The sequence below is a fragment of the Asterias rubens genome, chromosome 22, assembly GCF_902459465.1.
Source record: "Asterias rubens chromosome 22, eAstRub1.3, whole genome shotgun sequence".
In the NCBI taxonomy this organism is placed as follows: Eukaryota; Metazoa; Echinodermata; class Asteroidea; order Forcipulatida; family Asteriidae; genus Asterias; species Asterias rubens.
This window is the reverse complement of record NC_047083.1, coordinates 4,078,012-4,222,190: the sequence shown is the minus strand read 5'-3', so window position 1 is coordinate 4,222,190 and position 144,179 is coordinate 4,078,012. Positions and strand designations below refer to the sequence as shown.

At 39.2% G+C, this 144,179-nt stretch overlaps 5 protein-coding genes across 9 annotated transcripts; 3 read left to right on the top strand and 2 right to left on the bottom strand.

Annotated features, from left to right (window-relative positions):
- Positions 1-7,336: 7,336 nt before the first annotated feature.
- On the top strand, positions 7,337-44,023 carry LOC117305329 (signal peptide, CUB and EGF-like domain-containing protein 2). Of its 4 annotated transcripts, none has more exons than XM_033790191.1 (22): positions 7,337-7,775; positions 15,789-15,911; positions 17,256-17,378; positions 17,806-17,928; positions 19,064-19,189; positions 19,680-19,796; positions 21,211-21,246; positions 22,452-22,568; positions 23,846-23,968; positions 25,749-25,859; positions 26,997-27,119; positions 28,096-28,332; positions 29,139-29,264; positions 32,335-32,496; positions 32,752-32,961; positions 33,719-33,880; positions 35,964-36,131; positions 37,488-37,649; positions 40,425-40,622; positions 41,347-41,499; positions 42,087-42,166; positions 42,716-44,023. In XM_033790191.1, exons 1-22 carry the CDS (start codon positions 7,703-7,705, stop codon positions 42,860-42,862), a joined length of 3,000 nt encoding a protein of 999 aa, XP_033646082.1. In that variant the 5' UTR covers positions 7,337-7,702; the 3' UTR covers positions 42,863-44,023. The 4 variants fall into 4 exon arrangements, with proteins under 4 accessions (XP_033646082.1, XP_033646081.1, XP_033646083.1 ...); XM_033790190.1 differs by having other exon boundaries at positions 25,743-25,859; positions 28,099-28,332; XM_033790192.1 differs by having other exon boundaries at positions 25,743-25,859; positions 29,139-29,249.
- Positions 44,024-53,487: 9,464 nt separating this feature from the next.
- On the bottom strand, positions 53,488-68,215 carry LOC117305114. Its single transcript, XM_033789866.1, has 14 exons — positions 68,040-68,215; positions 66,860-66,881; positions 66,390-66,461; positions 65,385-65,515; positions 62,894-62,996; positions 61,757-61,872; positions 61,313-61,391; positions 60,585-60,746; positions 59,855-60,043; positions 59,293-59,394; positions 58,359-58,434; positions 57,506-57,699; positions 56,170-56,295; positions 53,488-55,508 (listed from the first exon to the last, which is right to left on the bottom strand). Exons 1-14 carry the CDS (start codon positions 68,093-68,095, stop codon positions 54,714-54,716), a joined length of 2,223 nt encoding a protein of 740 aa, XP_033645757.1. The 5' UTR covers positions 68,096-68,215; the 3' UTR covers positions 53,488-54,713.
- Positions 68,216-81,909: 13,694 nt separating this feature from the next.
- LOC117305345 (prelamin-A/C-like) lies at positions 81,910-97,923 on the bottom strand. Its single transcript, XM_033790207.1, has 16 exons — positions 97,701-97,923; positions 96,065-96,203; positions 94,214-94,398; positions 93,078-93,266; positions 92,106-92,199; positions 91,498-91,683; positions 90,716-90,841; positions 89,611-89,831; positions 88,821-89,002; positions 87,981-88,158; positions 87,213-87,399; positions 86,738-86,857; positions 85,870-86,051; positions 85,049-85,227; positions 84,504-84,595; positions 81,910-83,859 (listed from the first exon to the last, which is right to left on the bottom strand). Exons 2-16 carry the CDS (start codon positions 96,191-96,193, stop codon positions 83,713-83,715), a joined length of 2,397 nt encoding a protein of 798 aa, XP_033646098.1. The 5' UTR covers positions 96,194-96,203; positions 97,701-97,923; the 3' UTR covers positions 81,910-83,712.
- Positions 97,924-98,522: 599 nt separating this feature from the next.
- LOC117305082 (serine/arginine-rich splicing factor 7-like) lies at positions 98,523-107,304 on the top strand. Of its 2 annotated transcripts, none has more exons than XM_033789810.1 (6): positions 98,523-98,607; positions 99,650-99,889; positions 100,449-100,574; positions 104,499-104,555; positions 104,838-105,281; positions 106,385-107,304. In XM_033789810.1, exons 2-6 carry the CDS (start codon positions 99,678-99,680, stop codon positions 106,614-106,616), a joined length of 1,071 nt encoding a protein of 356 aa, XP_033645701.1. In that variant the 5' UTR covers positions 98,523-98,607; positions 99,650-99,677; the 3' UTR covers positions 106,617-107,304. The 2 variants fall into 2 exon arrangements, with proteins under 2 accessions (XP_033645701.1, XP_033645703.1); XM_033789812.1 differs by having other exon boundaries at positions 98,530-98,603.
- Positions 107,305-130,864: 23,560 nt separating this feature from the next.
- LOC117305230 lies at positions 130,865-138,369 on the top strand. Its single transcript, XM_033790050.1, has 5 exons — positions 130,865-131,023; positions 131,832-131,946; positions 133,914-134,033; positions 136,358-136,450; positions 138,088-138,369. The coding sequence occupies exons 1-5, from the start codon at positions 130,949-130,951 to the stop codon at positions 138,255-138,257; spliced, it is 573 nt and encodes a 190-aa protein (XP_033645941.1). The 5' UTR covers positions 130,865-130,948; the 3' UTR covers positions 138,258-138,369.
- Positions 138,370-144,179: the final 5,810 nt, after the last annotated feature.

Below are 144,179 nucleotides of genomic sequence, written 5' to 3'. Positions count from 1 at the left end.
TGTCAAAGACCAGTGTTCACAGTTGGTGTATCTCAACATAACGCACAAAATAAGAAACCTGTGAAAATTTTAACTCAGTTGATCGTCAAATTTGCGAGATAATAATTAAAGAAAAAACACCCTTGTTCCACGAAGTTGTGTCTTTCAGATGCTTGATATCAAGACCTCAAAATCTAATTTTAAGGTCCCAAATCAAATTCGTCGAAAATGACTTCTTTCTCGAAAACTAGTCGTATGTTACTTCAGAGGGAGCCGTTTATCGCAATGTTTTATACTATCAACAGCTCTCCATTACTCGTTACCAGGTAGGGTTTTATGCTAATAAATTAATGATTAATAAATAATTAATGATAGTGTCCACTTCCTTTTTGAAAAACATAGATATAGTTTTCCTTTAACTTGGTTAGACGATACATTTGCCAGAGGCACTCCAATCCGAGATTAAAACAAGATTTAAATCTCACATTTCTTGTCAAAGAAATCATCTTCTTATCTCTTTCCACTTTAAGGAAACCAAACCGATGTCTCGAGATCTTCGGTAAATAAGAAAAACGAGTACCCGTAAACGGTTATTAATCTACTACTATAAAGCATTGACTTTTAATACCTGGCTGGTTTTATTTGCCTAGTCTCAATGGTTTACTTTATAAATAAACGGTCTCGATGACTTTGAAGACGAAGACTAAAAAAAAAATTGAGATTTTTCTTTTCGGACAGAGGACAGGAAACCATAAGAACCGTTATCACTTTCTAACGGCGGAGTCTATGTGTCTTTCAGAACACACTTCGGCGCGACGCTGCACAAACGAACTGATTTAATGAAGTGTTCTGCTTATACACTTGCGGATTTTCTTCTGCTCTTGTTAAGTTGTGGGGAGAAATAAAAATAAGAAACAGGCCCTTTTTTTGTGTTATAAACCCTCAATAGGCCTTTAAGGTCTGAGTTAGTTCAGACGATTTTGACATCTGATGGGTTGGGAACTATAGCCCTTCATTTAGAAAGCAGTGACGTTGTTGAGTTTGCTTTGAAGCAAGAGTATTTATTTATTTTATTTTTTTTCATTGGAAAGTTTCTCAAGTGATGGTTTTATTTTGTATTACTGTTTAGTCGCAAGGTGAGGACATCTGCGACACTTTTCATCATCAATTGCGACCGGTCGATGATTCCGGGGGGGGGGGAGATGGTTTCCGGATGTGTTTTTTAAGGAGAAAATGAGAAGTTTACGGAGGGAGACAGTTGTTTGGGGCTCCTGCGCTACACGCCGTGTAGTCTGCGAGGAGGCGCCGGGGTGGCTTGCTCCAGCCATTCTACCTACCTGGTTTAGCCGCACTTTACACCTGTCGATGTTGACTCGAGTTGTCTGGACACAGATTCATCAACCTCGTACGTATGCTCGCCGCTCGGGAGTGATCACTGGGTTAAAGAAACTTGTTGATGAAGATATTAATTACCTAGGGCCACCTTGTCATCCCTCAGCGCCGGTCTGGTGAGAGATTTTGTTAAAGGCAAAAATATCCGCGAGGAGAGCTGACGGTTAAAACACAAATCTACGAATCGGTTGTCATCGAGGAAACCAGACATAAGCTTTAAATTTGGGTTTTGTTTGAATGTTTGGGTAGAGACATTATCTCTGACTCTTTACATTTTTTTTTTCATTGCTTTTTCTATGGTGTTATAATTTTGTTGATTGTCTCGTTTTGGTGTTTGTCATTGTTTGTTTTTGTCGTTCTTATTGTACAATGTAATTTTGCTGTATTTTGCTTACTCTTTTTAGCTTTATGTTTATAATATGTAAAACACTGTACAGCGTTTTGAGATTTTTTAATGTACCCCCCGCTATATTAAAAATAAATTATTATTATTATTATGATCTTTTCGTGTAGGGAACTCGGCAAACTCCGATAACGGGATATAAACGCCAAGCCGGCAGCAGTCAATCATACGAACATATAGTTTATCGTCTTAATGATATATGAACTGCACAAAACAATAAACTGTGATTCAATATCTAGACGACATTGTATTCGTTGTGAAATCAGTGATTAGCTTCTCTTTGGTGGGATTCGAACCACAACCTTGTTATTGCAAGTCCATGCAGTCTAACTAGTATTGACAACGCGCTTTCACACTCTATAAATAAATTACCGGGTCAAGATTGACCCGGATTCCGGGTTCCAGTAGATCTGAACTACTTCCGGGTCAGTGGGACTATTTTCGGGTCATGGAAACGTGAAATTTAAAGGCAATGCACACGTTTGTTAATTACGAAAAATAATTATTAGCAAAAAACCTTTCTTGGTACCGAGTAATGGGGAGAGGTTGATAGAATAAAACATTGTGAGAAATGGCTCCCTCTTAAGTAATGTAGTTTTCGAGAAAGAAGTAATTTTCCACGAATTTGATTCCGAGACCTCAGATATAAAATGTTAGGTCTCGAAATCAAGTTTCGTGATTGGAGATGGGCACAAATTCTAAATTTGTTTCAAGTCCTGACCTGAGGTCAAGTTTAAATATCTGTTTTTCTCCGCTATTTTGTTGAATTTATTTTTTACTTTTATATAATATGTTGTCAATTAGTATTGCATTTTCAACAACATAATGTGTAATTGTTATGGTTGTAAGATACGTTAAACTAAAATAATGGCCGAAACAAAATCTCCCCAACGTAAAACTCCATAAGGTTGGGACCAAGTCCCGGAAGTTCAATTTCTCGCAAGACTTGCACAGTCTATAGTGTCCAGTGTCTTTAAAGTGTGGTCTACCCCAGAAGTCGACCAATTTCTGATGGGTCATTTTGACTATATATAGTATTCCGGGTCATATTTACCCAAATTTGAGTCAAACCCAACCGGACCCGGCTTCCGGTCGATTCCGACCCGAATCCTAATCAATTCCGACCTGGAAGTTCCGACGTGGAGTTTAATTTGTTTAAAGGCAGTGGACACTATTGGTAATTACTCAAAATAATTATTCGCATAAAACCTTTCTTGGTGACGAGTAATGGGGAGAGGTTGATGGTATAAAACATTGTGAGAAACAGCTCCCTCTGAAGTGCCGTAGTTTTCGAGAAAGAAGTAATTTTCCACGATTGTGATTTCGAGACCTCAGATTTGGAACTTGAGGTCTCGAAAACAACCATCTAAACGCACAGAACTTCCTGTGACAAGGGTGTTTTTTTCTTTCATTATTATCTCGCAACTTCGACGACCGATTGAGCTCAAATTTTCATAGGTTTGTTATTTTATGCATATGTTGAGATACACTAACTGTGAAGGCTAGTCTTTGACAATTACCAATAGTGTCCACTGCCTTTAAAATACTTAATTTGTATAACAATGGTATGTTTACAATGTAAACATCACACACACAAATGAAAGTGTACCGTACCTATAAAGGCACTGAAAAGGACACTATTGGTTAAATACTAAAAAAAAAATATAACATTAAAACTTACCTGGTAACGAGTATTGGGGAGCTGTTGATAGTATAAACCATTGTGGGAAACGGCTCCCTCTGAAGTAACGTATTTTTCGAGAAAGAGGTAATTTCTCACTAAAATAATAAAAGACTTAAGCTAAATCCATGTATTATGCATCTGAAAGCACCCAAAATAACGCAACAAGTGTGTTTTTTTCTTTCGTCATTCTCTTGCGATCGAGTACAAATTTGTTATTTTATGCATGTTTGGGTACACCAAGTGAGAAGACTGGTCCAAGACAATAACCAAAAGTGTGTCCAGTGCCTTTAAAATTACGGATTAGCTTACCTAATCCCTTTAAGTGATTAGTGACGTATGTGATATTGTCTGAACGAGATCGCTTTTAATAATGTGGAATAATCGCAGCAGACGAATAGACGTCACGATCCCGTCGCACGCACTGCCCCTCCAAGATCTGACTAATCAAAACTATCGGTCGTGTTCATCTCCCCAAATATGCCACTGCCATAAAAAGCTGTTTTTGTGTAATATTAGGGTTAAAGGCATTTGACACCATTGGTAATGACACAAAACAGTTGTGACTGAGCATAAAAACTTACTTGGTAATGAGCAATGGGGAGCTGTTGATAATATAAAACATTGTGAGAAACGGCTCCCTCTGAAGTAGTGTAGTTTTTGAGAAAGGGGTCTATTTTTATTATGCACCTGAAAGCACACACATTTGTGCAACAAGGGTGTCTTTTTCTGTCATTATTTTCTTGCAACTTCGATGACCAATTGAGCCTAAATGTTCAAAGGTTTGTTATTTTATGCATATGATGGGATACACCAAGTGAGAAGAATGGTCTTATTACTTTACCAACCGCCTTGGATCGGTCGAGTTGGTCTTTGAAAATCGTTCTGTAACCGTTTGTTATAAAATACATTTGGTTAGAAAGATATTGTAAAAGAAGAATACAATGATCTACTCAAATATGCCTCGAAATTGCGTGGATTTCTTTTTGCCTCGTCGACAAACACGGTCGGCCATTTTGACCCCCATAAATGGCCGACCGTGATAGTTCGCGACGTAAAAGGAAAACCGTGCAATTTTGAGTGATACTTGTGTGGATCATTATATTTTACTTTTAAACATCTTTCTAACCATATGCATTTCATAACAAACGGTTTCAAACGCTTTTAATAGACCAACTCCGATCCAAGGCAACGTGTTCCTTTAAAAGGGATGGCATATACTTTTGGTAATCACTCTTGAAATTAACGGCAATAAAAACCTTTGATTAGAAACCTCCAGCAGCTTTCGATTGTGTAAAGCATTTTGAGAAACATTTCACTACAAAGTAGGTTATGCACAAATATAACAGTTGTCATGCCCCAAATTTGAATACGAGAAGCTTTCATTGTGTATACAATATTTGATTGAGAAATTAACCTTTTCTCGAAAACTAAGTTACTTCAGAGGGAGCCGTTTCTCAAAACGTTTTATACTATCAACATCTCTCCATTGCTCGTTACCAGGTAAGTTGTTACGGTTGCTTACAATTACTTTGAGTATTTACCAACAGTGTCCAGTGCTTTTAGACAATGGTGTTTTGTTGTCCTCTCCCATCGAAGGGTGGTGAAAGGCAATACGTATTTGTAATAATTTACCATTCACGAGCAACCTCTTTAAATAATTGTGAACACGCGACTTCGTAAGTCTTTTTTTTGTGGCCGAGTGAAACGAATCCGGATTAATTCCTTAACCTCCTTTCGAAAAAGTTGAAAGTCTTTAATTTTGTCCCTCCTCTCTTTCTATCTATATTTTGTTCATATTATAGCATACAATGCGGAATGCAGCGCTGTAGAAAACGGGGCCGGATTAAAAGCCGTGTTTGCACGCTGTCTGCACGCCTTGGGCTTGCTGGAGAATCACCCGCAATGTCGCGTCATATTATTGAACTAAAATAATGGGTAATGTTTTTCTCGGGTAAACGTTTTTTCTTTTTCTTCCTTTTCCTTCTTCTCAACACCGCGATATAAGTCCGCGTCGATTCCGCGTTGTATGTGTGTGTAGCCGAGCAGTCTCGGTCTCGCGGTTGGTTTTGTTGGTTATGCCGTGGGGTGCCTCGATCGTCCCCTCCCCATCGTGATAGCACAGTGTCACCGCAACTGGCTTCTTGCAGGGTGCTAATTAAATCGGCACTTCATTCCTTTATCCGGGCGCCGAATACTTAGTTTAGAGGGAACCTGTCAAGGTTACTAACGGCCAGCCATCACCCTCTCTCAGTCTCTGCTCCCTACCCAAGTATTCAAGAAATTCCTTTAATAACGGTTTTTGTTTTTCACCGTCTGCTCCTGTCGTGGAGATAGGCGAAGAAAAAAATAATAAACAAAAACACACAGGGAAAAAAAAAACCACTTGGCCAACCCCTTCGCAGACGGAGGCGTACAAGCAGGGGCAGCCGATGCCAATCGCACGGCCTGTAGTGTGTCGGGAGTAAGGACTGGTTAGTATCGCCGTTGAACACTCAGCCACCCCTCGTACAGTGCCTCGTTAACCTCTCAAGAGCAACAGATCAATTTCATTTCGAGCCAGTGAACGGGGACAGCCAGCAAGCAACAAAGAGAACTCTGAGCAACTAAAAAAAATATCTCTGAAATAATATTTGGACTGGCGATCTTTTTCTTTCTCTAGTTCTTCTTCTTCATTTCGAGTTGCGGAACGGGGACATTCCCAGAGAACTGTGATCAGCTAAAAAAAGAAAATCTGAAATAATATTTAGACTGGCGATATTTTGTTTTCTTCTAGAGCTTCTTCTTCCTCCTTCATTTCGAGTTGGGGAACAGAGACATTCCAAAGACTGTGATCAGCAAAAAAAAAAAAAAAAAAAAAAAACGGAATCAATATTTGACTGGCATTTTTTTTGTCTGCTAACTTGTTATCATCTTCTTCTTCTTCACTTCGAGCGGTGAATTACAGCAAAGGGAACTGCCAGCAGCCAAAAAACAACAACAACAACAACAACAACAACAACAACAACAACAACAACAACAACAACAACAACCATCTGAAATAATATTTGACTGGCGTTTTGTTATCTTCTTGTTCTTCTATTTGGACTCTGGAGCGATGAACCGGGGACATACAAGTAAGAGAGTTTTGAGCAGCAAAAAAAACCCCAATAATCTGAAATAATGTTTGACTTGCGATTTCTTCTTCTCTCTTTTGCCACCATGCCCAATCCCACTCAGCCTGTGTGCTGACACTCATTACATTGCGGCCCTGTTGTGTTTGAATTTTAAGCAGTTATAAGATAGTGTTGGGATACGCCACTCTCGCCGCCCGAATCAATTGTAGTTGGTATGCAATGTCTGTACCCCGTCTGGCTTGACATCATAGAAGAAGAAGACGATAGACGAAGAACGAAAGAGAGAAAAAAAAAACTGTGGAGTGTTCCTGACATATCGTTTTCATGATCTACGGGAAATACACTGTTGAGTGGCCTCAGACCCAGACAGTTGGCTCCCGCGTCGCTGATTGGACAGAAGGTGAGGATTGGATCACGTGACACCGGGCAGGTGCTTGCGTCTTTTTTTCTTTATTGAAATTAGTGAAGTGTCCACTTAATCGGAGACAATCACAAGGTATCGGCTCTGAAGGGTGTTGGCTCCACCCACATTTACGAAGACAGGTAGCACAAGCCGGCTTATGGCCTAAATACGTCAAGCTATGGTACAGGGGTGCTACGCTAAGAATCCAGAGGTGCCAACCCCCCCCCCCCCCCCTTAGAGGCCCCGCCAACCTATTTGCAATTCATCCGCTACCACTGTCTGCTGAGCATTTATTATTTCTTAAACCCAATAAAGGGATCAAACGGACTCTGTACATCGTCATCTTCCTGCCAGTGCCAAGCTATACCGCGCCGCTGATAGCTTTTTACTCCATCAATGCGGTTGTGTGTCTTTCACGCTAGGCCGCAAATCACTGGAAAAGTCGGCTACTAGTGGCGGTCATTTCCCTGGGTTCTCACACCTTGGTCTTTATATGCTGTGAGGGTTCTGGAATTGGAAGTGGAAAGGGGAAGGCCAGCGTTGGTTGTAGCGGTAGTACTAGTAGTAGCATCCATCTGGGGAGTGTACGCTCCAAAACCTCGGGTCAGAGACACCTCCTTAATTGACTGCGTGACGACTGGACCCCTACCAACTACTCGTCTCTCTGAGCATCTCTGAGACGGTGATTAACCAGACCACTTCCTGCATCGGCGATCCGGCTCTACACAATGAATCCAGTTTATTTAATCATCCAGCTCTGTTTATTTCGATGTGTTCTACTGGCACTTAGTGATAAGTCGGGTAAGCATTTATTGACCTTCGACCTTTCAAAACCATCAATTACGCCAAGTATTTATGGCCATGGATCACACATTAAGTGTGAAATTCGACCATAGGCAAGTCTTTTTTATTGGCGGTAATATGCGAGCACGGTCGTGTAAATAAAATAACTCGGCACGCTTTGGGGGAAAATGTGTTGCTGGTCTGGCTTATTTTCAGAAGCAAGGCTGAGAATGTCGACACATGAAGTGTTGTTTTTGACGTGTTTTTTTTTTGGGAAGATCTGTATCTTTTTAGCAAATTTATCCTTTAAGTTATCATTGTCATTTGTGTGCGTCATTGCTGTTGAATGTGACTCCCACGTGCGTTAGGGCTGTTCAATTTTGAATACGCCTGGCCTGATGTATTCATTGCAACTTGTATTACCATCTGACTGGTTTCAACTTCGCTCGGGTGTATTTCCACCCCAGTGAGCAAGGACAATGGGCGTTTGTTTTATGACAAGCAATGATTAAATTAACGGTAGTGTAGCGGGTAAACAAATAAGAAAGTGTTGTATTGATATGCTATAAGGGAACGTATAGGCCTTCCTTTTGTTTTTGTAACCGTTCGGGTGCATTATACACTAATTTTGAGATAGTTTCGCTCAGCATTCGCTGTGTTCTATTTCTATGAGAAATTATAGAGCTAAATATAGACATTTTAATCGATAACCTTAAAGACACTGGACACTATTGATAATTGTCAAAGATTAGCCTACACAGTTGGTGTATCTCAACATATTTATGCATAAAATAACAAAACTATGAAAATTTGAGCTCAATCGGTCGTCGAAGTAATGATAGAAATAAACACCCCTGCCACACGAAGTTGTGTGCTTTCAGATGCTTGATTTCAAATTCTAAATCTGAGGTCTCGAAATCAAATTCGTGGAAAATTACTTCTTTCTCGAAAACTACATTACTTGAGAGGGAGCCATTTCTCACAATGTTTTATACTACCAACCTCTCCCCATTTTTTAAAAAACTCGTTACCAAGAAAGGTTCTATGCTAGTAATTATTTTGAGTAATTACCAATAGTGTCCACTGCCTTTAAAGGCACAGTTTATCTTTGGTTTTTGGTTTCTAACCATATATATACAAAATGGATGTATGAATGTAACACATGCAAAAGAAATTGTCTTAAAAAGGTGATCGCGCTTTTGAGATATCACCGAAAATCCGAAGGGCTTTATGTCCACGCAGGAAGAATAATCTTAAATTTGAAAACACGATCTGAGAAAAGTATTTGACAGTAATGTTTCTCAGATTATTTTTTGGGCGGTAAAACTTGTATCTTTTTCCATAATCACATTACTTCGAGGTGAAATGATTGTCAAAATGCTCTACACTATCAAAAGCTGCTGTGCTTCTAATTATACTGAACTATACTCGAAACCATACAAAATAAACAGCAATTTGAAAACAAAATTCAAAATGGCTGCTAGTGCTTCTTGCTTGTAATTCTACATATGATTTTGCCGAAATGACACTCAGTGATATGGCCCCGTGCCAAATAACTGTCTAATGGCATCACTGACTCTGTGCCAAATACCATGATTGTATCGTCTAAGAGCACGTATCTGCATTTGCTTTAAGTCGGGGCCCAATTTCATAGAACTGCTAAGCATAACAATTTGCTTTGTAGCATAGCATTTTTGCTTTCGATAGAAGCAGGATTACCACCCAAATTTCCAAGTGATTTTCAGGATAAGCAAACAACAGCTGGTTACAACAAGCACTATGCAACGAACGGAAATGTGGTTGGTAATCCCATTTCTCATCTAGGAAGAAACTTCATGCTAAGCAATTTTTGGAGTGCTTAGCAGCTGTATGAAATTGGGCCCGGAATATGTTCTGGCTGTGATTGCTTTATTTTGTGCACGATCACACCGGTCTTATTTCGCTTGCTGCAACAGAAATAAGAAGAGCTTGCCAATATGGATAGTATTAGAGTTTGCGATTAATAGGAAAGTTGTTTCTCTTGAGACATTCAAAACATAACCGGAGACACTAGTCTTTGCACCAGCATGTGTTTAGTATCTTTAACAATGGGTTGTCACAATGTTTTCATTGTACATATTTCAATTGTGGGTGAGCCATGAGTAATGTTTGATGGTATTGTTATAATATTATTAATCAGAACATGGGCAGATTAGCTTTTAAATGGTACTTATATCCTGACGCCTTTTACTATAGGCATCTGAAAGCACACCGCTTTTGTGCAACAACAGTGTTTTTCTTTATTGTTTTTTTTTTCAATTGTTTTTCTTTCTTGTTTTCATTATCCTCTTGCAACTTGAGGATACTGGTCTTTGACACTTACCAACAGTATCCAGCCGTCGATTTCACCAAACTCTTCATAACTTAGGATTAATCTTACTTGGGAATAAGGACGGGTCCCAGCCTTACACTGTAACATGTCAACTTTAAGATTAATCCTTAGTTAGAACTAGTATAACTCCTCCTAACTCAAGATATGATTAATCCAAATCGACTGCATTACGTCTTGTGTTTGGCGTTTCTCCACGATAACAAAAAAGTTTTATAAAGAGTGTTGTTTTTGTGGGAAAAACGTTCGCCGAATATTGTCAATAGAGGGCAGCAACCACTCTCTCCACAGATTGACGAACATTATTTCGATAAAGGCGCCGAGAATTCAAGGGAAGTTCGTCTCTCTCTCTCTCTCTCTCTCTATCTCTATTACCAATACGTATTTTTACATAAAGCAGTAAGACACCTTGTTTTGTACAAGAGTACACGATGCCATTGCAGATTGTATTGTCTATTGGTTAAAGCAATTGGACACTTTCGGTAAACAGTATTGTCCAAGTCCCACACTTCGTGTATCACAACTGATATACAGTAACAAACCTGTGAAAATTTAGGCTAATCGGTCATCGGAGTCGGGAGAAAATGACGGGAAACCCACTCTTGATTCCGCACGTTTCGCCGTGTCATGACATGTGTTTAAAATAAATCCGTAATTATCGCTATCGAGAATTGATATTGTTTTAATGTTTTCTCAAAAAGTAAATCATTTCATGAAATAGTAATTATTTCAAGAGAAGTCTTTCACCACCTTCTGTAAACCCTGTAAATTATTTGTAAATCTGTTATTTTTGTTTTCTGTACCGAAAGTGTCCAATGGTTTTAATTGGAAGGTATGCGTAGATACACACATGGTGTTACCGCAAACCAAATATACATTTATACCTCACCATGCAATGCCTCAAATTCCTATATAGGTATGCGTTTGTTAATTAATAATCTTAAAATGGATGACAATACTAAACTTTATTGATTAGAAGCGTTACTGACAGTAACGTCTCTCAGATTGTGTATACAAATTACGGATGCCCCAAATATTAAAGACAGTGGACACTATTGGTAATTGTCAAAGAGAGTCTTGCAGCCTGATGAAATTGAATGATTTTATTTTACCAGTGAATGCTTAACTACTGAAATTTAATAAATCTTGACTAAGCCAGGAGTGAAAATGAATGTTTTTTTGTTGAAATTGACCGGGAAAACCTATATTAATGTTTTTTATGGAGCTGATATACTGTTGTAATTGCCTGTTAAGGATGATTAAAGTTTTTGGATTGAATTGTATTGAATTAAACCCTGTAATTGTAAGGACTTTCTTTCCCACTACTCAAACATTTATGACGGCAATAATATTCATGCCTTTGACTTAACCCCAAAAGCACTGAAGGGAAACCAAAAGCATGGCCTTTCCCATGTTGAGAAAGCGATGTTAAAAATTATCATGTCTGGCGTTTTCAGCAGCAGTGAAAAGAGGTTAACTGTGCCAGACGGCTCAACAATACAAACAATACAAAGACACCATCTTGCTCAAAAACAATACCGTGAAATATCTGGGTTTTGGGTTTTTTTTTTTTTTTTTTTTTTTTTTTTTTTTTTTTACAGCTATGGAACTCGGGACCTGATATTATTCTGTATTTCCCCCCGGAGTACTAGCTCGTTCCGGTACTTGCTAATTCGATTGACTTTAACAACTCCCTTGATGGTTGTTTGAACATAGTTGGCTAAGTTTCAGCTGTTAGCATTGGGGTAATGCTCAATGGAAATGTCATGTGAAATTTGTGGTCTCACACGCAATCTGGCACGGTGGTGTAATGGTAACACCATTTTTATGGTGTTCGTTTTTCGAGTTATGTGAAAAATACATAAATTTCATTTACCTAGACAGTTTTTGTCTTTAAAGAGTATATGTACTTTTTCCTAACAAAAAACACAATGTCCACAGATTTACATTCAACTTACACAGTTTGAAGATTATGATAGTAGAAAGCTTCCCTTGAAATTTTACTTACCGAGGTGCTGCAGTTTTTAAGAAATGAGTAAAAGTAATAATTTTTCGTCTCAGTTTTAGCATGTAAAAACGTATTAACCAGTTATGCTATGGTTTTGGTATAATATCATAACTGGTTAAGAGGATTTTACATGCTAAAATGATGAAAATGATGTTGTGACTTGTTTTACTCATTTCTCAAAAACTACACAACCTTAGTTAGTAATATTTGAAGGGAAGCTTTCCACTATCATTCTCTTCAAACCCTGTAAGTTTAATGTAAATCTGTGGACATTTTGAAAAAGTACCCGAATCCTTTAAAGGTATTGTATTGGATTTGCAGAGCTTACCAGATAGTCGTCGAAGACGGTGTTCTTGTTTGGTGTGTTCAATTCAAGCGTGTATAGGCCTCAAGAAACTATGACATTTTGGCTTAAAGGATGGACACCGTATAGAGGCCTAGTTGTCAACGACCAGTATTCCCACTTGGTGTGTCCCACCATGATCACACCATGCATCAAACAACAAAATCTGTGCATTTTTGTTTGCTCATCGGTCATCGAAGTTGCAAGAGATTAATATGATAGAAAAACACCCTTGTTGCACATTTTGTGTGCTTTCAGCCTGTCTAAAAAAGGGCTTTAGGCGTGCCTGAAGTTACCTGTTACTAGTTGAGTGAGAAATTACATCTTTCTCAAAAACTGCGTGAACTTCATAGGAATCTGTTTCGCACAATGTTCTAAAAATTATTCTGAGTAATTACCAATAGTGTCCAGTTAGTTGTGCGAGTCGGAAGAAAAGTTGTCCTTAAATGTTCTTGTATATAACCGACTTCATTTGGGCATAGCAAGTGCAAAATGAAAAACATAGCTATTATGTATCTTTAGAAATAAAACTGTGTCATTAGGTGCAATTGTCTCGCAACCAAAAAGTCTTAACCACAACCCCGACAGCCCAGACAGATTTCACACTACACAACTATTTCATGAGTCTCTTGGGTGATCAACACCATTAACGCCTTAAGTGCCAATTACGTCAAGGTCTTAGCAAGGCAGAGGTCTTCATAAAACAGCCGTATATCAACACTATACCAACAAAAACATACATGCGAACATTTTAGGTATAGAATATTTTAGTTTCGAAAACCATAAATTAATTGGGTCGATTATAGCGCTCTGAAGGTGGTCGCGTTTTTGAGATATATTGCCGAAAATCTGGAGCGAATAGAAACCCATAGGCCCCACACATGCAGGAAGAATAATCTTTTTATTAAAGGCACTGTACACTTTTGGTAATGTCAAAGACCAGTGATCTTGGTGTACCTCATCATGTATGCATAAAATAACAAACCTGTAAAAATTTGGGCTCAATTGGTCATCGAAGTTGCGAGAAAATGAGGAAAGAAAAAACACCCTTGTTTCTGTGTGCTTTCAGATACGAATAAAAGACATTCTAGCTAGTAGAAGTCTTTTTTAATATTTTAGTGAGAAATTACTTCTTTCTCGAAAACTACGTTCCTTTAGAAGGAGTCGTTTCCCACAATGTTTTATACTATCAACAACTCTCCAATGCTTGTTACCAAATTAGTTTTTAAGTTAATGTTTGTTTTGAGTAATTACCAAACGTATAACTCCCTTGCCTTGTATATGTTTTTACAAAGACCTAAAAACAAAACTACTTCGGAGTGAAATGTTTTCCTGAAAATGCTTTCTACTCCATCGAAAGCTGCTGTCTATTCGATAGTTTTTGCCATTATGCCGCATTAGTTTTACGAAACGTATATATCCCCTTCTAGAGAAGTGCTCCGGTGGTCCTCTAATCAAACCTCTTGGAAAAAAGGGGACGGATCATTTTGAAACACTTGCCACGTGGTCCGGCTGGACAAGCAATATCCGCAACGCTATGTTTGAACTCCGTTAATTTATGTTGTATCGATCATTTTTTGATATGAGGAGGCTACATTGAAAGTTAATACATCAGTTTTATTTTAAAAACTGTTGTAATTGTGCTTTTGTGGAAACAAAAGTTTCGCCGGGGAAAACGTTTGAAAAGGGGGAACGTTTAAGTTTTCTTCACACACCACGTAAAACCAGCCAATTGGAACATTCGTTTCTCACTATGTAGGAATTGAACAGCCAATAGAAACATTTGTTTTACGTTATGTAAAGTAGACAGTGTAGCCTATGTCTATAGTTTTCACCTCAGCTTGTTGAATGGATCCCCCGTGTACTGAGTGGTTAGGAGCCAGACTGCGTGTTTTCACGTGTGTGAAAGTTGGATTTTGTGTGTTTAGAAAATGACGGTGACTCGTGGTTGTGTAACGCTCTAAAACCGATGCCTTCTGCTTGCAAAGTAAGAAATTTCTGTGGTCTAAATATGTTGCAACTGTAATTTGTATTAGTATTAACATGTTGTTGTTTTTCTGAACGAAAGTGGGAAAATGTTGATTTTGTTTGGTCTCAATTGAAATTGTAATCAAGTGTTCTGTAAAACCCGCCAGCAACGAATCTCCTTTTGCTTGGTGGGTTGCGTGTGGTAAAATCGACAATTGACATGAAACATTTGTTTCATAAACATTAAAAGCATAAACTACGGGCTATGTCTACAGTTACAGCATGTACAGTCACTGGGTGCGTTCGTTCAGCTTCCCTGGGTCGACCCCAGTGTGTGGCGTTTTCTTTTCCCAGGACGAGTGTGTGCAGATAATTACCCACGTTCGTCTTGGTAAAAAAAAAAAACCAGGCACTGGGGTCGACCCAGGGGAGCTAAACGAACGCACCCTATGATTAAGAATGATAACATTGTTCTCCTGCCACCACATTTTCACTTTTTTTTTTTATAATTCTTAACCAACAGAAATGGATTTACGTAAATTTAGATACTACTATTTTGTTTCATAAGGAATGAAAAGTGTTCCTGTTAAAAAAAAGGGCAAACCCGGCTGCTGTTCTAAAGAGCTTTCAACAAGTAGAAGTAACACGACAATAACATTGGCAGCAGCTTATCTGCCAAAACAGTTACTGTGAGCACCTGCAATAGTTTTGATAAATCTGTTTTAAGGATTACTATACATGATTGGTGTAGCTGACAAAGTAGTCGCAGACAGTGCGCATTTAACAAACTGTGACAGTTTGGGCTAAATCAGACCAAATCAATTCGTCAAAATCAGACCCTTAGTTATAACACCATCTCAGACTGCTACCGTTACTCCTTGTATCCAAGAACCATACCAATCTGGAACCCACTCCCGCGCACAAGTTAAATGTGCCCCTGTCGCCAATTATACCCCAGTGGCGGCAGTTTGTGCAGTAAAGACAAGACAAGACAATCGACTTTGTAAAAATAATTGGGAGAAAATGTGAAAAACCATGCATAAACACATGTTTAGGCTTTAAAAATAACCCACGGCACACTCATCAAATGCCGTCAAGCCCTATGTTTTGCCGTGGTGCCCTCTGCAAAGAGTAAAATTACTGTGCCCCTACAAGAGCGAAAAGTTGAGGCCATGCATATTGTCCTTTTTTTGTTCTTCAAGTTTTCCAGATATGTTTTAATTTCAGAGGGAATTATTTCACAGAAAAAAGGTGACTCAAGTATGAACTTTAGAAACTGTGTAAGCTTTCAAACAAAAAATTAAGCAATGATATTTTTTATCCTTTGTTCTTTTCTATTGACAGAAGAAGACGAATGTAATGATGGTAAACACACTTGCAGTGAGAACGCGGTTTGTACGCAGACGCAACGTTCCTTCCGGTGTGCCTGCAAAAACGGCTTCAACAGACAAGGCAACTCGTGTGTAGGTAAGTCGGCTGCTTTTTTCTTTTCCCCCAGTTTAAACAGCCCTGGAATATTATCTTTGAAAAGGCAAGGCCATTTCCTTTTTTACAGGGCACTTAAAGCCATTGGACCCTTTCGGTAAACAGTATTGTCCAAGGCCCACACTTCGTATATCACAACTTATATATAAAATAACAAACCTGTGAAAATTTAGGCTCATCAAAGTTGGGAGAAAGTAGCGGGAAAACCCACCCTTGTATCTGCACGTTTCGCCGTGTCATGACATGCATTTAAAATAAATCCGCAATTCTCGATATCGAGAATTGGTATTGTTTTACTGTTTTCTCAAAAAGTAAAGCATTTCATGGAATAATATTTCAAGAGAAGTCTTTCACCGTTGCCTTCTGTAAACCCTGTAAGTTATTTGTAAATCTGTGAACTTTTTTTTTTCTGTACCGAAAGGGTCCAATGGCTTTAATAATAATAATAAATCTTATAAAGCGCTGGTATCTAGAAAAGACTATTCACTGCACTATAATACTTCCATTGGAAATCTTAAAAAGTCAATGGGGAACTTTTGAAGGGGCACCAAGGCCAAGACAGGGGCATCCCTGTGTGTAATTCCAGACCTCGATAAATCTGAAACATTGTACATGTCTAGAAAGGTTTTACTGTAACACCATGTAATGACTATCTCTTATGAGTTGGAGGTGGTTCCGAAAAGAACCGTTGGTTTCAACTCGACGTTTCGATTAGTATGCTCTGATCTTCTTCTGGAGAATTTCAACTGGACGTTTTGACCACCCCAACTCATTAGAGATAGTCATTACATGGTGTTATCGCAAACCTTTTCTTCATGTACATCGTATTTACACCATGCAAAGTTTCAATTCCTACTTAATTGTACATGTAGTTTACAATTTATTTCAAATTATTAGGGATTGAATGAGTGAGATTTGAACCATTGCCCTCCGGGGTTAACTTGCTGGCGCTCTACCAATCTAAAAAGCCTGTGGCTCAAGTGAAAGTTAGGGGAGACCAGACATTCTGATTGTCTACAGCTCCAAAGTAGTAATAATAATAATAATAATAATAATAAGCATTTATATAGCGCCATCTATCTAGAGAACTATTCCGAGGCGCTGGAGAGGAAAAGAAACCGAAACAAAGAAGTAGGAGAAAATCTGTCCAAGCCAGATGCAACTTTTCTCTAAATACATCACCACTGAATGAGATGAATTTGTTTTAACAGTTTTTTTTATCGAGTATGTGTTTTATTTACTTCCAAAAACAACAGTGTTTTTTTCCGATAGTTTATAATATAATTTTGCTTCTCTCTATGATATGTAATTTATTCTGTTTTGCAGACGTAGACGAATGCAGCAGTAAAAATGGCGGCTGCGTTCACACATGTACGAATGTACCAGGGAGTTTTTACTGCGGCTGCTACACAGGCTTCCTTTTACATCCTGAAGGAAAAGACTGTATTGGTAAGTGAACAAGAAATTTAAAACAAATTAAATGTTATAAATTTTGGTTTTACCCTTTTTATACCGATGTGTGTTAGCACTGTGTACCCAGTACTTTCCAAACTTCTGTGAAAAAAAAAACACAGGCATTTAACTTGGGTGGGATTCAAACCCACGACCGTTGCAATTCTAGAGTGTCTTACCAACTGGACCACCAATATTGCCAGGTAGCTAGAGGCATTTTGAACTTTATATTTTTAGCAGTGGGTACAACGATTAGCGATAGATTTCCTTCTATCTATTAATTCAAATATTTAAGGAATTTTATTGGCCCAATGACCAGGGCACTGCTGTAAAGAACATTGAGACGTTAAAGTTTCCGCTGTAAGAACTTGTTTTTATTATTTTCATTGTCTCACTGATAATAAATATATTTTTTAACGCGTAGATCAAGACGAGTGTGCATCGGGTCAACATGGCTGCCAACACGAATGCATCAACACCATCGGCAGTTACCAGTGTACGTGTCCACGGAACCACTTTCTAAACGAGGATGGACTCACCTGCTCAGGTAATGGAGTAGTCCAGTTTGTCAAGGGTTCTGATTGGTCAGTGCTTTGTTGCAACATACAGTAACACAGACATACATCGTGGCAACCAGGGGTGGATTTTACAGTTAAGACTAGTCTTATCTCGAGTTAGGACGAATTTCATAACTTAGAACTAGCCTTAAGATTTAAATGTCTCCTACAACTAGTCCTAAGTTTGGACTCATGAATATTCACGAAGCTGATTAGTCTTTTTTTTGCCAAACTAAAAATGAGTAGGGCACCTTCCAGTCCCCCAAAAAATTAACCTTTATAGAATTCGTTTGCGTTTAGTAACCTGCGGCCAATTTCACGAAACGATGGGATTAATCCTAACTCGAGTTAGGTCGAGTATTTCGTCCAAACTTAGGACAGGTTCAATGCGTCCTAACGTCTTCAAATACAGAGTTTAACTTGTCCTAAGTCCTAAGATTAATCCTACTAAGCTAGGAAAAGTTTGGTGAAAATCAACGGCAATTTATTTTATGCAAGATTTGTCTGTGCTGTGTTTTTTTTGCACTTACTTGCTGTATAAAATTGTGCCCAGTTGAACCATGATCCATGACTTATTTTGTTTATTTGTTAATTTGTTGATTATTGTGTTGACACCAATTCAATTGAGAATACTGGTCTTTGACAATAACCAAAGGAGTCCTGTGCCTTTCAAACAATCAAACGGTTCCAAAAACCAAAGGTTTACTTCACCTTTAAAGGCATTGGACGCTATTGGTAATTACTCATAATAATTATCATCATAAAACCTTACCTGGTGACGAGTAATGGGGAGAGGTTGATAGTGTAAAACATTGTGTGAAACAGCTCCCTCTGAAGTGACGTAGTTTTCGAGAAAGAAGTAATTTTCCACGAATTTGATTTCGAGACCTCAAGTTTGGAAGTTGAGGTCTCGAAATCAAGCATCAGAAAGCACACAATTTCGTGTGACAAGGGTGTTTTTTTCTTTCATTATTATCTCGCAACTTCGACGACCGATTGAGCTCAAATTTTCACAGGTTTGTTATTTTATGCATATGTTGAGATACACCAAGTGAGAAGGCTGGTCTTTGACAATTACCGATAGTGTCCAGTGTCTTTATGTTCTCTGTCCATTGCCTCTTGCAGATCATCCTGGTTGTGGGAATCCAAGCTTAGGATGTGGTCATTATTGCGTGGACATCGCTAACGATCTCTCCATTTGCCAGTGCCGGCCTGGCTTCATGCTTGGGGGCAATAAAAAGAATTGCATCCGTAAGTATTCTTAATTCATATAATGAGTTTGTAATTATAATACCTGTATACATAAACGACTTAAATCATGTGTAAAAAACTTCCCAGGCAGTTTCGCTTTTCGAACAACCTATTAGTCTTGAGCGTTTCACATTGCTGGCACTCCTGGGGTGATCGCTGCTGTTCACATGTCGGCCATCTCTTCGGAACGGCGTCCCACATCTGAAACATATCGATTTCGGAAACCATAGCCTTTCAACTTTTGGTTGTCTTGCATATAAGCAGAATTCTTGTTCTTTTTGCGTCAGGAGTGTCATGGCCTCTGTTGCCCTGGTTTTGGCCTTGGTGCCCTTCAAAAGTTTCACATCGACTTAAAGATTTTCCAAATGGAAGTGTATCAATGGCCTTGCCCTTCCAACATGTTTAAAGATGAAATTCCAGGCCTAAATTAAATATTCCAATTATTATTATCTATTTTGTTCTTCTTCTTTATTTTTGTTTACAAACAAAGCGAAATGCTCCCATGGTAACGGGGAATGCCAGCATATATGCGTAGACTCGCCAATAGGCCCTCTCTGCAGCTGTCACGAGAAGTACAATCTTCACACGGATGGAAAGACATGCGTAGGTAAGTACGCATGTAAATCAATTTGCTAAAAGGCACTGGACAAGTTTGTTAATTACTCTAATAGATAGTAGCATTAAAACTTACTCGGTAAGGAGCAAGTTTCTAAGAAAACCTATCTGACAGTGACATTTGTCAGATTCAAAAGTCGGGGGAAACTATTATCTTTTTCCATAGTCACATTACTTGAAAGTGAAACGGTTCTCAAAATGCTGTTTATTAACGAAAGCTTCTTTGCATCTAACCATGTAAGATTTCATTATTAATTTTCAGAGTGATAACCAAACGTATACCTTCCCTTTAAAGGTACTGGACACGATTAGTAATTATTGTTAGCACAAAAACTTACTTGGTAACGAGCAATGGAGAACTGTTGTAAGTATAAAACATTGTGAGAAACGCGTAGTTTTTGAGAAAGAAGTAATTTCTCACTGAAACATTTGAATCTGAGAAAGACTTCAGGCCTGAAGCCTTTCTCAGGCATCTGAAAGCACACAAAGTTGTGCAACAATGGTGTTTTTTCTTTCATTAGGGACTTTTCGTTTTCGGCGACGGATGGTTCTGCGACGGTTGTTCAGCTAAACGTCGTTTTCAGCACAACGAAGATTCATCCCAAGTACTGTCGTAGAAATTGAGGGACGACCGTCCTCAAAGCCGACGCATGCGCAGATGACGCCAAATGTCATATTTACCGTCGCAGAACCATCCGTCGTCGAAAATGAAAAGTCCCTGTTATTGTCATGCAACTTCGCTGACTAGTTGAGTCCAAACTTTTACAGGTTTGCTATTTTGACGGTGGGACATATAAAATGAGAATACTGGCCTTTGATTATTACCAAACGTGTCCAGTGCCTTTAACGTCTATGTGAAAATTATGATTTTGCTGAAATTAATTTTGATAGAAAGATCACCGGCAAACACTGCTTAGGTTTTACGTTCTTAGCAATAGGCTTTTATCACTTACCACCATCACTTGTCTTGTCTCCCGTGTGCAATAGTGAAAACGAGTAGGGAATACTTGTTAAACCAACCTAGGGGCAGACTAAATGGCCTTCCAAGTCACTGTCTTGGAGGGGTTTTTTTTCCCCCGAGACAAACTCACCATGAGTGTCGTAGCCAAGGTGGGCGGTGCTGGGCGGGCCTGCCCAGGACTCAGAATTTTTGCCCAGCACTCTGAGTAAAATACATTGTGCTGCCTATTAATAAGGAGTATCAAATGTCACAGAGAAAGAACACAGTCAAAGGGCCATTCAACTTGATTGCATGGCCCCATAGTTCACACAGTTTGAAAACCTGGCCCCACTTTTAGACATAATGGCCCCAAAATGAAACATGAATAATTTAACATCTGTTTATAATTATCTTTTAAGTAAAAGTATTTTTATGTTGATTTTAATCCAAACGCTTTGGTATGGAGTGGCGTACGTGGATGTACATGACTATTCTCTATCAGGTATATCAAGTTTCATGTATAACAAAATAACCGTCTTTCACCCAATTCTTTCTACAACTATTTGTTTTGAATCTTTCAATTTATACTTGTTTATGAAGTTGTAAAATGTCTCAATTCTGCCATGATGAACTTTGTTATAATCTAATCCTATCTTTTTTCGTCTCTTCATAAAAGTGTTATACTGTCGGTCGTTTTACCTTGTAATACTCTTTTCTCTCGTAATCGTCGCTCTTTTTCTTCTCTCTTTCGAAGTTAACAGATGATGAACTAAGTGAACATGTTTGACTCGCATGCTTTAAGTTCGCACCTTTGTGTCTGTTAATATTGTACCTGCATGCTAAAATCGTTGGAGTGCTATTGTGTTTGAAAGTTTAGTTGTTTAAGTTTTTGAAATCAGTTTTTTGTTATGCCATTTGTAATAACACCTCAGGGCTGTCAATTTTCAGAAGGACATTTCAGATTGTGTTGCTGTCTTGTTAATATGACCGATTTGAGAATGTTCCTAAAACAGTTTCTAAAATTACCTTTGATGGGGACCTTTAAGGAAAGCAACAAAGTTTTTGAAATCCGTATCACCACTAATTTGTTGCCCTTCCATTTCTTGCAAGTTTTGCCTTTTTGTCTTGGATTGTACGTTCAACTTGTGTACATTTTAGCACAAGCATAAATTGTCCTAGAACAGCCCCTTTTGAAACAGGGTTTTTGATCTGGCTTAGGTTTTAGAATGTTTTAGAATGCTGACAGAACAGTGAAATGACAAGCTTAAAACTTAGTCGGCTGGCTATTCATCAGTAGCTAAAAAAAGTTAAGGGCAAACCCCTACATTGCTTCCAAGTCTTCTTCCTAAACCATGTCTACCCATCTGCGCCCTTCCCATTCAAGCCTCAATATGACTATTTATGGCACACAATTGAATATGTATGGCCTAAACATGAATATTGATGGCACACAGACATGAATATGTATGACCTAAACATGCATATTGTGCATACAGATATGACGTAATTATGAATATAGCACACATTTGAATATGTATGACCCTAATATGCATACTGATGGCACACAGACAAGAATATGTATGACCTTAATATGAATAGATGCGGAAATGACCTTAATATGAATATTAATTCATGAATATGTATGACCTAAGTATGAATATGTATGAGACGATATATCAGTCAGAATAGATGATGCTTTGTACCTAGAAACATGCGGCTTGAATAATGGTGGGTGTGATCGAGTTTGTCTGGACACGCCCACTGGAGTCCGGTGTAGCTGCCCCGACGGATTCGAACTGCAGACTGACGGGAGGACGTGCAGAGGTAAATATGAATATTCATAAAAAATCTTCATTCTTGCTCGCAAAATCTCCTCACTCCTTTTCCAGCCACCTCCATAGGCAAAGGGTCTCTCAGCTTAATAATAATATACTATATACTTGGTTTACGGAAAAACCATGTGTGCATCTACTTGCCAGAGTTTGCTCTTTAGAGATCTGTATTGCCATATATTCTACTACCGTAGAGTAGATTTATAATACTGAAGTCTTATATAGCGCTTATATCATTACCGACAAGGTACTCTAGGCCCTTCACAGTTTATACATTTTTTCCAGAATGATATATGGTTGTTGATGTAATGAATTCTGAGACATAAATATGTAGCACCTTATAATGGGTTTACAAGGTGCTACGGCGCATTCAGCAGCAACTGCCAGGAACAGCGGGGCAAACCCCTTCTCTTAGCGATAAGTGCTGCTGGGAACTTTGACGTGCATTATACAACACACAGGACCAAGGGCTTTTCGTCCCCTCCAAAGGACAAAGCAATAATGGTTTTGTCGTGCGTGGAAGGATACTAGTGTTCATGACTCTCGAACCCCCCACTCTGTTGATTAGAAACACCAGAGCTTGAGTCTGGTGGTCGGGTCTTAACCTCTTAAGACATGACACGCATTTCAGTTTGCATCTCCTGAACTCTGGAATTCACTCCCCATTAGTAATAAAGAACTTGCTCCTCTCAAGAACAGTTTGAGTCTATTTTGAAGACTTATCTTTTTGTGAAATAACTTATATTTTTTATTGTATGAATGTTGTGGTTCTGTCTGTGTTTTTAGAAATTTTTGTTTTCAACAGTCCTAGGTTTCTTTCTCTTGACTTTCCAAAAGTCATAATCAGTTATCATAATAATTTCTAAATAGATATAAAGGATTTGGGTACTTTTTCAAAATGTCCATAGATTTACATTAAACTTACAGGGTTTCAAGATAATGATAGAAGAAAGCTTCCCTTCAAGTTTTACTTACTGAGGTGCTGTAGTTTTTGAGAAATTAGTAAAAAAATGTCATGAAAATACGTTTGTAAATTATTAAAATAATTTTCGTCTCATGAGACGAAAATTATTTCCATGACATTGTTTTACTCATTTTCCAAAAACTACAGCACCTCAGCATGTAATATTTTCAGGGAAGCTTTCTTCTATCATTATCTTCAAACTGTGTAAGTTTAGTGTAAATCTATGAACATTGTGTTTTTTGTCCTACAAAAGTTTACATAGATCGACCCTTTAAAGTGTACTATGTTATTGTGTCTACTTTTAGATATTGACGAATGTGAGATAAGCAATGGGGGCTGCGAGTACAGATGCACCAATACCATCGGTGACTTTGAGTGTAGCTGTCCTGGTGGTTACAAGCTGCTACGGGACGGCCAGTCTTGCATTGGTAAGTTCAGATGTGATTAAGTGTGCGTCTGTGTACTAAAAAGGATTTGGGTACTTTTTGTTACTCAAAACACAATGTCCACAGATTTACCTTAAAATATACACCATTTGAAGATAAAGATAGTAGAAAGTGTACCTTAAAAAATTAGTTGCTGGGGTACTGTAGTGTTTGAGAAATGAGTAAAACAATGTCATGAAAATACGTTTTTACACATGCTAAAATAATTTTCGTCTCATGATCACTGAGACGAAAATTATTTTCATGACATTGTTTTACTCATTTCTCAAAAACTACAGCACCTCAGCAACTAATATTTTCAGGGAAGCTTTCTACAATCATTATCTTCCAACGGTGTAAGTTTAGTGTAAATCTGTAGCAATGTGTTTTTTGTCCTACAAAAAGTACATAGACCCTTTAAGGCCATTGGTCTCGATTTCAGCCAAGGGTCTGGGTACTTTTTGTTAGACACAAAACACATTGTCCACAGATTTACATTAAACTCACACAATTTGAAGATAATGATGGTAGAAAGCTTCCCTTTAAATATTGCTGGCTGAGGTGCTGTAGTTTTAGCATGTAAAATGTACTTTTGTGACATTTGTTTACTAATTTCTCAAAAACTACAGCAACCTAGCAAGTAATATTAAGCTTTCTACTATCATAATCTTTAAAAAGTGTAAGCTTAATGTGTGGTAATTGTGTTTTGTGTTACAAAAAGTACCCAAATCCTTTAAAGGAACATTACAGAACTGGTAAGAGAAAAAAATCGTGAAGGCCACAGATTTACACGAAACTTACAGGATCTAACAATGATGATAGTAGAAAACATCCCTTGAAATATTTCTGCCTGAAATTTCCTAATTTGATGCGAAATTAAATAAAACTAATTTCCTGTTCGGAAGTTATCCCTCAGTGAGTGTTGTTTTTTTTTTTGTTTTTTTTTAAATTACATCGATGTCGTGCAAAATGTGTAGACTTTTTTTCACAATTTTCTCGTGACCCAGATGGCCGATCAATCTCAAACTTCTACAAGTTTGTCAGTTTATGTATAATGGTGGATTAAAAGTGCTTATACTGCCAGCAACTGTTTTGTTAGCAAAAACCAATTCTGTAATTTTCATTTAAGATGAGTTGTCAATATTGCTGTTGTTATTTGTGTTGTGATGTATCAAATGTTGCTTAGCAACTACGATTGATTCAGAGTTAAGATGAATCTTAGCTCTTTGTGATAGGTCTGCTTTGTCATGGGTTCATGCTTAGTATTTGTGCTTGGCTTTGGTCGACTGTGTTGGGTTCCCTGATGAGTGCAAGGTATGCATGTTCTTATCTGCAAATTGAAAATGTTGTACTGCAAGTTTAAAAATGTTGTATGCAATTTGAAAATGTTTTATGCAAATTTGAAATTGTTGTCTGCAAGTTGAAAATGTTGTCTGCAACTTAAAAATTTTTGTCTGCAAGTTGAAAAATGTCTGCAAATTTAAAATGTTGTCTGCAACTTGAAAATGTTGTCTGCAAGTTGAAGATGTTGTCTGCAAGTTGGAAATGTTGTCAGCAACTTGAAAATGTTGTCTACATAAGACATAGTAACTTTATTACACTCCAAAAAGAAAAAAAAAATAAATTGCTCGCACAGATTTAACAACCACACAAATATAAAAAAAACTATCAAAAGGCAGATACAAACATTGCTTAGAAACAGTTAATGCAGAAGAATTTAATCTATACACAACTTGTCTGCATGTTGAAAATGCTTTTAAAGGTTCTTTTATGTCAGATTTAGATGAGTGTGCTGTAAACGCTACTTGTGACCACACATGTCTAAACTTCCCTGGAGGATTTCACTGCTTATGTGATGCCGGGTACCAGGCATATGGAATCACTCACTGTGGCGGTGAGTAATTTTTATTTGTATTTTTTATTTTATTTCATACCGCATCCAAACAGCGCAAGCGCAAATAACAGGATGGATACAAATATGTGATCATCCACCACCAATGGGCTGTAAAGTTGACACTTTCACTGTTATGGGATTAATGCATTTTTTGAGAGAGTGTGTAATCAGCTTCAAAATGATACCATCCACATTTAAATCAGATATTTCTTGACAAAGTTATGATTTCTCAAAGCCACATATTTTTTTATTCAGATTTCTCAAAGTTTTCTTGAAAACCCAAACAATTTAATAGGCTCTGCAATGTGCAAGTGCGACTTTACTGCCTATTGGTGGTGGATGGTCACATATTTGACATAATTAAAGGCGCTGGACACTCAAAATAATTGTTAGCATGGTAAAGAGCAATGAAGAGCTGTTGATAGTATGCAACATTGTGAGAAAGGGCTCCCTCTGAAGCTAAATCGAAGCTGCTGTGGTTCGAAACCAAGTCAGTTTTGATGCCATTAATTTTAAGAGTGATTACCAAGTGTATACCTTTGTGCTTGGGTTCTCGTGTTATAGTTAGCGCCAGTTTTTCCTTTCTAATACCGATAAACAACTTCTATGAGTCTGGACCATTGTAGACTATGGTCGATAATTGCTGTCGCGGTGATAGCCTTAGACTCTCTCGTAATCTCCCGATACTGCTGCGCTGCGCGAGGCTGCTGCTCTCCTGACTACTGCTCTTGCAGTCGTGAGACCAGGGGCCAATTTCATAGAGCTGCTTAAGCAAAAAATTTGCTTAAGCCTGAAAATAGCTTGTTTATTTTACACAAGTTACTGGCCGAAATTTCATTCCATATACATTGCTTTTGACTGGTATTTAGCTGTTGTTTACTTAGCATAACATTTGAGTGGAGTCTTGGCCTGTAATCTGGTTTTACTAAGCAAGGATTTTTTTGCTTAAGCAAATATTGTTGCTTAAGCAGCTCTTTGAAATTGAGCCCAGTAGTCTCGCGCAGAGCAGCAGACTTGCAAGATAGTTGCAAAGACTTGAAGACAGCTGCGAGAGAGCAAAACAACTTGTCTAAGACCATGGCTGTTTGAGAGTTGCGGTCTCAAATTAACGCAGACGTAATTTTCTCCTGATACTAGATGTGGATGAATGTTCGATCGATGCCGGCGGTTGTCAACACACCTGTAGGAATATTCCTGGATCCTACGTGTGTGAATGCAGGCCTGGATTCCGTCTACATCACAACAAGAAAGACTGCATTGGTGAGACAAAATCATAAGCTAGACCTGATGGACATACCCACTGGGTATCCATTCACTTTAAATGTAAACACCATTGGTAACTAATGCTAAAAGAAATTCTACCATTTACATGTAAAATACCATATGGTACAACACTACCATTGGACTTACCATTGGGTACCATTCACTTTGAATGAAAATACCATGGGTAAGAAATGGTAAAATAATTCTACCATACAATTACAATACCTTTATATAGATACACCATTGAGAAACCACTGCAATTCTCAAAAGTGCTTTACAAGTAGGTCTGAAAACACTCAAGGAGATGGTGACGTTTTTCATCTGGAATTCCTCTTCTAAATTGGGGAAAATGTACTCTCTTAAAGATAGGTATTTTGATGGGGGTCGAGAAAGTTACAAGCTTTCATTTGAGCCATTGCTCAAACAAGTCCGACAATTATTAGTAGCAGTGAAATAAAGTGCTCAAAATTAGTTTTTGTCGGGTACCCGACAATATATCACATGACCAATTCTTATGTGTTTCATAAGAAACGTTTTAAATTTTTGTCATGGTTCCTGACCATTAAAAGTAAAAGTTGAACTTTTTTTGGTTACAGCGGGTGATACTCTTTGAAATACCATTCACTCAAAAATCTCTGTTTTTTAATGTTTGGGGCAAAAAATCTGACATGCAAAAGAGTGAAAAACACCATTCTTAACATTTCAAGTTGTCCCTCATATGGCTCTTTAAAAAGAGTGGTGGATATTTCACTCTTTAAGAGGGGTTCACTCCAGGACAGAGTGAAAACAAATTCCAAAAGATACAAACTTCAATCTTAAAGAGTGGAAGACCACTTGAAAAACAGTTGTCCCTCATATGGCTCTTCAAAGAGTCCTTTTTCACTCTGTTGCATTTAGAGAGTATGACTTTTTTTTTTTTTTAACTCATGGGTTTGAAATTTGGAATTTGGGTTTGTCTTATTCACAATTTAAGCAGAGAGCTCCCGATGCCTGCCACTGCGACCGCCGGCTAGAGTTGTCCTGTCCTGCAGCCGTAATAGAGACGAAGAGACTTGTTCCCTAAGGTGTGAGTCTAATTACCATTTTACATCATCGGGTAGACTAGCCTACACATACCGATGCGGAGACAGTACGCACTATCGGTGGACGGACGGAGTGAATGCAACAGAGCTGCCGTCCCAGGAAGAAGAAACGCTGCCGAGCTGCTCTGGTAAGTTTAAAAAGATCCCTTTCAGGGGATCATCAAGTTTGTGGGGAAAAATGACAAGACCAAAGGGTCTCAAACTTATTTACTGGCCCAGATTTGATCTAACAAGACTAGAAAATAGCTGGAAATCTATATACACCAATATGTGTTAGCACTACTCGGTACTTACCCGAGCTCTGTGAAAGAAAACAAATTGAATAAAAACTGCCGTTAATTTGAAGAGTGATGACCAAAAGTGTACCTTTCCCTTTCAACAATTGTTCACCCATTTTTGAGAATTTTGAGAATAATTTCACTTTGAAGTTATGTGGTTATGGAAAATCATCTATGTTTTTGTCCCCTCATCAAAACTATCCAAATCTGCTGTACTTTCTAACCAAGTAACTTCTTATTGTCATTAATTTTAAAGGCAGTGGACACTATTGGTAATTAGTCAAAATAATTATTAGCATAAAACCTTTCTTGGTAACGAATAACGGGGAGAGGTTGATGGTATGAAACATTGTGAGAAAGGGCTCCCTCTGAAGTAATGTAGTTTTCGAGAAAGAAGTAAATTTCCACGAAATTTGATTTTGAGACCTCGGATTTAGAATTTGAGGTCTCGAAATCAAGCATCTGAATTATCTCGCAACTTCGACGATCGATTGAGCTCAAATTTTAACAGGTTTTTTATTTTATGCATATATTCTGAGATACACTAACTGCTCAGGCTAGTCTTTGACAATTACCAATAGTGTCAAGTGTCTTTAATAGTGATTACCAAATGTAAACCTTCAATATTTGTTCTCCCATTATTCTTGCCGGTTCAGCCTCCGTCAACGCCCCGACCTACCACCACAAAGCTCGGTTTACCTTTACGGTGGAGGACTGCCAGCTACGTCGGTTCAACCGCTCCGAATCCGTGGTAACGGATTTTCTAAGTAAGAAGTTATCAGGTATACCACATACAGCAACTTGCTTTTTATTTTTCTGAATGTTTGCTAATCCCTGGTTCCGCAAAATACATCGGATCTCTCGCATGAAATATGGGAATTGCACATTTGCATGGAGCACTAACACTACACATGGGCAACAGTAGGCCTGGAACCTCATCTTTGAGAGGCTGGAATCTCATCTTTGAGAGGCTGGAATCTCATCTTTGAGAGGCTGGAATCTCATCTTTGAGAGGCTGGAATCTCATCTTTGAGAGGCTGGAATCTCATCTTTGAGAGGCTGGAATCTCATCTTTGAGAGGCTGGAATCTCATCTTTGAGAGGCTGGAATCTCATCTTTGAGAGGCTGGAATCTCATCTTTGAGAGGCTGGAATCTCATCTTTGAGAGGCTGGAATCTCATCTTTGAGAGGCTGGAATCTCATCTTTGAGAGGCTGGAATCTCATCTTTGAGAGGCTGGAATCTCCTCTTTGAGAGGCTGGAATCTCATCTTTGAGAGGCTGGAATCTCATCTTTGAGAGGCTGGAATCTCATCTTTGAGAGGCTGGAATCTCCTCTTTGAGAGGCTGGAATCTCATCTTTGAGAGGCTGGAATCTCATCTTTGAGAGGCTGGAATCTCATCTTTGAGAGGCTGGAATCTCATCTTTGAGAGGCTGGAATCTCATCTTTGAGAGGCTGGAATCTCATCTTTGAGAGGCTGGAATCTCATCTTTGAGAGGCTGGAATCTCATCTTTGAGAGGCTGGAATCTCATCTTTGAGAGGCTGGAATCTCATCTTTGAGAGGCTGGAATCTCATCTTTGAGAGGCTGGAATCTCATCTTTGAGAGGCTGGAATCTCCTCTTTGAGAGGCTGGAATCTCATCTTTGAGAGGCTGGAATCTCATCTTTGAGAGGCTGGAATCTCATCTTTGAGAGGCTGGAATCTCCTCTTTGAGAGGCTGGAATCTCATCTTTGAGAGGCTGGAATCTCATCTTTGAGAGGCTGGAATCTCATCTTTGAGAGGCTGGAATCTCATCTTTGAGAGGCTGGAATCTCATCTTTGAGAGGCTGGAATCTCATCTTTGAGAGGCTGGAATCTCATCTTTGAGAGGCTGGAATCTCATCTTTGAGAGGCTGGAATCTCATCTTTGAGAGGCTGGAATCTCATCTTTGAGAGGCTGGAATCTCATCTTTGAGAGGCTGGAATCTCATCTTTGAGAGGCTGGAATCTCATCTTTGAGAGGCTGGAATCTCATCTTTGAGAGGCTGGAATCTCATCTTTGAGAGGCTGGAATCTCATCTTTGAGAGGCTGGAATCTCATCTTTGAGAGGCTGGAATCTCATCTTTGAGAGCCTGGAATCTCATCTTTGAGAGGGCAAGGCCATTTTCATTTTGCAAAGGGCATTGCCATTATGTAAATTTTTGAGGGGGCACCAAGGCCAAGACCAGTGGCAACGGAGGCTTGCGTGTTTGTACTGTTAGCATATTTTATGTGGAAGGCATATACATGTACATGTACTACGATGCTTGTCTGTCCTGTTTATCAAACCTTTGCTTATTTTGAAGTTTTAACTATTGCATGGCTGTCTCCCATTAACATGTTCCTTTTGTTCCTGTATCGGTGACTTTGGTCAACTGCACTCATACCCCCTCTCCTTACCGTAGGTGACTTTAGTCGACTGCACTCATACATGTACCCCCTCTTCCTTACCATTGGTGACTTTAGTCCACTGCACTCATCCCCCCTCTTCTTTACCATAGGTGACTTTAGTCCACTGCAATCATACCCCCTCTTCTTTACCATTGGTGACTTTAGTCAACTGCACTCATACCCCCTCTTCCTTACCATTGGTGCCTTTAGTCCACTGCACTCATACCCCCTCGTCCTTACCATTGGTGCCTTTAGTCCACTGCACTCATACCCCCTCTTCCTTACCATAGGCGACTTTAGTCCACTGCACTCATACCCCCTCTTCCTTACCGCAGGTGACTTTAGGCCACGGCACTCATCCCCCCTCTTCTTTACCATAGCTGATGCTAGTACAAAGCACTCATCCCCTCTTCTTCATCATAGGTGACGCTAGTACAAAGCACTCATACCCCCTCTTTCTTACCAGAGGTGACTTTAGTCCACTGCAGTCATACCCCCTCTTCCTTCACTGCACTCACACCCTCTTCTTTTACCATTGGCGACTTTAGCCGACCAAGCTTACACAAACAAAAAAAACCAAGCCTTAGCACAATGGTCATTTGTAGTAAAGCTGTAGTTCTCAAACCTCGACTTTGGCTCAAGCTCCATGCGTCGTCTGAACCACCACTGCATGCAAAATACACGCTGCTCCAAATAGTACAGGCCTGAAGGTCCAGCTGCGTTTCCTCTGTGTACGCAGCGCACAGAACCCAAGCCCAGAGTCGGAGCCCAAGCCGGGGTTTGAGAAAGCCCCCCCAGGTTCACTCTCCATTCCCAAGCTTACCGTCAGTGGAAGAAAAATATTGGATCAATCCAATGATGGGCAAATAAAATTAGGTTGCTACCAAGAAATCTCTCAAAATTTGAGTCGAAAGCTCCGAAATGCTAAACACCTACGGAGCACCATATGACTGTGTACAAAGTAGTGTTTCAGATTACAGATCTCACTGAGGATAGAAAGACAAAGAACTTTGACAATTGTAGACCGATCTCACTGATTTTTTTATTATATGAAAGGGAAGAACTTTTATATAATTACTTATTTTGCTGTCAAATATGTATTCAAAAAGATAATGGAGTTTGTTGAAGAATGTGTGTTTCACGCTTTAGTGGTCAAACAATGTGGTCACCTAGGGCCCAATTTCAAGGAATCGGCGCTTACAGAAGCAGGGAATTCCGCGCTGTAATCATGAATTAGCGGGACTTTGGGCTTGTGCGCATGCATATTCCACATTCCTAGGCATTCTACTCTTACAAGTCTAGCACAGAAATTCGGTGAATTGGTACCGTGAATTAGTAGAGCCATGAAATTGGGCCCCGTTTTTTTTGTTCAAACAATTCAGTAGCAAAAAGAGTTATCTATTTCAAATTTCTCTCCTTTCAAAAAAAAATTTGGGTAGAAATTGACGGAGATGGATGCAGTGGGTTGTGTGAGGTGAACTTTGTTAATCTGACATGCCAGAGTGACAGCAACCGCCGTGGGAAACGCCGCACACGAGTTCTTGGTAACTCACTCATCACGGCCGACTTTGAGATCGCCGTCAGACCGGAACCACCAACTTGTAAGTGTACACAAAAACTCAAAGAACCATAAAAGCAGATTTTGTAGCTTTTTCAGTGCCTTTTGCGTTATGAACCTAAAATGACCAACTGACGATTTCACCAAACTCTTCCTAACTCTTCCTAACTTGGGATTAACCAAGTAAAAACTTACATGTACTTAAAAGTGCAGCAGCTTTCGATAGTATGAAGCATTTTGAGATATAATTTAAAAACTGTTTATCCATTTCTATATTCTTGACTTTTCCTCCCTGAAGCCGATTGCGATGTGGATTGTGTGACGGCCAAGACCAAAAAGAAAATGAGGAAGACGATAAACAGACTCAAGTATGCCATTAACCGGGAAAACTTAGTGGTGACCTTTAACGAGAACACAGAGTACCAGGTCACCAGGAGGTCATTCCGAACGACCTCTGAAGTGGAGACGGCGTGCCAACCCGGCCATCTCATGGTTAATAATAAATGTGGTGAGTTAACATTTTTGTAGTTTTTGTTGCTCTCATTTACTCATTGTTGTGCGCAATGCCGTCGTTGATGTTGTTGCCCAAAATGTGGCAGAGGGTGCCCAAAATCTGAAAGGGACACGTTGCCTTGGATCGGTCGAGTTGCCCCATGAAAAGTGTTTGGAACTGTTTGTTATGAAATTGATATGGTTAGAAAGATGTTTTAAAAGTAGAGTATAATGATCCACACAAAACATGCTTCGAAATTGCATGGTTTTTCCTTTTACTTTGTGGACTATAATACGGTCGGCCATTTTATAGAGTCAAAAACTTGACTCCACAAAATGGCGGAGCTGTAATGGGGAGCTGTTAATAGTATAAAACAATGTGAGAAACGGCTCCCTCTGAAGTAACCTTTCGAGAAAGAAGTAATTTTCCACGAATTTGATTTCGAGACCTCAGATTTAGAATTTGAGGTCTCGAAATCAAGCATCTGAAACCACACAACCTCGTGTGACAAGGGTGTTTTTTTCTTTCATTATTATCTCCCAACTTCGACGACCGATTGGGCGCAAATTTTCACAGGTTTGTTATTTTATGCATAGTTTGTGATACACCAACTGTGAAGACTAGTCTTTGACAATAACCAAAGGTGTCCAGTGTCTTTAAAGGTGAACTTCAGGCCTGAAAGTTAGTGCCCCTTGACTTTTGGATGCATAAAACAGATAGACATCAAGCTTGGCACTGAATGAGTCTTTGTGTTTGTGTTTTCTTGGCACAGTTGCTTGTAGCATCGGGACTTACCACGACACGTTTACTTCTCACTGTGCCCCGTGTCCGCCTGGCACGTATCAAGACGAAGAGGGCCAACTAGACTGTCACAAATGCCCGCAAGTGGACAATACCGGGATTTCTGGTGGATCTGATATATCCCACTGTGGAGGTGAGTCTCGCAGCAGTTCCAGTTCACACAAAGTTCTACGGTCAACATTCCTTCCAATATGCTTCACCTAGACTACGGAACTCTCTTCCCAACAATCTCAAAGACTGTGCCACGCTAGAACAATTTAAATCTAAACTTAAAACCATCTTTTTATCACAGAAGCGCTTAGAGACTTTATTTTGTAATATGCACTATATAAGAACTTCTTCTTATTATTATTATTATCCAATCACATAAAGCGCTTTGGAAACCGTGCTGTTGTTTTCTATATTTTAAATGGTCGCTTTTTTTAGGTATCGCTGAAGTCTTTTTAAGGTATGGTGGATGAGTACTGTTTGGTTTAGGTGTGTACACACATATTTACCCAAACCTTATAGTGTTGTAGCATTGTGTCCGCCATATCTCAAAAAGGCTTATGCAGGATGAATTATCCTGAATGATAAAATCCTTTGAGATAAAAACTGATATCTTTTTACGTAGCCACATTACTCCGAAGTGAAATGTTTCTCAAAATGCTTTTTAGTAAAAGCGGTTGCAAAATTTGTATTGCCATTAAATTTAAGAGTGATTACCAAACATATACCTTCCCTTTAAAGACAGTGGACACTATTGGTAATTGTCAAAGACAAGTCTTCTCACTTCGTGTATATCAACATCTGCATAAAATAAAAAATCTGTGAAAATTTGAGCTCGATTGGTCGTCGGAGTTGCGAGATAACTATGAAAGAAAAAAACACCTTTGTCACATGAAGTTGTGTGCTTTTAGATGCTTGATTTCGAGACCTGAAATTCTAAACTTGAGGTCTGAAAATCAAATTCGTGGAAAATTGCTTCTTTCTCAAAACTTATGTCACTTCAGAGGGAGCAGTTTCTCACAATGTTTTACACTATCAACCTCTCCCCATTACTCGTTACAAAGTGATTTTTTTTTGCTGAAAATTATTTGGAGTAATTACCAATAGTGTCCACTGCCTTTAAAGCCACTGGACACGTTTGGTATTTACTCAAATTATGTATCAGCATAAAAATTTACTTGGTAACAAGCAGCGAAGAAGTGATGCTAGTATAAAACATTGTTAGAAATGACTCTCTCTGAAGTAACCTTGATTTTGAAAAAGAGGTAATTTGTCACATTATAATCTGAGAAAGACTTTTGATCTAAAGACTTTCTCAGGCATCTGAGAGCACATTTTTGTGCAACAAGGGTGTTTTGTCTCTACTATTTTCTTGCAACTTCGATAACCAATTGATGAACAATTTTCACAGATTTGTTTATTTATGCATATGTCGGGATACACGTAGTGAGAAGACTGGTCTTTGACAATTACCAATAGTGTCCAGTGCCTAGTGTGAGGTTTTCTTAACATAAACATGTTTATTTTGATCATCATATTTTTAATTTCCAAAGTTTCTCCTTTTCCCATGTTAAGATAATGGATTGATAGGCTTTCGAGTCACAGTGGTTAGGTTCACTTTGATTAATCCTGGCCATCTTAGAACGGGCTTGTCCTGCGGTCTGTTTTTTTAGTTCTCCTGCTTTGATTTGTCAGTGTTCTGTTTCAAATCCATCATTGGTTTACAATTGTTCTAGGTGTCAAATGTTTTTTTAAGTTTACATTCATTGTTTCTTATACTGTTGTATTTTTCTCAGTAATATTATTATTATTATTATGGTTTATTGACTAACTGCACTGGCGGCCAAGCAGGACGAAAAAGTACATACAAGTAAAAATAGTTTGTTTAAAAAAAATATAAAATATATATATAAATATGTAACTATTTTTAAACTAATTGCAAGAACAACCCAAAAGCACATTTAAAATCTTGAATCAACACTGGTGGTCAGGCAGTCCAAAAAGAACGTATTACAAGTAAAACTGGAACATAATAGAACAAAATTTTACATATATAATTTGAAAAACTACAAGATTACAAACCACAATAAAACCACAAAAGCAATTACAAAAAGCAAGCAAGCACTAAAAAGATTAAATACAAAAAAAAACATAAATTCACAGCAAATGTTGTATTTTGTTGTACTGTTTGTTGAAATAATAATAATTTGTTTTTTAATCTCCTCAAGGACAATGCAACCCTGGCGAGTATTCCCTGGACGGGTTCTCTCCATGTCAGCCATGTCCTGTAGGCACATACCAAGCTGAGGCCGGGAGGACGCATTGTATGTCATGCGGGGGCGGTATACAAACCCGATCATCCGGCTCAACGTCGTTTGCTGATTGCCAAGCGAAGGGTGAGTGATTTTCTCAGCTCTTTTTTTTTTTTTTTTTTTTATTATTTATTTTTTTTTTTTCTAGATGTCTTGCACATTCAAGAAAAAATAGTGGTCAGTTTAGCCCTAACTTTTTGCAGACCCCTGATGTAATAAGGGTAAGGATATAAGTCCTAATGAGAAACAAGACATCGTGGGAGTGTCGTGGCTGAGCGGTTAAGAGCAATGAATTCAAACTCTGGAGCTTCTGATCAGCAGAGCGTGGGTTCGAATCCCCAGCCGTGACACTTGTGTCCTTAAGCAAGACACATAACCATTGCTTCGTCCTTCGGATGGGACGTAAAGCCGTCGGTCCCATGTGTTGTGTAAGTGCATGTAAAAGAACCCAGCGCACTTATCGAAAAGAGAAGGGGTTCGCCCCGGTGTTCCTGGCTGGATTGGCAGCATATTGCGTCACAGCACCTTGTAAACCATTACATGGTGCTTAAGGATTAGGTCTTACATGTACACATGTATATCTCAAAATTTGCCCCACTCCTTGCAGTTATAATACCTGGCGCTTTATATCCTTTGGCAAAAGGCGCATTATAAATACGGTTATTATTATTATTATTAAGACATAACAGGCCAATAGGGGTGACATTCTAAATTTTGTAAATTTTTAATTTGACCAGTACATATCTTCTGATTGCTTCAGGAGAGTTCTGATGAAGACAATTAGAGCATCAAAAAGTTGGGTTGTCAGACCACTGGTTCTTCTCTGAACCACCACTGCTTATAAAAGATTTGATGTAAGGTGTCGCTGCAAACCTCACTGAATTGTATGCCCACTACGCAAAGTTTCAAATGCTACTACGTAAAAATAGTGACGACTCGGTCTTCAGAGGGCATTTAAAACAGGTTCGTTGCCATGCTGTAAAGGAATGAGCCGGTTTAAAACCGGCCTACTCTTTCTTTCCGATTGTTAAGGCCATTGGACACTTTCGGTAAACAGTATTGTCCAAGGCCCACACTTGGTGTATCACAACTTATATATAAAATAACAAACCTGTGAAAATTTAAGCTCAATTGGTCATCGGAGTCGGGAGAAAATAATGGAAAAACCCACCCTTGTTTTCGCATGTCATGACATGTGTTTAAAATAAATCCTTTATTCTCAATATAGAGAATTGATATTGTTTTAATATTTTCTCAAAAAGTATAGCATTTCATGGAATAATATTTCAAGAGAAGTCTTTCACCATTACCTTCTGTAAACCCTGTAAGTTATTTGTAAATCTGTGAACTTTTAATTTTTTTGTCTGTACCGAAAGTGTCCAATGGCTTTAAAAGATAAATAGAAGATTAATGATATAGGAACTTGATTTCCGTTTATAGAGAAATGTCCGGCTGGTAGTTACTATGATGTGACTCGGCATCGGTGCGCACTCTGTCGGTCGGGAACCTACCAGTCCAGCCCACTCATGAACTACTGCGTCAAATGCCCCGGAAATACCACCACAGACGGCGACGGCACAACAAGTTCCTCAGAATGCAAAGGTATGTGAAGAAAAAACTTGTGTTTGTTTGAAGTTAGTCACTGTTGAATCCAATTAAGCTGAACCAAAAATAAATGTGTGTAATGTCACAATTAAATATTGTACGCTTTGTATGTTTGTTTGTTTGCTTGTTTGTTTTGAAAATTGTCTCCACCAATCAAATTGACAAAGATCTACTTACATGTTATATGAAACAAATAATGATGGTTTTTCATTCATGCAATAGTAAGAATAGTTTCATTCGTTGAAGGATGGAATTTTCCAACTCGACCCCGCCTTGTTCAACTCATGAAAAGAGATGATAATAATAATGTAAATGCACCATTGCACTCATAAACATTTATTCATAAATACATCAGACAGTTTCGCTATTCCTATTGGTGGAGAGCGCGTCACGTGGGTGTGTATAAACCTTTGTTTATGACCGGTAAAAAGTGTTAATTCATGGGCGTGACACGCGACCTTGCACCTGTTCTTATAAGACAGTTTCTTCCTTATTGGTCAAAGCAACGGCTGAAACAGTTGTGCCACATCAAGCGATACACGCGACGCGCACAGCATTCCCTTATAAGGAGTTGTTTAACCGAGGGCGGCGGAGGGCTTTACTATTTCATAGCTGGATGGGTGTTGTGTTGTAAGAAATCATTGAACAACTATAATTTTTTTTTACTTTTTGACCAAAAAGTGTTCATGTTTGACCAAAAAGTGTTTGATAATTTACCACGACTTCGCTTGGTAAAATTATCAAGAACCAGGCCTCGTTGGGATTAAACCACTAGTTGAAACCTCTTCACCACACATTGATTCCCTTATTATTTGTATACTTAATTATATTATAATTTTATATTGCTGCTCTGTACAATGTAATCTAAATGTACATTTTGCATTTTTTTTTTTTTTGGGGGGGGGGGGGAATTGTAATGAACTGAATATTTGTAAAGTTAAACTCATTTTGAATGATTATAAAATGATTTTGCTACTTTTTTCCCTGCCTTTGTTATTACCTTTTGCGTCTTTTTTAAATTTGTGTTGTTCTTGAATTTTGTTCACTTTTAATGTTTAAAAATAGATATATAACTATTTTCAACTTTTTTATTGTACATTTGGTGTGGATCCCACACTGAATATTATCTGTACCTTTTTGCATTTTATGAAGTTCGATGCAACTAAACAATGTATTTGATGTGTTGTGGCTGAGACAGCACCGAATTCAAGCTCTGGTGTTTCTGATCAGCAGAGTGTGGGTTTGAGTCCCGGTCTTGGCACTTTTATCCTTAAACAAGACACTTTTAAACCATTATTACTTCGTCCTGTGCATTTTTGTCAACTTTTTATTTATGTTTGACCTTGGAAATACATGTAGAACTATTTTAAACTTACTGTACATTTTATGTAGATCTCACACTGGAGATTATGTGTAACTTTTTGCATTTGTTGTTCAATGCAACTTAACGATTTGTATTAACGGCAAGGTTCTCGCTCATTTTTGGTGTGGTATTTTGTTTTCTTCAAATCATATATTGTTTCAATTTCGAATTGTATTTACTCGGCTTACTTTGATTGCCATACTGTCATAAACAAAGTGATATGATATACATGGTTATCATAATAATTAGAATAGACTGAGTTGCATGTAGTATAGGCTTACAAATGCTAAGAGTTTAGAAAATAATTAAAGGAATGATGCAGAATTGGTAAGAACAAAAATCGTGAAGATCACAGATTTATGTGAAATTTACACGGTCTAATGCCTGATGATAGTAGAAAACGTCCCTTGAAATATTTCTCTCTGAAATATCATATTTGATGAAATATAAATAAAACTATTTTCCCGTTTGGAGTTTATCGCTCAGTGAAGGTTTTGTTCATTTTTGTTTGGGCATCGATGCAGTGCAAAATGTGTGCTCGGGTCTTCACTGCTTTCTCGTGACCGAGATGGCCGATCGCTCTCAAACTTCTACAGGCTTGTCAGTTTATGTTTATGATGGATAGCATAAAGTGATTACACTGCCAGCAACTGTTTTGCTAGCAAAAACCAATTCTGTAATGTTCCTCTAAGTATGGGGGCCAATTTGATGAGCCATGGCTTGTACATGTAGTGTTTAGCCTGTGGACAAATAGAGACAAGACGAAGACAAACAGATAAGTGTGTAGGATGTAGAGAAATTAACAAATCAACTTACAAAATAACAACACCAACATTTAAATCATTAAAAATGGATTAATACTTTATTCAGGTATACATATAGAAAAATATAAAAATGTATGAAAATATATTTCAATGATTCGTAATGAAGCTAGACGGTAGGCTTAATTTATGCTCTAAGTATTTCAATTACTGTTTCAACCTAAACTTAACTTAAAGGATTTGGGTACCTTTTCAAAATGTCCATAGATTTACATTAAACTTACAGGGTTTGAAGATAATGATAGTGGAAAGCTTCCCTTCAAATATTACTTACTAAGGTGCTGTAGTTTTTGAGAAATGAGTAAAACAATGTCATGAAAATACATTTGTAAATGATTAAAATAATTTTTCGAGACAAAGATTATTTTCATGACATTGGTTTTATACGCATTTCCCCAAAAACTACAGCACCTCAGCACGTAGTATTTTCAGGGAAGCTTTCTACTATCATTATCTTCAAACTGTGTAAGATGAGTGTAAATCTATGGACATTGTGTTTTTTGTCCTACAAAAGTTACATAGACCCTTTAACCATCATTGCTTCCAATTTAAAAAAAAAAGTATTTTGGTTTGGGGCGGGTTCCACAGATCGCAAGTGTGGTGGTGTAATTGGAGACTACATGGGTTACATTGAGAGCCCAAACTACCCCGGTAACTACCCCGCCGGGATGGAGTGCGTCTGGAAGGTGGCTGCTCCCAAGGGCCGTAAGATCATCGTGGTGGTGCCTGAAGTCTTCCTACCGGTCGAGGATAACTGCGGGGATCAGATCGTCATGAGGAAGACGAGTAAGTGTGATGGGTGTGGTCCCACGGTGCCACGCCCTATTTTAGATGTTTAAGAGCCTTTCTGCTTCTTCTCACCCATACACTCTCCTTTTGCTGATATTATTATTAGTAGTAAGTAGTAGTAATATTTATTTGGCCATTTCAGAAAGTAAAAAACAATACTTGCAAACCAAGAGTTTTACAGAACTACTTGTAAGAATACAGGCAAAATAGCAACTATGAAGCACTGGCCCTGAAAGAAGATGACTGACAGAGGGTTTTGATACAACAAGGAACATGTGAAGAATAGATGAGAGTGGAGGGTAGGAAATGGGGTGGGAGAGCGAACAGCAGGGAAATAGGAACCAAGACAACCAAGTTAAAGCTGGCCAGGACTATCAAAAGTGTACTTTAACTTTCCACATAATATTGCATTTCTTTTGAACTCCTCGCCAGGTGCACGTTTTTTTTTTGTGTGTTTTTTTTCCTTTCTTCTTTAACCTGGGGAGACCTCTCAGTGAAACACTGTTTTTCAGAGGTGCCCAGAAACTACAAACAAAGATCAACATTTAATCATTGTTCAAATTGGTTCCCTCCATCCTACAATCTAGACTGTTTTAAGGAGTATCAATTCCTATAGTCAGCTCCCCTGAGTTATTTCTATCAATAAAACTTCCTCAATGCTCCAAACTGCAGTTTAAACTTCTTGTTGATTGATTGAAACTTGTTGTTGTTATTTTCACAGTTTCACCCCTGTCCATGACAACATTTGAAACCTGTAAAAATGTTACCCGACCAATTGCATTTACCGCCCAGAGTAAAAAGCTGTGGATTCAATTCAAGTCAGATGCGTTCAACTGTCACTCTGGGTTCCAGATTCACTATGCCACCTACGACGGTAAGAGGACAGACTGGTCCCCTGTTGTTATCCGCACGATAAAGACAGGGTACTTGCTTTCCAGAACCAGTGATTTCATTTGGATACAATTATTTTATTGGATACATGTATATGTGTTTTGATTGGTCCGCAATTTCGGTCCCTGTCTGCATATGAATGTAGGTGAAAGGTGATTATGGACGGGGATTGACCTAAGCTTGAGGCCACGCTCTGGCGTAATTCACAAGCCTCAGAGTGTGACGTCAGATGTTGAGGCTAGTAGACCCCCAGAAACACTTGACAATAGAGGGGCTGCATGTCGGGTCAAATTGAGTTTTATAAGTTTCAGGAATTCTTTTTAGGATAACTGGGGTGGGGTTTATTTTGTACAGAGGAAAGATATGTGTTAAAGTATGACGGTTAGGATTTAAGGACTGGACTTCTTAAATGGTAGTTAGTTTTTGTATTGATTTCTCACTCTTGATACCGGGGGTTGTTAAGTGTTAGGATTTCTTTTAATGGGGTATGCTGCCGATTGCTTATGGAGTTGCTTGTAGTGTCTTTTTTCAAGCCCTCTACAATCCGGTAATTTCTTCCTATATTGACAGAAAACTATGAAGAGCTAATCAAGGACATCGTTGGGGATGGAAGATTATACGAGTCTGATCACCACCAGGAAATTTTAAAGGTAATTTTACAGCTCCTCAATTTCGCTTAAAGACACTATACACTATTGGTAATTGTTAAAGACCAGTCTTCTCACTTGGTGTATCTCAAAATATGCATAAAATAACAAACCTGTCAAAATTTTAGCTTGATTGGTCGTCGGAGTTGCAAGATAACTATGAAGAAGAAAAAAAACACCCTTGTCACGTGAAGTTGTGTGCTTTCAGATGCTTGATTTCGAGACCTCAAATTCTAAATCTGAGGGCTCAAAATCAAATTCGTGGAAAATTACTTCTTTCTCGAAAACTACATTACTTAATTCCAGGCTTTATGTCCCTGGCTTTTGTTTTGTTTATGTTTGTAATTTGTATGTGTTTTTATGACAAATAAATAATAATAATAATAATAACAATAATAATAGTAATATTAATAATAAAAAGATACTTTGACTAGTCCCAGCGACCTTGTTATAACAATAACAAGAGTCAACTGTATACTAGAAATAAGGCGAGCAGTGTGTGGAGTTGTTGCTTCTTCATTAAAGTGGATTTTTCTATTTTTTTTTGTTCAGGACAAGGAAAGACTGACTGCGTTACTGGAGGTGATTGCTCACCCGGAGATGTACTATACATATAGCCAAGAGGAATCCATGAATATGCTACCACATTCTTTCATTAAACTCCTCCGGGGAAAAATAGCTCGCTTCTTCTACCCCTGATACCCTGTTTCAAAATACTATTGATATACCCCACCTCTTATAAAAACTATATTTTTTTGTTCTTTTTGGTTTTCTTTGTTATACTTTAAGTTCTACCCCCTTTCAATCCTGAGTTTTTCTGTTATTTATTCAGGGTATAACAACTAATTGCAATTCAACATACATGTACTATTAGTACCCCACCACTTATAAAAAAACTATACTTCTATCCCCTCTATCGGTTTTCTTTGTTGAGTTATACTTTATGTTCTATCCCCTTTCTGCCATGAGTATTCCGTTATTTATTTAGGGTATAACAATAATGTGATTTAATATACTATTGATACCCCACTTCTTATAACAGCTGTATTTGGTTCTACACCTTTCTATCTGTTTTATTTGTTATTCTTTATGTTCTACCCCCTTTCTACCATGAGTATTCCGTTATTTATTTATGGTATAACATCAAAATGATATTCCAGATACTATTGATAGCCCACTTATAACAGCTGTATTATAATCTACCCCTTGCTATCTGTTTTCTGTGTTATACTTTATGTTCTACCCCCTTTCTACCACGCATGTTCCGTTATTTATTTAAGGTATAACACCAAAATGATATTCCAGATTGATAGCCCACTTCTTATAACAGCTGTATTATAATCTACCCCTTGCTATCTGTTTGCTGTGTTATACTTTATGTTCTACCCCCTTTCTACCACGCATATTCCGTTATTTATATAGGGTATAGCAAACAAATGTAATTTAAGATACTATTGGTAGATATTTTTATTTTCTGGCTACTATCATTTGTCTTTTGGACCCAGTATAATTTTTTCTGGATACGCCTTATTTTCTATTCATTATTTCTTCTGCTAATAAGGCTAGTATCCTTGCTTTATCCTTTGAAAAATTAATTATTGTTATTTGTTATTATTATTATTATTTAATATTCGAGAGGTGGGGGTGGTATTTTTCTGTCACTTTTTTATTTTATGTTTATTTTATTTTATTATTTGTACATAGATTCAGAAAAATAAATAAAGGTATTAAGGTTCAATGTATTCCATGATTGTTTGAAAGGGGAAAATACTTTGAGCAAAGTTTTATAGGCACTGGACACCTTTGGTAATTGTCAAAGACCAGTCTTCTCACCTGGTGTATCTCAACATATCCATAAAATAACAAAACCTGTGAAAAATTTGAGCTTAATTAGTCGTCGAAGTTGCGAGATAATAATGAAAGAAAAAAACACCCTTGTAACTAGACGTTGTGAGCATTCAGATACTTGATTTCGAGACCTCAAATTCAAATATATTAGTGGAAAATCACCTCTTTTTTTTCGAAAACTTTGTTCCTTCAGAGGGGGCCGTTTCTCAAAATGTTTTATTCTATCAACAGCTCTCCATTGCTTGTTGACAAGTAAGTTTTTATGTTAATAATTATTGTGAGTGATTACCAATTGTGTCCACTGCCTTTAAGTTATACTGGATATTGTGTCGTCTTAAACATACATGTCTAGTTTTGTTGTTAAAATATTATTATTATTATTATTATTATTATTATTATTATTATTATTATTATTATTATTATTATTATTATTATTATTATTATTATTATTATTATTATTATTATTATTATTATTATTATTATTATTATTGTTATTGTTATTGTTATTATTATTGTTATTGTTATTGTTATTGTTATTGTTATTGTTATTGTTATTGTTATTGTTATTGTTATTATTATTATTATTATTATTATTTCTTAAAAAAAAACTATATTATCAAAGAGCAATCGTTTGGAAAAGCTTACTGCCATAATTAAACATATTTATAAAGAACATTTCTTGATGTGCTTATTAACAGAAGTCTTAACTTGTAAATAACAAATAATGCATAATAAATAGATTCGTTTGTCTGTACAGTGTGTGTGCGTCGCACGGCGACTAAAAGTTAATTAAAACAAATTAATAAAAAAGCAGTGTTTTCCATTTTAAACAACAGTTTTTATAAGTATCTGCCGTATGATCAGCAAATTTCCCCCCTTTAATTAATTATCTACTTAATTTTAATAATGAACTTTTACCAAAGTATGTATTAATTGTCTAATTCTAATAAATGCCATACATTTATGACCATAATATTTTAAGTTGTATATAAAACAAACTAATTAATTGTTGCTTTTCTCCACCAGTAAATTTAAAATCCCTCTGGAGATTGTGAGTGACCTGTCTGTCTTTAGTTACCAATAATGACCTTATTTGAGTCCGGCAGTTTGTTAAATATGGACTGCTGATACAGGTCCGTTACCACTGTACAAAGCAAAAGACGTGTAAATAGATTTTGCCCTGTGTGCGATGCAGCACCATCGTTTAAACTTAATTTATACAGGCATGTGAGATTTCCTCTTTTAAGCTGAGTTCCTCTTGATTGGTTTTGATTTTGTTTTTCTTCACTTTCTGTGTATTAGAATGTTATCTTTTCCTCTTGTTTTTTTGGCCTGGTTTTCTCTTTTCCAATTCTATCATGGATAGTTAAAGGCCTGCTCACACGCCTGTTTACATTTTACTTGACTCATCCAGCCTTCAATACTGATCAAGGTGATCTGAAAATTGCAGACTTTATTTTACTTTATCTGCCCTTTGACCTTTGTGCTAACCTGCTCTTTGACTTTTGTTTTACCTGCCCTTTGACCTTTGTGTGAGGTCATGCCTATAGTTGTACTTTTCAATCTGGGTACAGGTATTTGACCTTTGTTTTACCTGCCCTTTGACCTTTGTCTTACCTGCCCTTTGACCTTTGTTTTACCTGCCCATTGACCTTTGTGTGAGGTCATGCCTATAGTTGTACTTTTCAATCTGGGTACAGGTATTGACCCCTTGCACGCATGTCACACGCGGCGACTGTGCCATGCCGACCATTTTGGTTGGCAATAGGTTTATATGTAAACGCTGCATCGCCCAAAATGCGCACTTCACTGAATAACGCACAATGACATTGCCCACCAATACAATATGGCGCATGTAAGATTATTCTGATGATGGCGTAAGGTGAATTGCTATTTTCCCGGCTTACTACATGTATATCAAAATGTGTGTTACAAGTGTAGGCGTACTGGTCACCAAAATCGAAATGAGAAGAGACAAGAATCAGAATCGTGACCTAGTTTAATCAGAGAATTTTTTTAATTTGAACCAAAAACTAAGAAAAGGTTTATCTCTGTTGTACGGGCGATACTCGGCAGAGATGGACATTTGTGAGAATCAGTTTCAACATTGAACTCAATTAGAGATATTGAATTAAAGACACTGGACACTATTGATAATTGTCTAAGACCAGTCTGACTGTCGTCTCTCTTGGTGTATCTCAACATATGCAAAACCCGCAGTGAAAATTTGAACCATGCTGGTTGAAGTTGCGAGATAATAATGGAAGAAAAAAAACACCCTTGTCACACGAAGTTGTGTGCTTTCATATGCTTGATTTTGGGATCTTGAAATCAAATTTGTGGAAAATGAGTTCTTTTCGAAAACTATGTTACTTCAGAGGGAGCTGTTTCTCTCACAATTTTCACATACTATCAAAACCCCATTACACGTTATCAAGTAAGGGTTTTTGCTAATAATTATTTTAAGTAATAACCAATAGTGTCCATTGCCTTTAAAACCCTAACACCACCAGGTGTGTCCCATCTTGAGTTTACTGGCCTGACGGTGAAATTACTGGCCTCGGGTGTGTGGTCCAGTGTCAGATTTGAGCCCTGTTCTTTGTAAATTAAGATAAGGTACATTTTTTGCAGCACTATCTCCTAACCAGAATGTTCACCCAATTATAAGGTATACGTGGTATTGTTAAGAAAACCGCTGGTGCACTCAATATGAATCAAGTATGGTAGTATTCTTGCTCGATTTGAATTTTTTTTTACATAGAATTCATTAGACCAATGCTTTAAAGTATGTTTTTTGTTGTCCAATTTGGGTAAAAACAACTTGGCAGTATTGTAAAAAATAATGTCTGAAGAGAAATTTCTGTTACCAGTAAGCATTACTGAGCTTGTCTTATCTTAAAGGCAGTGGACACTATTGGTAATTGTCAAAGACTAGCCTTTGGTGTATCTCAACATATGCATAAAATAACAAACCTGTAAAAATTTTAGCTCAATCGGTCATCGAACTTGCGAGATAATAATGAAAGAAAAAACACCCTTGTCACACGAAGTTGTGTCTGTTCAGATGGTTGATTTCGAGACCTCAAGTTCTAAATCTGAGGTCTCGAAATCAAATTCGAAAACTATGGCACTTCAAAGGGAGCCGTTTCTCACAATGTTTTATACTATCAAGTTCTCGTTACCAAGAAAGGTTTTATGCTAATAATTATTTGGAGTAATTACCAATAGTGTCCACTGCCTTTAAATAATAATAATAAACTACATTTATAAAGCGCATAATATGAATAAACATCTCTATGCGCTAAAGGGAAGGTATACGTTTGGTTCAAACCACTCTTTAAAATTTATGGCAATAAAGACTTACTTGGGTAGAAGTGAGCAGCTACAGATAGCATAAAGCATTGTGAGAATCATTTCACTTGAGTTAATGCGGTCATGGATTAAAGGAATCAGTTTTTGTTCCCCAATCTTTTTATTTGAGATACATTACTGTCAGAAACATTTTTCAGGTTGGGTTTTCATTTGTAACAACAAGACTCCAATCTTGTAACTATCCCACTTCTGACACCATGGTAATAGTTACAAGGTTGGAGACTTGTTGTTACAAGTTGAAACACAATTGGTTTATTGAGTGTAATGTATTCGTACATTATGTTAATGTGTATATGCTAATGAGCAGAGGTTGAGCATGCGCACTGCATTGCTGTGTGACATACACTGGGCTTACTAGCATATGAATAAACATGAGTGAAGACATGTACAAGTCCTTCGTAAGTATTATCACAACACTTCCTGCGAGTATTAAACTGCTCTGGAGATATCTCAAAAACTCTACATTTTAAAAATAAATGTTCACAGGGTACTTGCTAATGTAGGATTAAAACAATCGAGTGGTTCCAAAATCTAAAAGGTATGTGTTCCCTTTTAGAAATGTTAGCAATTGGGTTGTGAAGTCCATCAATTCTTTGCATGGCGCAAAATGTTTGTAGAAACTCTGAGTTCTACAAGGTTTAACTAGAAGGTTAAAGGTTAAAGTATTCAGTATTATTTAATTTAGATGAATAATTAAAAACAGTCTAGTGGATTAAAGGCTAGATCAAAATGCACTGTTGTCATGGAATAAAAAAATGCAGATTTATAAAAAAAAACACTGTGATTTACTTCAATGGTTTCATTAATAAGGGTGTCGTGACTGCTAAGTGGTTTTAAGCATGGACTTTATGTGCTGGTGGTTAAGTCATCTGAGTGTGGGTTCGAATCCCGGTCATGACACTTGTGTCCTTGAGCCAGATGCTTAACTATGATTGCTTCTCTCCACCCAGGGGTATAAATGGGTACCTGTGAGGGTAGAGGTTGATATTGTTAGCTTTTGGAGCAGCTCGGGCTGTATACTCCCCAGGGAATGTGGTTGGCCCAGTGAAGTTTTACACACACTTGTAGGTTTCAATCGATCAAATAAATCCCTCGATCAAAAGCAAACTAATCAACTAACAATCAATCATTAAATCTCTTAAAGGAAATGTTGCCTTGGGTCGGTCGAGTTGGTCTTTGAAAAGCGTATGTAATCGTTCGTAATAGAATGCATATGATTAGGAAGTTATTTTAAAAGTAGAATGTAATGATCCACGCAAGTTTCACTCGATATTGCGTGGTTTTCCTTTTACCTCGTCGACAAACACGGTCGGCCATTTTATTATATGGGAGTCAAATTTTTGACTCCATAAAATGGCCCACCGTGTTAGTTCACAAAGTAAAAGGAAAAGCACACAATTTCGAGTCAAATGTGTGTGGATCATTGTATTCTACTTTTTAAACATCTTTCTAACCGTATGCATTTTATAACCAACGGTTACAGACGCTTAATTCAAAGACCAACTCGACCGATTCAAGGCAACGTGTTCCTCTAATACTTGTCATGTAAACCATCGATCATTCATTGAAGCACCAGGCTAGCATGGTGGTCAATCAGATATCTGCATTGCACGACGTTGCGTGTTCGAATTCCACTCTAGTGGTTTCCCTGTGGATTTCTTTTCACAGAACTTGGGAAAGTACAGAGTTTACAGTTAAAGCAATCGCACAACATCGGTAAGTGTCCAAAGGCCCACACTTTGTGTATCACCACTTATATATAAAATAACAAACCTGTGAAAATTTAGGCTCAATCTGTCATCGGAGTCGGGAGAAAATAACGGGAAAACCCACCCTTGTTTCCGCACGTTTCACCGTGTCATGGCATGTGTTTAAAATAAATCTGTTATTCTCGATATTGAGAATTGATAATTGTTTTAATGTTTTCTCAAAAAGTAAAGCATTTCATTGAATAATATTTCAAGGGAAGTCTTTCACCATTACCTTCTGTAAACCCTGTAAGTTATTTGTAAATCTTTTTGTTCCGTTCAGCAAGTGTCCAATAGCTTTAATACAAATTGGTGTACGGATAAAAACTAATTACATTCAATTATTTTGATAAAAAGATACACAAACACAAAAGAAAACAAAATACACTTAAACAAAACTCAGCTGCAACTCAAAACTATTTATTCTCTGAATTAAGCAACTTCTAATCGGTTTGACACAATGTTTAAGCACTTTTCTTCATCTAACTGCATAAAGCTGTGTACATGTGTCCGCTGAGTACAGACGCATTCATCACATTGGCAAAGACCTTTCCGTTCTTGATAAACAAACTGCCCTGGTTGGCATTGACGGTCGAATGTTGGCAAACCATCAAATTGTGTTAACAGATGTTGTAAGAAAATTACACATTTTGTGCAAACTTTGAATAAAATAAAATACCTCCCATGATTATTTGCTATACGTACGAACAAAATCAACACTTTCTGTACATTCTGTAATATTGTTTCAAACTGGGGCCATCTGTTTTTCTTTTTCATTTTTGGCTTGTTCATACTTTTCCAACCTTGGACTGTGAAGTTGCATTAGACAAGTTTATAGCAGACTCTCTTCATTTACCTATCATTTCTAGACCACAGTGGATGATTACATTAAAGGAACACGTTGCCTTGGATCGGTCGAGTTGGTCTTTGAAAAGCGTCTGTAACCGTTTGCTATAACATGCAGATGGTTAGAAAGATATTTTACAAGTACAATAAAATGATCCACACAAATGTGCCTCGAAATTGCACGGTTTTCCTTTTACTTTGCGAACTAACATGGTCGAGCGCGTTAGTCAACGAGGTAAAAGGAAAACCGCGCAACTTCGAGTGATACTTGTGTGGATCATTATACTCTACTTTTAAAATATCTTTCCAATCATATGCATTTTAAATCAAACAGTTACAAACGCTTTTTAAAGACCAACTCGGCCGATCATTTAAAGGCAATGTGTTCCTTTAAAAGGCCAGACTGGAGAAAGGTTCAACGGAGGTCGCACCTTACATTGTACAACAGCTTACACAGAAGCAACTTTATTCTTATTTTGGAAGCAAAGACCAAAAAGTTCAATGTGAGATTGTCAAAATTGTGTTTTGGGGTTAGTCGGATTACCATAAATAATTCCAATAAATGTTGATTAATTGATTGTCAACTTTCTAGATACATTTTCTTGTTTAGATTTCCCATTCCCAAAATAAAATTGACATCCAGGAACTTTCTGAACACACAATATAAATGTATGTAAGTGGCCATTTAAATTTGTTAGGTTATTTTGTGCAGTTTACACCATTTCCAATGAATACAACAATAGGAAGAGATTGTCAATTAGTCACGAACAAAAAAACATCATTTCTAGACAATGGTATTATTTTGTGGTAAATGGTCATAATTGAAGACTTTTGCACCAAATGTTCTTGACAAATATTTCCTTAAAAAATGCTGTAATATTAAGTTATGCAAGGCAAGACAAAATTAATCAACAATAGAAAACAAAACACGGTAAAATATACATGAATAAGATAGTTAAAGCCATTGGACCCTTTCGGTAAACAGTGTTGTCCAAGGCCCACACTTTGTGTACCACAACTTCTATATCAAATAACAAACCTGTGAAAATTTAGGCTCAATCGGTCATCGGAGTCGGGAGAAAACAACGGAAAAACCCACTCTTGTTTCCGCTCGTTTCGCCGTGTCATGACATGTGTTTCAAATAAATCCGTAATTCTCGTTAACGAGAATTTATATTGTTTTGCTGTTTTCTCAAAAAGTAAAGCATTTCATGGAATAATATTTCAAGAGAAGTTTTTCACCATTGCCTTCTGTAAACCCTGTAAGTTATTTGTAAATCTGTGAAAGGGTCCAATGGCTTTAATCAGTTTCAAAATTGTAAAAAAAAAAATGACATTTATAAAAATAAAAAATAAAACAATTAAAAATATAACAGAATAATAATAATATTATTTACATGTCTGAAATTTGTCCTGGTTAGTTTGAAGTTAATTTTCCTGATTGTTTAAGTTTTTATATTACTCTCAAATGACGTATCATTCCCTTTAACTTAAAGGAAGCTGTGGGATTCTTAACCACAGAAACCCTTGACATTTTGTAAACATGTCATCATTTCAACATAGCAGTTGGCTAATCATTTCAAAATAGCAGTTGGCTAATCATTTTAAAAAGCACCATGTTTCAATGAAAACAATTGTACACTTAATTCACATCCTCTCATCAAACAATACGTTCAATTTTCTCAGCTGTAAATACCTTGCTTATACTGCAACCATATTATGTCCAAGCCAAAAGGGTGGAAATGGAGTTTAGTCTGGTCCCTTATTTGTATGTTGAGAATCAAATGGCATTGCATACAAGGATTGTGACGTAGCAGGCGCCATGTTAAAAGTTTATTATACACTGTTTTGAAAGGTTTGCGGTAACACCATGAAGGCGATCAGAGCATACTGATTGAAACTAACGGTTCTTTTCAGAAACACCCAACTCATTTAGAGATTGTCATTACATGGTGTTACCACAAACCTTTCCATATCACATTTCTACCATGCAAAGTTTCAAATCCTACTTAAAAAGTTTATTGCAATCAGTTTGGAATGTTTCGTTTATGGTATACAAAATTAAGTCATGTAGTAAACCACCAAATTAGGTTCAGTATAAAATGGAATGCATTTGCATAAACTGTTTAAACACTGCTAAATTTTAAACTAAAATGTAAACATCCTTAGATAAAAAAAAATAATGCTGATTTCATACCAGAAGAAGTAAAGACGGTTTTGTGACACCGCTTTAAAAAATAAAAAGCATGACTTGAACTTTTTAGTTCCCTCATTCAGCACAGAAAAGATTTGCTTACCATGAATGGGTTACTAACACTACATGCATTCTGGGCGCTTTGTGATGCTTTTAAAAAAATAGATTTTTGGTTGAACAAAAACAAATTGACTAGAGTGGGACTTGAATCTGCCCCTCCTCGGAAATGCCAGACGTTGCTGATTCAAGTTCCGCTCAATTCAACTTGTCTTTGTTTATTTAACCCACTATTTAAAATTTTACCAGTTTGTATGTATACACTTTTGGTATATAACTTGACATTTTTATGATACAAATGTAGCCCCACTTGTGTGGCTAACTCCGAACGCAAGGACTCGGAGATGGTCACACAAATGGGGCTACTACAAATGATGACACATTTTATTTTGTACTGTTTAAACCCTGATTCAATAAGTTTCATATAACATTTTAAATGTTTATTAATTACAATTCAATATTTTATAATGCTGTATATATTGTCCAAAAGAACAAATATCAAAGTTTGAAGCACAATTTATGCAAGCAGTATGAATACAGCACTCCAAAAGATACAAATGTTCATTGAAGTTTTGCAAAATTTCTCTTAAATTTGCGTGTTTTTTTAACTAGGGCGAGTTGATCCACGAAAAGCGTTTGAAATCATTTGTTTAAAAATGCACACGGTTAGAGGTATGTTTTAAAAGTAGAATATAATGATCCACACAAATATGCTCTGAACTGCATGGTTTTCCCTATAGTTTGTGAACTATGACTGTGTTAGTTCCATAGAGCTATATATATTGACTAGAGCGCTAACACCCCGTTATACACGCACTAAGGTTTTGAAGCCGTGTGGGCCAACCATGTTAATGTACAAACCAATACAAAAGCTTGAAATTTTGTACGCCAATTGTACGGCTATTTGCATGTATAGTGCGTTTGTTCTTTTCTATGTGTCATTGAACCAAAAAATGCAGCAAACAGCAAATGTGAACGCACAATCTGAAGATCAGCGTACAAACTGTGAGCGTCATGTGCGTCCCTTTTTTAAGTACGTCAATCAAGTCAAAGTTACGGTTTTCGTATCGCGTAAGTACGCGAGTGGGCAGTCGCGTACGTAAGCGCACACGCCGATGTTCAAACATCGCGGCAATTGTGTGTTCTCTTAAAATTAAAATCGTTCCTAATTCACGCAACACAATAAACATGTCTGCGCCCAGGGTGGCTTCAAAACGCAGAGCAAGTTAACGCTCTAGTCAATATATATAGCTCTACTATGGTTAGTTCACAAAGTAAAAGGAAAACCACACGGTTTCAAAGCATATTTGAGTGGATCATTATACATTATCATTTTAAAACATCTTTCCATATGCATTTTATAACAACTGGTTTCAAATGCTTTTCTTGACTAACTCGCCCGATCCAAGTTTTCATTTTTTTTTTTTTCATAAATAATAAGTCTGTTATGCCATAGACATAATCTTTTTCACTAATGCCTAGTTACATTAATAGCTTGAACATACAACAGCAAAAAGAAAAGTGACATAAAACAAAATTAACCGGTCGTTTGACCGTTATTTCTTACAAGAAAAGCAAACACACGAAAGCTTAGCAATTTGACACAGGCAAGAACGTTTTAAAACAACATTTCATACAAAAGAAATAATTATAAACTATTTTTAATAGTTTAAACCATATATTTTCAAGTTTGAAAAAAAAAACGAGGAAAAAACTAAAAAACACAAAGATTTCAGCAGGACACCAAACACTTATAAGACGAAAACAAATTAAAATCTTTTAAACTCAGGGTGGGAATATACAAACATTTCAATGTTTTGAAAAGGGAAAAGCAGCTGTGCTAATAAACATCTAAACCTAAATAAATAAAACACTACACACTTCACTGCAAGCTACAAAGAAAAGAAAGCAACATAACAAAAACATGCCTGGAATTTCATCTTTGAGAGGGCAAGTCTTTTGTGAAGGGCCTCTTCTATTTGAAAAGTCTGTGGGGCACCAAGGCCAAGACCAGGGCAACAGAGGACACGGCCACTGTGACCTCCCATGTATAAACATGTACAGGCCTGCAAAAATATATCTACCTACAGCTAGATGGAATCCACGTGCATAAAGTCGAACAGAAAAAAACAGGCTTAAATATGTGAACAGTTTTAACAAATTACATTTTGTGGCTTTCATTTAGAAATGTTGAAATTAAAAAAAGAAATTGGTCCACTTTTAGAGGTATTGTAAACATGAATATTACAATAACAAAACTCTGTATTTAATACACAATTGGACACAATTTTGTAACAGAAACTGACAACCTACAGTGAGTTATCTTTGGTTGTACTAGCTAGTACGGTTGTACTAGCTAGTACGACCGAAGAAACCCAAAAATTTGTTTAGAAGGAGTACAGTTCCCCAGGTACTGGGTCTACCATTACCTTCTTTTTTTTTCCCGCAAACACTGTCTGACGCTCTAAGGATATTGGACCTCCCTTCAATGGAAGTAGAAGTCTTGGCTGATCTTTTTCAGGTCTCTAAAGTCCTTCAACTGCTCTTCTTCTTCCTTGAACGTCAGCCTGTCGATCTCGCTCAGCGAGATCCCGTTAATCTTCAACTCTTCCTCCTCCAGAGTGCTGATCTTCCGGTTGACCCTCGCCTTCTCCCAGCGAGACAGACGAGGGTCTGAGGCCATTTTCTTCTTGGTCGGTCGGACGGGACTTCGTTTACTCCCCTCCAACGAAGAAGAGACTTTCGGTTGCGACAACGCTGTCTCACTTACCCTTGAATTTTGACCCACAACATCAGCTGGGTTCTCAGAGTGCTTGGTTGACGTGCCATCGCTACCATTGTCCGTTTTAACATCATTGAAGAAGTCGTGGAGAAGCGCTGCCGAGCCTACACGTGAATCAGAAAACCTCTCAGGGTCGTAAACATGTGGCACCGACACGACCGGCGTCTTCTGCGACATCGCCGAGTTAAGGAGTAAAGAGTGGCTGGCGAGGTCAATCGTCTTGGCAATGCTGGAGTCGGCGATACTACTCATCGTACTTGAGGCGCTCATCCTTCGACCATCCAACATCAACTGGGGCTTGAGATGAGGGATTTTGTCCGAACCCTTCTCTTCGCTTTTTGGTTCTTTGGGCCGTCTGCTACTCTTGGGGACGTCGTACTCTTGGGTCCGGGCGTCGCAGTTCTTGTCGTGGAGATCATGGAATTGGCGGACAACCGGGTGGGCGAGTCTTTCGATGGAAGCGGGGGGCAACCCTTTTGACTTCTTCTTTTTGGATTTCTGCCAGGCAAAAAATATAAATCATTAAAAAAAAACATATGCGGGAGCCTTTGCTCTTTCTTCTTGGACATCCCAACAAGAAAAAAATCCCAAACTAAATTTTGTACCTGGATAACAGTATTTGCTAAAATACAAACCGATTTTACATGTATTAGCCAAAACTGTGCCAAGTGATGTAAACTAATTTCGACTGGCTTCCTGCTCATCTCTGCTAATCACTTAATACTGGCTAAGCAATATAATTTGTTGTGCTAAAGAATAGCAACTTGCTGGGCAGAGACACGATGGGTTTTTTGAAACATGGTTGATACATGAATTCTCAGGCCTCTGTGATGTCATCTGCCTATCCAGCCTTGACACTTGTGTCCTTAAGCAAGACACTTAGCCATTGCCTTGTCCTTTGGATGGGACGTAAAGCCGTTGGTCCAATGTGTTGTGTAACGCATGTAAAAGAGAAGGGGTTCGCCCTGGTGGTCCTGGCTGTGGCTGCTGTATGCCCCGTAGCACCTTGTAAACCCTTATAAGGTGCTACATAATTGGGTCTCAGAACTCCGTGTGTTTGTATAGTACTCAGCGCCTTGAGTACCTTGTTTGGTAGATACGATATTATTAATATTATTATTATTTTTATTATTATTATTATTATTATTATTTTTATTACCTTCTTTGGCTGTGTTGGAGTTGGCGTTCTGTTTTTTCTTTCTATCGCCATTTCTCGTTTCTGGCGGTCGTAGCGAGGTAGATGCAACTTCATCTGTTGCTCCAACTTCTGCAATGCTCGCTCCTCCTGATGAAACACAAAAAAGTAAGAAAAAGCACCAAAAATAAACAATTTTATTTGGAATTGGAACCAGATATTATGAATGGAACATTTATTATGATATCAAGTTGTGGCAAAGAACTCCGGCTCTAGTTCCGGTGGTGCAAAGTGCACCACCATCTCCCCAAATTCTACGAAGCAATTACGGTTAAGTGCCTTGCTCAAGTGGACACAAGTGCCATGGCCAGGATTCGCACCCACGCTCGGCTGCTATACCAGAGCTTTGGTTCCGGTAAACTTGACCACTCTGCCACCAAATAAGGCCACATAAAAAAAAATTAAAAAATAAAAACATTTTTTTTTTTTTTCATAAAAATCAACCTCTTCAGCTGATATTTTTTTCAAAATGTACAGGTTTGAAAAGGTGTTTAAAGAAGGTTTTTATTCATGTTGGCAAAGCAAGATTTTTTTTTTAATATTTACTTGGGCTACACTGTGCTTAGTTGTTCGAAAAAGTTTACAGAAAATGTCATCTAGGAGTTAAATTTGTTTGACAAAACTATTGAAAACATCAAAAACACACAAACCCTCTGTTTTAAAGTGATTGTGATGATTTCTTTATTCTTGATTTCATATTCGGCATGTCAACAAAACTTATTAAAAAAAATTAAAAAAATTTAAAAAACACTCCCTCCCTCCCCCATCCGCAAAAAAAAAGGACGATCAACAATTGTTTTTTTTCATGTGGCCTAAATTTAAAAAAAGAAATTATAAGTTTTGTTGACATGCCAAATATGAAATCAAGAATAAAGAAATCATCACAATCACTATAAAACAGAGGGTTTGTGTGTGTTTGATGTTTTCAATAGTTTTGTCAAACAAATTTAACTCCTAGATGACATTTTCTGTAAACTTTTTCAAAGCTTGGACTTAAGTTTGGTGCACTTCATTACAGAATAAACCACATTACTTGGGGGGTGCTGACACACGTATTTTGCATGACTGTGTAAACAACGAGTGATACTTGGTGAAACCTTCTGATCGATTGGAGGCACTATGACGAGCGCCTCCAATTGATCAGAAAGTTGCTTGAGGAGGTGCGTTCCGCGTTGTGCAAAGGGTCTATAGTGCTGGTGCTGCACACTCAAGGAGGGGTGATGGTTCCAGGAATTCTTAAGGCCCAACAGAAGCACTTTATTATTTTATTTTAATTAAGGTTGGGCAAAGAGACACTTACCAATGTTTCAATTTGGTACTGTAGGCCATCCAGTACATGCTGCCTGTCTGTAACATCTTTCTCCGTGATGACATTTGGTGTTTGTGGACGGATGTAGGTGTTCACCATCTTCCTCCAAGGGCGCTGAGATGCCACGCCCTGCTCCCCAGGGGCACTCCGAGGGGGTGAGAGAAGAGGAGGGCTTGAAAACAGTGCTTTAAAAAAAACGAGAGTTACGGATTACAGTAAACCCATGTCATGACACGGCGAAACGTGCGGAAACAAGGGTGGGTTTTCCCGTTATTTTCTCCCGACTCCGATGACAGATTGAGCCTAAATTTTCATAAGTTTGTTATTTTATATATAAGTTGTGAAACACGAAGTGTGGGCCTTGGACAATACTGTCTACCGAAAGTGTCCAATGGCTTTAAGGCTTTGAGAACGCCTCCCAGGTCAAAATTCTAGTTGAACCTAGTTAAACTGGGTTTAACTGGAACTAGTTGAAAACCAGTTGATAAACTAGTTAAACACAGTTAAAACCAGTTGGTTTAATATGGAAAATGGACAGACACCAACTGGTTTATAATTTAAACCTAGTTGAACACAGTTGAACCTAGTCCAAACCAGTTGGTTATTATGGAAAATGGACGACTTTGGTCACTATCCAGTTGAACCAGTTGACCCCAGTTAACTAGGTTCAACTGGAATTTGGTATGGTGCCCTCTGCAAGGTTTTCTAAATAGAAGTGCCCCTTTCCAAAGGAAAATGACTGTGCCCATTAAAAAGCGAAGTACAAGGCTTGACCTTGATGAGATTGCCTATTAAATATTTTTGTAAAACACAAGCCAAATTACCTGCTATATCCAATACTTACTTTTTCTTTCATGAAGCGCCTGGAGAAGTCGAATCCTGGGATCTTCGGGCATTGTGCTTTCTGGCTGGCTGAAATACTGAAATGGTATAAAAATGGTGCACAGTATAATGAAGCTGAGCTAAATGCTGGTTTGATTATTTTTTGAGACACAAACAGGGCCACATTTTATAGTGACTTGTGAAAATTTGAGCTTAATCGATCGTCGAAGTTGCGAGATAATAATGAAAGAAAAAAAACACCCTTGTCACACGAAGTTGCGTGCTTTCAGATGCTTCATTTCGAGGCCTCAAAATCTATTTTAATATAAAAATCTACTTTGAGGTCTAATTGAAAATAATTGGCCCAATGATTAAAGATGTATCACTGGCTCAAGGTGTGAGGCATTTCAGATTTCCAATTCCATTTGAAGTGATTACATAATAACAACCCTGTTTTATTTTACAGTCATTCTGAAGATCTGGGCCCAATTTCATAGAGCTGCTAAGCACAAAAATTTGCTTAGCGTGAAAATTCTTCATTGATAATAACAGGATTACCAACCAAATTTCCATTTGTTGCATATTGCTTGTTACTGGTATTCAGCTGTTGTTTGATTATCCTGAAAATCATGTGGAAATTCGGTTGGTAATCCTGTTTTTATCAAGGGAGAAATTTCATGCTAAGCAAATTTGTGTGATTAGCAGCTCTATGAAATTGGCCCCTGATCTTTCTCTTTACAATCACACAATGGCAAGCTTGGTCATGGAGGGTGATCAAGGACATGTCAAACTACAGCTTTTAACAAAGTGCCTTTATGCTCAGGCTTAAGTGTTTTTTGTGTGTCATTTTTGGCGACTAAAAGTTGCCTCTGGGGCTCAAGCAGGTGATAGCGCACCGTCAACTAAAGTCACTATTGGAGCTGAAGGGGTAAATGACCCATGTGCATGGAACCTACCTTGCTGGTGTGGGACCGGCTGGACAGTTGACCCTGTGCTGAGTGAGGTGCTGATTGGGGTCGGCAGTGAGCTTGTGGTGTGGCGGTCAAGCGTGATGTTAGCTGTGTGCGGTGTATACACAATGGGATGAAGAAAGTGCAGTCACTCATGTGCAAAAAATTCACGTCAAACTGAGCGAGCATGTTTTAAAAAACTCAAACACAAAAGAAATCCGATCGGGGACATTGATACCCTCATCAGGGAGGTTTCCAATCAGGGCCCAATTTCAAAAAGCCTGTAAGCACAAATACTCGCCTAGCAACAAAAACGTTTGCTTAGTCGATTGGCGACCAAAGTAATTTTTTGATTTTTTGTTTACATACTTTTGAAAATCGAATATTTATGCTGATAAAACCCCATGTCGATACCACCTTTGGTTCAAAAGTTGTGAGAGTAGAAACACCAAGAAATGCGAGAGAAATTAAACTGAGAAAAATTGGAATATCGAAATTCTGTTCACTCAGGTTTTACCCAATCCCAAAAAACAGACTTTCACTGCAAAACAAAAGCGTCAAAACTTACATCGGAGACAGTATGAGGGCGCTGTAGAATAGAATGAAGCGGTGAGTCGACGGGGAGACGAAAATCATCCATTTCAGGGGCAGTGACTGGCCTTCCCCGTATGTGCCCCGCCTTGGTGCGTTGTACCTGGGCCGTTGATTGCCCCATGAAACCCTGTAGCTCTCGATACTTCTTGTTGTGATGGCGTACCTAGGAGTGGAAACGGGGAGAGGCGGTCGGAATGGTTGATTTAGGGTGTTTATGGCAGAGCGGATTAGAATCATGAACTGGTATACTCTCCTGTGTTGTGCAACGCACGTAAAAGAACCAGCCAGTTATCAAGAGAAGGGGTTCGCCCGGGTGTGTCTGGTAGTATCATTCTCATTTACAGTGTAAATAAGTGTTGTCTCGCTAAAGTATTTATTCTACTGATTTTTTTCCGGTTTTTTATTAGATTTTTTTATTCTGGGGGCTACTTAGATCTGAAACAAATTTCCTGCTTATTAACTACTACCTGAGTTGGGGTTAAGATATTGGCAGTGATAGCTACTTTGGCCTAGTGGATCTAGGAAACTTCTCGTTATTAACTTCACTGCAATGGAGTGAATTCTGTTTTGCCCAGCATGCTTTAGTTGTCGTCAACACTTTAACATGTTTAACTAGCCTACATGTAGTCTAGCATAATGTAGTCATGAGCAACCCAATATGCAAGACTTGGTGTTGAATAGTTTTGTTCTCTATCATGACTTACCTGATCCTGTCTCCGTGAGGTATTTACGGCAGACTCTCGCGGGATGCGCTTACTCGCCATCTTCTCCTGGCCGTAGTTGAGCTCCGTATTCTTGAAATGCTGATTAAGATGCTGCTCAACTTTCTCATCCTTAGTGATGCACACCTCCTCGAAATTATCAAGCTTTTAAGAGGTAAATTGCGGAAAGAAAAAAGAAAAAAGTGTTGAATCCACGATGAATGATATGACATGGTCAGACTGTAAGGGTTGACTTTGTACTGTGTTGATGCATGATCTACAACATGTTTCCATTGCACGCTACGATACAGTGCATCTATCATTCAAAACCACACTGGATGATGTTAAATGGTCAGATAGTAGGAGGGTTGACTGTGTACTGTACAGATGTATTCACCGCTTGATCATATTACAGGCTTGTGTAGCTCATATATTATTCAAAACTACAGTGGAAGATATTGTATGGTCACACAGTAGGAGGATTGACTGTGTACATATCATACTGCATGCTGGCATAGTGCATCTAATTTTCTATCATTGTAGACCACAGTGGATGATAGTAAATGGTCGCACAGTAGGAGGGTTGTCTGTACTAGTGTGCCGCCAAACGCATTCGCCGCATGATATCATACAGTAGGATGGCAGAGGATTAAATAAAATGGTCACAAAGTAGGAGGGTTAAAAAAGAGAGTAGTGAGGGAGAATTTTGGGAGAGACAGAAAGGTTTTTACCTCGAAGAGTCGTCGCCAGGTTTTGTCCAGTGCTCCATGCTTATGATCAGGAAGTTCAACATCACTGGTTAGTTCACACCTGTAGTAATCATTGAAATAAAACTGAATGTTTATTTTCAAACAAATAATTTTTTTCATTTTACTTAATCTACATCCCAGGCCTGGAACGACTCGGAGGCCATGGAGCCCTCTGTTGCACCTAGTCTTGGTCTTGAAAAGGCCTGATACTTCACGGAGGCAACGAAGACGATTGCCTTCGTGGCCCCTGGTCATTGCCTTGGTGCCTATGAAATGCTCCAGTAGAAATTTACAATTTCCTCATAGGGTGCCCTTCATCCAGAAGAAAATGCCTTGGTGCCCTTGCCCTTTCAAAACGAAGCATACAGGCCTGTGCTAGGGTCTAAATGCCAAGCCATTAACTATTTTTTTGCAAACTTTACTTACAATACGATGAGATCTAGAAACTCATAGAGCTGAATCCGTCCCGGCTCATCAAAGTTTTCCTGCATATGTTTCACTCGGTGCATAAGCTTCATTGGAGCAATGGTACGATCGCAGAGCTGTTAGAAGAAAGCAACAGAGACATTTTTTACTGACTTAGATTTTTAAATATCGTGTCGTGACAGAGAGATTAAGAGCACCGGACTCAAGCACTGATGTTTCTGATCAGCAGAGTGTGGGTTTGAGTACCGGTCTTAACATGATGTGTTGTGGCCGAGGGGATAAGAGAACCAGACTCAAGCTCTGATGTTTCTGATCAACAGAGTGTGGGTTGGAGTACCGGTCTTAACATGGTTTATTGAGGCTGAGTGGTTTAGCACACTGGATTCAAGCTGTGTTGTTTCTGATCAGCAGAGTGTGATGTGGGTTTGAGTTCCCGTTGTGGCCAAGGGGATAAGAGCACCAGACTCAAGCTCTGGTGTTTCTGATCAGCAGAGTGTGGGTTCGAGTCCCAGTCTTGCTAGGTGTGTTGTGGCCGAGCGGAAAAGAGAACCGGAGTCTAGCTCTGGTGTTTCTGTTCAGCAGAATGTGAGTTTGAGTCCCGGTATTGACATGGTGTATGGTGGCCAAGCGTATAAGAGCACTGGAATCAAACTCTGGTATTTCTGATCGGCAGAGTGTGGGTTTGAGTCCTAGTCGTGACACTTGTGTCCGCAATTAGACACTGGACCATTATTGCTGCGTCCTTCGGATGGGACGCAAAGCTGTTTCCCGTAAGTTATGTACTGCATACAAAAGAACCAAGTATCCTCAGTTATGTTTTGAGCGAGACATGCAAACATCCCATAATGGTCACCGTGGTCAGGTGGTTAGACTGCAGGACTTGCAATCACAAGGTTGTGGGTTCGAATCCCCAGCTAACCGCTGATTTCACAATGACTAGAATAAATGTTGTCGTTTAGTTACTGAATTACAATTTCTTGATTTGTGCAATTCATAATCATAGATGTTAAACCAATGTTTGTGTGAGAGAGATTGGTTGTTGCCAGCTGGGCGTTTATATCCCTTTGTGGGAGTTTGCCGAGTTCCCTTGATGAGAAGCACATCTAAACAAACTAAAGAGTACAAAATAAGACCCACCTTGAGAGCTCTTAGCTGTGTGTGAGTGTCGATCTTCATTCCTCTCATATCACCTGCTTCATAGACTTGAAATGCCACGCGGACATCGTTCAGTTCAGAGAAACTACAAAAAGATAACGTAAAGTCAAGTTTAAAGGCATTGGGGTCGATTTGACAAAGAGTAAGGACTAGTCCTAACTTAGGACTGGTCCTAGGAGATGTACAAATTGCATGGATAGTCCTAAGTTAGGACGAGCGTGGAGGAAGGAAGAGAAGGAGCTTGAACGAAGGGACTTCAAAAGTCGAACCCGTGGTACCGCAACCGTTTAACGACACCTCGTTATCACCCACATACCTTATACAAACAATGGGCGACCTGCCGTCTGTGAGTTTGCGCGTGCGCACTTGGTTCTTCACTCAACTATGGTGTTGTATGTCGTATGGATATAATACAGGAAAAAACTACTTTTTTGAGACCTGATAAAAATTATGTACACTTGTGCTCACCAAATCGAAAAACACAATTGAATACCAACCACCCTCGTGTGCCTATACCCAAATTTTGATCCACCACTATTGACCGGAAAGTCACAAAAAATGTAAAAATATGCCATGATGTTTCAGCGAAACACCACAAACGGTAAATGAAAACGTGTATATTCACAATTCTTGTCTCCAATGATTCCACTTTACACGCAGGCAAGAGCGCAGACTGGCGGTACCACACCTTCTGTACAAAGAGATTTAATCCTACTCGTTAATCGGCCGTCCAGCTGGAGGTCTCCTATCTTTTTCCACTGGCCAGACAGGGGCATTGTCAGATTATTCTTTTGTTACTCTGCGGTTTTGCGGGTCGTTCGAGCTCCTTCTTTTCCTTCCTCCATGGGACGAGTAACTGGTCCTAACTCGAGATAAGACTAGTCCTAACTCTTTGTGAAATCCACCCATGGACACCTTTGGTAATTCTCAAAGACCAGTATTCTCACTTGATGTACCCCAACATGTACATGTATACATAAAATAACAAACCTGTGGAAATTTGGGCTCAATTGGTCGTCAAAGTTGCAGGAGAATAATAAAAGAAAAAACTCTATTGTTGCACAACTTTGTGTACTTTCAGATGCATAATAAAAGGCTTCAGCGTGTGTTTACGTAATGACAGAGGTCAATGGGTCATCTGTTGTGAGTGAAACCAGATGTGATCTTTTTGATAGTGTGTCCACACACACTGTTAAAAGATACACCCAAAGTGATCTAAATATACCCCCCCCCCCTCCCCAGCTAATTACTTAATTCCGGTTTAAACCCAATTCGGTCTAACCTTAGAACCGTTCAGACATGAAGAGTTGAACTCGATTGGGATGAACCATGAGTTATACCGACTTGAGTATGGTGTCTGAACGACCTCAATACACTAACTTATTTATTTCTTCTGTGCCTCAGCGCAACCCTTCGATTTAGACACTTTATAAATTATTTGAGATTGAATGAAAATATGAACTTTCAAGGACCAGTAATTGCATGCGGCCGCTCTCCCTCTGTATTATATCTATGGAAAGTAACTCAATATCCCCATAATAAAAAAGTGAGTAAACTGAAATGGGAATGAATTTCCTTCTTGGAGATTGCCTGGAACTGGGTGCCTGTACAATGCCTGCTGTGTGACATGGGCCCAATTTGATAGAGCTGCTAAGCACAAAAATTTGCTTAGCATGACATTTCTTTCTTGATAAAAACAGGATTACCAACCAAATTTTCATGTGATTTTCAGGATAAGCAAAACAGCTGAATACCAGTAACAAGCAATATGCAATAAATAGAAATTTGGTTGGTAATCCTGTTTTCATCAAGGAAGAAATTTCACGCTAAGCAAGTTTGTGTGCTTAGCAGCTCTATGAAATTGGGCCATGGCCTTTGATTTCAGTCACAAGCTACAGTCACCACATTTTGTAGTCTAAATCAATATTTGTTTTAGGCCTAGAGCAGAGATAGGATCATCTTATCAAAGCTTAATCCACTCATTAACAAGAATAAGCAGGTATTTATAGGCAGGTAATTATTTGACGTAAAGACAGCAAAACTGTTATCTGTGTGTTTATACTGTGTAAACTGCTTCCTGTTGATATTGGGTGTGCCCACGAACTGACAAAATTCTCCACAGAAATGCTGCCGGTAACTTATAAACTGACAAAATCTACACAGAAATGCTGCCGGTAACTTATAAACTGACAAAATCTACACAGAAATGCTGCCGGTAACTTATAAACTGACAAAAATATTAACAGAAATCCTTAACTTATGAACTGACAAAATCTTCACAGAAATCCTGGTGGTAACTTATAAGCTGACAAAATCTTAACAGAAATCCCAACGGTTATTTATAAGCTGTCGAAATCTCACTGAAATGTTCCCTGTAACTTATAAACTCACAAAATTCTTCACAGAAATCGTGACAGTAACTTAAATATGACAAAATCGGCCGCGACACGCTAGAATGAGAAGAAACACTTACCTCAGTAGTCTGTGATTTAATAACTTGAGACTTTGCATGAGGGTGTTAATGTTGTAGTCAGCGGTGTGCATGTTGATCGATCGATCCAAGGCATCGTTGAAATACTTCAGCTCGATCAGCCGCAGAATTGCCTTTTAACATGAAACAAAAACGATTTTTTGAGTTGAACAAAGAATTGACTAGAGTGGGATTCGAACCAACGACCTCCGGATTAACGTGCCGGCGCTCTACCAACTGAGCTATCTAGCCCTATTTTGGCGGTGTCCCTATTTTGTCAATATCTTTGACAAAAGAAGCCAGAAGCCAGTCAGAAGCCACACAACCGTTAACTGCCGTGTAGCCAGAGATCACACCCAAATTACGATACAACCTGGGAAGCGGCAGTCAGGGGATCACCTGAAGGGGATGCGACTTTTTGTTTCAGATATCAATATAAACCACAAGGGAAACTGACTGGGTAAATTTTGAAATGATTTTTGGGGTTTAACAAAGAATTGACTAGAGTCAATTGAAACAAGAACAACAAATTGTTACAAAAGAAAATGAGATAAGAACTAAAGGCACTTGGTAACAACTCAGACTAATTGTTTTAAGCATAAAAACTTACTTCTGCACTTGGTTACAAGTAGACCTAATGGAGAGCTGTTAATAGTCACAAAACATTGTGAGAAACGGCTCATTCTGAAGTAACAAAGTTTTTTCATATGGAGGTAATTTGATAAAATATTGAAAGACTTCAGGGCTGAACGCAACAAAAGCTAAACATAAAAATACAAAATAAATACGAAATATTAACTTTTGTTTTTTCCATAAGTACACCGATGTGTAGGAGCACTGTATACTCTGTACTTTCCCAAGTTCTGTGCTTATAAAAATCAGTGTAGTACATGTAAGATTAAAACAAAAGTCAAAATACTTTATAAAAAAATCCTTTGTTCTCTACACAACTTCGTTTAAACCTCCCCCCCTTAAAAAACAAAACCAAAACCCAAATTGTTTTCTTACCTTGATGCTGATTCCATCTTCTGCGTTTGTAACCTCATCAGGAATGCAGTTCCTGATAGTTTCACTCGGAAACTAAAAAATATCCAGAACAATTTTCAATTACAAAAAAGTATGTTGTTTTTTTCTTACAGGGTAGGTAACTTTAATGGTAGTTGACACTATTGGTAATTACTCAAAGTAATTGTTAGAATTTAAAAAAAGCAATAGAAAAATGTTTATACTAGACAGTATTAAACATTGTGAGGAACGGCTCTCTCTGAAGTAACGTAGTTTTCAAGAAAGAAGTAATTTTCCATTAAAACATTTTAATTTGACTTTGAGACCTCAGAATTAGAGTTTCATATGAGGCCCTTCCCAAAGTTTAAAAAGAAAGTGCCCTTTGCAAAATGAGAATGGCCTCTTCAAGAAGATGAGATCCAAGGCCTGGATTTTGTTAGTTTGACTAAATACTGCGTGTTCCTAAAACTTACCCCAAGAGCTCTGGACAAACAGCTGTAACAGAAAGCGAGAGAAAAGGGTGTTTTTTAGTTTACCCATGCTTTTTAGTTCAGAGGGTCATCTACTATTGTTGTTTTTAAAACAGCGATTTAGATAAAATCAAACATTATGTTTTTACAGTGTTTACTAAAAAGTCAGTGGTCAGGGTTCGAACTAGTCTTAGATCAAGGCGTTGTTAATGGTACAATCACTCACTTTCCGCGCCCCCCGCTCATCAAACGATAGCGGACGCTGTTGAAAAACTTCCAGATCACCCCACAGCACACTGGCGTACACAGGGATCATGGCTTAGTATCACCGATAATGTCAAATTTGTTAAAGGGGAATACAGCGCCCCAGTTACTTCAGCCACATCCGAGGCAATTTGTGCAGCAAAAATATCATGATCAAGATCAAGATCAAGGGTCTAGATTTCAGACAGTCCAAAATTCCAAACTGAAATCAAATTAATGTGTACGAATGCCAGTGTGGACATGATCTGATGATAACGTGACAACAATTTTGTACGATATTTTAAGCAACAAAAGTTTTGCCCTTTTGGATTGAATGGATAACTTTCCGGATGGCGCCACCACTTTTTCACAAAAAAGGATATCTCACTGAGGTACATTACTATTAGAAATAGAGTACTATATTATTTCATATCGAATGAAACAGTGGTGGCGCCATACCGAAACTTTTCCGGATGAATCTTGAAATTGTTGATTGCTTCGTTTGTTTGTGGTTTTCTCAACTCAATCCAATTATTTATTAATTTGAGTTGAATAAAAGTTGATTACGATTGATTAAACCACCTCCATGATTAAACTGATTAATGATTAATTAATGAATGGTACGTAGTCCTACCTAGGCCTATTTGAATTTGATGAGTTTGACTTCTTATTTTAAAATTCTAAAATAAATTTAAAAGATTTTATTCAGACATAAAATGTACTAGGGCCTATTCATTTTATGTCTGATTCCTTTAAGTATTTTCCCATAAACACCATAGAGGTAGAAATTACACTGTCGATACCACTCTACAGTTTTTGGTTTACAGATCTTGATCAAGACCATAATCATGATAATATAACTCAACTGGTTATGAACACGATTGCATTTAATTTGTCAACTTTCCCGATAAAGTAACTTGGCAACAGCGTTAATCCTCACCTTAGCTCTTCCCAAGTGTAGAAGTTCCTACTCTTGGGGAACTGTAAATGCATCATCTTGATGCCTTAACTTCTCTTAATCTTCTCCAGTGTTGTCATGTAAAATCCATCTTCATGTTTTCAGAAAAATCTCGAAAATCGTGCAAAAGATGACATCGGTTCTTCGGTTTTGTTTGTGTTGACAAGGTTATTTTGGATGGATAAATTATCGCTTGAGGGCGCCCTTCTGTTTTGGGGTTTTGCTTCATTTCTTTTTTTGTCGGTGAGTGAAGCGGGTGGGGCGGGGACTGTACCGTCGTTTTTTTTTTTTGGGGGGGGGTGGTGGACTATGTTGATTAAAAATGTATTGTGCATACCTGGCTTCATTCTTCATCGACTATTATTTTGAAGACCCAGAGTTTATAATAGCAGGTGTGCCGTGTCCATTAATTAAGTCACGTAAAACAATTATCAGTTTGATCGTCTGGGTTTTTAGTTTTCCAAAAATAGGAGGATAGGGCCTTTTTACTTATCTATTATTTCAAAGGTGGCCGCCAAGCATTTTAAACTTTGCCACCAACTCTTCAGTTCAAGTCACCACTCAGTGGCTTTATGTACAGTGTAGTTACAAGTTCTGAAAAGATTTGGAAGTTTGGTAAAAATTAATACAGAAAGTTTTTGTCTTTTTGAAGACAAAAAAAAGTATTTAAAAAAAAAGACGCGGGCTAAAAAAAGAGAATGAAGGAGACAACTTGTTTTTTTTGGACTTATGTAGGACGAAAAGTGAACATCTGCTTTTCTGGTGTTAAAATAGCAGAAAGGCATGCATTATGCTTTTCAAATAATACATTTTTCTACTTTTACTTTCTGCTGCCTAAAAATCAGATTGACCGTTTTGTGAGAAATCCAATTTCTACTTTTCTTATATTAAAATCTTTGTCTGACCTGAAAAGCAGGTTTTACGTTATCTCCTTATGCTGGCGAACGATAAGTTGCCATTTGCTTTTCTGCTATCAGAATAGTCGAAAAGCAGATTAAACGTTTTGTGAAAATTAATGCAAATTTTTATTTCTCTTCTTTTCTACCACCTGAAAAGCGGTGAACGGGGGGCGGTGAACCCACATTAGTAGCTCTCGGCAGGATCGTAGGCTAATGACGGAGGTTAATTATTATTATTTTTTATTTATTTGTTAATCTACAAGAGGGCGCTATTTCAGACAACTTGGCTATGATATCGGGTAGTCTAAAAGCCGCGATCGCAGACTTGGAACCATTGTGTATTTGGGCACGGCCTTACACCAATTCAGCCATGACCGGACCTTGGTCTGTGGTTCAGCCATAGAGCTATACTAGCTCTGGGTGCTGAACCTAGACCTAGACTTGATTCAAGTCAACGGAACAGGTTGGGGAATACAGCAGAGCATCACAAAACAGAGGTTTTCTGGCGATGGCACGGGATTGGGACTTGTGTCAAGTCTACATTTGACCTAAGCCAACAGACCACCTAGGGGTCAAAACATTGTCCGTTCTTCTAGCGCAAGTTCCACCCTAATGCATATTCATGAAGTACTTTACGAAGCTCCAAATATGGTCATGCTACTTCTTTATATGGGCAGCGAGGGGAATCCCGTTCTATATTTGGGGCTGGTGTACGTGTGGTACGTGTACAACTTCTGCCCGTGGATGGTTTTACAACGTGCAGTTGATGATTTTCCGATTTGGCGGCCCACTCAAAGTACATGGCGGTTCTACTAACACAAGTGTTCTTAGAAGGCGCTAGTGGAAGTAATTTTTCTTGGGATCTGCAGTTGTTTGTTTTCGTTTTGCTTTTCTGCTGAGAGTCCTGAGATGGTTCAGAGCAACAATCAAAACTTGCACTCGATTTCTTCTCGAGCTACAAGAATCATGGCTTATTGGTGGACATTTTTGTAGTCCATTCGGCACTGAGGATTGAGTCGGTAAGTCCAGTGGATTTTTAAAGGCTGGTGTACGTGTACCTGCTGGTGTGCTACATTGTTAACCTCGGGACCCCTGACCTGTGCAGTTTAGTTTACGAATACTTCGGTGGGGTCGACGGAAGGTGAATAATTATAGCGTTAAACGCATGGTTCCCGCTTTGTTGATGCATTGTGAATAAAATCATGTGAATAATTTGATTAAATAATACGAGGTTATTTAACAAGACACTGTACACATTTGGTACAAATTATTGTATTGTCACTTACTGGTTCCAACTTGCGTATGTAACAAATCTGGGAAAAATTTGACTCAATTATTGGTCATATCGAAGTTGTGAGGTAGTAGTATTATTAATGAAAGAAAGACAAGCCACCCTTGTTGCACAAATTTGTGTGCATTCAGATGCCTAATAAAAAAAAGGAATAATTAAAAGGCTTCGGTCTAAAATCTTATTTGGGTGAGAAATTACCTCTTTCCTTTTTTTAAAAACTTCGTCACTTCAGAGGGATCCGTTTCTCCGAATGTTTTATACCATCAACAGCTCTCCATTGCCACTAAGTTATTATTTTTTGCTAACAATTATTTTGAGTAATGTCAAATAGTGTCCATGTGCCTTTCACAACAGTATTATCTTTTGAACTGATAAGAATAACAATAATGTATATTTTATAGGGCGCACATCCACTAAAATGCTCAAGGTGCCAACAAGAAAGTCATGATAAATGAAAAAACAAAACCGAAGGAATTAGTTAAAAGCAGCTCCATCAGAGGAGTTTTTAGCTGAAGTTCTTAATTAATGTTGATATGCTGTGCAAGACCCAATGGATGGTGGTTAAGAGTTCCAGAGATGGAGGGCTGCTGCAGTGAGGATCTATCCCCCCCCCCCATGACCAGGGCCCAATTTCATAGAGCTGCTAAGCACAAAAATTTGCTTAGCATGAAATTTCTATCTTGATGAAAACAGGATTACCAACCATATTTTACACAAATGATTTTCTGGATAAGCAAACAACAGCTGAATACCAGTAGCAAGCAATATGCAACAAATTAAAATTTGGTTGGTAAACCTGTTGTTATGAAGGAAAAAATGTCATGCTAAGCAAATTTGTGCGCTTAGCAGCTCTATAAAATTGGGCCCTGTTCGTTCTTAACTCCACACGTTTCATATCTTTCGACGATAGGGAGGCCGACTCTTCCAGGAACAATGTTGGATATGGCACGAAACTATTGCGGTGCTAAACCAGACAAAGAAAGGGGCCCAATTTCATAGAGCTGCTATTCCTCAGCACAAAAACTTGCTTAGCATGAAATTTCCTCCTTGATAAAAACAGGATTACCAACCAATTAATTTCCATTTGTTGCATAGTGCTTACTGGTATTCAGCTGTTGTTTGCTTATCCTGAAAATCACGTGGAAATAATATGGGTGATAATCCTGTTTTTATCATAGAAGAAATTTCATGCTAGGCAAAGTTTTGTGCTTAGCAGTTCTATGAAATTTGACCTTGAAGGTCAGCAATAGAATCTTGTAAAGTGACTCTCATTATATGCACACTAGTTCCGCACCTGAACCCAGCGCATGGCTGTCACGTGATAGTTTTAATGAATACACCAACAGAATCTATAATAGTACTACGTGCGTCATCACACGGTTTATTTGGAGCAGTAGGGACATAGCCTATCAGCCGAGCTGCCAGCTTTAGGCCTACGTAGCCTACGTGCAGTTAGACTTGATAACAAGTCGTTAGGCGCTGCCTATTGCTCTGCCTTTCATGCAACAGTCACTGTCCAGTGCGATGTTACACATGCAACAGTCGTAGGTAGCGCGAGGCAGCTCTGACTCACACACACATACTGGGATCGAGGGTGTGTGTATCGTCTGGGATCGAGGGTGTGTGTCGTCCCCGCAGCTACACCGCGCTGTAACTACACACCGCGCTTAACAATTACCGTCTTGACTTCAAGACTAACGTGCAGTGCAGTGTGTGTTTCATATGTTATACCATAGAAATAATGTCTTTTTGTTTGCATTCCTCATTATTTAAGTCTATCAGTTATGAGATATTTCGGTCTGTTATCTGAATTTTAGACTTTTTGAAGTCTACCTGGTAATCAAAATTGCTGTACTTTTCTCCAAAAAAAGATACGTCGTGCTCTTTGATAGCCACACCTCTAACACAACCGCCACCCCCCAGCAACCGTTCTCATTATCCCAATATTGTGTAACTCCAAGGATAACTATTTTCTCAGGAACATGCCTGGTCGTTTCGTTTAACCAAGAGGTTAACTCCCTTAACCCCATCCCTGATGAGCAGGGGTAATTATTTCCTGGGAATAAGTTATTTCCCAAGATATTCCCGGGAGTTTCTTTTAGTGTGAAAAGATCCACCAAACGTTCCCGGGAATTTCCCGGTATTGTGAAAAGGGCTTATTAGATCATGGACCCAGTTTCAGACATTTTAATCTTATTCGTGTTAAACGTGTCTTACCTATACTAACTCATCAATGTAAATCCTGTATGGGCCTATAATGGGAGACTTTCTGGGACGATAGAGGGCAGCAGACTTACCGGGTAAATCCATTGTTCTCAGAATTATGCGCATGTTCAGAACTACGTAAACAATGGAAATTTACCCGGTATGTCTGCTGCCACCTAGCGTTGGAAAGTCTCCTATTGGCGAGCAAATAAATGACACGAACAAAATCCATAATATTGGTTTATCTGGCTGAGTCTCTTTTCTGTTTCAGTGTTTTGGGTCTCGTCTGTTTATGCCGATTCATAAATATGCTATCCTTTGCTTCCAACGTAGTAATTAGTAACCAAGGCCCAATTTCAAAGAGCTGCTAAAGCAGAACATCATTGCTGAACAACTCGCTGCTAAGCAGAAGTGACTAGGATACCAGTCACAAGTGGTACATGTGACATGGTAATTTCCCTGGTAACCTTAATCTGCTGCTATAAAGCATTTGTGTTCAGCATTTTTTGGGTCCTTAAAGGCACTGGACACTATTGGTTATTGCTCAAAATAATTGTATGGGGCATAACAACTTACTTGGTTACGGGCAATGCGGAGAACTGTTGGTAGTAAAAAAAAAGATTGTGAGGAAACTCCTCCCTCTGAAGTAACGTAGTTTTTGAGAAAGAAGTAATTTCTCACTTAAATTATCTTAATTTAATTCGAGACCTCAGTTGAGGTCACGAATTCAAGCCATCTGAAAGCACACAACTTAATTGTGCGACAAGGGTATTTTTTTCTAACATTACTCTCTCGCAACTTCGACGACCAATCGAGTTCACCTTTTCACAGGTTTGTTATTTTGTGCATAATATGTTGGGATACACCAAGTGAGAAGACTAGCTTTTGACAATTACCAAAGGTGTCAATAAAGTTGTCCAGGAACGTTTCAGATTTGGAAAGAAACAAAAATCGTGAAGATCACAGATCTATACATAAACATTACACGGTCTAATAATGATGCTAGTAGAAAACATCCCCATGAAATATTTCTGTCTGAAATTTCATGTTTTTTTGAGAAATAAATAATCAAATTTCGCGTTTGGAGTTTTTCGCTCAGTGAGCGTTTTGTTCATTTTTGTTTTGGCATCGATGCAATGCAAAACTTGTAATCGGTTTTCACTATTCTCTCGTGACCCAGATGGACGATCGATCTCGAACTTCTACAGGTTTGTCAGTGTATAGGTATGGTGGATTACATAAAGTGCTAACTGCTTACTGCCAGCAACTCTTTTTGCTAGCAAAACCAATTCTGTAATGTTCCTTGAAGCAGCTCTATCAAATTGGGCCATGGTATGTGATTTACTCTTCCAACAAATATTATACTTTCGTCATTGAGGATCGTTATTCTTGGTGCTTGTATTTTCCTCGGTCAATGTCACCTCGGTACACCAGCAGGACTTGCAGTGCACGCAGGCCACGGAGGCCATGGCCTTGGTGCCCCCTTAAAAAGTTTCCCATTGACTTTAAGAGACTTTAAGATTTTCCAATTGCCCGTTGCAAAATTCTATGGCTGTATACGTTTTGTAATTGTAATGACTCTGTTAACATCGGTTATAAAACTTACGACAGCTTTGGATGATAATAGTTACATGTAATTGCATTAAGAGAAACATTTCACTTCTTAGGCCTACTGCGGTTAAGGAAATATATATCACTTGTTATCCCCCCCCCCAAAAAAAAAAAAAAAGAAGAAGTGAATCTGAGAAGTGGAACTGAAACCCAGATTCTGTGGTCCGAACCAGTTGCAGACTTGTTCTTCCCGCGCGTGCCTATGAATATATCAAACTGCTCCAGGGGTCATTTTTACTCATAAGAGGAACGAGTCTAATCGCACTACATCTGAGAAGACGTGGTCTACGTGTTCTGCCGTAGACGTTAGTTGCTGTAGTGCGACACAAAGAGTATTAGGCAATGGCAAGAGTCTCTTGTGCGTGCGACAGCGACTGATGTATGCCGGCAATAATCATCTATAGACGGCATGAAGAGTGGAGACCGATACGCTGCTCTCATCGGAATGCTTGGGGGAACAGAGTTCGACAAGGCCTGTGTCTTTGACTCTATTGGAGTTGGATTTGAAATTGTTTTTTGCAAGGTGTGACGGCCATTGCTCTTGTCTCCTCTTTGCATGCAACTCTACCAAAATACCGGACAATCTTTTTTGTCTATTTGAGTTAGACAACTTGAAATGCAAGTTCGTGGGTTCGAATCCCATCGAACCTGTGCTTTTGTTTTCACACGACTCGTGAAAGTAGCCTCTACTGAGTTTACAGTGCTAAAACATCGGTGCAAAAAGGATAAAACCAATATTCTTTATCCCGATGCAAATAAATCGTTGCGGTCCCCGCTTTTAAAATGTAGGATTGCCTCTATAGCTACTGGACGATTGTGGAATTGCAAGATGGTAAGTCGAATCCCACCGACTAATATGCCTGTGATTTGTGCTCACAGAACTCGGGAATGCACCGAGTATGCAGTGCTTACACACATCGGTGAGGGTAAAGCCAAAATTAATATTCTTACTACCAAAGTAAATAAGATGTGTGGCGACATGGATGTGAATTATAAAGTTGGTGTGGCTGCAAGACGAGTAATAAAGTTACTTAAAGGATTTGGGTACTTTTTGTAACACAAAAGACAATGTCCACAGATTTACACTAAACTTACACAGTTTGAAGATACTGATATAGTAGAAAGCTTCCCTTCAAATATTACATGCTGAGGTGCTGTAGTTTTGGGGAAATGAGTAAAACAATGTCATGAAAATAACTTTGGTCTCATGAGACCAAAATTATTTTAAGCATTTACAAACGTATTTTCATGACATTGTTTTACTCATTTCTCAAAAACTACAGCACCTCAGTAAGTAATATTTGAAGGGAAGCTTTCCACTATCATTCTTCAAACCCTGTTAGTTTAATGTAAATCTATGGACATTTTGAAAAAGTACCCAAATCCTTTAAAGATAATGATAGTAGAAAGCGTCTCTTTAAATTATTAGTTGCCGAGGTGCTGTATTCTTTGAGAAATTAGTAAAACAATTTCATGAAAATACGTTTTTACAGGCTAAAATAATTTTCGTCTCGTGATCACTGAGACGAAAATTATTTTCATTACATTGTTTTAATCACTTCTCAAAAACTACAGCACCTTAGCAAGTAATATTTTCAAGGAATCTTTCTACTCTCATTATCTTCAAACTGTGTAAGTTTAATGTGAATCTGTGGACATTGTGTTTTTTTGTCCTAGAAAGACCCTTTAATTATGGGCACTACACAATAAACCAGGCCAATAACAATTCTAGACTGATTGATTCGTTCTTTAAAAACTGTTTTATTGTGCGAGTTTAGGCTTGTTAACGCTTCAGCTTGTAAAATCCAACAACAATATCATTTCACAACATTTCACGGAAGATAATTGGAAAGTAACACACATATTTGTGGTGAACACATCAAAAAGTAAGTAATATATGCTAAGTTCATTAAATATTTTAATTAGTATAATTTTATACTCAGGTGTCTTGAAGTGCTAAAAATCCGTTATTATCAAAATATTACTTATAATGACAGGCCTTATAATGTGACTTTGGTGTTTCACTGCATAAAACTTGAAAACGACAGCATTATCAAATTAATCATTAACTTTTCAATAATACAAAATATTGTATTAAGTTAGGATTGGAAAGTTTGCATGGTGCTGGGAGTATTATCAAGTGATGTTTGTGATAGCACTATTCGAATATTATTTCGTTTGAGCAGTGTTGGTTCTGAAAAACCGGTGGTTGGCAGCTGTGGGGTTGATGTCCAGGGCCCAGCTTCATAGAGCTGCTAAGCACAAAAATTTGCTTAGCGTGAAATTTCTTCCTTGATAAAAACAGGATTACCAACAAATAATGTCCTGTTGCATATAACGTGTTACTGGTATTCAGTTGATGTTTGCTTATCCCGAAAATCATGTGGAAATATGGTTGGCAATCCTGTTTTTATCGAGGAAGAAATTTCATGCTGAGCAAATTTTTGTGCTTGGCAGCGCTATGGGATTGGGCCCAGGTTGTCAACCCAATTTTTTTTTTAGAACCTACTACCCAAAAGAGATTTGGTGCCACCACATACATGTATCCCACAACGTACAATTTTGCCACACATTGCATTATTTTTCCTACGTGTTAGTCACCATGACGTCTCACCCTCCTGTAAGTTTTTATTTTCTACTATCCCTTTTTTAAATAGAAATAACTGTTGCAAATAACTAATTAAAAAAAACAAAAATCTGACCGAATTGTCCCAGACGATACTTAAAAACGACAAGAATACAAAACTTTCAGCATGTAATGTCATGGACAATGCACAAAATACATATAACATGCAAACACGTGGCTGAGACGTGGTTTAATGTCCCATGCAGGATCTCGGCAAAACCACTAAAGGTTTTGACTACGACACTTATCATTGTCAGATTTCTATTGTCGTGCAAGGAAAGCTTGTCTAAATGCATTCTCGAATCTATACAAAAAATATCTAATTAAAATAAATACATTTTGTTCGATTTAAATCGGCCACAAATCGGTCCTTCATAAAAGAATCATCGAACGAAAACGGCGAAATAATTTTGTTGAGCTTTTTTGTTCTATATATTATACTCTTGTCCACGTTCTTTGGATTTTACAGTTAGCAGTCTTCTATCTATTTACAATATAAAAATACAAATTGTATTCTTTTTTAGGAGAATGAAAACACAGTTACTTAAACCTCTATATCAGACCATTTGCATTATTTCACTAGGCATACCGTTTTTACGAAACCCCTGCACTACATTTTTCAGGTTACTAAAAGACCCGTATTCTGGACCCCAGGGTCCCGACCCATTTCTGGTGTTAACTTGACCTCAAACATGGGTCAATTTGACGCAGAATCTGATTAAAGGGTGTGACCGGATTCAACATTTCAGCACATTTTAACAACAACAATGCATCCTGTGATTGGTTGCTTAATTGTTTCCTACAAATGCAACATTTATTTTGAATATTTGTGTTTACAAGTTTTTATTGTGTAGCAGTCATGATGATATTCTTCCTATACTTTAGTCTGTTTCCGATTTTGTTTTTGCTCTTGGAAAAATCTGAAAAATTGTGATTTAAATAGCCAAGCATGCATATACTATAGATCAGCCCTTGTATATCCCTATATCTTTGTCCTAAGACATGGGCCCAACTTCATAGAGCTGCTTAACCAGAACATATTGCTTTTTTCTGCTAAGCAGAAATGAGCAGGATACCAGTCACAAATTGTAGGCCTACATATGTTTGTTTGGTTGGTATTACCAATGGTAACCTTATTCTGGTTTGCATAATATTTTGTTGTGCTTAGCTATAGTTTTGTGCTTATTTTGATTTTTACCCATACACCGATGTGTACTTGTTGTGCTTATCAGCTCTATGAAATTAGGCCCTGATCAAACATCGTGCCAGGTAAAGGCACTCTGGAATGACGCTAAATCGAGCGCTGCATATTAGAGGTAGATTGGTTTTCCGAAAATTCTCTTACGATAATAGTTATACCCGAACACCAAATGTAACAAAAACCTGTGTACGTGCAGTACGTGGAACACACAATAAAATGCAGCCACGGAACGAAAGACAACCAAACAAACTCAATAGTTTTGGTTTCTGCTATTTAAAGGGAAGGTACACGTTTGGTAAGTACTCAAAACAAATTTTAACTTAAAAACTGACTTGGTAACGAGAATTGGAGAGTTGTTGGTAGTATAAAACATTGTGGGTAACGTAGTTTTTGAGAAAGAGGTAATTTCTCACTCAAATAATAAAAGACTGCTAGCTAGAAGTCTTTTATTCCTATCTGAAAGCACATAAATTCGTCCAACAAGGGTGTTTTTTCTTTCATCATTTTCTCGCAACTTCGATGACCGATTGAGCCCAAATTTTCACAGGCTTGTTATTTTATGGTTATGATGGGATACATCAAGTAAGAACACTGGTATTTGACAATTACCAAACGTGTACCTTCCCTTTAAACAGTTTTGAGTAGCAGTGACGGTTTTGTGCGTTTCCTTATCGCACCAAACACACACAACTATCACAGATCATTGTTTGTGGGGGTTTTCTTTGGATGTGCGTTGTTACGTTCCACCCGCAGATACAAAATAACATCAGAAAGTTACACTGGCCAGTTTGAATACAAAATGAGAAGAAAATACACGCTTGGTTTTACGTTTTCCGCGGTGCGTTTGCTTAAAGTTGCAATGTCGGAATAATAATTGGTACACTAAAGTAACCCTGTCCAAACAATACACACAACAAACGTAAAAAGGCTAAGACCGTAATTAACAAACACTTGTGACTATAGAAACAACACATCATGCGCGAAAAAGAACAGCAGCTACTAATAATATTGACGACATTAACACACCAACACATTTTAAATATTTACGTTCCGTGCGTGATCTAACAAAACGCCCGATGCATAAAAATATCAAAATGTTCTGAATTATTATTTTGGTTTTAATTAGAATGAAGAGGATTAACCACGTATGAAATTATTTTGAATCAGTCAATCAATCAATCAATCAATCAATCAATCAACCATTTCAATCAATCAATCAACCATTTCAATCAATCACCCGGAAAAATGAACACGGCGGAAGACTGAAACCGCCACACCGGGTCCCAGCCCGCTGGTCCATTTATATTCATATTTTCCACTGACGTCACATTACTGAAATGGTATCAACGCAAAACACATTTGAGCGTAAAATAACCACGAGCGGCACATAGGGCTTTTGTCACCGTTCGCCTATCACGAACTATCCATAGCAGTACTGTCCCTTACAGCTCACTGTTTCTTCATATATAAACTGAATGCCCTTTGGTTTATGAATGCCTAACCAAAATAAATAAACTCTCACACATTGAAAAAATGTTATATGTTTATATTTGCATTCATAAATATTGACCTTTGCAACCGTATTGCTTAAAGACGCATATAGCCGGTGCATACCCAAGTTTGAAGGAGCAGATCATGCGATTTCTTTCAAACTCATCGCGTGCGTTTTATCTTTACACATGATTCAGAAATACTTATCCAGATTTGGAAGTCAAATTTGACTCTCATGGTTTTGGTGATCACAATTCTAATTTTCTATGATTTAGCTTGAAGACTAGTATTTTTGACTTTGAAAGAACACGCTGTTAGTTCTCTAGTCTATGACTACTGGTAAAGCAATTTGCAACCTCATCCCGTTTTACTTTCAAAAATCAAACAAACATAAATAGAGTGAAAAGATATGATCGTGATTAAAAAAAAACGAAAAACTTTCGAGACAAAAAAACGGTGTCTACGCATTAGCGTTTTATCGGTTTATGCCGACTTTTGGCCCTTTTTCACATTATTTCTGTGTCACACCACGTGCACATGCCGCGTAAAACAAAACGCAACGGTAAAGAACCTTTCTATTGCAACGTCACAGCCCGATATTTTGCCAACTTCGGTTGGAAAACTATGGAAAGCCGTACATGTAAAGCAAAATCAGACAGTCACAGTGGGCAACAATTTACACAAAAATCTTCAAAAGTAGTGTTGACTTTGTTGGAAACAAAGCCACCAATCGTGGGATATTGTTTGAAATTTTGCAGAAATTTTTAATCTTGGTCACAAAATCTGCTAACATTCAGCCACACAACCAGCGTTGTTTGTTTATCATATAGAATAGAAAAGTCGTTGGTCTTTGAAAAGCGTGTGTAACCATTTGTTATAACATGCATATGGTTAGAAAGATGTTGTAAAAGTAGAATACAGTGATCCACACAAACATGCCTCGAAATTGCACGGTTTTCCTTTTACCTCGTCGATGTGACGACTCCCATAAATGGCCGACCGTGTTAGTTCGCAAAGTAAAAAAGGGAAACTACGCAATTGCGAAGCAAATTTGTGTGGATCATTGTATTCTACTTTTAAAACATCCAATCATATGCATTTTACAACAAACGGTTACAAACGCTTTTTATAGATCGACTCGTCCGATCAACGTGTTCCTTTAAAAAGCAACATTGTATATGATATGTTAGCTCAACAGACAACAACTTGCAAAGAACACAAGAGTTAGGGGTTAGTCCTAGGAGATATCAAAAACTTGAGGCTAGTCCTAAGTTAGAACGAGTGACTCGTCCTAACAAGAGATAAGACTAGTCTTAACTCTTTGTAAAATCCACCCCATGGGCCCGTGTTAAATAAAGTATACATTTAGCAACTGTACCTATTAGTTGGTTCGTGTGATAAATGATCTAGCGGTTTATGTGCAGTCTTTAAGTGCATACTTGCACTTCAGAAAAATGTCATTATTTGTTTTCGTTTGGTCCGTCTGGTATCCACAATGCGAGAATCGGATTCTAACGTACTGTACTTTAAAATACCAATGGATGTTAGAAATTTAAAAGAGTATTTTAAAGCCATTGGACACTTTCGGTACAGAAAAAAAATCAAAAAAGAAAAAATCTCAGATTTACAAATAATTTACAGGGTTTACAGAAGGTAATGGTGAAAGACTTCTCTTGAAATATTATTCCATGAAATGCTTGACTTTTAGAGAAAACATTAAAACAATATCAATTCTCGATAGCGAGAATTACGGATTTATTTTAAACACATGTCATGACACGGCGAAACGTGCGGATACAAGGGTGGCTTATCCCCGTTATTTTCTCCCGACTCCGATGACCGATTGAGCCTAAATTTTCACAGGTTTGTTATTTTATATATAAGTTGTGATACACGAAGTGTGGGACTTGGACAATACTGTTTACCGAAAGTGTCCAATGGCTTTAAAAGCAGTGGACACTATTGGAATTACTAAAAATCATTACTATCAGAAAAACTTTACTTTGGTAACGAGTATAGGGGAGCTGTTGATAGTATAAAACATTATGAGAAACGGCTCCCTCTGAAGAAACGTAGTTTTCCACAAAATTTGACTTCGAGGCCTCAGATTTAGAATTTGAGGTATTGAAATCGAGAATCTGAAAGCACACAACTTCGTGTGACAAGCGTGTTTTTTCTTTCTTTATTATCTCGAAACTTCAATGACCAATTGAGCTCAAATTTTCACAGGTTTGTTATTTGATGGGATTTGTTGAGATACACCAAATGAGAAGACTGGTCTATGACAATTACCAATAGTGTCCTAGGTCTTTAAACAAGTTCAAAGAGGGGCTCCCAGGACAAATTCAATTTTGAGATGCAAACTCATTTTGAGTTGTCATTATTAAGCCTTTTTAAACCTCTGAAAATGTCATGTTTGTTTGTGTTCATTATTCTCTCGCAACTTCGATGACCAATTGAATCACCAAGTTTTTATTTGATGCATAAGTTGGGGTTTACCAAGAGAGAATACTGGTCTTTGACAATTATTAATTTGAAAACACACCAAGTAATATTCTTTATTCCCAATGAAAAGTATCAAATTACAGTGAAATGTGTAAATTGAAAATAAGCACAATATTATTTTCATGTCACAAAAGTTTCTTGCTTAGTTTTCTTTCTTTTTTATCTCTACCAATCAAGCCGAAAATAAAAGAGAATTGAAATGCTAGAACACCTTTTTTACACAATGCTGCATTTCAGATAAGTAAAACTATTTCACATGATGGTGATTTGGTACAAAAAACTACCTCTGTCCAAAGTTAGGCTTCAAATCAAATCGTTCTGGTGACCAATCCTGCAGATTTATTTCAGACAGTAGTGCAACACATGGCTCACAAAAAAAAGACTTGTAATCAAGTCGTTCTCTGTCACCATTCCTACATATTTCTTTCAGACACTATTACATGTATAATGCAACACACGGCCTACTTCTGTAAAAATAAGTTAGGCTTGAATCAAGTCATTTTTTGCGATCGTTTCTACAGATTTATTTCAGACACTAATGCAACACATGGCCTACTTCTGTACAAAGTTGGGCTTGAATCAAGTCGTTCTTTGAGATCATTCCTGACAGATGTTTGACAGACGCTCGTGCAATACATGGCCTATCTTCTTTAATACAAAGGTAGGCTTGAAAACAAGTCGTAATTTGCCATCAATCCTACAGATTTCTCACTTGCAGCCACTAATGCAAAACATGGCCTACTTCTGCATAAAGTTAGTCTTTAAATCAAGTAGTTGCTTTGCCATCATTCTAGATTTACTTCAGACATTAGAGCAATATGGCCTACTTCTGTAAAAAGTTAGACTTGAATCAAGTCATTCCCTGCAGAGACTTCTGTCAGTCACTAGGTGCAACACATGGCCCTCTACTGTTCAATAGTATACAGGTTCCCATGTAGCTATACAGCAACAGCAAAACTCACACAAACTACATGTATATATTATTGTAAAACATTTTTGACAAAAACAACCACAACATCACCCTTTCTGTCTTTCTTTGTTCGAAACATAACACACAAATTCAGCATTCATTATTAATTATAACTTTTCCATTTAAAATTGCGGTTACGATAATCAAAATCGCTGATTTATTTTTTTAGCAAAACCAGTGAGTCAAAAACTGCATATTCAACTATTTACTCTTTGGACATTTTTATTAAATATCAATTTTATAGTAACGAGGCATCATTTAGAAAATCAATAAAACAGAGTGCCACACTTTGCATAATTCATTAAAAAATAGTCAAAATATGCATAGAAAATATTATACATAAATATATATAAAGTCTTCCAAATATAGAGTCTTCAATCAGCATTAAATTCTTTGTAACTCACAGCAAAAATATTTGGTCAGGAAACTTGAATAACTCTTACTGCTTATTCCACAGACAAACATGTCTTAAAATGCCTCAAGGTTCAAGGTACCAGACCAAACACACCCAAACGTTTTTGCATATTCATATTGGATACGAATAATCATGAGTTATGGGGATTTGCCATGTCACTTGGAGGATCCAACCAAATGCCATCCTCTTGTTCTCTCAAAAATATGCATATTCATGAGCTAATTTCAATAAATAACTTTAGTCCACTGAGGAAACTCGTCTATCTACTGATTTGCATATTCATGACTTTACCCTTTATAAAGTAATGTTATGTTGGGCTAGCTTAAAGAAAACATGGGCCTGATATATGTTTGCATATTCATGAGCAAAGTTGAAGGGTGGGTGGTGCATGGGTGCAAACTGATCTGGTGGGAATTACTGACATACATATTCATGAGCTAGTTACCATGACGATATGACAGGAGGGCGTGGCATCGGTGGCTGGAAGCTGACCTTCTGACTAGCGGTAATGGAGTTCAGGTTAGCGTAGTGCTCCTGGTGGGGGGACATGAAGGGGCTCGGCTGGGCAGTGTATCGGATCGTACCACTCTGAAACAGGGGGGAAATATATAACACATCGTCAAATAAACTTCATAATAAAATCCAAAAGAGGTAAGTTTTTCAAACTCTTGGTTTTTCTGATCTTTGCTGGGTCTTTCAATGATCCACTTCATTAAATAAACCATGGGCGACAGCAAATTTCCATGCAAAGGTCAACAAATCTAATAATGTAAATCATTTGGAACTGATTTCGTTTTCATTTTGTCAGTAAACTGGATCTTAATTACGAAACTGGAAGTAGACTACGGCCTCCTTGTTAAGGAGTGACTCCATATCAAACTCTGGTGTTTCTTTTCAGCAGAGTGTGGGTTCGAGTCCCGGTCGTGGACACTTGTGTCCCTGAGCAAGACACTTAACTATAATTGCTTCTCTCCACCCAGGGGTAAATGGGTAACTGTGAGGGCAGAGATGGTTCTTGTGATTGGTTTAGCCGAGTAGCGCATATAATTGTCAAACATGCAGGCTGACACTCCCCAGGAAGCTGAGATGGTTTAAGGAATGAAAAGGCCCAGTGACCAGGGGTAATAGTGTTGGAAGTGCTTTGAGATGCCCTGCGGGTCTGTGAAAAGCACTATATAAAAACTGGTTGTTATCATTTTCCTCCCACAACACAAACCAAAAAGGGTACCTACCCCTCCTCTTGTTGGGCTCGTTCTCATTGGTTTTCTAAGTTGTGCTGCACCGGTACGAGATGCACCTATTCCTGAGCCTGCATATAAAACACCTAGGAAAAAAGAAAGAAAGAAGCGGGAAAAAAGCATCAAAGGAAAGCGCAGATTTTATTTCTTTTGGACTGAACAGTCCAATAAATACAATTCAAGTTGATTATAAGGAGTATTAATAAATACCTTGGGCGGTTTCAAGTCTCTGATTGGTCGAAACCCGGTCCAGGAGGTTTGTTAACGGTCGGTATAAAGACCGGCTTTGGAAAACAGCGATTAAGTGACCCCTAAATCAGCATACATTGTGTAAAACTTGCGCATTGCACTGTACCGCATGCTTTTTGGTATTCATGTTAGTTTCATTGCAAAACTTTGCGCACTTGCGCGTACGCGCTGAAAATGTACAGCACCTCAGCAAGTAATATTTTAAGTTTTCTATTGTTGGAGAGCTTTTATTGGACTACATTTAGCAATGATAAAAACACAACTTTGTGGGTTCAGATTGACAACGTTACCTTTAACAACATCGGGAACCGGTTTGGAGTTCTGAGAGCGAGACTGGCGACACATGCTGCTATTGTCGTTCCCTAAGGTCTTCACCCTGTGCTGTCCTGTCGCAGGGTGTGTCGGGGATCCCGGATACTGACCGATGGGATGCTTCGCTGGAGACAATGACGGAAGATCTTCTCTTTCTCTGTGGATGAAACAAAATCAGATTCTTTAATGTCAAGTCAAGTCCAAGAACTTTAAATGCCTACCTAATCCACGCAATCGAAATGATAACAATTATAGATGAAAATTTGCACCAGGGAAAGAAAATTAACTTTGGTTTTACCAAAATACACCATTGTGTGTCAGCAAAGTATACTACCTGAGCTCTGTGAAAATAATCTCAGGCATAATAGTAGGGTAGGATTTGAACCCACCACCAATAATATTTAGAGAGGCTTATTGCCCTTACTTGCAGCTGAGAAAGTTGGCAATTCGAAAAGAGCAGCTACAATGTGTCCGAGCCGCAGGCATGCAAGGGCAATTTTGGATGTCAGCCAAATCAATACGAGACTGGACGCTGTAAAAGTGATCGTTGCATTTGTTTGGAACGACTCTAGAGCGTCTTGGTATCAGCTGTCGATCCTGTCAGGAGCCCAACCTAATGTAAATGTTCGGCTCTAGGTTGCCTGTCTTAAACGTATAAAGTCGCTAGATAGGGCTAGATAGCTCGGTTGGTAGAGCGCCAACACGTTATTAATCCGGATGTCGTTGGTTTGAATCCCACTGTAGTCAATTCTTTGTTATATCCCAAAAATAAAAACAAACAAAGAAAGACCTCTAGTACCTGTGTAGTACCGTTGTCGGTCTGCCATCAATTTCAACCTCCATCTCAGGGTGAGGTGTGGACTCCCCGTTAAAGTCGTCCATTACGTCCTCCGTCATACGACTCCCTGAGCTTTCGCTGGTCATATCGTAACTCTGCGCCGTCTTGGTGAAACGATGGGCTGCCGTTGTCCAAGCAATCGCCTTAAAGACAAATAATTCCAGGTTAGATGCAGGCTGGAGCTGTCCACCACTTGCCCTGCCTATAAAGGCATTGGACACTATTGGTATACTCAAAGTAATTGTCAGCACAAAAAAATACATGGTAATGTATGAGCAATTAAGAGACATATAGTATAAAACACTGTGAGAACTGGCTTCTTCTGAAGAAGTAACGTAATTTTTTGGTGAAAGGGGCAAGTTCTTACTCAAATAATGAAAGACTTCAGGCCTGAAGCCTTTTATAAAGCATCTGAAAGCGCACACATTGTGCAAGGGTGTTGTTTCTTTCACTTTTCTCTTGCAACTTTGACGACCAATTGAGCACAAATTTTCACAGATTTTATTTCATACATATGTTGGGGATACATCAAGTGGATCACTGGTGCGAGACAATAACCAAAGGTGTCCAGTGTCTTTAACTTAGACTTGACCTAAGTGACTCCTGACTCTATGCCATCTGTTAAAGCGACTCAAAGGGAATGCATTCTATTGGTTGAATTACTTCACTCAGACTATGCCCACGCTTAATCAACCAAGCGAGGGCGCACATTCTTGTTTTCGTTCTTGTTATCGAGGCCTGAGTGACGGACCTTCACCCTCATTAGGAAAAATGGATTCTAGTCGGGTATACCCATACTGGGATAGTTTTTTTCTCCTTATATACCAACCTGTCCGTTTGGTTTACAGAGGATAGTAGTGCATTCGGGACCAGTTCCCCACTTGTTTTGCTCCTTCCATAGGAAGTCTGTCGGGGGGTTGTGCTGAGCGAGGCTCGATGCTGACCAAACCTGAGGAAAACAAAAATGAATGAAGTTGTAAGAAAGTTGACAAAAAACAACCATGTGTTTTGGGATTTTAGTGGACTGTTGCTTTCTGGAATTGCTGCTATTGCGCTTCCACATATGAAATTTATAATTTGCTTTCGGTGTTTGCATTTTATATAGCGTTGATTTTTCTTGAATTTTTCTGTATTATACTGTACATCGGATATTTGGGTGGAAATGGGTACCTGTGATGGCAGAGATGGGCACCTGTTAGGGCGGAAATGGGTACCTGTGGGGGCGGAGATGGGTACCTGTGAGGGCGTAGAGATGGTACCTGTGAGGGCAGCTAGGTTCTTCCTTTTGCCCTTTCTATACTTACAGTTATCGTCGACCCAGCTCTGAAACGGGTCCGTGGAGTGAAACGGTAGACCGCCACCGGGTGCCCTCCAATATTCTGCTGGATCATGAAACCTCCGATCTCCAGATCGTCTCTCGGGGATGTGTTGAAGAGGCGGATGAAACGTCCGTCCTCGTTGACTTCAAGAATCTTGACTGAGCCTGTAGTGCTGTTGTGAAAGGCGGGTGCGAGAGATATAAGTACACTGAGTACACGATGGTTTAGGAAGCAGGGATGTGATTTTCTCTGGTTATAATCGCAAGCTTTCATGCTCGCCAGCTTTTACGCTTTGCGCTTGCAACTTTCCTGCTTTGCGCTTGTAGTTCAGGTTTACACATCCCTGAGGAAGTGTGTCTGAGAGACGAGCACTATACTTGAATTAGGGTGGACACGTAGTGTTTGTTTAGATGATCTTCCATCAAAGAAACTCCCACAATGAAATATAACGCCAAACTGGCAACAGCCAATCTCTCTCATACAAACATTGGTCTAACAGCTTTGATTATGAATTGTGCAAATCAAAAAAATGTGACTCAGTATTAAACAATGACAATACTTATTCTAGTCATTGTGAAATCAGTGGCTAGCTTTAGGGATTAAAACCCAAAACCTTGTAATTTCAGTTCTGCAGTCTAACCTTTGTTTTGGGCAAACTTGCACACAAAAATAAAAAATCAAACAAAAAAACACTGAACCCAGTCTTCCCAACTGCTTCGTTCTATTTCTATGGTTTTCAGTTCAAATCCATACCTTGATGTTGCCGTGGTGTAATCGTGAGTGGTAGACGCCAGTCTGACTGGCGGGCTAGACTTTGGATGGAGTTTGGGATAAATCACCCGACTCTTCTGAAGGTCTCCGAACATAGAGTCAAAGTAGTCCTTCCCCTGTCCCATCGTGGTGACCGGAACTGACGCTGGACGTCTCTCCGCTGTAGGTTTGGAGAACAAGAATCCATTCAAAGTTGTTGATCGAGACATCTCAATTTCAAAACATGATTTTTTTAATGGATGTTAATTTTGCATCGGGGAGAAAGCACATAAAACCGTTTCAGACAAGCGCTCCAGAGTCTCGCTGAACCAAATTCTGAGTTACATGTAAGTGTGTGCATAGTTCAACATCTGAAACAGTTAGGAGCGTCTGGACGCGCTAGAAGTTGAAAAACTACTGTTGCAGTCAGTCAGAATGCGACTCTGAAGCTCCTGGTTTCAGACGTCGATCTTGTCATGAGTCAAACCTAATGTAGGCCTAAATGTTATAAGTTTGCCTGTCTATAGAAAAATATTGTTTGGGTCGACCTAAAGTGGCTCCTATTTATTATTGATTCAGAGCGACTCTGGTGCGCCTGTCTAAAAGAGGTGTAATTTGTTTTTACCCTTATGTGGAACAAAGCACTATACACTCTGTACTTTCCAAGTTTCGGCAAAATCATCTGGGGTTTGATTCGAACCCACTACCTTTGAACTAGAACACCGGTGGTTAGAGAGAAGGGTATCATAACACTTTACAAGTTTTGCATCGAGGATTAAGAATATTTGTTTTTAAAAAGGCAACCAGTGTCGGATGTGGTCTGCACCCCAAACTATACTTTACCTCTTGGGCTATGTTGAGTAACACTGGACACCAGACCTGTGGTGTTTTCGTATCCTTTCATTGGGGAGGTTGACCGACCTCTCGATGATATCAGAGGAGTGCTGGCTGGTCTACTAATGGAGTGAACGGCTGGAGGCAAGGTGATCGGTCGACGTATCGGTTCGCCAGTGATGTTCCGTAACCTGGAATGAGATAAATTATATAAACTCCTTAATTTCTTTTTCAATGCCGTGTCATGGCCGAGTGGCTCACCGGACTCTAAAGCTCTGGTGTTTCTGAGTGTGGGTTTGAGTCACGGCCACGGCACTCGTGTCCTTCAGCAAGATACTTCACTATAATGGGAGACTTTGGATGGTCTTTTTCACAGTTCTCGTCAGACCTACATGTACGTGTGCAATACTGATCATTGAGGCGCCAAAAAAGGAACGTTAAGTCTGCTGCCGTCAGCGCCTCAAAAGTCTCTTATGCTTTGTCCTGTGTACTAAAGTTTGTAGTGCATACTTAAGTTGGTAGTGCATGTAAAAGAACACAGCTAGAAGTTCGACAACATTTATCGTGGAAAAGTAGGGTTTATACCCTGTTGTGTTTGGCTCAAATAGCAAGCACCCAATGTGTACAGCTTTCCTCAGGCTTGTGATGAGCTATAGCATTCACAGTTTGTCTCAACATCTATAAGAAATGCAGTCTTTTATCTTGCCCATTCCCTCTCTGCGAGAACTTAAGTGCTATATTTTCAACGCCGACACAACAATACGAAAAGACAACCACTCTTCTCGTTGTTTTTTCTTACTTTCTTTCTTCTTCCTCGACGAGCTCCCTCAGTGCGTCGATCTCGGACCTGACCGGCATCTTAGCGTCCGTTGCCAAGGTGATCTCTCTCATCTTCTGCACCAAGCTGTCCTGCATATCGCAGAGTTTTCCCTCTAGGGCGCGCACATGGGCTGCGGCGCCCTCTCTCTCTTGCGTTAGCTGGTCGGAGAGATTACGATTCTGATGCTCTGTTGATCCCAACTAGAAGGAATGTTAATATATAATTAATGAAGTCAGTTTCCCTTTAGGTTACCACTCGAGAAGGTGCATTTGAAGCTGATCCCTCTGCTGTCGCTTCCCAGGCCGTATCATAAACTATGCGCCGTATTGTTGACCGCGTGAGGGCGCTCTCAATAGTATTTTCATCACTTCTAAGGCCGTGTCCGAAACGACGACTTCGGCTACAGCTACGTCTAGATCAGCGCGTCTACCAGTGTTGAAGAATAGGCAGACACGCGCGATCTAGCCGTAGCTGTAGCCGAAGTCGCCGTTTCGGACACGGCCTTATTGTCCACTATATATTCATCCTTACTGGCAGCTAAGAGCTGAATTGCCAAGCACGCGGCTACAACGTGTTCAAGAAGCAGGCATGCAAGGGCGCCTTTGGCTGCCAGCCACATCAACCCATTATGACCACGGAGCACAGCCAAAGATCGAGGGAGGAAAACCGGATGGTCTGGGAAAACCCTTGTGGCACAGCAGAGAACCAACGCACAATGTACTCAACTCACATATGGCCCTGGCCGGGTATCTATACTAGGGTCACCTTGGTGAGAGGTGAGCGCTTTATACGCACAAGCCAACCATGCCACCCTTGCAGTTAAAAGTTGAATGGCTTAAGACTGCAGCCCTAAATTATTTTTGACAAAATATGGAGGCCACCATGATAGGGCTGAAGAGCTCAGTTGTTGGAGTGCTGGCTCATCAGACGTATATCCTGAGCATGCAGGAAAATACTAAATGTTGAAGCACCTTGAGCATGTTGAGCGTCACTGAGTGACGGATATGAGCGCTATAAGAAGCCACTACCATTATTAGAACTTGATATTGGAAGCCGGGCAATGGTCTCGAGACTTTCTACTTACTCGTGTCTGGAGCGAGTGCACCTGGTTCTTTAGTTCCTCGATCTGCGCTGCAAGTCGTTTATTATTTCCTGACAACTTCTCAATATTGTCGGCGTCTCTGTCCATTTGATCGCGCAGTTCTTGCAACTGAAATAAATGTTCAAAACAAGTTGTTAAAGGCTGGGTCACACCAAACTAGTTCTCAAATTAGGATGTATAGCTTTTGCCGGAAAATGTCTATAATGTGACCATAGAGGGCGCACTGGTGATGCTTCTTGCACAAACACAACGGGACCGCAAGGAGACACGCACGCCATTCTGTACGCGCGTTGAATATGAAGTACACGTTGGAGTTTGTGCTTACTGAACGCTATACGCGATGATGTTGTGTCAACTTACAAAATGGCCGCACAAACACACGTTGTGCAATGCCTGTTTTGTCAACTTAGAAAATGGCCGCCTGCGCACATGCCGGGTCGCAGATATAGGCCAGTGCGCCCTCTAGTTCTTATATATAACTCTATGAATGTGAACATCCAAACGACGCCTGAGGCGCCAAAAAAAGGAACCAAGTGATTTTGCTTGGGAAAAGACTGATGAGTTTACTTGTACAGCTCTATCAGTGTAAGGGTACAAAAGAATCCCACCTGAGTGATTTGCCTGTTGATATGTTTTACATAACTCAGGACAGTAATGAGTATACAGTGCATTACACTACTCGATGGAAGGGTAAAAACAATAGATATTCTTTATCTCCAATAAAAAAATCCCTACAAAATTAGCATCTGTTAAACTTTTCTTACATTTTTATGGTAAGTTGCCTCCGACTCTTCCTTATATTTGAGGAGTTCGGCGGTGGCTGCATCTCGGACCCTCTGTAGGGCCTCATGGAGCGTGTTATCAGGCTTACTCAACTCTCTGACCTTAGCCTCCAGCTGAAGTATGTGGTTCGCCTTCTCATCTAGACGATTTCTACTCTCAATTAATTCCTAAAAGTTTGACAAAGAAAGAGAAAGTTTTACAAAAAGAAGATAGTGCCAGGGGAAAGCACAGTTACAGCACAGCGAAAAGCTTGCCCTGTATTTCTTAGTTGTCTGGAAGATAATAAAGCAATGGCACATCACTAGTTATTGGAAGAGTATTTCATTCCAATCCTCTAGTTTTCAATATCATAAAGGGATGGTAAATCAGTTATCGGAAAAATACATTAATTCCAGTCCTCTAATTTTCACAAACATATCATAAAGGGATGGCACATCATTGGTTGTTGAAAGAGTTCATTCATTCCAATCACAAGAAACATCATTACTTATTGATGGAACATCAATGATTAGCGACTCTCTCCTGATGGGTTTGAGTCACACACATGCCTTTGAGTAAACTGTGAGTTACTCATCGAGTCACCACCTACCTGAGAGTGGAGCTGATCTTGAAACTCAATCTTGTTCCTCAGCGACTGCTGAACATCCTGAGCCTCTAACCTCTGCGCAGTCTCCTGATCCAACCTACATAAAACCAATTGCATATCGAATTAGAGCCACACTATTTCACAATCTGTACGGGCCTTTTTTTAAAACTAGTACTGTTTTAAGGTTTGCCTCCACCTGTGGCTTGGGAAGTCACACATCTTGGAAACTTTTGTTGAGTGTTATAAGTGCCTGCTCAATAACATCAACCCCACCACAATCTGGGGGCCTTTTTCACACCATAATAATAATAATAATAATAATAATAATAATAATAATAATAATAATAGTACTAATAATAATAATAATAATAATAAGACTTGTACTGCGCACATATCCACCCTGCTGGGTGTTCAAGGCGCAGTAAAACCAAAACCAAAAACAAAAACAAAACACAACACAAAGAAAAACAGACACAACAAAATTAGTCATTGAAAACTTGTGACATAAGATAAGTTTTGAGAAGAGACTTGAATTTTGCGGTACAAAGACAAGATCGAAGATTAAGTGGTAGAGAGTTCCAGATGCGTGGCGCGGCTGAAGAAAAAGACCTGTCACCCCATAAGTGTGAGCTCAGGCTCCTGGCTTGGGCTCTGGCATGCCAGGAGCAGTGTTGTGCATTTTGCACACAGTGCTTCCACCATCAAATGGTGCCCCGGCCACAAAGGGGGCCTTTTCCAAACCAAGTTAGCGTGCCTGGCTCAGGCTCCTTGCTTGGGTTCTGCTGTCAGTTTTGGAGCAGTGTCCATTTTGAATGGTCTGAACACCAAACAGGCCCCAGAGCCAAACCCTGAGCCTTAAGGACACAGGTGTCACGACTGGGACTCGAACCCACACTCTGTTGATCAGAAACACCAGAGTTTGAATCAGGTGCTACCACAACCATTTTTAAACTCATTTCCAAGATCAATGTTTACCTTCGCTGTGTGTCTGCAGAATGGTGCTGCAACGCTGCATGATCGTCCTGTAGGTCTCTCAGCTTCCGGGTCAAATCTTCACCTTTGACCCTTGCCTGCTGGAGGTCACCGTCCTTCTGGCTACAGAGTCTCTGCAAGGCCAGTATCTCGTCTGAAAAGGCTCGGCCGCGCTGACTTTCCACCGATAACCTTCAGAAAAAAAAAGATCAAAATTAATCTGGACTTTATACATGTTCAATCAATTTGCGGTCAAATCAAGATCCCATTTATATATTTACACCACAACGCCACGGTGGCATACTTTTAGCCCCTTAATATTTCTAAAAGGGTCCTATGTCTCTCATTTTTTTTTCAGACCCTCTCTATTTTTAGAGAAAAAATAAGTGTTTGTGTCGTCTTGACAATCATCATCAGCTGCACCTGTAATAACCCTTGGCACCAACAGCAATTGCCTTGGTGCCCAGTGTTTTTGCTGTTGTGTGTATTTCTGTTGTTTTGCTGTTCATGCATAATCATTAAACCACTGGAGCGTGCCACTGGGCGCCTTCCGGGCTGCCAAGTGGTTTGCTCGTCAGTCATGAGAAGTAACCAACTGCGTGCAGTCTATTTTCCTGTTTTCGGTTTCCTTGAAGACTCGGGTAAATACAACATGTGCCCTTGTGCAGTGTTCTAATACGATATATAGGATTTGAGGCATTGCATGGTGAGGTATCAATGTATATTTGGTTTGCGGTAACACCATGTGTGTATCTACTTGCCAGGTAGAGTTGTTCTTAGGGAACTGTCTTGCTTTATTCTACTGCCATGGAGTAGATAATCGGAGGTTCGGGAGACTTCTCAGTTCTGAAAAAAGCAGGACAGTTCTTTTCAGAACTGAGAAGTCTCCCGAACCTCCGATTATCTACTCCACGGCAGTAGAATAAAGCAAGACAGTTCCCTAAGAACAACTCTACCTGGCAAGTAGATACACACATGGTGTTACCGCAAACCAAATATACATTCTAATACGAATTATGTTTTCTAATAGAAGTGCCCCTTATACCAGAGAGAAACTACTGCGCTCGCACAATGGTTGTACTTATGTAGTTTTTGGAATCCATCAACAATCTACTGAATCAAGATAAAGTACAACATACCTGTCTTGTAGATCATTCGCCAGCTGCTTGTTACGGTGAGCCTGTACCTCGGCCTGGTTCCGGCCTCCCATCTCATCTTCAACCTTCCTGCGTTCGTTCTCCAGTTCCTTCTCGTACATGCTCTTAATGGCCGACACTTCGTCTTCCAAGACTCGCATTGCATTGAGAAGAGAAGATGAGTCGATCTGAAAACAAAACAATTTAGGATGAGAGCAGGCACGTGATACTTTACTGAGGAAACAAAGGCGATTGCCTCAAAACTTATTCTTGTAAGACTCTTATACAATTCTTACATGTCTTATAAACTTAAATAAGATTCTTAAAAAACATTCTGAAGCTCATTAAAGGCAGTGGACACTATTGGTAATTACTCAAAACAATTGTTAGCATTAAACCTTACTTGGTAACGAGTAATGGGAGAGGATGATAGTATAAAACATTGTGAGAAACGGCTCCCTCTGAAGTGACGTAGTTTTTCGAGAAAGAAGTAATTTTCCATGAATTTGATTTCGAGACCTCAAGTTTAGAATTTGAGGTCTCGAAATCAAGCATGAAAGCGCAAAACTTTGTGTGACATGGGTTTCTTTTCCTTTCATACATGTAGTTATCTAGCAACTTCGACGACCAATCAAGCTCAAATTTTCACAGGTTTGTTATTTTATGCATACATGTTGAGATACACCAAGTGAGAAGACTGGTCTTTGACAATTACCAATAGTGAGTGTCAACTGCCTTTAAATAAAGGGAAGCTTTCTACTATCATTATCTTCAAACTGTGTAAGTTTAGTGTAAATCTGTTGACATTGTGTTTTTTTGTCCTACAAAAAGTACATACACCCTTTAAATGTTTGTCTGATGCTCAAATAATAGGTTGCGTGAGGAAGAGTAGGTGGTTCTTTCTCCCTGCACCCAACAAAGCTTCAAAGATCCCTTTCTTGTCCAGTCCCTTTTTGATTGAAACCAGCCATGGCCAGAAGTTTCTCTTCTGGGCTACCATGAGTCATTAACTTGTACAAACAAGAAACTTTTGGCAAGCAGAGATCCTGTAAGTTAAAAAGGGCCCTGTCTGTTTTGGGGTTTTGTTACTCAAGCCAATTACCTAACAATGGCAGCTAGGCTGCAGCTAGGTAACGATTGAAATTAGCTAATAAAGAACTCCTGATGAGCACACAATAAGTGGGGGAGGACGAGGGCTCGAGCTATGGCCAAGCCCACTCGTTCTCAATGAAGGAAAAACCAAAAACAAACAATCAAATTTTAAAAAAGGTGCCCTGAATCACAAGGACACACAGATTTCACTCCTGGCTAAACACCATGGAGGCAGTAGCATAGCCAATAAGGGTGGGGGGGGGGGGGAGAGGGGCACAAATGCCCCCCAGGTGCCCCAACCCAAAATTTTGTTTTTTGACAGAGCTCACAAAAATGAAAAAAAGAAAAGAGGAAATGCATGTTTGTGTAATCTATAGTGACCAATCACAATCAGGGTTGCTACACTAAAAGGATGGTCACCCCCCCTCTAGCGTCCCCCTTTAAAAAAAAAAACATGACCCCCCAACTACTGACAAACCCATACCTCCTGGGCCCCCCCCCCCCCCTTAAAAGCATTCCTCCCCCCCCCACCACCCAAAAAGGTCCTGGCTACGCCACTGTATGGAGGAGTAGAATACTTTACCAGGCCTGGAATTTAATCTTTGAACATGTTGAAATGGCAAGGCCATTTTCATTTTGCCACTGCTACATAGGACACTATTGGAAAATCATAAAGTCAATGTCAATGAGAAACTTTTAAAGGGGACCAAGGCCCAGACCAGGGGCATTCGTGGCCTACGTCTAATTCCAGACTTGACTTACATTATTGGCTTCTTCTCTCATCTTGCGAACCTTAGCGATGTAGTTCTGAACCCGGTCATTAAGATGCTGAAGCTCAGCCTTCTCTTGTTGACGCGTCATCGGCGCCGGCGGAAACACGAGCGCACTCATCTTGAAAAAGCTGAAAGGAAAAACAAATCAGCAGAAATTACTTTTTAGTTTTACCTTAAATTCCGACGGGAACACGGCTTTATAGACACTGGACACTATTGGTAATGGTCAAAGACCAGTCTTTTCACTTGGTGTATCTCAACATATATGCACAAAATAACCAACCTGTGAAAATTTGAGCTCAATGGGAGACTTTTGGGACGCTTGGTGGCAGCAGACTTACCAGGTAAAATCCATTGTTCTCGGTAATGTGTGCATGCTCAGAACTACATAAACAATGGAAATTTACCTGGTAAGTCTGCTGCCACATTTCAAAGTCTCTGATTGGTCATCGAAGTTGCGCGATAACAATGAAAGAAAAAACACTTTTGTGTGCTTTCAGATGCTTGATTTTGAGACCTCAATTTCTAAATCTGAGTTCTCGAAGCCAAATTCGTGGAAGAGTACTTCTTTCTTGAAAAGTACTCTACTTCAGAGGGAGACGTTTCTCACAATGTTTTATATTATATTATCAACCTCTCCCCATTACTCGTTTAATACCAAGAAAGGTTTTATGCTACTAATTATTTTGAGTAGAACCAATAGTGTCTACTGCCTTTAAAAGTGTTTCTCCCGGGTCATGTTGGGATCATAAATCTAAAAGCTGTCCTCGTCCTGTCACAAGCCTTATCGCTTGGTTGTTTACCCCATACACAATTGTTAACTCGGTATTATAAACCATTGTTTACTCGGTAATTGCTTTGTTTGCTTTGTAATTTCTTGGTAGTGGCTTTTAAAACATTTCTCGATAATGGCTTTGGAATCCAACCAAAGTATTGCCTGTGTGTTGTTGTTTTCACTAGGGAAAGCATAACTTTACTTTTCTTTGTAGATTTGTTCTTCCATGCAAAACCTCAAAACCCTACATTAGTAACCAACCCGAACCATGCTTGGTAAAAACAATTAACTAAATTGTACCGATGCAAAAGACCGTACACCGACTACATTGTAGAACAAAAATGTTACACCAAAATTGTGTCAAAGGAGTGAGGTAAGTAGCAATCACACATACGGTTGGACTACGGTACCCTACTCCTAAAAATAAGTGATTGAGGTTTGTTCCTGTATCGTCTCCGATGGTTGAACGAACCTATAGTTGCCCCACTACACCAGTCAGTAGGCCTAATTTCCTATCTTACACACCCCTTAGGAACTGTCTGGGCCTATATTTCTACCCAATGAAATTAAAATTAAATTAAAAAAATATATTCCCTTTTTTATTATAAATAAAATGTAATTGTTTACAGTAATCAATAGGTCAGGACGACGACAGACATGTCGAATGATTCCTGACATCTGGAACACCTATCTATATGACATTCTATAAACATTATACAAACACTTGGTTGTAAACTGAAGTTCAACAAGTTATCAACAAATCTCAGTCCCTCTCTACGTATACAGACTACACTTCACTTCTAGTTTTTGTAACAAACATCCTACAAAAATACAAAACATGGAAACTTACTCAGTCAGTAAATCTACTGCTTTGCTGTGTGTGTTCCCTCCAACTCCAACCAACAAAGAACAAATCTGAAACAAAAACTCACTACGTACACTTAAAATTTCACTAGGAGATTATCCCTTAGATCCAGTATTTACATGACGGCTTCTGATGTTATTTATAATCCTAAACACCTGAAGAGCTTCCACCTGTTGATATGACGGCAGATTTTGTATAAGTTGTAACTATGGTGCGCCGACCTTTGATCAACGCGGTGGATAAGTAATTGACCCCTCGCTGGCTACCGTTCGGCATGATTCATTCATCATAAAGGGGGGATTGAGTAAAACAAAAGTTAAATAAAAACAAGATTGTTCCCTCAAAAAATTTGGATACATTTCATTTACTTTAAATTGTTTGTTGTCATTATAGTAGAATTTAAAGATATGTTAAGTATGGAAAACTATTTGTTGTATAAATATAAGCTTCCTTTTTAAAATAAAACACCCCCACTTAATATTTGGAATAAACTGGAAGGGGGTACCTCGTGTAAGTGGCTGTTTTATGATTATTAATTCCTGAACAAAGTTTTCTTTAAGTGATGCTTAATTACCGTATAACCAAAAAAAATTTACATCTAGCGTCTTGTAATAAACTTTTATATCTAGTCCATATCTTCTATATTATTGTGTTATGCTTCCAAACAACCTTTTGAAACAGAAAAGTTTACCTATTATTTTATTTTGCTAACTGTTTAAAAACAGTCGTCTGTTGAAAGCAAACCAACGAGCATGCATGCAGTTAATTATGGACAATAGTTACAGTAAACCAGCGAAGCGCTCGAGCGCCCCTGAAAAAAGGGAACACTATAAAGCCCCTGGTACCCGGCAAATATAATTGCTTGCGTGGAAGCTTCGGCAAGAGAAAGAGGGTAAAATTTTTCTTTTACGTCTTTTATTTTGAAAATTAAGGACAAAAAATTACTTTTCTTAAGATGCTATGTTGACAAAAGTTAAGTGATATGGATTGGTGTTTTTTGTGACTAATACGGAAGGAAATCCATGAGTATTTAGTGGTTTAGCTTTCGCAAGTGCAAAGTCGACTTGTCTTTATTACAGGTCGACTCGTCCAATCGATGGTGGGATTCGGTGTCGACTTGTCTGGCTATAGTGGGTTTTGCGAGCATTGCAACAAGCGTGTCTATATTATAATGCTTGTTGTTTGTACCCCCCAAAAATCATGATTTGCTGCATTTGCCATTTTGGATGTATTCACTTTTCAATGTTTTTACTTTTGGATAACTTTCCGTATGGCGCCACCACTTTTTCACTAATTATTTTTTACAAAAAGGGATATCTCATTCATTGATTGAGGTAAATATAAGTTAATAAGACCCTATCAAATCGAATGAAAAAGTGGTGGCGCCATATGGAAACTTTTCCTCACTTTAGTTTCAATTAATATATTAATATTTAATTTAATTAAAGTTTTTAAAAATTTTTATAGTGGTTCTGTGTTACTGTTACTGTTAATGTTGATGATGTTTTTTTGGTTTTTTTGTTATGGCGCTACCACTTTTCCACCATTTTTTACAAATATCAGGGATATCTCATTGTCTATTGAGGTAAATTAGATTATTATTTCGTATTGTCATACATTATCGAATGAGAAAGTGGTGGCGCCATACGGAACCTTTACCAGTCAAGCACCAGCCACAAAAATGCAAATTTAATGTAATTTGAGCTGGTACGGGAGGTAGGAGTAGCCTGTTTCTGATAAGCAATATTATTCTGTGCTTAGCACCTTTTTGTGGTTTCACGCTTTATGAAATTTGGCCACGGAAATTTGGCCACGGAAATTGTACAATCCGAATGTTAGTCTCTGGACCACTGACCAAAAAGCAATATTTTCTGCCTAAAACTTCAATATCTATACCTTTCCTTAACTTTACTCATTTCCTTTCTTAATTTCAGCTACTTCTAGCCTCCACAAAATCAGACAATGTCTCATTGGCGAGATCAAGGACCTCTGGACTGCAAATTGTACGTCGGGGATCTTGGATCCGGAGCGGCTAAACACGAACTAGAGAGGGCCTTCGAGAGCTATGGGCCAATCGTCAACGTCTGGGTCGCTCGAAACCCAGCAGGATTTGCCTTCGTTGAGTTCCAAGACCCGAGGGACGCTGAAGATGCTGCGAGAGGGCTCGATGGAAGGTAAACACTGGATATCCAGTCAAAAAAACACTGTACTAACATTTAAGGTTACTAACATTGTTCTCTTAAAAGACATTGTGTAGATGATGTGACCTCTGACGTCACTTGAAAACCATAACATGATTCGCGCGCATACTGCTGGGCAAAACCTGTTTGTTTTGGCAGCCAGCTAGAAAGTGTATGCAATCTTACCATGACTAAGCGTCTTTTTGCCCGGCGAAACATGAAATATACAGTGTTTTATCAACAGAGGGCGGTATGAATGTAAACATAGGTCACATCGTCTATATGAATATCGTCTTTATCACAATATTTCGAAACAACTATCCAACCTCGATACTGACAATGTCCTCAATATGGTATCAGAACGTTTTTATTGTGATATCACCCCGGCTAATGGGTCCTGCCCAGTTTCATTTAATAAGTTACTTACAGTTTGGCATGGTCGTCGGTCCGCGTCCCGCTCTAGTAAATTTTTCTTTTTTTAACCCCAATTCTTTTGTTATTAAATTCATTAATTTGTTTACCGAGTTTATAATATTTTTGTTTACATCAACAGAAAGATATGTGGACAACGTGTCCGAGTAGAGATGGCTAGCGGGAGGAGGCGGAGTTCCCGAGGTGGATATGGAGGGGGGCCACCCCGATCCCGCTACGGTGGTGGCGGTGGTGGCGGTGGCGGAAGGTAAAATCTACACAAATAAAAACACATATACAAGTAAACAAGATTAGAGTAAACAAGGCCAACAACAAAGATGAACTTGCCTTTTAACTAGAACAGTGCCCTGTACTTAAAGACACTGGACACTATTGGTTATTGTCAAAGACCAGTCTTCTTACTTGGTGTATCTCAACATATATGCATAAAATAACAAACCTGTGAAAATTTGAGCTCAATTGGTCGTCGAAATTGTGAGATAATAATGAAAGATAAACACCTTTGTCACACAAGTTGTGTGCTTTTAGATGGTTGATCTCGAGACCTCAAATTCAAAATCTGAGGTCTCAAAGTCAAATTCGTGGAAACTTACTTCTTTCTCAAAACTATGTCACTTCAGAGGGAGCCGTTTCTCACAATGTTTTGTACTATCAACCTCTCCCCATTACTCGTCACCAAGTAAGGTTTTAATTATTTTGAGTAGTTGCCAATAGTGTCCACTGCCTTTAAAGGCACTTGTCACCTTTGTGAGCTTTTAAGATGCATAATATAAGGCATCAGGACTGGGGTCTATTAATATTTGAGGGAGAAATTAGACATAAAACATATAGAGTTGCTTTCACAATTGCATAATTTATGGCCACTTCTGCCGGTATTTAAAACCAAGTACATGTAGTTCTGTTGCTTTTCTATATAGCTAGGCTTTCTAGGTTGTAACTTTTTGTATTTTATGTGCCAGAAAAAGATCCAAAAGGTATAGTAAAGCAGCATAGCTCAACAGATATTTTTAGAAAGTTTTTGCAATTTGAGTTGGTCAAAGTTTTTTTAGGTACGTGTGTTGTTAGTGTTTCTTTTCAAACGGTTGATTTCTGAGACTATAGACCCAATGCACCACGCGCAGTGCGCATACACACGCGTCCCCTGTCGAACATTTTGCGGGTCAAAATATGCACAAAAGGATAGTACACGTGTTTACGTACCAATGCACGTGTAAACACATGTATGTAACATCTTTTTGTGCTTGTTTTGACCCCCAAATTGGCGGGGGGTGCAAGTGTGCTGCGCACTGTGCAATGTGTCTTTAGTGGGCATCCAATCACCGATACCCTCATGTTGTTCTCGTTGCTGGGAACGATGGAAAGGGACCGGTGAATGGGCGCCCTCGTCCCAAAAGTCTCCTGTTGCTTTTTTGAAAATGTGTTGAAAATGAACAAATATCGTTTTTATTCTAGGCATCTATAATGATGTTCACTTTTTTCAAAACTTGTTTTGCACATAAATTTACAATGTACATTAAAGGCAAAATTTAGCGTTTTATTTCTTAGGCGAGATTTAAAATTTTGTATTTTGTTTTTGTTTTTTTCCTAAACATGGAATTTGATTTAATCCCGCTGACCTCACAGGGAATTGAAAATGAAACAACCAATCATCTCCCATTCTCACCGCCATGTGACCATTCTTGTCCAATCAGCGCACTCGGTCAACACTCTTGACCCCTGGTCTCTATACCCTTCATCATCACTCAACAAATCAACCAACCAACAACCAACCATCCAACCAACCAACAACCAACCAACCAACGGGCAGTGTTCCACCCAGCATGCATTGCAGCTGGTTAACGGTCACACCCAATTCAGCGCTCATCAACCGAGGGTTACCATTTGGGCTCCAATTCCCAATTGGGCGCCTGACAAATCCGCACACCAATTAACGGACAACCAACCAACCAACCAAACATCCACCATTTCTACACACCGAAGAAATTGAAGAAATACACCTCTGAAAATCGGTCCGATATTTACAGCGGATTTTCATTGCAGCACTCAATGTTGTCGTCAATTCCTCCAATTTCCTCGCTGCAATTTGCTGGTGGTGGTTAGTGCTTTTGTTTAAACTAAGTCTTGCACCTGAGGCTGCCCTGGTTTGATTTTTTTTGTAGTCCAGGTTTTGGTGACATATGACTAACACAGCAGGTTTGTTATTAGATATACACCGTTCCGTCAAGGCCAGAACCCCCCCCCCGGAATTTTTTTTTTTTTAATTTTAATCGCAATGTTCAGGTTCAGGTACAAGTCTTTACATCAGGTTTGACGTGGCTCAGTGGTTTCTTTCCCATTGCCTTTCACCTCTGTGGACCGCGGTTCGAATCCCACCTCAGACCGGAGCCTTGCATGTGGATTGGGTTTTAAGTCCCTACCAGGGCCCAATGGCTCTGCTTACTGCTGAATTCTGCGCTTACGATCACGATTCCCCGCTTTTGTGCAAACGCTAAATTTCTGCGCTAGCCTTGTAAGCGTAGAATACCTAGTAATGTGGAGCACGCACGCGCAGAAGCCAAAATTTGCCGCTAACCTCTGAAATACGCTCGACGTTAGCACAGAATTCCCTGCTTCCGTAAGCGTGCTTACGGTAAGCAGAGCCATGAAATTTGGCCCTGATTGTGTGGGTTTTCTCCCTTTTGGAGTTTTCCTCCCACATCTAAAACTGAACATTTCTTCTTGTTTCCGGTTCATCCTGTTTTTGGCGCTAACTGTGCTGTAGGATGTGTAATCAAATAAACAAAATACAAATGATATCAACAGATGTGTTGGCTGTTACCCTTTTCACTACATGCACCATTTGATTTGGTTTTACCTGATGGACCAACTTTTCTAGCGCTAGAAGTAACGTACCTCTTCATTATGCAAAACTATGCAAAGAAGTTTGTTTAATAATAAATGACATGTGTGTAACTTTTGGGCTGGGATCCATTTTGTGGACACTTGAAATGCTTCGATCCACTGAATTCTACATTTACATGTACATGTAAGCTCAAACAAAAGTCAATGCAAACTTCACTTACAGTAAAATGTTCTAACAGTAGTCAAGGGTCAACCAAGAATAAAATGTTACCCCCGCCCCCCCCCCCCCCCCCACTAGACTGGCCGGAACGGTGTTTATGTTCATTTGTAGTGAAGTACATGTACTGTGTGCTTTCTAGAACTTACTGGTCTTCCAGTCGGAGAGAAGCAATGATCGACATAAAAGATTTTGTAACATATCTTTTTTTCTACAATGAGCTCAAGATTCTGTGTTTTTGTTTTTTTAAACCAAGCTGTTGTTTCTGATTTTGTGAACTGAAGTGGAGGTTGGAAGTTTCTGCGCTCGTCAAGTAAACTCCCAGGACGCATTGTGTGAACAAAAGCTCCAATAGATGGATTGTACATGACGTCATTGACCACCATCTTTGATGAAATAAGCATGAAAGGCTATCATTGGCCGGGAGTTGTGCGCAGCGCGTACACGCGTGCACTTTTTCATATTTTATCATCAAATATGGCAGTCGATGACGCTATATGTGCAATACATCTATCTATTAACGGCTGTGTCTGAAATGGTGGCCTCAGCAAATGGGGTATGGCAAGACTGCTTGAAAGGCCTTTGTTGTCACGACAGCCGTAGCCGTATGTGATTGCTCGGCAGTGGCTGTGGCTTAAATGTACTCTTGGTTCCGATATACATGTATGTCATTCCCAATACGAGACATGCATATAAATCTGTGAAAATTTGAGCTCAATTGGTCATCAAAGTTGCAAGAGAATAGTGGGAGAAAAAAAACCTTTGTTCACAAGTTTGTGTGCTGTTCTTTCAGATGCCTAAAAAAGGCTTTTAATATTTGAGTGAGAAACTACCTCTTTCTCAAAAACTACGTTACTTCAGAAGGAAGCCGTTTTTCACAATGTTTTATACTATCGACCGCTTTCCATTGCTCGTTACCGAGTAAGTTTTTGTGCTAACAATTATTTTGATTAATTACCAATAGTATCCAGTGCCTCTAAATGTCCTTTTCTTTATTGTTTGTTGCCATCACTGATTCAGACACGGCCTAGCGGTTTTCAGAGGACCAATTAACTAATCAATTTTAAAGACGAGTTCATAAAAGTCATCATGAATTTTATTATTTTGTCATAGATATGGATCTCCACCACGGAATTATCGCTCTCGCAGTCACAGTCGAGAGAGAAAGCCGTAAGTATCCCCTCAATTCCTCTTGAGCCCTTCTTCTGTGTTCAGTGATGAGAAATGTCATCGCCTTATTATCTGATGAAAAAAAAATAATGATATTTTCTCATAATAAAATGTTTCTGATCTACTTTTATTCGAAGGACTCCAAATGGACACTTAAAGTTTTCTAATAAAAAAGCTTGAAAGCTTAAACAGACACAAATTTAATTTGAGATTTGAGCATTTTCATCTCGAACTTTTATTTGAAACTTCTTAATTTGCATTTTTTTGTTCCTCTCAATACAGTCGCCGTAGTCGCCGGTCACGCTCTAGATCACGTGACCGCTCCCGTAAATCCAGGTCGCGGTCTATTGAACGATCTCACAGCTCACGATCGGGTGGGCACAGATCAAAATCCCATGATCGAAGATCCAGATCCCGTGATCGAAGATCCAGATCAGGTGATCGAAGATCCAGATCAGGTGATCGAAGATCAGGGTCTGGTGATCGCATGTCCAGGTCAGGTGATCGCAGATCCGTGTCAGGCGATCGCAGATCACGATCAGGTGACCGCAGATCAAGGTCACCTGACCGCAGATCCAAGTCAGGTGAGCGGAAGTCTAGGTCAGCGGAGCGAAGGTCAGGGTCAAAGGATCATCGGTCGAGGTCGCGATCTGGATCTCATCGTGGACGTTCAAGGTCACACTCGAGGAATAGGTCGCGAAGCTGCTCTAAAGATCGCAAAGAGAGGTAGGTTAGAATCGTATTCTGTTGCTGTCAAAGTAGCAGCACTTCACTAGATGCACAGGATTGATGTGTTTGTGTGCTTTTATTAACTGAGGTTGGAACAAGTACAGATGGAATTTCATCTTTTAAAGGATTTGGGTACTTTTTCAAAATGTCCATAGATTTACATTAAACTTACAGGGTTTGAAGATAATGATAGTGGAAAGCTTCCCTTCAAATATTACTTACTGAGGTGCTGTAGTTTTGTGAGAAATGAGTACGGTAACACAATGTCATGAAAATACGTTTGTAAATGATTAAAATAATTTTGGTCTCATGAGACGAAAATTATTTTCATGACATTGTTTTACTCATTTCCCAAAAACTACAGCACCTCAGCACGTAATATTTTCAGAAAAGCTTTCTACTATCATTATCTTCAAACTGTGTAAGTTTAGTGTAAATCTGTGGACATTGTGTTTTTTGTCCTACAAAAGTTACATAGACCCTTTTGAAGGGCAAGGACATTTCCATTTTGCAAAGGGCATATTTAACAATAGATATTGTGTAAAACATGCATGCATGTTGCTCAATACCAACAAATTAGCCAATACATTTATAGGCCGGGTCCCACAGGCCCCGATAAAACGAGAATGATAAAAATGGACGCCCTCGATTGGTTGAATTGGGCCACGTAAACACACGCTGTGCGAAGCTGTTTTGTCAACTTTGAAAATTGTCGCATGCGCGTATGCAGGGTTGGGTATATAGGGCAGTGCGCCCTCTAGTTCTTATATATAACTATATGAGTTAACCCAAACCCTCTTTATGAACTTTGTTAACATGTTGTTTTTTGTTGCAACTTGCATTGTGTACTGCATTCACTGTTTGTTAATTGTCTTTTCCCCAAACACTGATCTGGCTGGTTTAAGGAGCGTCTTAAAGGTCCACTCTAATGCCAATTATTATATAGGATGATATATTTTTGTACATATCTTGTAAGGTCTGAATTCATCTTTCATATTTTCAACAAAGCTGCGACTTATAATTATTGTAATAGTTGTTCACCTAGCGAGGTTAATTTTATTTTCTTACAAGTCAAAATATTTGTACATTTTTATTTACAGATCGTCGCGATCTCGAAGTCCCAAATGTGCCTCACCTTCAGTGGATCCTCATCAGAGCGACAATGAGCAGCCTGAAAACACTGATCACCATGGCAACAACGATCACAATGACAGCAACGACAACAGACTCCCCGAAGAAAACCAGGGGCAGATTGAGGGTGATGTTCCAATGGATAGCCCCCCTGAGCAAGAGGTTGAACAAACTGAAGTGCCTGAGCAGGTAGCGGAGTAGAGCTCAGGGTTGCAACCTCGTTATTACAAGGGCCCTGAACGTTATTACAAGGGCCCTGCAAAATTGCACAACCATGGGAATAAAGTTGTCTGGTGGATACTATGTGCAAGTGCAAAAATATAACTCAATGTGGGTGCAAGTGCAAAAATATAACTCGTCTCCAAAATTTAATATTCATTGATTTTGTTGTCCGTTGTACAACTCGCCTACTTGTGGACACCCTGTTGTTTAAATTGAAAACAGCAGTTTCATGCAAGATACAACGATAACGCACTGACAACAAATTAATAAATTAAGGCAGTGGAAACAAAGAGTAAAGTTGTTTCAAGTTTTCCTCTACGTAAGTGTAGATCAAGATATTTTTTGTGTTGGGTTTGTTTGTTTGTTTTTTTTCTCCCCTGTGATCATGTACCCTGTAAGTTTTGTCGAGCTAATTTTCAACCATCCACGAGTGTAAATCTTGTGCTTATGAAGTACCGCTTCTTCAGCAATAATGATAATAGTAAACATTTCTATGGCGCTCTACAATGAAGAAGAAAAACAAAATAACATAGGTAGAAAACATAGCAAAAGAAAACTACACTAGTCGCACTCAGTGGCCTGGCGGTTATGAGCACTGGATTCAAGCTCTGGTGTTTGATTAGCAGAGTGTGGGTTTGAATCCCGGTCGTGACACTTGCTCCGTAAAGTTGGGGAGGTAGTGCTTTCTACCAGCCAGGCTTCTGATTGATGATACCCAAGCCTACATCCGTATGGACTGTTAAGGGGGTAACAGAGATACCAACATACACGATTTGGGCGTAGCAAATACGATTTCGAGCCGTGACTACGACGCTACGATAATACTCAATAAAACACGCTAAACAAGCCGCCCAATATAATTTTATTACATCGTACAATACATGCAAACAACTAATGAACTATTAAGTGGAAATAAAAATTAAGAAAAATATCAAAACAATTGTAACAGAAAAGAAATAAACACTTTTAATTTTATAACGCAGTGTTGAATAATAGCGGCGAATTCACTCGAACAATGTACTCGACATAATGATTGTTGCGTGCCCTCCCCGCTGGCTGGCCGGCTGAGTGTGCATTTTTTACGCTAGTGCATTTCTGCAAGATCGTACCCATTGATCTCTATTACACGATGGGGAATAGTGCACACGTGCGTGGGGAATGAGGTTGTGTGTGAGCTAACGTGTCACAGTAACCTCATTCCTCATGTATCCACTATTATTGTGCCCACGCTGGCTGTACATGTACTTCATCGAAGCTTGGCAAAAAAAGTACGAAATAATGGCGACAAAAAAAGGAGACCATCTGAACAAAAATACCTTCAACTGAGTGGCCTGTGAGGTCTAAGCTAGACAGTTTCCATGTTTTCCTACCAGTAATTGTAGCGTCGATGTCCAGACAATGCCCAAAATACGGACACGTATTTTTTGCCCAAAATCCGGACACATTTTTTTTTTTTTTTTTTTTCTCTCTCTCCCAATAGCTTGTTGTGGCGTTTCTGATCATTAAAACAAAAACATTTAAGGAAGACCACCCTTTTTTATGTTACATTTAAGTAAGGCCACCTTTTTTTATGACACATTTATTTTTGAAACATAGTCAGAAGATGAGGGAAATCAGGGTTTTTTCAATTTTTTTTTCACTGGCCACTATAAACATTTGTAGCTGTTCTGTTGATGCATACAGGTAATTGTTATTTCACAACAATGCCTGAAAATGAGCTAATTAGCATTGTAGAGAGTAATAGAAAGATCGGTATAGGGAGCCCAAGCTGCGCTCGCCCTAAACATTTGGGAGATGCTACTCTTTTTTAAAAATCAATGTTGGCATCTCTGGGGTAACCCTGTTTCAGCCCTTGGAGTAGGTGGCAACGACCCCTGGAAGAACAACAAATGTAGCCCACACCCTGGCCTTGTTTGTCTGGCGAATTTCCTTTAAAAAGAAATATATATAGCTCCCCCATATTTGCTTGGAACAGTTGGATTAATTGGATAGGTTAAGAATTCCAGAGGGTGAATCTTAGACCGGTCAGTTGGATCACTTAATCGCTCAGAATGCCGACTCTTATCAATCGATACTCTACAGTTAACGTCACTTCGTGCAAAATCTATGCGTGACTTTTAAGACGCTCTCTAGAGCAAAGTAGATGTGAAACCAAAGTGTTTGATTTTTTAAAACTTTTTAAACTATTCCGTTAGTTAAATACTTTAAAAGTGTTGTTCTTTTGATTATCGTCATACTTTTATTTGTCTGTATTAAATAGTTTTTAGGAAACGTGTCTTGGACGAGACAGAGCAATAGAAATTGTAAACAAGACTAACAAATGTATGAAGCTGTGAATCTATTTCCTTTGTTCTGGAAGCAAAATGCCAAACTTATTTTGCTATTAATCAGTGTTGGTTTTGTGGTTGTATTTGGTAACCCCTACCTGTGCCCAATTTCATAGAGCTGCTCTAAGTACAAATAGTAGCTAAGCATAACAAATCAACACTTACTAGAATAAGGTTACCAGCCAAACTACGATGTCACTATCACAAGTTGTGACTGGTATCCTGCTCATTTCTGCTAATAGTAGATAATTGTTCAGCAATAATTGTTATAGCTCTATGAAATTGGGTCCAGAGGTTGTGCATGGTATTTTTAAAAATATAAATAAGCAACAACACACAAAGGGGAATGCTCCATTACTTTTTTCACTTGCATGCAGGTCTCCTGTCTGCCTGGTTTTTATTTTATTTTATTTTTTTGGGGGGGTTTTGGGTTTTTTTTGTTGAGGGGGCGGGCAGGTGGGAGGGTCAAAGCATGCACAACAGAATGGTACTCGTGTTTACACGCGCATTGGTGCATAAGCGAGTGTACCATCCTTTTGTGCACATTTTGACCCTCCAAAAGGCGGACAGGAGATGCACGTTGTGCAACGGGTCTATAGACCCATTGCGATGGCTGCCATTCTTGCGATGGCTGCCATTCTTGAGATGGCTGCCATTCTTGCGATGGCTGCCATTCTTGCGATAGCTGCCATTATTGATGAAGCGTGCACATAAAAGGCTATCATTGATTGAAAGTAATGCGCAGCGCGTACTTGCGTGCACGTTTTCAGCGGTAAGCCCGGTTCATACTCCCTGCGAATGCAAACCAAATTTTGACATCTCGGCTGTGTTTGCAGCGAAGCTCTTTTGCTCACGGCAGCCCTGTGACATCGAAATTTGATTCGGGGTTTAGTCTCTACATTTCCCTGTATAGTATTTTTTGAGAGAGCCGATTAGGAAGGAGAGTGCATCAATAGTAATTAAGGTTAATAGTATTTGTTTCTTATAAACTGTAAGGATTGCAATAGATCTATCTCTTTTAAAGAACCAGTGATGTTTCATGATCGTTGTTTATATTTAATTATTGACAATCATTCCATTTTTTTGGCAAGGGAAACACTGACTTTGATTGTTTGTTTCAAGTTAAATAACTCTTAGTAATTTGTGTTTATTCGTCGAGTAGCTCAAAGTACAGTGTATGGAGAAAGTAAAAAATATCAGTGGATTAAAAGGCATCTTCTAAAAGGCACTGGAAACTTGCTTATTCTCAAAACAATTGTTAGCATAACAACTTACTTTGTAACGAGCAATGGAGAGCTGTTGATAGTAAAAAAAAAACATTGTCAGAAACAGCTACCTCTGAAGTAATGTAGGTTTTGAGAGAGAAGAGTTTCTCACTGACAAATTGAGTTGAAGTTTTCACAGGTTTGTTATTTTATGAGATACACAAAGTGAGAAGAATGTTCTTTGGCAATTACCAAAGGGGTCCATGGACCCCTATGGACACCTTTGGTAAGTGCCAAAGACCAGTATTCTCACCTTGTGTGTCATCCCATGCATACAACAATAAATCTGTGAAACTTTGGACTTCATCGGTTACAAAGTTGCAAGAGAATAATGAAAGAAAAAACACCTCTTAAAGTCACCTGGAAATAGAATTGTTTTCTTCTTCCAAACATAAGAGTATATGCTTACGAACAATAAAACAATTTTTTTTAGTAATTGTTTTTCACGATTTATATATTAAAAAAATATATAAAGTTGTTTGGGGGGCTGACTCCGCCTACCTCTTTTGTGACGTCAATCGAGGCAGACTTTGCCTGCAATGCGTATAGTAAACACACGTGCAAAGTACATGTACGTCCAAGTCGTGAGTTGGTACATTTCAAAAAGTGTTTTTCTGAAATTTTTTTTTGAAACGTACAAACTCACGACTTGGTCCGTACATGTACTTTGCAATTGTGTTTACTCTACGCATTACAGGCAAAGTCTGCCTCGATTGACGTCACGAACAACGCCCTCTCGGGTCGGGGTCTACTCTTAAATTTGTAAATAACATAAGAACTGATTTTTTAAAACCTTAGTTAACTGTTTATTCACATTCCACTCATCAAAACACATATATTAGTGACAAAAGCTTTATTTTGAAAAAATACCACTTCCAGGTGACTTTAATGCACACGATTTGTGTGTTTTCAGATGCACAATGAAAGGTCTTGCGGCCTGAAGTCTTTTAAAATTTCAGTGAGGAATTACCTCTTTCTCAAAAACTATGTTTACTTCAGAGGGAGCTGTTTCTCACAATGTTTTATAATAATACCATTGCTTGTTATTAAGTCCATTTCCTTTAGTGATTATGTTTCCTCCATGATATCTTTTGCCCCTTGTGTAAAAAATAAAGGAATAAGAAGTCTGTTTGATGAATTAAAATAATCAGTGCCATCACAAAACCTGTTCAGCGGTAGTGTTTGTTTTCAAGCTTTACTTTGTGTACACTTATATAAAGCTGTGGAATCACCCCCCCCCCCCCCCAACCCCAACCCCCACTCAACTCGTCTAAATCTACTCTTTACATTGCCTATTCCATAGACCTGTTAGCTAGCTAAGCACAAGAAAATAATGCATACCAGAAAAAAGGTTACCAGCAAACTACCATATCACAAGTACTTCTCGAAGTCGTGGAGGAACACCAGCTTCTAGACGCCAACACACTGTTCCAGAAAAGGATGGAGGCAGTATAATGTGGACATGGAGATCACCCCAAAACCCGACTCACCAACTGGACTATGTACTTGTACGTAGGAAGTGGAGGAACAGTGTCAACAACTTACTGTGAAGCCTACAGCTCTTCCGGGTCCATGTACTCGGATCACAGGGTAGACATGCTCCTGATCGGGTCCCTGTACTCGGATCACAGGGTAGACATGCTCCTGATCGGGTCCCTGTACTCGGATCACAGGGTAGACATGCTCCTGATCGGGTCCCTGTACTCGGATCACAGGGTATAGACATGCTCCTGATCGGGTCCCTGTACTCGGATCACAGGGTAGACATGCTCCTGATCGGGTCCCTGTACTCGGATCACAGGGTAGACATGCTCCTGATCGGGTCCCTGTACTCGGATCACAGGGTAGACATGCTCCTGATCGGGTCCCTGTACTCGGATCACAGGGTAGACATGCTCCTGATCGGGTCCCTGTACTCGGATCACAGGGTAGTAACAGCGACAGTGCCACACAGCTTGTAAGCACCAACGAAACGGGAAGATGGGAAGCCCAAGTATATTTATGAGTAGGGCGAGCTACAGACTCGCTAGGCTGTTGAAGTCAAGAACAGGTACCAGGTGCAACAGAGTGACGAAGACGATCTCTCAGATTTCTACAAGCACTTACTTTGTGTCTGCGAACCACGATGCTGCAAAAGTATTGTATGAAGCAAGTCAAGAGAAAGAAAAAGGAGAGCTGCAACGACCCACGAGTTCACGCAGCAAGGCAGAGGATGTTTGAGGCAAATCATGCCTACAATAGAGACGATTCTCAGCTCCTACGGGATAAGTACAAGCTGGAGAGCAGGAGCTGTACGGCGTCTACGCCACTATCGAGAGAGAGGGGAGCTGGAGCAGAAGATAGCAGGGGTCGAGAACGCGCATGAAGCCCAGCAGCATGCAAGTAGTTGGAAGCTGATTAATGAAATCTCTGGCAGATGTGTATTCCAAGCTGCCCAGCTCAAGGCCCCAAGCGCAGGGGGGGGGGGGGGCATGCACACTTAAAGAAGCTGCTAGGGAACCCTCCCGAGATAGTGGATGAGGACGCACAAGTAGCCAAAGGGCTCAGCAACCTGCCCATACTTGGTAGTCCCTTCTCATTAAAGGAGTACCAGAAGGCCAAGACAAACATCAAGACGGGGAAAAGTTGTGATGAGGACGGTGTAACACCCGAGCTACTCAAGTTTGTCCCACTAGACAACACAGTTCTGGCGCTTATTAACAAAGCCTACGAGTTGGGAGAGCTACATGAGGAGTGGGTTACTCTAAACACCATACCAGTACCCAAATCTGGTGACCTCTCTTCACCAGATAATTACCGGGGACCAGTCTTCCTCTCTCGTCATAAAGTCATACAAACGACCGTATGATTCTGAATCGCAAGGATAAAGACAGGTATTTTCAGGCTAGTGAACAGGAGCCATGACCGAAGTTGTCCCCGTTCAGCACAAATTTGCAGCGCTACAAGAAGTGAAACTGAAACTTAATTACATACTCTTAACCTTAACATGGGGACCGAAAGTTAGTTTGGCTCCCCGCCAACACCAGCACGCTTAGCAATACGTGCTGTGTTGAAGTCAATGGTCAAACTAACGTGATAAACAGTGATTTTTGGGGTTGAACAAAGAATTGACTAGGAGTGGGATTCGAATCAACGACCTCCGGATTAACGTGCCGGCGCTCTACCAACTGAGCTATCTAGCCCAGGGGCGTCAATCCGTCTTGAAGTGTGTGTGGGGGGGGGGGGGGGGGGGACATAACATTTACGTAAATTTTTTTTAGCCCGTAGATGCTCTCTGGTGCAATCTAGTGAATCTGAGGGTGATGTTCCCCCCCTCTCAGATGTTGGAATTTAATGCCTATTTCAAGCTATATGATGCACCTATTTTTGCTATCATGGTTATTGTACCTAAAAAGCAACTCAATTATAGCTTCGTTATATCAATATTGTTTCTGCATTCTAATGCTCAGACGGCTTTTCATCCCTATCATCACCAGACCTAAGACACAAGTTTTGTGGGGCAAATCTGTCAGAATGGAACAGAACATCTGTACAATATGAGCAGCAGCGTAGAGCCTTTTGGGTTGACAGCATCTTCAAGTGCGGACCTATGAACCAAGTCTAAGGGGGTAAATCTGCCGGAGAGAGTGAGCTCACGAGTGCGAAACCTTTGTGGCATGGGTCCGGGCCCGCTTAAGGGCCCGGAAATGTTTTGCATTCTAGATGCTTTGTGGTGCAACCTTAAGGCCAATAAGAGGCAAACAGAACGGAACAGAACGTTTGTTAAAATGTGAGCAGCAGTAGAACCTTTTGGGCTGACAGCATCTTCAAGTACGGATCTATGAACCAAGTTTTAGGGGGAAATACTGTCAAAGAGTGAGCATGCGAGTGTAAAACCTTTACGGCATAGGTCCGGGCCCACTTAAAGGCCCTGGAAAATTTTGCATTCTAGATGCTCTGTGGTGCAATCTTAGGCCAATAAGAGGCATACAGAACGGAACAGAACATCTGGAAAATGTGAGCAGCAGTAGAAACTTTGGGTTGACAGCATCTTCAAGTGCGGATCTATGAACCAAGTTTTAGGGGAAAATACTGACAAATAGTGAGCATGCGAGTGTAAAACCTTTACGGCATAGGTCCGGGCCCGCTTAAAGGCCCTGGAAAATTTTGCATTATAGATGCTCTGTGGTGCAATCTTAGGCCAATAAGAGGCATACAGAACGGAACAGAACATCTGTAAAATGTGAGCAGCAGTAGAAACTTTTGGGTTGACAGCATCTTCAAGTGCGGATCTATGAACCAAGTTTTAGGGGAAAATACTGACAAATAGTGAGCACGTGAGTGTGAAACCTTTACGGCATGGGTCCGGGCCCGCTCAAGGGCTCGAACAAATTTTGTCTTTTTAGATGCTCTGTGGTGCAATCTTTAGGCCATTTAGCGGCCAAAATGGCAAACGAAACAGAACAATGAGCTGTGTGAATATTTGTGTTCCAGTGCTCCACAGTTCCTCAGTGCAAAACACGATTTTCATAATAAAGGTGGTCAAACGACACGGGTAACATTGATACTGTGTCCCCCACCCTTCGAAAATGGGGTGGGGTGGGGTGGGGTACACGTCCTTTCCACTCTTTCAAGGGGGAGGTACAAATCTGTCAACGATGGAGCATGCGTGTGAGAAGCCTTTACGGCTCGGGGTGCGGGCCCGATTAAGGGCCCGGGAAAATAATTTTGCATTTTAGATGCTCTGTGATGCAATCTAGGGCCAAAATCTAGGGCAAATTTTGAGAGGAGATATTGTGTCATCCTTAGCCCACAGGATTAATGCCCATATAGGGACACAGGGTTTCGTCTTACACATTGCAAAACTTGGGCTTCATGATAAAGGTGGTCAAAAAGGTGGGGGGGGGGGGACATTTGATATTGTGTCCCCCACCCTCCAAAAGGTGGGGGACATGTCCCCCTGCCCCCCCCCCCCCCCTGATTGACGCCCATGATCTAAGCCCTATATTGGCGGTGTCCCTATTTTGTCAATATCTTTGTTCGGGGTGCCAGTCAGAAGCCATACAACCGTAAACAGTAATACAAACCAATTAAACCGTTTTCTTTTTCATTGTCATCATTTTTATATATTTGGCTACTGAGACGATGTAAAGTACAGCTTAGAAAACTCAACAAAGTTTTTAAAAAGATTATGTCCACTTTGATTTTACTTTGAAGTCGGAAACTCAACGTTGTGAAATCTTTTGAACCTCATGGCCTTGTATATAAAGTATATAAACACTTAATTTTTGAACAGGATAAAGGTGAGACGCTGCCGAAGAAAATGTCTTAAGCCCGGTTCATACTTCCTGCGAATGCTTCGTGCGATGCGAATTTCATTGCGTCACAAAGGGAAATGGAGCGCGTACCGATTGTTGCATCACCAAAATTCGCTTCGCATTCGCATTCGCAGGAAGTATGAACCGGGCTTTAGGCATGTCAAGGATGTGTCTTTCAAACTTTTAAGTCACTTATCAACTCGAGTGTTCTAGAATATATCTACCACCTTTTAGTTATGAGTATTGTTCATAATAATCAACTGAATGTGATGCCAATAAAAATCAATTCAAACCCTCCTCTGGTGAGATGAGAACTTTTCTGATTTTTTTCCTCAGAATCTGCGTCAGTAAAATAGACCCATTTCTGGGTCACTTTGACACATACTGCGGGTCATGATGACCCGAATATGACCTAAAGGAACCTGGATTTCAGGACTAGTCTGTGTATAACTCAGTTTCACTACTGTGTGCAGAGGAGGGTTTTTAAAAAGGTAACACAATCATGGAATAATGAATCATTAATAATAAAAACCAATAAGGTCACCATTGCTTAGTTTAATTACTTAATCGAGATACAATTTAGCTGTAAGCAAAATCTTGTCCAAAGTATACACGTTTAGAGTTAATTAATATCACTAGATCAAGATCCAGGGTTTGTTTGATTTTTCACAGGTGTGGGTATGAAATGCTACTTTATACTTGTATCAATTTAAACTATAAGATGGTGTAAATTAATAACACACTCCTTTTAAAACTGTGTTTAGTTATGTCGTACTCACTTTTTAAACATGTTTATATGAATGTGTTTATCATTATTTTGACACCTGCTCAAAGTGGTTCGTACAAACACACACAAGAATCTGAACGTGTTTTAGGTTATACATGTAAAAACAAGTGGGTGCAAAGCTTAATTTTTTTATTTTATAGAATTGTGTTGAAAACTAAAACACTGTTTTTAGAGTGTAGTGTAGCCTATGTAATCTTTCGATAGCTAGTGATAATCTTAACGTCATGTGTCATATGGGGAAAGTTACCGATAAGTTGGTTTTTAGGGGGAAAACACCGTTTTTTTTTTTGGTTTTTTTTTTTTTTTGGGGGGGGGGGTTTAGACGTCGATGCATCCAAGGTTCAAGTTCGCAACGTCGATAAACGCGACCCTGCCTACAATACCAAAGCATCCGTGAAAGTCGTTACCACTTATGTCGATGTCTGAAATTTTCAGACATACGGTCAGGAACTTCGCAACACCGTAGCACAGATATGGCGGGTTTTTAGCTGGAGTAAAACAAAATGGACAACAATAAAACAAGTAATAATAATTGTAATAAAGACTTTAAAGTCTTTAAAAAGACACTGGACACTATTGGTAATTTTCAGACCAGTCTTCTCACTCGGTGTATCTCAACATATGCATAAAATAACAAACCTGTGAAAATTTGAGCGCAATATTGGTTGTCGAAGTTGCGAGATATATAATAATGAAAGAAAAAACACCCTTTTAATACGAAGTTGTTTGATTTCAGATGCTTGATTTCATGACCTCAAAATCTAATTCTGAGGTTACGAAATCAAACTCGTGGAAACTTCGTTGCTTCTTTAGAGGGAGCCGTTTCTCACAATGTTTTATACCATCAACATCTCTCTTTTATTCGTTACCAAGTGAGGTTTTATGCTGATAACCACTTTGAGTAATGACCAATAGTGTCCAGTACCTTTAAGTAGTGCTCACATATCCACCCTGACTAAGGCCGCGTCCGAATTGGTGGCTACGGCTGCGGCTACGACCGTTCCCAGGGGTGTTGCTAAGGGCGTCCTATACTTCAATGCATGATGACGCGGCGATCAGGCCATAGCCGTGGCCGTAGCCGCCAATTCGGATCCGGCCTAACTCTACTGGGTGTTCAAGGTTTAAAACACTGGGAGACTTTTGGAACGCTAGGTGGCAGCAGATTACCAGGTAAATTTCTGTAGGCTTTGACGGCGATGCATGCTGGTCTAGCTAGCGCCCAGGTTGATCCATAGCTAGACCAGCATGCATCTCATTCAACAGTTTACGCTTGCGCAATGGGTGTTTTGCGAACAGGAGTCTATTTGGGTGCGTTCGTTTAGCTTCCCTGGGTCGACCCCGGTGTGTGGCGTGTTTTTTTTCCAGGACAAACGTGTGCAGATAATTACCCACGTTCGTCCTGGGAAAAAAACCCGCCACACACCGGGTGCGACCCAGGGAAGCTAAACGAACGCACCCCTATGTTTACGTATTTTTGAGCATGCGCACACTGCCGACAATCATGGATTTACACGGCGGTAAGTCTGCTGCCACCCAGTGTCCCCTCTTCCAGTATTCCAGTAAGAAAGAACATGTAAACTCAATGAGAGACTTTGGAACACTCGGGTAAAATTTCATTGTTTGCGTATACTTCTGAGTATTTCTGAGTATGCACACATTAACATAGAACAATGGATTGTAAAAGATAAGTCAACTCAATTCAATTCAATTCAATTCAATTCAATTCAATTCAATTCAATTCAATTCAATTCAATTCAATTCAATGGGAGACTTTGGGACGCTAGGTTGCAGCAGACTTACCAGGTAAGTTTCCATTGTTTGCGTAGTTCTGAGCGTGCGCACATGACCGAGAACAATGAAATTTACCTGGTAAGTCTGCTGCCACCAAGCGTCCCAAAAGTCTCCCATTCAATTCACATTTATTTCCACAAACACTGTCCACAAAATTAATTACAGAACGACAATATAATGCATACATGTATACAACAAAAAGGATAGCAAAGGAATAAACATAGCGGGAAAGCGCGTGGAGACGAGGCCAAACATTAGCCTGGGGCCAATTTCATAGAGCTGCTTAAGCAAAAAATTTGCTTAAGCACGAAAATAGCTCGCTTATTTTACACAAGTTACTGGCAAAAATGTCATGCCATATACATTGCTTATGACTAGTATTTAGCTGTTGTTTACTTAGCATAACAATTGAGTGGAGTCTTGGCTGGTAATCTCATTTTTTGCTGATAAGCAGCTCTATGGAATTGGGCCCAGATAGCTTCTAGCGGCTTGCCTTTGTAACAAAAAAACTTCAGCCACCACCTAGCGCAACAAAAATGCTAGGCAGAACTAGAAAGAGATCTATGTGAAGTTTGTAAAACAAAAATGTTCGGCGAAGCTAGAAAGATTTGTTAGCAACAGAGCTAGAAAGATATAACGTTAGGCGGAGCTAGAAAGCTAAATGTTAGGCGAAGCTAGAAAGATAGGCAGAACTAAGATAATATGTTAGGCGGAGCTAAAAGCTAAAGTAGTCGGATGTATGTTAGGCGGGGCTAAAAGGCAAGATGTTAGACGAAGCTAGAAAGATATGTTAGGCAGAGCTATATAATAATGTTAGGCGAAGCTTAAAGCTAAAAGGATGTATGTTAGGCGGTGTATAGAAAGAAAGATATTAGGGGAAGCTAGAAATATATGTTAGGCAGAGCTAGAAGAACAGATGTTAGGCGGAGCTAGAAAGATGTTAGGCGAAGCTAGAAAGATGTGAGGCGAAGCTAGAGAGATGTGTTTGGCAGAGCTAAGATATGTTAGGCAGTGTTAGAAGGACAGATGTTAGGCGGAGTTAGAAAAAATATTAAAAGAAAAGATGTTCTAAAATCCTTAAAGGATAATTAATGTTAAGCTGAGCTAGAAGGATAGTTGCCAGATTTGATATTTGTGAAGGGTCAATATTTGGGCAAACAAGACAAGATTCTTGGCTTACCTGACACCTCCTGGCTAACGACAGTGTCCCCGTTGATTTTCAGCGTAATGTAGACGCCGTAGTTCTCCGGGATGTAGTCAACAGTTAGCTCAGCTGGAAAACAAAAACGCAGACAAATTTTGTCACTGAAAATGTTAACATTAAACAGGTGAGCGTTTGTTACAAGGGAAATCGAAGCGAAATTGGATGGGTGCTACACAAAACTTCTGCGGAAATGCCTAAATGTTCACTGGAGTCAACACATGACAAATACAGAACTGTATGGCAATGAACCAAAACTATCCATCAAAATACGACAGCATCGTCTGAGACTAGCAGGGCACTCTTACAGAAACACAAAAAAACCTGTCTCTCAGCTAATCAACTGGTCACCAAAACACGGAAAGAGGAAAAGGGGAAGACAGAAGAAGCTAAGCTATACAGATGTAGTTGGGGCATCGGGGTGCTTCCAGCTGATCTTCGCAACCTAATGAGAGACAGACAGGGATGGGTGAGCCTCAACATGATTCCGACCTCAGTCGACTAGAGAGAGAGACGTTTGTTTTGAACAGCAAACCGGTGGTTAGACTTAATAACAAGTCGTTAGGCGCTGCCTATTATTTTGTCTGCCGTTCATGCAACAGTCACAGTGCGATTATACACATGCAACGGTCGTAGGTAGCGCTCAAGCAGCTCTTTACTGCCATAGCCTGAATGGAGGTAGAAATATTTCTACATCCATGATCTGACAAGGCTCGTGAATAAACGCCAGAAACTGACTCAACACATCTTCTGGGATCGAGGATGAGTGTACCGTCCCCGTAGCTACACCGCGCTGTAAGCTCTCCATGGGGGATTATACAGCCGGTGCTGCGAGTTACCGCGCTCTGAGCTAGTCATTCACAATATCAACATTTACCCTCACAGGTACCCATTTATACCCCTGGGTAGAAAGGCAATTATAGTAAAATATCTTGGTCAAGGACACAAGTGTCATGACCGGGATTCGAACCCAAACTCAGAAACATCAGACTAATTACCGTCGACTTTGATAGTCGTTTTCCAAAATCCAAGGTTTATTGGAACTGAGATGCCGCCACTGCAGGTCCCGACATCCCCCGACACTGAGCAATCTCCGTACGCTGTCGCTCCACGCTCAACTGTAGTTGAAGAATAAAAACAATAACAAGAAAATATTATTAAAGGCGGTGGACACTATTGGTAATTACTCAAAATAATTATTAGCATAAAACCTTACTTGGTAATGGGGAGAGATTGAGGGTATAAAACATTGTGAGAAACGGCTCCCTCTGAAGTGCCATAGTTTTCGAGAATGAAGTAATTTTCCACGAATTTGATTTCGAGACCTCAGATTTAGAACTTGAGGTCTCGAAATCAACCATCTAAACGCACACAACTTCGTGTGACAAGGGTGTTTTTTTCGTTCATTATCTCGCAAGTTCGATGACCGATTGAGCTCAAATCTTCACAGGTTTGTTATTTTATGCATATGTTGAGATACACCAACTGTGAAGGCTTGTCTTTGACAATTACCAATAGTGTCCACTGCCTTTAAAATAACATTAATAAATACCTCAGACAGTTTCGCTATTCATATTGGTGGAGATCGCATCAAACGGTTGATAATTTTCAGCTGGGCCTGTTTATGTTTAGTTTTAGAATACGTTTGTGTGGGTAAGACCAAAACCTCGGTCGCAGGAGTGATCGATTTGACGCCGCGCCATTTTAGCCATTGGATACGAGGGTGCTTTACGCACACAAAATAAATACTTATCCGAATACTGTCTCATAAAAATGCACCAGGTCGGGAAAATGATAAGTTTTCACAAAGTTTGTATTACGTCTTTTTACCGAAATGGCGTTTATGGGAGTAAAAGAGTAGTGACTCGTTCTTAAACGGCCGTTCAAAACCTTGCAGGGTCGTGGTCGTGCGATAAAGGCCTCTATCGCACGGCCACGACCCTTCGAGGTTTTAAACGACCGATTAAGAACTCGTCGCTACACTTTTATTCACTTGATTTACAGAATCGGTTTTGCTAACAAAACAGTTGCTGGCAGTGTATTTAACACTTTATGTTATCCACCATAAACTGACAAACCTGTAGAAGTTTGAGATCGATCGGCCATCTGGGTCACGAGAAAATAGTGAAGAAAAAAACCCGATTGCACATTTTTTGTTGCATGGCAACGAGGCAAAAACAAAGATGAATCAAACATTCACTTTTTTTTTCACGGAGGATTTTTTTTATTCACACTTAGACCACTCCTCATAATTACAAACACGCTGAAAATACGTAACATTAACAGCAAAACAAAATAAACAAAATGCACAATACAATGTTAACCTTGAACCAATAGTTTGAAATTAGATTAAATTACATGAATACAGATTGCATTACAGATCAAATACATAAATGAGATCAGCAGAGCAAAATAAGTAAGAATATACATTGACTTGAGTATATAAATCAAATCAATTATAAGTTTGGATTAACAGATAGCTTTAAAGAATCACTTAATTTAAAGACAGAAAGAAAGACATCAAAGGCGCCATGCACTTACACAAAGGAGCGTCCGAGCTCAAACCGTACATGTAGTTTGCCTTCTGTGCAACTGTCACCATCTTCAAGAAGAATTCCTCCTCCTCGGCAGTCATCGCTAAGCTCTCGACATCTTGGATCTACAAACAATCAAAGTCACCATCAACAATTACAAGAAAAGAGAAACTGAATAAAAAATAATAGTCAGTTTTATATAGTGCTGTTCACACCCGAAGGGCGTCCCAAACCGCTTCACATTATTACCCCTGGTCACCGGGCCTTAAATCATTCCTTGAACCATCTCAGCTCCCTTGTGCAGCAAAGTATGCGCTACTCGGCTAAATCAATCACAATAACCATCTCTGCCCTCACAGGTACCCATTTACCCCTGGGTGGAGAGAAGCAATAATTATAGTTAAAGACAGTGGACACTATTGGTAATTGTCAAAGACTATAGTCTTCACACTTGGAGTCTCTCAACATAAATGCATAAAATAACAAACCTGTAAAAATTTGAGCTTAATCGGTCGTCGAAGTTGCGAGATAATAATGAAAGAAAAAACACCCTTTTCACACGAAGTTGTGTACGTTCAGATGCTTGATTTCGAGACCTCAAATTCTAAACTTGAGGTCTCGAAATCAAATTAGTGGAAAATTACTTCTTTCTCGAAAACTATGTCACTTCAGAGGGAGCCGTTTCTCACATTGTTTTATACCATCAACCTCTCTCCATTACTCGTCAATAATTGAGGTTTTATGATGATAACTAACTATTTTGAGTAATTACAATTAGTGTTCACTGCCTTTCTTGCTCAGGGACACAAGTGTCACGACCCCGAACCTACACTTTGCTGAAAAGAATCACAAGAGTGCGGTGCTCTTAATATCCGCTCGGCCACAAAACCCATTATTTTATTTTTTTTTAATACCACAAAGTGATCTTGACACTTCGGCCCCAAATCACCCCTGCTTTATAAAAAACACCTTTATTAACATAAAAACTTACTTGATATCGAGCAATAGAGAGTTGTTGATAGTATAAAACAGTGTTAGAAACGGTTCACTCTCTGAAGTAACGTAGTTTTTAAGAAAGAAGCATTCTCACTTAAATATTAGAAATAATTTTGAGACCTCACATGAGGCCTTGAATTCAACCAATCTATGTTTTTTATTCCATTCTCTTCCCGCAACTTCAACGACAAATTGGGTTCAAATTTTCACAGGTTCGCTATTTGATGCATAATGTTGAGATACAACAAGTGGGAAGACTGGTCTTTGACAATTATTACCAAAGTTGTACAGTGCCTTTAATTGCACTGAAAATGTAAATTAATTTACAGCAGCTTTCGATGGTATAATTTTTTTTTGATAATCACTTTACTCCGAAGTATATAGTCTTGGCTCAAGACTATAGTGCTCGATATTGGATGATGTACTGCGCACAGTATCGCTAAAGCGCGCCCTCTACGGTATGATTTAATTTACTGGCGAGCTTGAAATCTAGACTATACTGGCAATTATAGTTGCTTGCCAGTATAGTCTCGATTTCAAGCTCACCAGTAAATTAAATCATGCCGTAGAGGGCGCGCTTGAGCGACTTACGACTGCGCGCACTATCCAATATCGAGCACTCTTGGGCCAAGACTTGGGTAATAAAGGAAAGATACTCCAGTTTTTAGCCCACAAAGTTTAATTCTACTGTACCTTTATATACGGTTCTCAGACTGTGTAATCCATTATATGGATTATGCATTTCAGCGTCGACATAGCCGCGAAATAGCGTCGGCGATATCTCAAAACACTATACCAGCTTTTGGAAAATACTTGTTGTCACAGGTCAAAGTTTGATTGAGTCTAAATTAATTTGTATGATTAAAACATTCGCGAAGTTCAAAAATCAAAGGAATGACACTTGGCTGTCACACTTCCCTGACATAATAATAAAAACAAAATGACAAACCTGTACGGACTTGGCAGTCACCGCGACGGCACACATGCCCAGCACGAAGGCAAACTTCAAGAACCCACTCATCATGATGGGATAAGAATCTTCTGAATCGAAGGTAGAACTCGAAAACTGATTTCAAAAACCACTTTGGCCAAATTGTTTGATTTGTGAGCGTGAACGTCGCCCTTTTAAAGGATTCATGTATCGAGTGCGAGAGTATGGGTTTTGCTTGTTTTTTTCTCAGTCTGTTTGGTTCGTTTTTGGTTTGTTTGGTTTCGTTGGGGTTTGTTTGATTTTGTTTTCGTATGGGGGCCACTTCTATTTATTTAGAAATGAAAGGAGTGAAATTATAACCCGCATTTTACGTATGTTTCCTGGACTGACCGGATCTGACATTGGAACTACGGACTTCTGGCTGCCTGCAATTTTGTATGTATTGTTTATCCTCCCCAAACACCGTACAGAGCAAACCTTGGGCGGTACTTGTATAAACTACTGGAACTACACCATACAACTGAAGAGCTTGGTTTGTTTGCAACGACACCTAGTTTATATAAATTTCATAATGCTGTTAAGCAGATAATATTTCTTGACAAAGTACTTTGCTAAGCAAAAAATGAGTTGAGCACCAGTCGCAACAATGTAAACTTAATGTAACCTGTTTTCTCATAAGCAATACTTTTCTATGCTTAGCAAGTGTCTGTGATCAGGCTTTATGAAATTGGGCCCCTGGGCTTTATGAACTCCCTGGGGAAAAATAGCTCTATAGGGGCTTTGGGGCCAGAGCCGCCTGTTCACACTGTGGGCCTATCTCTAATCCCCGTAGAATTCAGCCCCGGGGAGGCCCAGGACTTTTTTTTAACTCGTTGGTTACGCCTTTTCACTCTATGTTGCACCTTCGTTTAAAAAAAAACCCGTGATTGTGCCGCTTACCCTTTATTATAATGGTTTATTTACTCTACAATATTTAAAGGCAGTGGACACTATTGGTAACTACTCAAAAAAATGATCAGCATAAAACCTTTCTTGGTGACGAGTAATGGGGAGAGGTTTGTGGTATAAATCTTGTGAGAAACAGCTCCCTCTGAAGTGACGTTGTTTTCGAGAAAGAAGTAATTTTCCACGAATTTGATTTCGAAACACGTTGCCTTGGATCGGTCGAGTTGGTCTTTGAAAAGTGTTTTTAACCGTTTGATATAGAATACATATGATTAGAAAGATATTTTAAAAGTAGATTATAATGATCCACACAAGTAGCACTCGAAATTACGTGGTTTTCCTTTTACCTCGTCGACAAACACGGTCGGCCATTTATGGGAGTCAAATTAATTTTTGACTGTGTTAGTTCTCAAAGTAAAAGGAAAACCACGCAATTTCGAGGCAAATGTAGGTGGATCATTGTAATCTTCTTTTTGAACAACTTTCTACCCATGTGCATTTTTTAATAAACGGTTACAAAAGACCAACTCGACCGATCCAAGGGAACGTGCTCCTTTAACTTTCATTGAGTTGAAAGTCACTGGACACTGTATTACTCAAAGTAAGCATACAAAATTACTTGGTAACTGGTAACGAGGAACGGAGAGCTGTTCATAGTATAAAACAGTGTGAGAAACGACTCCCTCCGAAGGAACAGTGTGAACATTGTCTTGAAGAAAGGGGTACATTTCTTATAATAAATAATTATTATCATAAAACCTTAATTTCTTGATTACCAGAAATGGGGAGAGGTTGATAGTAAAAAAAAAAACATTTCGAGAAACGGCTCCCTCTGAAGTGACGTAGTTTTCGAGAAAGAAGTAATTTTCCTCAAATTTGATTTCGAGACCTCAGATTTGGAACTTGAGGTCTCGAAATCAAGCATCTGAAAGTACACAACTTCGTACGTGGCCATGGTGCGAAGAGGGTGTTTGTTTCTTTCATTAATGTCTCGCAACTTCGATGACCGATTGAGATCAAATTTTCACAGGTTTGTTATTTTATGCATTGTGTTGAGTTACACCAACTGTGAAGACTAGTCTTTGACAATTACCAATAGTGTCCAGTGTCTTTAAATCATACTAATTTGAATCTGAAAAAGACTTCAGGCCCGAAGGCTTTTTGGGGACATCTGAAAGCACACAAAATAATGTGTGCAACAAGTTGTTGTTTTTCTGTCGTTTTAGTATTTTCTTTTGCAACTGCGATGACCAGTTGAGCCCAGATTATTCAATGTTTATAATCTAATGCAAATTGTGGAATATTTCAAAAAGGTGAGGAGATTTGAGTTAGAAAGCTTCAAAATAATTATGTTTCCGCCCCAAACGTATGCCCTCGTATCTGAGGCCTCTTTTACACTAAAGACAAAATCCATGTAAATTTTATTCAAGTAAAGTTCTATCCAACTATTTTTCAACGGTTACTATAGTCTTCAATATTCCATTAATAAACTTCGTTTATTAAAGGCCGTGGACATTATTGGTAATTGTCAAAGACTAGCCTCCACAGTTGGTGTATCTCAACATATGCATAAAATAATGAACCTGTGAAAATTTGAGCTCAATCGGTCATCGAACTTGCGAGATATGAATGAAAGAAAAAACACCCCTGTCACACGAAGGTGTGTGCGTTTAGATGGTTGATTTCGAGACCTCAAGTTCCAAATCTGAGGTCTCGAAATCAAATTCGTGGAAAATTACTTCTTTTCTCGAAAACTATGGCACTTCAGAGGGTGCCGTTTCTCACAATGTTTTACACCATCAACCTCTCCCTATTACTCGTCACCAAGAAAGGTTTTATGCTAAAAATTATTTTGAGTAATTACCAATAGTGTCCACTGCCTTTAATACTGGTTAGCCACTGCTCTAAAATTGCAAAGGTTGTGGGTTCAAATCCCAGCCGAGTAATAGAATTATGTGAGTAATTTTTTTTCGTACAGAGCTCGGTTAAGTTATTGAGTATACAGTGCTGTGTAATTATTTGTCCCCGATGCAAATTTCCATCTATCAGGCGTGACATTTTCTTTTTAAAGGCAGTGGACACTATTGGTAATTACTCAAAATAATTATTAGCATAAACCTCACTTGGTAACGAGTAATGGGGAGAGATTGATAGTATAACGCATTGTGAGAAACGGCTCCCTCTGAAGTGACATAGTTTTTTGAGAATGAAGTAGTTTTCCACGAATGTGATTTTGAGACCTCAGATTTATAATTTTGAGGTCTCGAAATCAACCAGTTAAACGCACCCAACTTTGTGTGACAAGGGTGTTTTTCCATTATTATCTCGCAATTACTTCGACGACCAATAGGAGACTTTCCAACGCTAGGCGGCAGCAGACATACCGGGTAAATTTCCATTGTTTACGTAGTTCTGAACATGCGCATAATTCTGAGAACAATGGATTTACCCGGTAAGTCTGCTGCCCTCTATCGTCCCAGAAAGTCTCCCATTGAGCTCAAATTTTCACAGGTTTGTTATTGTATGCATAATGTTTAGATACACCAAGTGAGAAGACTGGTCCTTGACAATTACCAATAGTGTCCAGTGTCTTTAATTGAGAATTTGAGGGATATGGTGATACCAGTACATATTACTTTGAAAAATAAAGTTCATCATCATCGCTGCTATACGCTCGACCCTGATTGGTCAAGTTGATGATGACGCGCGCCCTCAGATCACGCGTGTATAACCACCCGTATAATAATCATCACTACTGACATGCTGACTATACCATCACGGGTTACACGACACACATGAACGACCTTAAACAAACTGTAATACCAGTTAAAGTAGACTTAACTTTGTAGCCATTTGTCGTTAATTTTTTTCTTTGCTCTGAACTAGACCTGTTGACAAGTCGTTAAATCTTTTCGAGTGCATGCTCAATTGCTGTCGCCTTGTTCAAGGCCGGACGTTGGAAACATGTGATGGGTAGCTGTGGACGTGAACTGCCTTGACTTGTTTGATTTAATTGTGACTTAGTCTACACTATTAACTGTGGACGTGAACGGCCTTGTCCAGTTTGATTTAATTGTGACTTAGCCTACACTATCAACTGTGGACGTGAACTGCCTTGACCAGTTGGATTTAATTGTGACTTAACTTGACTTGAGCAAACTTGCGACTTGACTTGAGCAAAGATGACTTGTGACTGGACTTGACTTGAGCAAAGATGACTTGTGACTTGACTTGACTTGAGCAAAGATGACTTTAATTGCGACTTGACTCGACTTGAGCAAAGATGCCTTGTGACTTGGCTCGACTTGAGCAAGGATGACTTGTGACTTGCCCTGACTTGAGCAAAGATGGCTTGCGACTTGACTCGACTTGAGCAAGGATGACTTGTGACTTGCCCTGACTTGAGCAAAGATGGCTCGCGATATGACTCGACTTGAGCAAAGATGACTTGTGACTTGACCTGATGAGCAAAGATGGCTTGCGACTTGACTCGACATGCGCAAAAAAGATCTGAGACTTGACTTTACTTGAGCAAAAATGCCATTCCATATTAATGTTTTGATTTGTCCTCATTATGTTCGTTAGCTGCGCGCTTTCGGTCGTCTGCATGCAACGTGAAGCTGTGAGTATTTTATTTGTACGTGCATTGCGGGTAACTTTGTTTTTATACGGTAAAGCCGTTTTCACACTGCAGAGCCATTTCCCGGGCAATAAACTCCACGGGAAACTCCCGGGAGTTTTTAACCCCGACGCCATCCAAGCAACCCAATTTGGTAACTCCCGGGAGTACTTTTTCTCAGGAATAATTATGCGCAGTCGTTTCACACTGACTTTTAACCCCCAGGAAATGTGGTAAAAAATGCGGGCGTCTCAACACAGTGGACTCAAAAGTTGGGTTGAGTTAAACCCGCTTGTGTTCACACTAGCTTCTTTTTCACAGGAACAACGTGTTACCCCCGGGTTAACTCAGGGATTTAACCCTACCCCTGAGCAGGGTTTATGTGAGGTGTAAAAATATTGACAACAAGTTCCCGGGAATTTCCCGGTAAATAACTATAGTGTGAAAGAGGCTACACATGTACGTCGGGTTTGACTGTGGGGCTAATGTTTGAAGTGAAATGGGGTGACGTCAAAGATGCTATTTGGCTTAAAGGGAAGGTACACGTTTGGTAATTACTCAAAACAAATATTAACTTAAAAACTTACTTGGTAACGAGCATTGGAGAGCTGTTAATAGTATAAAACATTGTAATAAACGGCTCCCTCTGAAGTAGCATAGATTTTGAGAAAGAGGTAGTTTCTCACTGAAATATTGAAAGACATACTTGCCAAAAGTATTTTATTCCTATCTCAAAGCATACAAGTTCGTCCAACATGAGTGTTATTTCTTTCATCATTTTCTCGCAACTTCGATGACCAATTGAGCAAAAATTTGTACATACAGGCTTGTCATTTGATGCTGATGTTTGAATAGACCAGGGCCCAATTTCATAGAGCTGCTAAGCACAAAAATTTGCTTAGCATAAAATTTCTTCCTTGATAAAGACAGGATTACCAACAAAATTTCCATTTGTTGCATATTTCTTGTCACTGGTATTCAGCTGTTGTTTGCCTATCCTAAAAATCACGTGTAAATTTTGGTTGGTAATCCTGTTTTTATCGAGGAAGAAATTTCATGCTAAGCAAATTTGTGTGCTTAGCTGCTCTATGAAATTGGGCCCAAATTGGTTGTTTTTTAATGTATGCTTGAAAAAAAAATGGGGAAAAAAAACATGTATATTATTGTCAGCCCAGCCCAGTTTTATTTTTGGCTGTATAGGGTTAAAGTCCATTCGTGTTTGGCTTTGGGTTTTTAAATTGTTGTTATGGGGCTTTGTGTGTGTGGTTTTTGCAGTAATATGGATTCGCTTTTGTTTTGATGTTTTCTTATATTGGGTGCGTTCGATTAGCTTCCCTGGGTCAACCCCACGGTGCTCACTCGGGTGAGCCCCTGCCTTTAGCAAATCGAACGTTATGACGTCATGCACCTAGGGCCAGCCCCCAAGTGACCCACTCCACAAGCAGGACACTGCGGGCTGACCCAGGTGAGCCCCTGGAATGACGTCAAAGCTATTTGACGATAACTTGAGAAGACTGGTCTTTGACGATTACCAATAGTGTCCACTGTCTTTAACAGAGTTAAATAATCACCACTATTTTTAGAAAGCAATATAACGGACAACTCGAAATGTAAAGAGTGTGTTGTGTTACTCTTAATTTAGTACAAAAATACTTAAAATAATTATTAGCATAAACCTTGGTAGCGAGTAATGGGGAGAGATTGATAGTAAAATACATTGTGAGAAACGGATCCATATGAAGTGACGTATTTAGTTTTCGAGAAGGAAGTAATTTTACCACAAAACTTGATTTCGAGACCTCGGAATTAGATTTTGAGGTCTCGAAATCAAAGCACACAACTTCGTGTGACAAGGGTGTTTTTTTCTTTGATAGTTATATCGCAACTTCGGCCATCAATTGAACTCAAATTTTCACAGATTTGTTATTGTGTGCCTGTGTTGAGATACAAAATGTGAGAAGACTGGTCTTTGACAATTACCAATAGTGTCCAGTGTCTTTAAGACTTCGATATTATCATAATAATATCAAGAGTCTTGCGTAGAAATTTGTCGCTTGCAGTTCAAGCTGAGAATGGTGACCGTAAGCATAGAATTCAGCGGGAAGCAGTGCCATGAAATTGGGCCATGACGACTTTCAGCAAAATCAAATAAAAAGCTGTTAATACAATAACAACCCCTGGATCCTTTTTTTTAATGAGAAACAATTAATAAAATAGCAACACGTTTGGGCAATAAATCATGAATAATATGATATGTATAAGATCCGGCTATGAAATCAGATGCGGGTTATGGTTTATTTCTTTTATTGTATAATGTACATAAAATGCCCTTAAAAAAAACAAAAAAACAAAAAACAAACAATAAATCAAACCACTTCCCACCACTTAGCTGCCTCTAAATAAACAGAAATGAAAAAAACAAACCAAAAAACAAACAAACATAAGAACAAACCAAATACCAGGAAGTTACCAAGCAAACCCATACCCTCACCCTCGATACATCAAGCCTTTATAAAGGGCACCGTCCACGCTGACAAATCATACATCAACTTGACCAAAGTGGTTACTGAAATCAGTTTTCGAGTTCTACCTTCGATTCAGAAGATTCTTATCCCATCATGATGAGTGGGTTCTTGAAGTTTGCCTTCGTGCTGGGCATGTGTGCCGTCGCTGTGACTGCCAAGTCCGTACAGGTTTGTCACTTTGTTTTCATTTTATTCAGGGCCTAATATTGTTTCAGACATGTGTGCCAAATTATTTGGCCCCTATCCTACTCGGTGTGAATATTCTTGCTTTGGTTTTTGAACCATTTGATTGTTGCATACGAATTTACACTCAAACAAACTTACCTGTGACAGAAAATTTGGCTAAAATGATTCAGCCCTGATACTCTTTGCTTTACCCCCCCCCCCCCCCCCACCCCATTTTGTCCTAAGGGCTCTGGGATGGATTTCATAAAGAGTTAAGACTTTTCTTATCTCGAGTTAGGACGAGTTACTCGAGTTACTGTCCTAACTTAAGACTAGCCATACGTTTTTTTATATCTCTTTCTAACTCTTTGTGAAATCGACCCATGGACACTATTGGTAATTACTCAAAATAATTAACAATTTAAACACTGACTCGGTTAACGAACAATGGAGAGCTGTTGATAGTATGAAACATTATGAGAAACGGTTCCCTCTGAAGAATCATTTCCACTAAACCCAAAATGTTTGAATTTTATTTAAAGACCTCAGAATTAAATTTTGAAGACCAGAAATCAAGCATCTGAAAGCACATAACTTTGCGTGACAACGGTATTTTTTTCTTCCATTATTATCTCGCATCTTCGACGACCAATAATTGAGTTCAAATGTTTACAGTTTGTCATTTATGCATTTAATTATGTTGAGACTCACTAAGCGAGAAGACTGTTACCAAAGGTGTCCAATGTCTTAAAGGACACAAGTTTCACGTTCGGGGATTGTTAACGATGAGGATGACTTTGACTGTTTGTAGATCAAAGACATCGAGAGAGTGGAGATGACTTCCGAGGAAAAGGAGTTCTTCTTGAAGATGGTGTCGGTTGCGAAGAAGGCCAGCATGTACGGTTTGAGCTCGGATGCTATTTTGTGTAAGTGACGTCATTGGTGTATATTTCTTTCTTTCTGTCTAAAGACCTACTTGAACGAAAAATGGCAAGTCGTGAGCTTTGCTGAATTTCATTTTGTTTCTTCATTGTTTGAAAAGTTGCTCTCTGTACCAGTTTAGTTTGGGTGTTTGATGGTTTTAGTCCATTCTATGGTTGTTGTTTTTAACTTGCTGTCCCTTCCTCCTATTAATACGGTGTTTCATTGTTCTTCAATAATCTGGATTTGGTTGTGTTTAAATGGTTTCTTTTGGGTGATTTTGAAATGTTTCAGTGCAATCTCCTTTTTGAATTGTATAACAATTTTGTATCTTTGGCAACATCGCAAAGTAACTTATTTTCCCTTTTTTTTGTTTGGTTTTTTTTTACCGTAAAGCATGTAATGATCTCCGAAGTTTCCAGAAAAACTGGAATCGAAGTATAAAGCCAACTGCATACTTCTGTAGTTCATAATCTACTTTAATTAACTACTGTTTTGTATTTTTTTTTTACTGTCGTGTTGATGTTTGTTCTCAATTTTAATTGTTGTTTTAAATTGTGATTAGTTTATTATGTTTAGCCAATCAAGTCCCAAATTGAACATTCGTCCTATACCTAAATTATTAATTTTTTGTTTATTCACTGCATTTGTCTTTTGATGTTTGTACTCAATTCGAGTACTCAAAAGAGTTAATTTTGTTTAGACAATCAAGTCCAAATTAAACAGTCTCTCCGTTCATAATTGACTTAGTTATTTCGTTTAGGAACGTTGCAGAATTGCTAAGAAGCAATTTACTTATTTATTTCGTTTAGGAACGTTGCAGAATTGCTAAGAAGCAAAAACCTAATGATGATGATAGACCTAATATTTGAAAATATCCTTTGAAATATATCCGTCTGAAATGTCCTAATCATGTGAAATAAATAATCTAATCTCGCGTTTGGAGTTTATCTCACAGTGAGCGTGTGATTTGTTGTTTTTGTGTCAATCGTTTTTTTACTATATTTTTGTAAGCACTCTTTGTAATCCACCAAATATATAAATTGACACACCTGTAGAAGTTTGAGATCGATCGGCAATCTGGGTCCCGAGAAAATAGTGAAAAGCCGATTCCTATTTTTGCATGACATCGATGCAAAAAGAAAAATTAGTACAACGCTCGCTGAGCGATAAAAATCGAAAACAGGAAATAAGATTATTTATTTCTCAACACATTTAAGACAATAATATTCCATGAGATGTTTTTCTACTATAATCATCATTAGACCATGTAAGTTTTATGTTAACTTGTGATCTTCACGATTTTTGATTCTTACCAATTCTGTAACGTGGAAGTGTCGTGGACGAACGGTTAAGAGCACCGAGTGCAAACTCTTGTGTTTCTGATCAGCAGAGTGTTGGTTCGAATCCCCAGCCATGACACTTGTGTCCTTAAGCAAGACACTTAACCATTGCTTCGTCCTTCGGATGGGACGTTAAGCCGTTGGTCTCATGTGTTATGTAACGAATGTAAAATAACCAAGTGCACTTATCGAAAAAAGAAGGAGTTCGCCCCGGTGTTCCTTGTCCGATCGGCACAAGGTGCGCCCACAGCACCTTGTACAAATATTACATGGTGCTGTCAGAATTAGGTCTCATAGTTCAAACGTAGTCCCACATCTTGCAGGAAATACTGATCAGCGCCCGCCGTCGATTTCACAAAGAGGTAGTACTCGTCTTATCTCGAGTTAGGACGAGTAACTCTTCCTAACTTAGGATTAATCTTAAGGTCTACATGTTACAGTGCAGGGTTGGGACTCGTCTTAAGTCCTAAGATTAGTCTTAAGTTAGGAAGAGTTTTGTGAAATCGACGGCAGGAGCGTCACTAAGTGACGGACATGTGCGCTATATAAGAAGCCACAATTATTATTATTATTAATTATTATTATTGTTCATTCCTTAATATTTATTTGTGTCTATTCTGCAAATCCAGATAAGCCAGCAGTCTCTGCCGACGGACAGTGTTCGGTGTCAGGAGATGTCGGGACCTGCACAGGATCCATTTCCGTTCCAGTAGACCTAGGGTTTTGGTCATATACTTTCGATGTCAATGGTAATAGTCTGCTGATTTGTTTTAATTGAATTTATTAGTACATGCCCCTTACTATGATTTGTTATGCAGTGCAGCACTCAGATCGATGCCATTAGAGTGACTGAAATAAAAAATGGATTCAAATTATACTGATTGATTATAGGCATACGGATACTATTGGTAATTTTTTTCACAATAATTTTTAGTAGCAAAACTAACTTGGTAACGAGCAGTGGACAGCTGTTGATAGTACAAAACATTGTGAGAAATGGCTCCCTCTGAAGTAACGTATTTCAGATAGAGGTCATTTCTCATTCAAATAATAAAAGACTTGAGCTGAAGCATGATCAGGAAGGAAGAACAAGTCTGAAACAATGGGTGCGTTCGTTTAGCTTCCCTGAGTCGACCCCGGTGTGTGGCGGGTTTTTTTCCCAGGACGAGTGTATGCAGATAATTACCCACGTTCGTCCTGGTAAAAAAAACACGCCACGCACCGGGGTCGACCAAGAGGAGCTAAACGAACGCACCCAAAGATGCGTTGTAGAGACACTATACTTGTATCACGGAACCAAACCCCGTCAAAGATTCGCAAGTCTGCAAGTCGCACTTTTTTTTCATTTTTGCTCTCCAGACCATGGAATGCTCCCAAAAACTTCATCAGAGTCTGACTTGATATGCACATTCAAGAAGTGTGTCAACAATTAGTTATACCCAATCTAATTACTGCGCTTAATGATACATTGGCGCTCTATATCACGCCATGTGTGCTAAGTTGACCATTGGGTATTATCGAAATGCTGGGAGTCAGTGAAGGAGGGGGGGGGGGCGTTTTCGTGGCTGAGATGCAGAAGAATAACCGCGATCTAAGACTTGAATCAAGTCTATAGAGGGGAGGGTGATAAACACCAACACCGTTTAATTTTTAAATTTTCAGTAAAGTATTATTATACACAAAATGAATGTTTGTGAGTGCAATGGTGCGAATACGTTCATGCGTTGAAAGATGGAATATTTCAATTCAACGAGGCGGAGCCGAGTTGAATGGAACATTCCAACTTTCAACGAATGAACATAATTTGCATCATTGCACGAATGAAAAACATTCGTTATTTGTTTTATATAACATCCAAGTAGATCTTTGTCATTTTGATTGGAAGATACTACAAATTTTAATTGTGAAATTACACCCGTTTCTCTTTAGGTCGGCCTGTTGGATTCAACAGTTACAATGCGCGTTCTGTTCAGCTATTATTTTTGTACGGTGGCCAATTCCTAGAGAACTCTTGTTTTATTTTACGGCGATATATCGCCATACTATTGCGTTATATCGCCGTACTAGTGCGTTATATCGCCGTATTATTGCGTTATATCGCCGTATTTTATTGCGTTATATCGCCGTATTTTATTGCGTTATATCGCCGTACTATGATAATGTTGGGACTGCTCGAATCAGCAATAAACGAGTACAATTCACAGTTAATGTGCCCTAATTAGAAAATAAGTAATTAAAACAAGGTCTCAACTCACCTGAAAAGAAACTTGGACCTCGGACGTCGTGCCTTGTGTCTTTGCCCCGTAGAATGTTGATATCACAATAAAAAACGGCGATTATAACGCAATAAATAGTACGGCGATATAACGCAAAAAATACGGCGATATAACGCACTAGTACGGCGATATAACGCAATAGTACGGCGATATAACGCAATAGTACGGCGATATAATGCAATAAAATACGGCGATATAACGCAATAAAATACGGCGATATAACGCAATAAAATACGGCGATTACGGCGATATAACGCACTAGTACGGCGATATTATACACATAATGAATGTTTATGAGTGCAATGGTGCGAATATGTTTATGAGTTGAAAGATGGAATGTTCTATTCAACGAGGCGGAGCCGAGTTGAATAGAACATTTCAGTTTTCAACGAATGAACATATTATTCGCACCATTGCACGAATGAAAAACATTCATTATTTGTTTTATATAACATCCAAGTAGATCTTTGTCATTTTGATTGAAAGATACAACTTTCAAAACAAACAATTTCAACTGTAGAAGCCGAATGCTAGTAATTTTACTATGCCTTCTTGCAGTAACACCTGCTGCGTTACCAAAGACACGCGCACGCAGTGATGTTTTTACTCAGCTTTTTCGTTGCACGCTGGCAGCAGCGTGCAATGGTACTTTTCGGATGGAACGAAAAAGCACGGTGAGTGACTCAGCGTGCAATGGTACTTTTATTTGCTATCACGTGACGGACAATCCTCCAATCAAATGGCAAGGATCTGCTTGGAGGTTAAATAAATTTTTCTAATATTATTTTGTTTTTCAGCTGAGCTGATTGTGGACTACATCCCGGAGAACTACGGCGTTCAAATCACCCTGAAAGTCAACGGGGACACCATCGTCAACCAGGAGGTGTCGGGTAAGCCAAGAATCTTGTCTTGTTTGCCCCATTATTGACCCTTAATAAAAAACAATAAAATCTGGCATCTATCCTTCTAGCTCAACTTATCTATCCTTTTAGCTTTTAGAACATCTGTATCATTTTAGCTCTGCCTAAAATATGTTCCTAACTCCGCCTAGCATCTTTCTAGCTCCGCCTAACATATCTTAGCTCCGCCTAGTATCTTTTTAGCTCCGCCTAACATCTGTCCTTCTAACTCTGCCTAACATATCTTAGCTCCGCCTAACATCTTTCTAGCTCCGCCTAGCATCTTTCTAGCTTCGCCTAACATCTTCCCTTCGAAAAGGAACTAATGTCAGCGTGCAGTGACGCTAGGTGGCAGAAGACTTACCACTTTAAAGGAACACGTTGCCTTGAATTGGTCGAGTTGGTCTTTGAAAAGCGTTTGCAACCGTTTGCTATAAAATGCATCTGGGTAGGAGGATGTTGTAAAAGTAGAATATAATGATCCACACAAACACGCCTCGAAATTGTACGATTTTCCTTTAACCTCATCAACTAGCACGGTCGGCCGTTTGGACACCCATCAAATGGCCGACCGTGTTAGTTCGCAAAGTAAAAGGAAAACCACGCAATTTCGAGGCGTGTTTGTGGGGATAGTTATCTATTACAACATCTTCCTACCCATAATAATGCATTTTATAACAAACGGTTGCAAACGCTTTTTATAGACCAACTCGTCCGACCCAAGACAACGTGTCCATTTAATACATGGTGCTCTGTAATGTGCGCATAACCAGACCTTCACCCTCAGCTTTCTAAAGTCCCCCATTGAGTTTACACGTTATTTTCATTTCCAATTGGACTTTTTGGGACACTAGGTGGCAGCAGACTTACCATTATTATCGGTAATATGCGCATGCTCAAAACTGCGTATGTGACCTTGCGCTCGATTAGCTTACACGTGATACTCGTTTCTCTCCCGATGTCAGTCACCACATGAGTGCGTTTTGACGACCCCAACCGGAAACATTGGTCATCGGTTGAGCGTTTTCGCGTCTCGGTTGAGACGCGGTGACGATGCTGTTCAGCAGACCAACCGGTAACCGACTTGTTGACTCGGTTGGGATTTGGTTGGGGTCGAAACTGCACTCCAGACCTAGCCTGACCTCTGACGTCACACTTCGAGGCTCGTGAGAGTGGCCTCTAGCCTATAGGTCAATCCTCGTCCATCTTCACATTTCACCTACATTCATATGCGAGACGACTGTCAGTGCAGCTGTCAAACGTCACACCTCCGACCAATCAAAACACAGATACAGAATGCTTACGTGTCCAATGAAATAATTGTGTCCAACAAAATTGCTTGTTTTGAAAAGCAAGTATCTGTCTTGGGACCAGTCTACCACAGACCCAGCTTAGGAGCGTAGTACACTATCCAATATGGAGCACTTACGTATTGGGCCAAGACTACCACATACCCAGCTCACGAGCGGGGTCTCGGTGGCTATCACGAGTGTAAACCCCGGTACACTGGGGGAAGCTAATCGCACGCGTTATAGGGAATTCACCTGGTAAGTTTGCTGCCACCTAGCGTTCAAAAACTCCCAGTGTTTTAAATTAATTTTGTTTCCCTTTTTGTTTTACTCTACTAGCTGTGAATCCGCCATACGTGTGCTATGGTGTTGCAACATTCGTGACCGCATGTCTGAAAATTTCAGACATCAGCATAAGTGGTAATAACTTTCACGCATGCTTCGGTCTTGTCGGTCGGGTCGCGTTTATCGACGTTGCGAACTTGAGCCTTGGATGCCTCGACATCTAAACATAATAAAAACAATTATTATACTAATAATAACATTAATAAAAAATAATAATAATAACCAGTGTTTTTCCCTCACGACGGATGACGTTTTAATTATCACTAGCTATCGAAAGAATACGTACAGGCCTATACTTACACTCTGAAAACAGATTGTCAACATATTTGTATAAGCGTAAAAGCAGTGAACACTGTTGGTAATTACTCAAAATAATTGTTAGCATAAAAACTTACTTGGTTACGAGCAATGGAGAGCAGCTGTTGATCATGGTATAAAACATTGTGAGAACCGGCTCCCTCTGAAGTCACGTAGTTTTTGAGAAAGAGGTTGAATTGATTCGTATTCGAGATCTCGACTGAGGTCTCAAATTCAGGCATTTGAAAGCACACAACCTTTGCGACAATATTGTGTTTTTTTCTTCATTCGTCTTCTCACAACTTCAACGACCAATTGAGCTCAAATTTCCACAGGTTTGTAGTTAATTTTAGAGAATACTCGTCTTCGACAATTACTAAAGAGGTTTCCTTTGCTTAAGTTTTGTACCCATTAGTTTATTGTATGTGTTTGTACAAACCATTTTGAGCAGGTGTCAAAATCATGATAAACACGTTCATTTAAAAAGTTGGTACGACATGTGTTTAAACTCTTTAAAATGAGTATATTATGTACACACCATCTTACAGTTTTGAATTGATACAAATATAAAATACTTAAGCATAACATCCGTGAACAATCCACCTAAACCGCGGATCTTGATCTAGTGATAATTAACTCTAAACGTGTATACTTTGGACAAGATATTGCTTACAATTATTATTGTATCTCGATTAAGTAATTAAATTAAGCAATGGTGGTGACCATTATGGGTTCTTTAATTTCTCTTCCACGAATAAATATTACATTTATTTTAAAAACTGTCTAAACCCTCCTCTGCACACAGTAGTGGAATTGATCCACAAACTGAAATCCGGGTCCCTTTAGGTCATGTTCGGGTCAGTTTTACCCGTAGTTTGTATCAAAGTGACCCAGAAATGGGTCAAACTGACCCAGAATCTGAGGAAAAATCCCCTGTCAGTTCTGATCTGGTCCCAATTTCATAAAGCCTGTCTGTAAGCACAGAAATTTGCTTAGCATGAAATTTCTTCCTTGATAAAAACAAGACTACCAAGCCAATCTTTTAATCAATTTGTTGCATTTTGCTTTGTTGACTGGCATTCAGCTGTTGTTTTCTTATCATGAAAATCACGTGGAACTTTGGTTGGTAATCCTGGGCCCTGAAAAAGAGTATAGTGATTCATCAGACAAGTATCATGGGTTTTAAATAGATTATTACTGGAAATCGGTTGATTTGATTATAATAACAATCATAACTAAAAGACGCTAGTTGTATTGTAGAACACTCGAGATAAGCGGTTTAAAGGCAGTGGACACTATTGGTAATTACTCAAAATAATACTCAAAACACTCAAAACTCAAAACTCAAAACACAAATCCTCCGCATGCCTATAGTAACTTTGTCTTCCACAGCTTCTAAACTGTTTTGTTCAAGATTTAAGTAGTGCCTACTTTACAAGGTTCAAAAGATTTCACAACTTTGAGTTTTTCTATAAAAAAAGTGATACTGAAGATAACTAAAGTGGACTGAATCTTTTTGAAACTTTGTAGAGTTTTCTTAGGTGTACTTTACATCGTCTCAGTAACCAAGTAGCCTAAATAAAAATGAGCAATGAAAAAAAAAACCTTTTAACTTGTTGTATTTACTGTCTTTCTGGTTTGAGGAAGCAAAACTTTCTGTCCAAATTTTTAGGTCAGATTAATTAAGTTTCAAAAAGTCGCATCCCCTAGTCTTGGTTCCAAGACCATTGGTGTTGCGCGGTCACACACAACCAACGTTCCGATCTATGCACGGCAAAAACTGTACACGCTTGTAATGAACGAACGCTAGCGGGCGCTCTGTTTCTCTGATATCCGGATCTCTCACCATGATCTCACCAAGGTCTTGGATATTTGCAAATTGAAGGCGTGGCCAGACTATGCAAATGACACGAGATCTAAATCAGAGAAACAGCGCCCGCTAGCGTTCGTTCATTACAAGCGTGTACAGTTTTTGCCGTGCATAGATATAGGAACGTTGGTTGTGTGTGACCGCGCAACATCAATGGTCTTGGAACCAAGACTACGCATCCCCTTAAGGTGGTCCCTTGGCTGCCTCTTTCCAGGTTGTTTCGTATTTTGGGTGTGACCCCTGGCTACACGGCAGTTAACGGTTGTATGGCTTCTGACTGGCATCCCCGAACAAAGATATTGACAAAAATGCCAACACGTTTAATCCGCACCGGAGGTCGTTGGTTCACATCCCATTCGTGTCAATTCTTTGTTCAACCCCAAAAATTATTGCCCAATTAATTTACTCAGTCAGTTTCTCTTGTGGTTTATGTTGATATTTTAAGTTTCAGTTAATTGCACAAAGCTGTAGACTGTTGAACATAAGTTTTTAACACCAGCCAGAGGGGTTACAGTGGTTTCAAAGAAGCAGATACATGATGAATAGCCTTGTCGAGGCGCACGCGGCACCCCATCAAGCAGGACCCCATTACTTTCAGTGACTTCGGGGCTGCCGTATAGTCTTGAAGTCAAGACGGTAATTGTTAAGCGCGGTGTGTAGTTACAGCGCGGCGTAACTACGGGGACGATGCACACACCCTCGATCCCAGTATGTGTGTGCCTCGCGCTACCTACGACTGTTGCATGTGTAACATCGCACTGTGACTGTTGCATGAAAGACAGACAAATAGGCAGCGCCTAACGACTTGTCATCAAGTCTAGGGGTGCCGCCGCCGGGTGCGCCTCGATAAAGACTAATACATGAACGAAACTCGGCAAAGACTAGGGGACCCTAAAGCACACATCGATAAGACAGGGGATCAGTCGAGAAGGTCCTAGCCTGGACGCAATTTTTTCTGCACTTAAGATTGCCATCCTCAAAAATGTCCTGATTCTGTTTTTCAACAAATCCCCATGAAAAGCACTACTACGACAGGGGCAATTTCGTAGTCACACTTTTATACCAAAGTAAGCCTTTTCGCAGTTGATATTGCGCATGCGCGGGAGTTTTCTAAGAGATCGATTCGCAAAAAGGCCTACGTTCTGTCAGGTAAGGACTGGGGACAAGTCTAGTATCACCTTTTCAGTAGTAGAGTGTGACCAACAGAGGGCGGTCTAACATTGTAGACAGTTTGCTGAGCATCCTTCTTCAGTCTCCACACACACGATAACGATTGCACTACAAACGAGCCACATCAAGCTTACTCTAAAACCACCAATGTTGCACTCTGTTTCGTCAGTTGGCAAACATAGTGAAGGTAAGTAAGATTGAGCAATAATTGCAAGTTAGATCTCACCCGGCCAGTCTTGCAAAACTATTACAATAAAAGTGTAACTGGTAACCATAACTCACTCACTGCACTGCACACTAGCGCAGTAGTCATGTTAGGGGTGTCTGTGAGTGTGACTGTTGGGCGCGATCGGTCAATCTGCGCGATCAACCGATCGCGCTGCGCCCAACATGACTATACTTTGGATTGGATCATATTTTATTCCTTAAACTGAATGAATTTGATATTCCTCCCATGGTTGATATAAATAATAATTATAACAAAAGTAGGCCTAAACCCCTGTTTTTTGTTTGTTTTACAATTTATATTTAACATACATTGATTTATGACAGTTTGTATTGTAGTAGACACCATACCGGCATAAACAGATAAATAAGGTTTAACTTAATCGCGATGCAGAACTGCAATGCGTTATTATGGGTAGGTAAATGGGATGGGTCATTTGCTACCGCGGTGTTAGTAACAATAGTTGCGATATAACGTAACCCTCCTCCCGACGGCCGCGCCAGGCCGGAGGGTTACTTACTATTGTTATTGTTAGTTTAATAGGACAAATTTTACGACCTCGCCACCAACTTTTTTTCTTTTTTTTTTTGCACCTGAGGATGTTTTCAATCGATTGGGCTAGGATGAATAATTTTGAAAAAGTGTTTTTTATAGGGGATCGGTTAAAAAAAAAACAAAAAAACTTTAAACTCTAAAAAATTTATGTAAAAAAACACCCCATGATTTTTCTACAGGTCCCGTTTCTCCCTTCTCTCCTCCATACTGCCTTCTCTCTCATCCAGTCTCCATGTATCTCTATCTGGTGTCTCTGCTGGAAGAAATGGATAGTTAGTAATCAATGAAATAATGTAATGCAGTACCGGGAGTCGAACCTGTAAAGCAGAGTTAACAAGTTATTATACATTCAATAGTCCATAGCCTAACCCACCGGGCTACGAGGCGTTGATACCAAATTTAGTTGTCTGTCCTAGATGTGTTTGCCATATACCTGGGTCAATAAAGGTCATAATGAATATGTAATTTTAATGATTATTAAAATAAGCTGTGATTGTCCAGTGCTTTGCATAAGTTGAATATTCATACCGTCCTGAATGACGAACTCCTTCACACATCAGTCACGTGAAAGGTTATTTTGGATTGTTCCACTAGTATGAGTCCCGAGGGGAGTTCCACCGAGGACGCACGTTATCACCAAGAGTCATTATTTAGAAAGTCTCCCAATTGTTCTTTTGGGCTATATTAGGAAGCTCTTGAAGTCTTGAAGTCATCTTGTCATGCTTTCTAAGTTGAACCATGACTACCTTTTGGAATGCTGAGAGATTGTTTGAGACTGTTGCCACGCCGGATGCTGCAATTGCGTTCTGCAAAGAACGTGGACTTATTGCCGACGCCCCCGATTGTCGGTACTGCCGCCACCCGTTGACATGGTCCGTGAAGACGGACCGTGCCGACGGGTTCTCGTGGCGGTGCACACATCGGGGGTGCCGGAAGCGGTCTCGCAGTTGCAGCATCCGTCATGACAGCTGGTTTAGCCACAGCAAGATGTCACTGAAAAAAATCCTCAAGCTCACCTACTACTGGGCGGCACGAGCGACAACCTCTGCGGCAATTAGAGAAACATCAGTCCACGAAGGTGAACAAACCAGTAGTAAAACTGTCGTGGACTGGTTCACTTTTTGCCGCGAGGTTTGTCTTCGTGTCGTCGAGGAACGGTACAGCAAGGGGATTGGTGGGCCGGGCATGACGGTCGAAATCGACGAGTCAAAATTCGGTCGCCGGAAATACAACCGAGGTCGTTTGGTCGAGGGTAAGTGGGTGTTAGGCGGCATTTTCCGTGAGACATAGGAAATTTTCCTGATTGAGGTGCCAAAGCGGGATTTAGCGACCTTTATTCCTTTAATTAAGGAATATGTGGCCGCTGGATCCACAATCATATCGGACTGTTGGAAAGCGTATGATTGCCTCAGTCAGGAAAATTTTACTCATCTCACGGTAAATCACTCCTTAAATTTCGTTGATCCCACCACTGGCGCTCATACTCAAAATATTGAGTGCCAGTGGTGGCAGATCAAGACGAGTCTGCCGAGCACCCACACTACCAGCTCTACCGACGGCTTCGGTTTCCGGTTGGCCGAATACATGTGGCGCCGTAAGAATGCCCGGGTCGACCACTTCGACCAAATCCTCAGTGACATCTTGCTGTTGTATAAACCACCGAAACGTTTTTGAATTGGACCGTCCCCGACAACTCTCACGACTACCCTAATTTAAGGCACTGCTCCGCAGAAACGCCAGACAAATAAATCCAAAGATAGAATCATAGTTAATCAACCAACACATTACCGTTTATTAATTTAAATAACTTCCGAAAAAACGTCCCATATAAATATTCGATTAATAATGCAACATGATCCCTTACCTAAAACATACTCAAAAGCAACTGGTGACCCCAAGTTCAAATAAGGCAAAATGTCCATATCATCCAACTGCAATTTAAAGGGATCATTATACATTACATGGATG

Bases quoted from the DNA above. Each gene is read 5' to 3' on its own strand.
- LOC117305329 (XM_033790189.1), top strand. From the start codon at position 7,703: ATGAATCCAGTTTATTTAATCATCCAGCTCTGTTTATTTCGATGTGTT. The intron at 21,247-22,451 runs GTATATCAAGTT...CTTTGTACCTAG, and splicing joins ACATGACTATTCTCTATCAG to AAACATGCGGCTTGAATAAT. The intron at 33,881-35,963 runs GTGAGTCTCGCA...AATCTCCTCAAG, and splicing joins TGATATATCCCACTGTGGAG to GACAATGCAACCCTGGCGAG.
- LOC117305114 (XM_033789866.1), bottom strand. From the start codon at position 68,095: ATGATGCATTTACAGTTCCCCAAGAGTAGGAACTTCTACACTTGGGAA. The intron at 62,997-65,384 runs GTAAGTGTTTCT...ATCTTTTTGTAG, and splicing joins TTAAATCACAGACTACTGAG to TTTCTCTGAACTGAACGATG. The intron at 55,509-56,169 runs GTAATAAAAATA...TTTGCCTGGCAG, and splicing joins CTCCAACACAGCCAAAGAAG to AAATCCAAAAAGAAGAAGTC.
- LOC117305345 (XM_033790207.1), bottom strand. From the start codon at position 96,193: ATGAGTGCGCTCGTGTTTCCGCCGGCGCCGATGACGCGTCAACAAGAG. The intron at 87,400-87,980 runs GTATGGATTTGA...CTTTCACAACAG, and splicing joins TACACCACGGCAACATCAAG to CACTACAGGCTCAGTCAAGA. The intron at 84,596-85,048 runs GTAACGTTGTCA...CTTTTTTCCTAG, and splicing joins GGTTCCCGATGTTGTTAAAG to GTGTTTTATATGCAGGCTCA.
- LOC117305082 (XM_033789810.1), top strand. From the start codon at position 99,678: ATGTCTCATTGGCGAGATCAAGGACCTCTGGACTGCAAATTGTACGTC. The intron at 100,575-104,498 runs GTAAAATCTACA...ATTTTGTCATAG, and splicing joins GGTGGTGGCGGTGGCGGAAG to ATATGGATCTCCACCACGGA. The intron at 105,282-106,384 runs GTAGGTTAGAAT...TTTTATTTACAG, and splicing joins TCTAAAGATCGCAAAGAGAG to ATCGTCGCGATCTCGAAGTC.
- LOC117305230 (XM_033790050.1), top strand. From the start codon at position 130,949: ATGATGAGTGGGTTCTTGAAGTTTGCCTTCGTGCTGGGCATGTGTGCC. The intron at 131,024-131,831 runs GTTTGTCACTTT...GACTGTTTGTAG, and splicing joins TGACTGCCAAGTCCGTACAG to ATCAAAGACATCGAGAGAGT. The intron at 136,451-138,087 runs GTAAGCCAAGAA...TTACTCTACTAG, and splicing joins CGTCAACCAGGAGGTGTCGG to CTGTGAATCCGCCATACGTG.